Source organism: Myotis nattereri (assembly GCF_964212035.1).
Source record: "Myotis nattereri genome assembly, chromosome: 11".
In the NCBI taxonomy this organism is placed as follows: Eukaryota; Metazoa; Chordata; class Mammalia; order Chiroptera; family Vespertilionidae; genus Myotis; species Myotis nattereri.
In genome coordinates this window covers 59,625,143-59,769,321 of record NC_138086.1, presented here as the reverse complement: position 1 = coordinate 59,769,321, position 144,179 = coordinate 59,625,143, and the positions used below count along the sequence as shown (strand labels likewise).

The following is a 144,179-nucleotide window of genomic DNA, read 5'->3' as shown; positions in this document are numbered from 1 at the left end:
CTGTTTATACTGTCTAAATATGTAGATCTGACAAATTTTAGTTTGGTCTTGATAGATTTAAGAATAGCTTTTAAATTTTATGATAGTGTAATCAGTTTGCAATGTTAAAATTTCATTAAACTGCTTCCAAATGGCTTGGTCAAACATAAAATTCTAGTTCCCTAGTTTTATTGTAATTTTCAATTTGGTTTAATTACTGCCACCCTAAATTTTTAAATTTATCAGAGAACTGGATGAATATTTTAATGAAATAATAGCAAAGTACATAAAACAAAAACTTATTGATTAAATTTGAAACACTGAAACTTTGAAAAATTAGGAGATTGGTCTCAGCAGAGTCTGAGTGTGTATAGTATTACTTGTTATTCCAATAATGAAAAAACACAAAAATGCTAAGAATTGAGATTTTTGAAAATATAGTTCTTTATTGGTAACTTTGAACAAAACTAAAAATCTCAACATTAGCTTATAGCCAAGTGATAATAAGTCTGCTTCAAGAGATTGTATTTTTAAAAAACTATTGATATTTGCAGTGTGACTTATGGCTTTATTGCAATTTTATTTTCTTCAACTCATCTGTTGAAACCCTGCTAGTTATCTAATGACAACTAGTTTGCCCAGGTGCTAGGGAGACAAAAGCATTATCTTACAATTTTGAAAGAGAAAAATGAACATTTTACAGTAATTTTATTCAAGTAAGAAAGCACATTTATGTGAGTGATGTGTGCATTAACATATTTTTAGCCATTGTCATAACTGGCAGGAACTTTAAATGCATAGCTGCACTGACTCTTTGGACTGTGTTAGGTGGTTTGCAGTTATTGGATGAATGGGAGCTGTTAAGATTCTGAAAGCTTCTCTTTATCTGCAGAATATTAAGATGTGTGTGCGGTTGGTTCTGGTTGATTGTTTTGATACTATTTGGTGTCATAACTGTCATGGTTTTCAAAAAGATAGACTTTTACATGTACAGTATTTTTTCTGCTGATATCACAGTGAAGATAGAATTCTGAAACTCATTTTTGAGTTACCCACTTGATATATTTAAAGCCTTCCCAAGTTCAAAAATACCTGACGTTCTAAACATAGGGGTAATTAAGTACTGTCTAACAGGTAAATCTATCCGGAAGGGATTTAGAATCCCAAACATTTGTCACTGATGTCCTACTCTTAAATTTAAGATGCATTCTAGTTTTAATCACCAATAGAGTGTGCTAAATGCAAGTGTATATTAACGCTGTAAGATCTCTTAGAAAAAAATGTTAAAACTTTGACTTTGTTTTTTTAAAGCTAAAAATAAACCAAAAAACCTGATGAATGGATGGCTGGTAGTTAGGTGTGTGCTGGAGTCCTGGTGTGTTGCCCCCTGGTGGACAGTCTTTCCTGATAGCTTACGTTTTGCACTTGTTTCTACAAGTCAGTCTTTAGGCAATTAAAGTGCTTGGTCCGCGTTTAACACGTTCTTAAGTGTTTTGTAATGCATAAGCTTTTATTTCAACATTTTTACAAGGTGCTAAAGTCTAAAGCCCAGCCCTCTAAAATTTAATGCCCTGTACAGATTGTTAATGACAGGTTTAGTTTGTGATGGCTTTCCTAATAGCAAAGCTTTCAAAAGGGTTAGAGTGCTTAAAGGGCGGGAGGACCATTTAAAACTCTTGGTGTCTGTGTTACAGAGAAAGCCCGAGGGCAGGTAGATGTGCTCTGGGTACACTGGAGGGTGAGTACTGTGCAAAGGTAACTTGGTGCTCAGTGCCCACTCTCCTTTTGGCTCATGTTAAACTTTTTGACCAGTTACATCAGTACCTCAAGAAGACCAAGAATTTCTTCCTTTAAGAGACCTGTGTCCCCATGGGCTTGGAGATGTTAGTCACGGGTAACATGTTTTTGCATATAATCAGTGATTATAAGCATGATATTACATTCCAGATTGCCATAATAGGCAAAGGTTTAGCATGTCACTTTTTAAATTGCACATCTAGTAACTGTAGACGTATTTAGGACCCTTAAAAGGACTTCCTGGTAGAGGAGAACTTCTTGAAATATCATATGCATTGCACCTTTTATTGCCAGTTTGCACAGCTATTTGTCTTATTCATGTGTCATGTTAGCTGCTTGGTGAGGCGGGAGGTTTTGTTATCTCGAAATGGGCTGCTCTATGTTGATGTGACTCCTTGGGCCTCTTCTATAGCATGTGGATATAAATTAGATAACATCCAATGCTGTTTTTCTAGAGGGAGGTTTATGTAGTTATTATTATATTGGACAGTTTTCTTGGAGATCTGTGTTGTTGGTTTTTTTGTTGTTGTTTCATAGAAGCCAAATAGTAGACACCTAAAATTATAGTAGAAATAGCATGGAAATTGGAGTTAGAATTGGAGTTAGAATTTGAATTTGGTTTTTCATTTACCTGCTTCTTGACCTCGATTAAAACAATTTCTAGATACTGTTTCCTTAATCTGTGAAGTGGGAGTATTAATACCTGCTTAGTTCAGCTGGTGTAAGGTAGAGTGAAAATGTATTTCAAATGCCGGGCATAGTCTTTTATCCATGAGGAGTCCCTGAGTAAATGATATCTGTTATTTTATTTTATTGTTAATCCTCACCCGAGGTCATTTTTTTATTGATTTTTAAAATGTATATTTTTATTGATTTCAGAGAGGAAGAGAGAGACAGACATTTAAAATTTTATTGTCAAATTGTAGCCATGGCAGAAGAAATAACCTGGAAATGACTCACTTTCTCCTGCATGTTGCTGCCTTCAGTCTTTCTAGTTGGAGGATGCAACTTTTCATCTGCAGCATCTCTTATATGTATCAGAATCGACATACATTCGGATTGGGTACAATTGTTGTCCCACTCTCACAAAGGATTCCTTTTAAGTAAATAGCACAGATGTTTCATTAATATACATTGTTATAAAACAGAATTTTTGTGAATATCCTATATTTGAATGGACACTGTACTTAGCAGCAGAATGAATTTAAATGTACAGTCGTCCCTGAGTATCCTCGGAGAACTGGTCCCAGGGCTTCCACTGTAAACGTCAATCATAATTCTTTTCTAAAACTCCCTTCCTCATGGTACAGAGAACTCATCACCCCAGCCTTTGATTTTGATGGAATTTGTTATTTGTAAAGATGGTGACTTCCAGATTTCAGAGAGCAGGAAAATGTGAAAAGTACTGTAGGAGAGACAGAATAATAAATTCTTCTATAACCCTCACCTAGTTTCAAGAATCAACACCTGACCCTGGCCAGTGTGGCTCAGTTGGTTGCAGTGTTGTCCCATGGACCAAAGGGTCGCATTAGATTTTTAAAGAAAATATGTTTTTATTGATTTCAGAGAGGAAGGAGGAGGCAGAGAGGGATAGAAATATCATTGAGAGAGAGAGTCATTGATCGGCTGCCTCCTGCACACCCCACACTGCGGGTCGAGCTCACACTGCAGGCATGTGCCCTGACTGGAAATCTAAAACTGTGACCTCCTGGTTCATAGGTCGACACTCAACCACTGAGCCACACCGGCTGGGTTAGAATTTGAATTTGGTCAGGGCACATACCCAGGTTCCGGGTTCAATCCCCAGTCGGGGCATATACAGGAGGCAGCTGATTGATATTTCTCTCTCTGATGTTTCTCTCCCTCCCTCTCCTTCCTCTCTCTCTAAAATCAATAATTTTTAAAAATTCACCATTGATGACCAGCCTTATTGGATCTCTGTACCCCAGTGTCATTCCTCCCTGGATGAATTTTTGAAGCAAATTCAAGACAGCAAGCCTATTACACTTCTAAATTCTTTAGGATACATCTCTAAAGGATAAGAAAAGCATAGATAATACTGTTGTTACATAAAAAAAACATTGGCACTAATTCATTGATATAAAATACTCCAGTTTTTCCCAGTTGTCTAATTGAGTTCCCATCTCACCCCCAGTTTATTTTAATTAGGATTTAAACAGGTTTCATACATTATGATTGGTTGATAGGTCTTAGGGTTTTTGTTGTTGTTGTGTTTTTTTAAATGTCAGGTTTCCCATCCTTTTTCTTTGAAATTTATTTAAAAAAACTTAGGCGTGGCTGGCGTGGCTCGGTGGTTGAGCGTCTACCTATGAACCAGGAGGCCATGGTTTGATTCCCGGTCAAGGCACATGCCCGGGTTGCAGGTTTGGTCCCCAGTGGGGAGCGTGCAGGAGGCAGTTGATGGATGATTCTCTCTCATCATTGTTGTTTATATCTCTCTCTCCCTCTCCTTCTCCCTTCATCTCTGAGGTCAATAAAAATATATTAAAAAACAAAACGAAAAACTTAGATGTTTGTGCTGAGAGTTTCCTAGATCTGTCTTTTGCTGATGTGGTATCTTCTGGCATGTTCTATACCTCTGACAGCTAGGTTAGAGATTTGGTCATTTTCAGGTTTAATTTTTTTAGATTGACAAACATATCATAGGCAAGACATAGGAAATTTTTAATGTCTGAAGGTTTTATTTGTTTAAAGAATAACACAGATTCAAATAGTTTATTAATGTGAAAGTTCAAGTTTGGGGGAAAATTGGTATAGATGAGGAACCATGTTACTAAGTGAAACAGTTTCTAACCTATTCTTCCTTAAGCAGGATAAACATGCCTGGTTTTTCTTTTCTTACCTCACTAGAAGGTAAAATAGCTTCTTAAGCAGGAAGAATTTGCTGCTGTGAGACTGGGAAGGGAGCACTGCATTTATAGTAAGCGTTCTGCTGGGAGCAGGCTTCTCTGCAAGGTCTAGTATGGCAATATCTTGGAGGAAAAGCAAGGGTGAGTTGCTTAGGCTGTGAGGAATGTCAGATATTTGGATCAAATTTGTCTTCCTTCATTGTGTGTGTGTGTGTTTGCTATATAAGAATTCTATGGTATGAAACAATTTTCATAATGATTCTCTTGTGAGCAGTAATAGTTGTTGGCTTATTTTATTTGCTTGATTCTACAAAATGTATTAAAATTAAGCCATATTGATTGTCTAACTCTACTTCTTGGAAACAAGTCATCCAAACTCTCTTCCTTCTTCATACTCTCGGGTGGGATTATTGTAGTTTCTAAAGTTGATGAGAATATGTTATAACTTGATCAAGGACAAATTCAAGAATTTGCCTTGGAAAAGTATCACATCTCATTGGCAGTAATGTGAAATGAAAGGTGTTAATGAAGAGATACCCAATATTCAAAATACAGCACTTTTAAAAGTTTCATCATCTTAAAATATCTCTTCTCACAGGTACAGTCACTTAGTGATGGTAAAATGTTGTTTCTTAATTATTCCTGAAATGTCCTTCACAAACAAATACAATTTTATCAATTAGTTTTACCCTTGATTATCAAGTATACTAAGTTTTAGATCAGCTCTTCCAATTGAAAAATGTGAAATTTTATATACATGTAAAATTTTAACTTTTCTAGTAGCCACAGTAAGATGTCAAAAGTAACAGGTGACATGAGCTTTCATATTGTGTACAACCCAGTATGTCTAAAATGTTAATCTCTTCACATGTGATCACTATTAAAAACTTGAAATTTTATATTCTCTGTTTTTGGTACTAAGTTTTCAAAATCTGTTATTACTTTAACTCATGGAACAATTCCATTTGACTGGATTAGCCACATTTCAAGTACTCAGAAGCCTCATGTGGCTAGTACAGGGGTGGGCAAACTTTTTGACTCGAGGGCCACAATGGGTTCTTAAACTGGACCGGAGGGCCGGAACAAAAGCATGGATGGAGTGTTTGTGTGAACTAATATAAATTCAAAGTAAACATCATTACATAAAAGGGTACGGTCTTTTTTTTCAATAGTTTTATTCATTTCAAACCCGCGGGCCGTAGTTTGCCCACGGCTGGGCTAGTAGCTACTCCATTGAACAAAGAAGTTTTAAGATACTTAGCTTTAAAAATCACTTGTTAAAAATATGATGAGTCTTGCTGGAAAAAAATGTAATGGCATATATAAAATTAGCTTAACTATGGAAAAATTTGGGAATGATTAATTTTCAGTGTGACTCAAACAAATTAGAGGTTTTGTATCTGAGTACTTTATTCCCTTGTGACCACCCTAAGTTTCAAGGAAGATATGTGTAAATGGCTGTATTGTGTGAATGGCACACTTTTGAAGGAGCTACACTTTGAATCACACAGGCAGTGAGCCTCTTACTTAAAAAGAACTCTTCCGTGATGTTCAACTCTGTGTGTGTGTGTCTGTGGTTGGTTGAAATACTGGGAGTAACTTTTTTGGTTAAAGGCACATTTCCAGGTTAAGTCTCAGTCTAGAGACTACAGAAATCTTTGATTACTCAGGAATCAGGGATCAGTTTGTGCCCAATTGACTTCAACTATTATTTTTTGAGCAATGTTCTGTCATCTTAACCTTGTACATATTCTAAGTGCAAGAACCTTAACTGTAATCCTCCCTTGAAGGGACATTCATCTCCTAAGAGGAAGAGAGATGGCAGTGTGCACTTGCAAACGCTGGTAATAGGAGCGCACAGAGAAGAGCATTTGGTTCTTGGACTCTACCAACCCATATCCCTGGCTTCAGTCAAGTTTCTCTCCGTACAGTTAAGGTTGTCAGACTGTTGTAGATAGATGATGAAAAGGTGCACAGCTTTGAAAGATAAATACACCTCTGTTTTAGTTAAGGGGACTAAATAAAACATGAATGTTGTTCCCATGGAGACCTGGGAGCTGGGGGATGCCTACTTAGAACTGTAATGTTTAAGGAGACTTTTCTTCCTTAATTCCTTGTGTAACAATGTTGAGTTATTGCTCAGGTGCTATGAGCCAGGCAATTTCAGCACCTGAATATACAGCGGTGAATAAGATAGAAATAATTTAACCTTCAGGGAACTTTGCCTGTTGAATAGACTCACTGGTCACCAAATACTTGAGTTAGCTTAGTTTTCAGATAGTTGCCTTCCTTCTTAGTATTAATATGCAACCTTGTCCATTTATTGTCAGTATTGAATCTTGGTATATAAATTATTGATTGATGTAAGCTGTGGGGTAATGTGAAGATTTTGTTTTAGGATTAGCATGCCCTTTTGGGTTTAACGTGCAACCTGTTATTTTCCTGGAGTTACTTGACAAGGTTACATTATTGGTTGGATTACAAGTGGAATCAGTAAGACTGAATATAGTGAGTGAAGTGAAGAGGACAGACTCTGGAGCCAGAACGCCCAGATATAGATTCCGACCCTGCCACACATTAGCAGTGTGTACTTGGATAAGTTAAACTTCTGCTTTTGATTCCTGTCTATAAAATGCTGACTGCAAGGGTTAAATGAGATAATAGATATTGTCTTGGGCGGCTTGGGCTGCTATAACAAAATACCACGGACTGGGTGGCTTAAGCAGTAGGCATTTATTTCTCATAATTCTAGAGCCTGGGAGGTCCAAGATCAAGGTGAAGACAGATTGGTTGGGTGCTTGGTGAGACTTGTGGACAGATGCATTCTGGGCTATAGACACACGTGGCTTTTTTCTCTCGGTGCCAGTGAAGAGAGCCTGGTTTCTCTTCTTAAAAAGACAGTAATCCCATTATGAGGGCTCTACCCTCATGACCTCAACTAAGCCTATCTATTTCCCAAAGGCCCTGCCTCTTAATACCATCATAGGGGACTAGGGCTGCAACAGGACACATTTTTTGGGGGGACACATAAAGCATTTCTTGTTTATATTGTTTAAACTGTTGTTTAACTTTACAGTAGAAGAAAAGATGCAATTACCAAAGACTTTGGGCAAAAAACTAGGAATCTAAAATGTGAATTGGAAATACCGTTATGAACACATGGTTTATTTCTCTTTCAAACATAATGCATATTTTCTAGCTCTGATCTCAGAGCAATGACCAGCCCAACAACAGTGAGCACCTTAGTGACCAGATCGTGTCTCTATGTATTATTTCTGATTTAAAAGGGACCATTGCGCCTGGCCTGTGTGGTTCTGTGGTTGAGCATCGACCCATGAATTAGGAGGTCACGGTTTGAGTCCCTGTCAGGGCATATGCCTGGTTGTGGGCTCAATCCCCAGTAGGGGGGCCTGCAGGAGGCAGCCGATCAATGATTCCCTCTCATCATTGATGTTTCTATCCCTCTCTCCCTCTCCCTTCCTTTCTCTGAAATAAAAAAAAAAAAAAAAAGGGAGGGGGACCAAGGCTGATTGCAGATGGGGGCAGGAAGTGTACAAGTTGAATCTGGATTTATCAAGTCAGAACAGAAAGCAATAGAGCTCCCAGAGCTTACTAGAGTCATGCCAAAAGATGCAGAGACCAACGTGAAGAGGCTTCCACTGACAAAGACAGGGCAGTTTGAGCTTCAGAAAGAATGAATGCAATGGATTGATACATACAGAATCTCTATGAATACATGAATTTGTAATGATTCGGAAAAAAATAAACATTTGGTCAGCTTTGCACAATGCCAGAGCACCAACTGAAAATTTTGACAATAATGATGTCTTTGAGCTCTTGAAAGAAGAGATTGAGATGAGGACTTGCATGAAGCTGATTTATTTTGGAGATGATTTCCAAGAGCAAAAGTGAGGAATAGGGAAAGTGAAAAGGGGAATGAGGAAAAGCCAATGAAGGGTACTTGACTGATTGGCCATAAGGAAATGGGTGGGGCCTTAGAGAAAAGTGCGGAATGCCTCCCTGCTGGTAGCCTGGGCATTTATCTACTGGTTCCCACCCCCTACCTAGCCTGTAAATTGCAGGTTGTTTTAAGGGTTTCAACTCTCAGGTGCTTCTGGGCTGGCTGCTCACGAACTCTTCTGACACTTTGGAGAAGCCCTGAGGTAAAAAGGAAAGATGGATGCTTACGGGGAAGGAGGCAGACAGCTTCAGTGTGTGGGGGTGCAATCAGAGGTGAGTGTGTGAGGGTGTGGGAGAGGGGGCACAAAACAGCTGTAGAGGTGGAGGAATCCAGTACTTCTCGTGCCTTCTCTGTACACACTGTGCTCCCGGGTGTCCAAGTATTCGATAAGGGAGGTGTTCTTTATGGAAGAACTTCAGCCTAATCACAGAAGACGCCACTTTTCAGCTTTGAATGGAATAATGTGTTTAGGCCAGTGATGGCGAACTTTCTGAGCTCGGCGTGTCAGCATTTTGAAAAACCCTAACTTAACTCTGGTGCCATGTCAAATACAGGAATTTTTTGATATTTGCAACCATAGTAAAACAAAGATTTATATTTTTGATATTTATTTTATATATTTAAATGCCATTTAACAAAGAAAAATCAACCAAAAAAATGAGTTCGCGTGTCACCTCTGACACGTGTGTCATAGATTCGCCATCACTGGTTTAGGCAGTGATCATTAAGGATTGCAACATTTTAGGAAGGCAACCAGAGATAAATGGATCTCCCCATGATCTCCTCATGGAGTACGACACTCCTCCTGTGACGTATTATTGACCTTCTTAACCAAACAGCAGCAGCAAAAACCAAATTGAGTCTTCAGATTTAATTACCGCTTGTGTGGGGCACAGAGGAACATATTAAACACCATCATGGGGGTTTAATTAGCAAAATCCAGGCAGGACAAATGATAGATTTGGGATTTTTTTACCTCCAAGTAGGTGGTAAGAAAAAAAGGGAAATGTATAGATTGAGACTAGTGTCATAATCAACCAAGTATAATGTGTGGACCTTCCTTGGATACTGATTGAAGAAACAATTATAAAAACAAAATTTTTTTTTTTTTTTTTTTTTATAAATTGCGGCTGTTTGAACACTGACTAGATTTTTAGTGTGAAGTTTTGGTCATCTTTAAGGACTGATATTAGTATTTTGCCTACTTAGTGTTGTTTTAAGAGATACTAATACTTAGAAATAAAAGGCATGAGAGCCCTAGCTGGTTTGGCTCAATGGATGGAGCATCGGCCTGCAGACTGAGGGCGTCCCAGGTTCGATTCCGGCCAAGGGCACATGCCTGGGTTGTGGGCTCGATCCCCAGTGTGGGACGTGCAGGAGGCAGCCGATCAATGATTCTCTCTCATCATTGATGTTTCTGTCTCTCTCTCCCTCTCCCTTCCTCTCTAAAATCAATAAAATATATTTTTTAAAAGCATGAGAACGACAAGCTGGGGGTGATGGTTACATTCTGGGAGGCAGTAGCATGGGTAACTTCAGCTGTCTTACTCTATTTGGTGAGGTGGGTTCATAGATGTTTTATGCTTTGTGATATAAGAAATATACAACATAGTAAACAATTACGATAGAGAATGCAGTGGATAAAATCCAGAATGAATAATTGTACAGGATTTATGACCTGGACCACCAAATAAATGGCATGAGAGCAGTGAAGGGAAACTCTTGTATCAAGTAGACCTAAAGAGACATCAGCTCTACACGTGTGCCTCTTGGCGGGATCTTAACATGAACAAACCAACTGTAAAAAGATAGTTATAGGCAGTTGGAAGTAAACAGAATGGATATCTGGTATCAAGGAATTTTTGTTACTTTTGAGGAGCAACAATGGTGTAGTAGTGAAGTTTAAACTCAAAAGGTCCTTATTTTTTATAGCTATTTACTGGTGTACTTCAGCATGGCTGTGGGACTTGCTGGTACAGGTGTAAGCATACTAACGAAGATCTGGTGATCATACTTGATCATGGAAGCTGGTATGGGCGTAGGGTGGTCGGTTTTATTAGCTTGTCGAGTGTGGTGTCACTGTGAAAATTGCTCTGAAGTTACTTAAACCAGTTCACTGATGACTACAGATCTTGAAGATGCCCTTTGGAGCCTATGTGAGCTTTTCTGTTGGCTCGTTATCCTGTAATTTAAATTGCTTTTAATAAATAACTAGTATTGAATTTTCATGGTAACTAATATTTCAAGCCCACATGTTAAACAAACTTTACCTAATTTTCTCTTTGGGGGAGAACCCTTAAATTCTATATGGTTAACTTATAAATAGATTGTGTTGGGGTTCTTTTTTAAAATAGCACAGTAATTAAATATTTTTTATGATTTTTGCTCTCAGACTTAAGTGTGGTAGTTCTCACCCCCCTTGTAATTTTTAATTTTTATTTTTTAAAGTTGATTATAGAGCAAGAGGCAGGGAGGAAAAGAGAGAGCGAGAGAGTCCTGTTTTCTTTTCCTTCTGTATATTATAACACAATTTAATATAATTACTGAGTGAGTGCCTCCCAGGTGCCAAGCACTGCTCTAGGCTCTGAATACAGCCTACACCCTACTCTTATGGAGTGTGTGTGCTATTTCTACTACCTTGGTGTGTAGAACTTAATTTTGCTGATAGTTAAATTGAACTTCAGTGCTTTGGTCACCATAGAATAGAAACAAATGCCAATATCAATTCTACCAACTCTTAAGTATTTGGAATCAAACCTAGACAAAACAACTCTAAAAGCTCACATGGGAAGCAGATGATAATGTTTTTAAAATATATATATTTGTATTGATTTCAGAGAGGAAGGGAGAATGAGAGAGGAATAGAAACATTAATGCTGAGAGAGAATCATTGATAGGCTGCCTCCTGCACGCCCCCCACCCACACCCACTGTGGATCAAGCCTGAAACCTGGGTACGTGCCCTTATTGGGAATTGAACTGGTGACCTCCAGGTGCACGGGTTGATGCTGGATGTACATTTTGAAGATTGCATTGGGAAACATGGTTAATGACATACACAACATAGTATTCTATATAAATGTTTATTGGGAGTCCTGTGAAGTGGATATTTGTTCTTATAATATGAATAATTACCAGCTAGTTGACCAGAACTCTGTATGTACATTGACATGTATACTTTTGGAAAAAAGTTTTGGTAGTATATACCAGAAGAATGAGTACAATGGTAATAAATGCTTAGTTTCTCAAGATTGTGCTGCTAATTCTTACTGGGTCAGATGTTTGATTAAACAGATTAGTATTTGCATATCTGTAGTAATTCTTCCTTCCTTGGTTACCCAAGATAAATATTTATGCAATGTGAGTAACTTTTCTGCTAACTAAAGCAATATATAGCAGTTTTGAAATCTGTGTATTAAGGCTTTTGTAGAAAATATAAAACCTTATACAAAAACAGAGCTATAGTACACATCCTGCAGCTTTTACTATGATTAGCAGATGAGTTTTTTTTTTAAAAAGGCATATCTCACACTAGCATTTCATATGTAAATGGAGACTGGGTGGTGGTTAAAATCTTTTTTTTTCTCTACTTTAATTGACACTCTCACTATCTCTTTTTTTAAAAAAAATATATTTTATTGATTTTTTACAGAGAGGAAGGGAGAGAGATAGAGAGTCAGAAACATCCATCAGCTGCCTCCTGCACATCTCCCACTGGGGATATGCCCGCAACCCAGGCACATGCCCCTGACCGGAATCGAACCTGGGACCTTTCAGTCTGCAGGCCAACGCTCTATCCACTGAGCCAAACCGGTTTCGGCTCACTATCTCTTTGGTATATTGCTCCTGGTGACTGCACTTTGTTTTATTGTCTCAAAAATAATGTAAGAATGCGTCTTACTATCCACATTATGATTACAAACAGAATATACATATTCCTTAGGGTTTCCTAAGGGATAGGCGATACCTCTGGCAGCATTTGTTCTCATGCTTTGGGGCAAGTAGAAGGGACAAAAGACTAGGCTATGAATCTTGTCTAATCTGGTGTTTTACTGTGGTACTTCAAAATAAGTGGATTATTTGACCTGGAAAGGAAAACTAATATGTTTCTAATTCTAGAAGTTAAGTAATTTATTTCACTTGAGATGTCAAACCTAACTGCTAGTCTATTTTTTTAAAATATATTTTTATTGATTTCTGAGAGGAAGGGAGAGGGAGAGAGACATAGATGAGAGAGAATCACTGATTGGCTGCCTCTTGCACGACCCCCTATCCCCATCCCCATCGAGCCTGCAACCGACGGATGTGCCCTGAACCTCCTGGTTCATAGGTCCATGCTCAACCACGGAGCCACGCTGGCTGGGTTTTTTTTTTATAAAAATAGCTATGATTGGTGTGTGGCATCTGTGCTAAAATCTCATATGATTATTGTCCCTCCCCTCCTCTTCCTCTCTCTGACAGTGTTGAAAAAAGAATATGTGTGTGTGTGTGTGTGTGTGTAATAGATATTATTATACGTAGTATACTATATATGCATGTTTACATATGTGGGCATTGAACTAAGGTGGGTTTGTTTTTTTTTTTAATGTTTTTCTACCGTGGATTCCTTTGGTAGCCTGAAATGTATGGACCTCTGAGGATGTTTTTAAATGCATAAAATAAAATACATAGGATTATGAGGAAATAGATTACTTTGAAATACAGTTAGCAAAATGTTAAAACTCATAGTAACATGTGCTCCTTAACATAAGTAACAAGTTCTAGTAACACATCTAAATTTCACATTAATGAGTGTAGATGATATTTAAAGATCTGCAACAACTTACTGTAATATATAAAGAACGGATTTATGTTGATGTCAAATTACTAGCAGTGTACTTCTACTGTGGTTTAATGCTATCATTTATGATTGAAAAGAGACGCTAAATTTCAGGGGATAGTGAAAATAAATATATAGCCACCCTCCACCGCTCATCCACGTTCCCCGAATTCTGTCTTTTAATTGCACCCCTTGGCTGCAATCTCACATTAAGAACATTCTGCTCTAAGGCTTTGCGTCCTGCAATGCTTAATTTGAGGCTGAAGGGTTTAAACTTAGAATATAGTCGTCAGATGAAATGTGTTTCAAACATTGTCTCTGCCAGTTTTAGAGGCTTTAAAAATGAGCCCTAGCAATCTAATGTGCTGGATCTCCAAATGGTCTCGGTGGGGCCCCCGTGACCAACTTTGTCTCCTTTTCCCTTATTGGGCTGCATTTCTTACTATATATGGGTTTTTAGTTAATAAAGAATTAATAATTAAGTCATTTTTAAATACCCATGTTGGCTATTAATGTCTTTTGCTTTTATATGTGTTCTTCTTTTTAAAAAATTTTTTTAAAAATTCTTCTGCAGGATTCGGAAACTTCAGATACGAAATATCCCGCCTCACTTACAGTGGGAGGTAAGAATTTCTATATTTAAAATTAAGATTTCAATATCTAAGCCCGCTGTTGGTTTTTCCAAAGGCTTTTCTCCTTCCCCCACCTCTTGTGCTAGAACACACAATTTTTCTCTCTTACGGTTTGTGTCTTGTGTGTGGGCTTTTCTTCTGTATCTTTTAAAAATTGCTCATTGAGATACTTATAAAAAAGTTGAAATAGCTTCTTGGGTAATCCCCTTCATTCAGTCTCATCCCAACGGAATCTTTTTATTTGAGGTCTTTCTGATGAGTTTGCCAATTGTACATATTTAAATATGAAGTTCCCTCCTTGGCAAATTTGTTTTAAAAGAAAAATACCTGCTACTGAGGCTTTACTTTAAAATGTTGCTCTGCTTTCTTTTGCTCAGATGGTGGCACTGTAGTGGCTGGGCATAACACGAACTAAATATTTAGCACAATTGATTTGTCGGTGTCAGCAATTTTCAAAGCATAAGAATGATGTTATGGTGAGAATTTGAAATACCAGTGGTTGAAGAGATAAAAGAAAATACCTGTTGACTCTTCCAGATGATGGAACCTGAAAGTTCCTAAAACCTAACTTGGAGAGGCAGTGTAAGGAAAGTTGCTTAGCTCTTGTGTATTTTTAATATAAAAATCAAGAGTAACTAGCTTTGGAAGTTTCATGTTTGTCTTCTAAAATGACAGTTGATGAGTCACTAAACCAGAACCTTCATCAAAATGCAAAGTATGGTTAAAAGGTTTCTTTGGTGGTGAGTTGAGGGAAGTTGGTCAGAAGTCTGATTTTCCAGGGTCCCGATTGGTAACAACTCATTTATGCTCAGAATATTTTATACAGGATTTATACCCAGAACAATATTATTCATTGAGTTTAATCTTTATAGGAGGAGTTAGTTCTTTGGTATATGCTTGAGTGTTTTTCAAGTTATATAATGCATAAAAAGTTTACTTTTGTAGATGGAAACAGTATAAATAAGGTTAAGCTCAATGCATTTTCCTGTTTTAGATGAACACTTATTTGAGGAATTGAATAGCTTGGAGGATGCGTCCCCAAATCAAGTGTTGTGGTTTGATTGCTTTGTTTCAACATGATCCATGTTAAATATGATTTTTTCTGCTTGTGTATTGTAGCTTTCAATGAAATAGTCAAATTGTTGCAGCCAATTTTAAGCAAGTGAATTATTAGTATAGTAGTATATCGGATACAGGCAAGTGGCAATTTCATTTTAATTCTTTCATAGTATCTTCAAATTTAGATTGCAGTAGCTTCTTAAGCATTTAGTTTATTGTACTTTTGGTGGTTTTTCAAGCTTGTAGTTTACTAAATTCTTATTTTGGATAAAATTTAACCTCATTCATGAGACTAAATCTTTATTTGCCATATTTAACTTTAAAAAATTTTTTATTTATTGATTTTGAGAGAGAAACACACACATATTGATTTGTTGTTCCACTTATTTATGCATTCATTGGTTGATTCTGGTATATGTCCTGACTTGGGATTGAACCCACAACCGTGGCCTGTTGAGATGACGCTGAGCTACCTGGCCAGGGCTGCCATATCTGACTTTTATATTTTATTTTACCTTCATCCATAGTTCTTTAAGGCAGCGGTTGCCAGCCTGTGGCCCGTGGACCACTGGTGGTCCGTGAGGTCTGAAAGGTTGAGACCGCTGCTTTAGGTATGGTGAAGTTGGTGACATTTCCATTTTCAGATGGGCAAATAAGGGCACACAAATAACTGAGTAAGAACACATACTGAATGGTAAAAAGTTTGGAACTAGACTTTGAAACTCTTGACTTTTACCTCTTTAAAATTTTTTAAGTGATTGTTTGAAATATTGATCAACAAAATTTACTGAGGGGTTGCCCTGGCTGGCACCGCTAAATGGTTAGAGCATAGGCATGTGCAGGGATCTAGATTGTAGGTTCAATCCCAGTCCCGGTGTGTGTGGGGGTGTTTGGGAGGCAACCAATCCATGTGTTTCTATCACATCAATGTTTCTCTCTCTCTCCCCCCTGCCCCCCGCCTTCCTTCCACTATCTCTCTAAAAAAAAAAATCTATGGAAAAAAATATCCGAGGGTAAGGATTAACAAAAAAACAAAAAAAAAAATTACTGTAGGATAAGGTGGTGTGAGGTTTCCTTTCCTTGAAGATGCAAATGAACATCATCTGTTATTTCCTTTTTGAGACGAGTCACTTTGTATGACTTTTACCTGTACACACTGAGGGTGCTGGCTGTTTTGTGCCAAGGCCTTATTTTCAACAGTGGTGATTTTGCACTAATAGGTCCAGACTCCTTAATATTAGAGAGAATAGACTTCGAATCCACTGATTACTCTTAGAATCGCTGAAAGCAGAAAGACTGTACGTTATGTGCCTCCTGATTTGATGCAATAGGAACTACATAGACACAGGTGTAATACTCTAAAAAATAGAGGTATGACTGGATTCACTTTCAGCCTGACTGGGAATCGAACCGTGACCTCCTGGTTCTTAGGTTATCGCTCAACCACTGAGCCACGTTGGGCTGGAAAGGACTTCGTTGAGGGAGCTTTTCCCTGATCTTACTATCTGAGTCCTGCTCTCTCATCCAAATAATCAAAATTCCTAATAAGCACTCACAGATGTTGAGAGGGGCACCCTCTCTGAGAGACATGTGAGCGCCGTTAGTTACGTACATGAAGTGTCAGAGTGAAGGGCCAGCCAGCTCCATGGTGGGGTCAGGCGGTCGAGGTTGGATAGTGTCTCTGGAGCGGTGACTGCGTGTCAGACAGTCCGAGCCTCGGAGCCGGTCGTCTGCATTGGGAGGCTCTGCAAGCTGGCAGGGCCCGGATGTGCTCATGCCTGGAGCCGCTACATTTTCTGAGGCAAAGATTTGACTGTGTGGTCTGACAGACGCTTACGAGGAGTACAAACTCAGACTCACAGTCCTGGTGGAAAGTTGAGAGTGTGTGTTGGCTTTACCTCGAGGCCTGGAGAGCCAGTTTCTCTGGAGAGGGGAGCTGGGAGATGAGTGTCTTGGGAGGAGACTCCCAGAGGTTCTTGCAGTGTCGGACAGCTTCGGCCACGTGTGTGGTCTGGGGTGACTGACTTCACTACAGGAATGGAAGCTGCCTTCTGGGTTAAGCACAGGGGAGGAGGTGGGCGTAGGGGCGTTGGTTCTTGAGAACGAAAGCATCCTCCAGTTGCATCCAGGCTTCTGACATTCATGAGTTGGTCTCTGGTTCTTTTTGTTGTTGTTAATCCTCTCCCGAGGATATTTTCCCATTGATTTTTAGAGAGAGTGGAGGAGACGGGGAGAGACTGAGAGAGAAGCATCTATGTGAGAGGGACACATCGATTGGTTGCCTCCCACATCCATCCTGACCAGGGCTAGAGATTGAACCTGTAGCCCAGGTACATCCCCTTGGCTGGAATAGAACCTGGGACTCTTTAATCCAGGCGCCGGCGCTCTATCCACTGAAACACCAAGGCTACAAGTTGGGAATTGCAGCATAAAATAGTGGTTTTTGGTTTTTGTTTTTCTCAGAGCAGAATTACCTTAATGATTTCTTTTAAAGGTTTTTCTTGGTGCTTTTATGTGAGCTTGAAGCAGTTTTTGGAAGTAACTAGATCTTAAGGAAATCTTAAAAGGCTCTTCTTTTGTAAGGCCAAAGGATTGCCCTAACAGAACACTTCACTTAGGGGTTCGCCTGGTAGTTTGAGCCCTGCTCCTAGTAACCAGTTTGGCTTTCTAGGGTGTAGGGAATGTTAGAAAACCCTTGCCTTCCTTCATGATGACGGGAAGGTTCTTCCTTTGTCGCTTGCTGGTGGGGAGGGTCACATTAATGGTGAGGGGTGGTAGGGAGGAGCCCCAGAACCTCCCTGTCAGTTACATTCAGGTCTGGCATGTCCCGTCGTTGGAGAAGGGCTAAAGCTTTAGACAGATGCCCACATTTCAGAACATACTAAAGAGGCATTGGAATAAATAAGGTGGAAACCTCAGAAAATGGCTATTTTCTTGTGAGGTGAGGCAAGTACTTATAATGGAGAAATGATATGATCTACATTACACTTAGAAGAAAGCTTAATGAGGGTAAGTTGTAGAGGTCAGAAATTTCCCAAAGATTAACAACAGCTTCTTAAAGTTGGTAACATCTCAATGAAGCCTATTATTTTCTTTCCATATGTGCTCTGAATATAGTAAGAGCAATCAATGATCGGGGACCTCCCTGGCAGCACCAGGAAGTAGAAATAGCAGCATCATTAAGAGAAGCTTTGGCAGAAGGGAAACCAAACGAGTTTTTATTTAGAAAGAAAGAAGGAAGGAAGCAAGAAGGTAGGATGCCATGCGATCTAGTCTGGGGGAAGACAAGACAATAGCAGAGTTAGTATAGAAGAATCAAGGATTGCCCTCATAGGAACACGGGGTGAATGAACGTGTGCTGAGAATGAGAAGACTGTCTTGAACTTTAGGGAGAGGCGCAGTGACTTCCAGCTCAAGAGATGTAGGCAAGGACTGTGGAACCTGTTAGGTGAAGTCTTTCGTGGATGTCGATGTCTGTAAGGGAAGGAACTCACATTTTCGTCTTCCCCATGCTGGTTCCTGTTGGGCTCTCTGATCAGATGCTGTTTGGCCTGGGATGAGTATGTGAATTACTGCCGAACAGAAGTTGGGTGAGACTAGAGCGGTTGAGTATAAATGACAATGTAAAGCTAACAATACGAGGCACTTTAACTCGGCCCCACAGAAAAAGACATCGGTAGGGACAGCGGGGTTGACATTAACCACGACCTGAACAAGAAGTCACCAGAGGCATTGATGTTGAATATTAGAAATAACCCATTTAAAGGTTGCCTTCTGCAATAGGACATCTTGGAGCTGGAAATAAAAGCAGTGGCTGATAAGTAGGGTGTTTTGGGTGGATGCTTTTCAAACTTTTTTCTTCAAAGGAGATGGTATGGCTGAAGCCTGGTGTGTGGAGATAGATAAAGGCAGAGCTATTCAAAGGTAGGATAGCATCTGGCCTAGTGGTTCCCTGTCTGGCTCCCAGGAATCCTCTGGGGAGGGTTTCGGGACTCTGAAAATCACTGTGACATCAATGAATTTGAGCAAACAGTTGTTAGAGGTAGTTGATCTTGACCACATAATTTTGAAGGAATGTAAGGGGCAATTTAAGGAGATAATTGGTGCAGATAGGTGACTCTGTCTTCACCAGGGCCTGACTGAGCACTGGCCCATAAATTGCTGACATTTAGTAAGCACTTACGTGGTAGGTGCTAGATTAACCCATTTTATCTTTACAACAGTCCCATGTCCCCACTTTACAGATGAGGCAACTGAGGTACAGAAAGGTGAAATAACTTGTCCAGGGTCACGCAGCTGGAAAGTGGTACAGTTTCTGTTCTTACTCAGGTTACTCAAACCGAAAACTCTGCCCCCCCCCCCCAAGGGCAGTTCCTATTTCTTATTTCTTGTAATTATCATTTATTTGCTTTCAACATGCCATTGAAAGTTTGACAGTGAACCCAGTAGGAACTGGATCCTTCCCAGGTCTGGAGGAACTGTGTGGTTATGAGTGATGAATGGGCTTGGACAGATTATTTGGGGAAGTTTTTGGTAAACTCTCCCTTTTAGAGAACTATGGTCAATAGAGTTCTTTATGTATCATTGCTCTGGGATGGGTGAGACTTTGCCTCATTAGCAATGACCTGCTGAAAGGTGTGGGGAACACCAGCGTTTTCCTCTGGCCTGCATCTGAGTGGTAGATGAGGCAAGTGTTCTGCTCTCAAGCTGCCACCTCCCCGTGCTCACTGCGCTCTGGCACTGAGATGCCTGGACTCCTGTCCTATATTCCATAGTTCTTTTGAGACGGTCATTTTATGGTCTTCATGCCCTTTATTAGTAAACCTATTATAAAAATCTAAAGCTTAAACAAAATGGGCTAATATAATGACAGAGTTTCACCCATTGTTAATATGTGGTCAGGCAGTCTTGTTTAACTACCCTCTTCACCCTTTGCCAGATGATTTTGAGGCAAACCCTAGACATAATACTTATTTAGTAAACACTTCAGTGTGTATGTCTAAAAGATAACATTTCTGTATCAGTTTGCTTGGGCTACTATAACAAAATACCACAAAGTGGGTGGCTTAAATGACGAACTTTATTTAAAAAATTAATTTGAGAGAGAGAGAAACATTGATGTGAGAGAGACACATTGATTGGTTGCCTCTCACCTGAGCCCTGACTGGGTTTGAGGATTGAACCTGCAACCCAGGTATGTGGCCTTGACTGAGAATCGGACCCGAGACCCTTTGGTGTGCAGGCTGACACTCAAACCACTGAGCACACCAGCCAGGGCCATTGGTTGATTCTTTTTTTTTTTTTTTTTTAAATATATTTTATTGATTTTTTTACAGAGAGGAAGGGAGAGAGATAGAGAGTTAGAAACATCGGTGGGAGAGAAACATCGATCAGCTGCCTCCTGCACACCTCCTACTGGGGATGTGCCCGCAACCCAGGTACATGCCCTTGACCGGAATCGAACCCAGGACCTTTCAGTCCGCAGGTCGATGCTCTATCCACTGAGCCAAACTGGTTTCGGCAATTGGTTGATTCTTGCATGTGCCTCGACCAGGGATGGAACTGCAACTGTGGTGTATCAGGATGACCCTCTAACCAACTGAACCACCGACCAGGGCCATCAGGAACTTTTTATCTCATAGTCCTGGAGGCTTGAAGTCTGATAACAAGGTGTTGATGCATGTGGTTCCTTCTGCGGGCCGTGAAGGAGGATCTATTCAAGGTCACTCTCTTCTGATAGTGCTTGGCATGTGGCAGTGTTACTCCAATCTTCATGTGGCATTCTGTATGTGCATGTTTAAATGTCTCCTTTTTATTAGGACACCAGTTATATTGGGTTAGGGGCCATTAGAATGAACTCATTTAAAAAAAAATACACACACACACACACACACACACTAGAGGCCGGGTGCACGAAATTCATGCACGGGTGGGGAGGACTCTAAGCTCGGCCTGCACCCTCTCCAATCTGGGACCCTTTGGGGGATGTCCGACTGCCTCTCGCAATCCGGGACTGCTGGCTCCTAACCGCTTGCCTGCCTGCCTGCCTGCCTGATTGCCCCTAACCCCTCGCCTGCCTGCCTGATCACCCCTAACCCCCTCTGCCTCACCCTGCACCTGGGACCCAGGCTTCCCTCCCTCTGACTGGTTGCAGGCACCCAGGACCTGGGCCAGCCGCAGCTGCAGGGGACCGTGGGTGAGTGGCTTCGCCTGGGCCGCAGCCACAGGCGCCCAGGACTGCAGGGCATGCGGCTTGTCCCTCTCCCGGGCCACAGCCTGGCTGGTCCCCATTCCTCTCTCCTCAGTGTTGAGTGTCTGAGCCGTTACAGCGTGATGATGTGATAACAATTTGCATATTACCTCTTTATTATATAGGAGGATTGATTTCAGATAGGAAGGGAGGGGGAGAGAGAGAGAGAGATAGAAACATCAATGATGAGAATCATTGATCCGCTGCCTCCTGCACGCCCCACACTGAGGATCGAGCCCACAACCTGGGCATGTGCCCTGACCTGGAATCAAACCGGCTACCTTTCAGTGCACAGGACGTTGCTCCACCAACTGAACCACACCAGCCAGGGCCAGGCAGAGCTTTGTACATGATACCTGTGCTGTACTGCTTAGGAATAAGTGTGATTCCATAAAGGAGATTTACAGGAAAGGAAGTTTACTATTTGGGGGTGGAAAATAAGGTAACAGTTATCCAAACTTTATTGTTCCATGGCCAAACAGCCAAATAAGTAACTTAAAAAGTCTATATAAAAACTGTAATCTTTTTCTGCGTGGGAATGACAGATCTTTATGTTCTAAACTCATAGGAGCCCTCAGAACTCTTGCTGTTTTATGTGCCAAGGGGTACCCTAAGTCAGAAGTAAGACATTTGTTGAACATCGATCTATATCATTTTTTTTTAAAATATATTTTATTGATTTTTTACAGAGAGGAAGGGAGAGAGATAGAGAGTTAGAAACATCGATGAGCGAGAAACATCGATCAGCTGCCTCCTGCACATCTCCTACTGGGGATATGCCTGCAACCCAGGTACATGCCCTTCACCGGAATCGAACCTGGGACCCTTCAGTCCGCAGGCCGACGCTCTATCCACTGAGCCAAACCGGTTTCGGCGATCTATATCATTTTTTTACTTACAACACTTCTGATACCAGATATCTTTTTTTTTTTGTTATTTTATTTTTTAATTTTATTTTTCAATTACAGTTTAAATATAATATTATTTGAATTAGTTTCAGGTATATAGCATAGCAGTTAGACAATCATGTACTTTATAAAGTGGTCCCCCCAATATTACAAGTCCCCATCTGGCCCTGTACATAGTTATTATAATATTATTGACTATATTCCCTATGCTGTACTTTACATCCCGGGACTGTTTTGTGACTAATAATTTGTAGTTCTTAATCCTTTCAGCTTTTCCATCCAACACCCCCCTGCCCCCCAATATCTTTGGTGGTTTGTTTTTTTACCACTTCAACTCTTCGACATCAGCTGTGTGTCCTACAGTTCAACTCAGTTCTTTTTTTTTTTTTTTAATATATATTTTATTGATTTTTTACAGAGAGGAAGGGAGAGGGATAGAGAGTTAGAAACATCAATGAGAGAGAAACATCAATCAGCTGCCTCCTGCACACTCCCCACTGGGGATATGCCGGCAACCAAGGTACATGTCCTTGACCGGAATCGAACCTGGGACCTCTCAGTCTGTAGGCCGATGCTCTATCCATTGAGCCAAACCGGTCAGGGCTCAACTCAGTTCTGACACTATTGGATTTAGTGTCAGACTCCCTAGGTTAAGAGTTCCATCTCACAAAACTCCCCCCCCCCCCCCTCCCCGGCCCAGATGGCTGGTGCAGTGGGAGGTCTAGTCTACTCACATTTCTACCTGGTTGATTACAGATTTGGAGAGCCCAAGAATTCCTCCCTCTGCCTGTTGATAATTCACTAGGCTGGTTCACGCACTAAGGAAAATGCTTTGCTTTACTTACTATTCCCCACTTATCATAAAGGATACGACTCCAGCACAGCCAAATGGAAGAGGTGCATAGGATAAGGCATGGGGAAGGGCGCCCAGAGCTTGCCTGCCCTCTCCAGGCACGCGTGCGATTCAGCTCTGGAGACGTGAAGGCAGCGCTCAAGAGAGATCGTTTCATGTTTATGTGGATGAAAACCTTCACCTGTTGCTCGTTTCCTACTGCTTCCTACCTCTGATATTAATGAACCAACTTTTCAGGGTTGACGAGGCGGAGGGAGAAGTCCCAGGCAGGGTGTTAGAACAGCACACTGTTGGGAATGGCAGGGCACTCTTAATTCTGTTTCTAATTTTAGGATCAGCAACCAGAGAGCAGGGTTGCCTCAGCACTCAGAACATTTCCCCCTTTGTGTTTTTGCATCGCTAAATGGCCTACTTTGTCTTACCCAAAACATAACCTTACTATTTAGAGTTTTTTTTCCCACGTGGGGGCGAGAAAGGCTGTAATTTTCTGTGGTTTTTCCTAGATGTATGTGAAGTACACATACACTGACATAGTGCACATACACTGGGTTCCTCAATTATCAATTGGTTCTTGTCTGGGAGACAAAAGGAAGTGTTCAGTGAGCATTGGTTGAACTGAGAATCAATGTGATGCTTTTCAGAACACGGCCAAGCCCAGATAGAGATCTCTGTGTTCATCTTGCAGGATTCCTTCTTGCTCTAGTGTTTTGTGTCTCCCCTCCTCCACGTATGTCAAAAGGATTGAAATTGTTTAATTAGCTTAGTCGGGTTGATGGTAACGAATTGCTTTTTCAGACCTTTCCCTCCCAACCCCCAAGCAAGGTCTATATTTGATTGCCCATTTTCCCATGTTTTTGTGCTTACTGTCGTATTCCTAGCTCTCATTTCCCTTTTTACTTTACTACCGTGCCTTTAAGTTTTAGATCAACTTCAGCAGCAGACATGTGGGGAACCCTGAGCATGAGAAAGACAGTCATTAAATTTTTCCAGCCAACCCTAGATGTAGGAAGGAAATAGTGTTGTCCCCACTTCAGGGCAATCTGCCCCCTTTCTTAGCCACCACAGTATGTAACTGTATGTCGTTCTGACGTCTCTTATCTAAAAATAAGAATGGCCTCCAGTATACCCTGCGAGTCTCTTGCTGAACATCAAGCTCGTCGATGTGCTTTTATTTAGATACTAGAGGACCAGTGCCTGACATTTGTGCACTGTGGCGGGGGTGGGGGTGGGTGGGAATGTCCCTCAGCCCAGCCTGCACCCTTTAGTAGTCCAGGAGCCCTTGGGGAATGTCTGACAGGCCTAAGCCAGCAGTCAGACATCCTTAGCACTGCCACGGAGGCGGGAGAGGCTCCTGCCACCGCTGCTGTGCTCGCCAGCCATGAGCCCAGCTTCTGGCTGACAGCGCTCCCCCTGTGGGAGCACACTGACCACCAGGGGGCAGCTCCTATATGTTGAGCGTCTGCCCCCTGGTGGTCAGTGCACGTCATAGCAACCAGTCATTCCTCCTCGTTTGGTCAATTTGCATATTACCCTTTTATTATATAGGACTAGAGGCACGGTGCACAAAAATTTGTGCACTTGGGGGGGAGGGGGAGTCCCTCAGCCCGGCCTGTGCCCTCTCGCAGTCTGGGACCCCTCAGGAGATAACAACCTGCTGGCTTAGGCCTGCTCCCAGGTGGCAGAGGGCAGGCCTAATCCCTAGGTGCAGCCCCTGGTCAGGCTCAGAGCAGGGCCGATTGGGGAGTTGGGGCACCGCCCCCTGTCATGCACAGAGCAGGGCGGATCGGGAGGTTGCGATGTCACCCTCAGTCACGCTCATGGTAGGGCCGATTGGGGGGTTGGGGCGCCACACCCTGTCACACACAGAGCAGGGCTGATTAGGGGGTTGGGGCGCCGCACCCTGTCACACACAGAGCTGCAGGGCGATCAAGGGGTTGGGGAGCTCCCCCGTATCAGGCACAGAGCAGGGCTGATCAGGGGGTTGGGGCACCTTCCCCTGTCACGAACAGAGCAGGGCCGATAGGGAGGTTGTGGCCCCACCCCCTGTCACACACAGAGCCACAGGGCGATCAGGGGGTTTGGGCGCTGACCCCTGTCATGCTGATCCCGGTGGCGGGAGGCCTTGCGGCTCTGCTGATCCCGGTGCTGGGAGGCGTATTACCCTTTTACTATATAGGATAGATGCCTGGTGCACGGGTGGGGGCCGGCTGGTTTGCCCTGAAGGGTGTCCTGGATCAGGGTGGGGGTCCCCACTGGGGTGCCTGGCCAGTCTGGGTGAGGGACTGAGGGCTGTTTTCAGGCTGGCGGGTGACGGAAGCTCCCAACTGCTCCTTTTTTTCTTTTTTTTTTTTATTCTGGGCCAGCTTTAGCTCTGAGGCTCCAGCTCTTAGGCCTCCGCTCTTGAAAGCAGCTGTCTGGTTTGTTTCGGTTCTATAATCGAAACTCTGTATCAACTCCAGCTCTGAGATCCTGGCTCGCTGAAAGCAGGTTTCTGGGGTTTTGTTTAGCTTCTATATTTGTTACAATGTTTCTTAAACTGCAGGCTCAGAGGCCGGCAAGGCAGGTGGGGAACATTGGAGTCCTCCGTCACTGAAGCAAGCAAGCCTCATGTTAGTTTCAAGCTGCCTGGCTGCCAGCTGCCATCTTGGCTGGCAGTTAGTTTGCATATCTCGCTGATTAGCCAATGGGAAGGGTAGCGGTCGTAAGCCAATTACCATGTTTCTCTTTTATTAGGATACTGTAATTTTTCCCTATGTTTGACCAATAATGAACACTTTGATATTTAAATAGACTTGCATTTTTCATCCCTCAGACCTGCACCTCTTTTAAACATATTTTCTAATGTTTCAATTGTAACCCTGAAGTTAAACTCACAGAAAATATAGCCCACTTACATGTATAATTTAAAATTCAGTATAATGTCCTATTAATACCAGAAGGGAGAAATAAAAGGAAATATTTCAAAACATAAATACTTGGGCATGACCAGAGCTTAAGGCATGATGAAGTAATTAAGTGCTTGTACCGTGTGTAGAATAGCCCTCAGTGAACCAGTATTGATGTTAATACACAGGTGTGACATACGGGTGACTCAGAGTTGTGTTGTCCTGTGGTGATAAGGAGACTGAAATACAAGTGTATTTCTTTAAAAAAAAACTTTGATTCATTGATTTGAGAGAGAGGGAGAGAGAGAAACATTGGTTTGTTGTTCCACTTATTTATGCATTTATTGGTTGCTTCTTGTATGTGCCGTAACTGGGGATCGAACCTGTAACCTTGGTGTATTAGGGCGACACTAACCAACTGAACTGCCTGGCGAGGGCTACAATTGTATCTTGATTTTACATGATAGTTGCAGTTTTGGAAGATAGAATATGTCTTCCAAATTGAACAATTAAATTAAAACTGAACAATAAACACTTGGTTAGGTTATAGGCTCAGATAAATGGGCTTTATGTGGATGTGAATGTCAAGGGCTTTTGAGAACTGTGCAGGACATGGGGCATCTCTTAATCGTATGAAACTGTCCCATACAGTTCAGGATGTGACTCACCTGGCCTCTGCCTACCAGGTATCGGTGAAGCCCCCTCTCCAACCAAACGAGCCGCGGAGTTCTGCCACCGCTCCCTGAGCCGTGACGTTTTCTCCATTGAGAATTACTTCTCCGAGTCGTCCCTTCCCCAGCTAGGTGGGAAGACCCGATTTTTTAAGACTTCCAATCAATCACTGACTTTGTATGAAATACAGAAATTATTAGAAAAATAAAATTGTAAAGTCAGTTAAAAAGTCAAGCCCTGATTTTTATGATTGGAGTTAGTGGCTATAAAACTCCTGTCAGTCTGCCATAAAAGGTTCTAAATGCTTCATCTCCACTGTGAACTACCTTGTCACTGTGTGGCCTCCTCATCTCGCCCTTCCTCTCTCAAGTCACCCAGAGTGAAGGTATGTTTCTGGAAAAGTCTTTCTGTTGGGAGATTTCACTCCTATTCTCCCTAGCCAAATGCTCAAATGTTTTATCCCCTCCTTTGTTGTTCATAAATATTCCTTTTTATAAAACATATTGTCAGTGATGGGAGTGAACCTAACTTCCCTCACTATTAGGGAATGCTTTTGTATTCCGTGAGAGAAATTTGCAATGTAGTTTAAGAGGAGTAACTCAGATTGTTTTTTTTTATTTTTTAAATATATTTTATTGATTTTTTACAGAGAGGAGGGGAGAGGGATAGAGAGTTAGAAACATCGATGAGAGAGAAACATCAATCAGCTGCCTCCTGCACACCCCCCACTGGGGATGTGCCCGCAACCAAGGTACATGCCCTTGGCCGGAATCGAACTTAGGACTCTTCAGTCTACAGGCCGACGCTCTATCCACTGAGTCAAACCAGTTAGGGCTCAGGTTGTTTTTTATTTCTCTTTATCGTTATATACTTAAAATACACTGCACTTTCTCCATGCAAAGCCACAGGGAAGCAGTGGCTTTTGTAACCTTACTTTCAGAAGACTTCCAGCGATGTTTTACATACTGTGAGACTCTTAGTGATTGAAGAGAATTCTTTTCATAAGGCAGGAAATGTCCTGGATCATAAGATGTTTCCAGCAGTTCTTGTTGGTGATGCTGATGGTGGAACACCTTCAACAGGGGACCTGCAGTTGCTTCTTCTGTGACGTGTGGGGAAACCTGGGTAATGTGTTATTGGGCAGGCCACGCCCAAGACGCCGGCCTCATTGGGATGGCTTAATGCTAAGCCTGATTTATACCCATCATTACCTCCATGTTCTCCTTTCTCAGCAAATCTGATGTCCATCAACCCAGAGCATGCTCTGTGCACTTCCAGTATTCCAGGATTGTTGAACCCTGCTTGACATTTCCCAGCTGAACAGATATTTCTGATTTCACATCGTCTTCATCATTTCCCCCCATAAAAGACATGACCTAATCGTGTTAGTTTCTTGCTTAACTGAACAGGGCAAGTCTTTCTTCAGACACAGCTTTGTTTCTGATGCTGGGAGTTATCCCGACTTGCTGTTTAATTAATGTTTGTGTAAGAGGAGGACCGTGCTCAGGTGCTTTCCTCTGCTTCTAGAGACAGAGCTTCTTGTATACACTAGAGCTTGCGTTACCTTCGATGACTGGGTCCAGGTTGTCTGTTAAGAGGTTATGGGTCACCTCTACTTCAAAGTGTATTTTAGGGTTTTAACTTTACTACTGATTTCATACCCATTTTTAAATCCTTCATTTCCCCCGGCTTTAATTTTCTCCTATGGATATTCAGAAAAGTCCCTGTCAATTGTCTTTGGTGAGTTGCTTCATCCTTTTGGGAAGTAGTTATTTTTTAGTCGGGTAGGCTTTTCTGTGGCTAAAAGACCTTGGTGTGTCAACTAGATCCCTGGTTCCCTACCTTTAGACCCTCAATAACCAATTAGTGTTTAAAATCAAACAACCCAGCCCTAACCGGTTTGGCTCAGTGGATAGAGCATCGGCCTGCGGACTGAAGGGTCCCAGGTTCGATTCCAGTCAAGGGGCATGTACCTTGGTTGCGGGCACATCCCCAGTAGGGGGTGTGCAGGAGGCAGCTGATCGATGCTTCTCTCTCATCGATGTTTCTCACTCTCTATCCCTCTCCCCTCCTCTCTGTAAAAAATCAAAATATATTTTCAAAAAAATCAAACAACCCGTATATCCATCCAAATAATTATGGTGTACACATGGGTAAGATTCATTGTTCAGCTTACCAAAATTCACGGAACCATGAATGGGTTTGTGTGCCCTGTGATAACACTGGCCCCTGAAGGACCCAGCCCATTGAGCAAGGATCAGTGGTGGGAAACGTGTGGTACTTGAGGGCCATGCCCCCTTCCTTCCACAGCAGGAGGGGCTCTCCCAGAGAGAGCTTTTCCCACTGAGCCTGGATTACCCCTTGGAATCCTTCTTAAACACGTTCTGGATAGTCACAACCAATCGTTTGCAGCTGGAATGCAAGAAGATCATTATTTGTCTCCTTGGGCTGGATGATCTATTAAAAGCCTATCCATTTGACTTCCATACATCTCTACTGCTCCCTTGAGAGTGTCTGCAACCTCATTCACATCTACAAATCCTCCCAGTATGTGAAGAGAGCACATTGAGGGGTTCATTGTTTATCCAGAGCCCTCACTTGCGCCCTGTCTGAGTACTCCGGGGCCCCTCACAGCTGTTTCCCTCGGGGGCCTGGTTTCTGTGTCTGCGAGGAGGACACGACTGACTAACGTTCTGTGTGCATCTGCACTGTGCTTACCGCCGTGGGCCTTTCTGCTCCTTGGCAGTTGCTGATGTTCGTTCAGTGAAGCGAAGGTTGTACACGCATGTTCTCTGGACGTGAGACTGTCATTCATTACAGCTGAATGAGCTGTTAGGTATTAAAAGGTTAAAGTATTTGATTTACGTGTTTAAAGACGTGTGGTGTCTAAGTTACCTGTGTTACCTGGCACTAACATGAAGGACTGGACCGGTCAGGGTGATTCATGGTGAGCTGACAGTCACAGACTTTCTGTGGGCCCAGGGCAAGGCCACCCTGGGGACAGAAGACATGCTGAGACTGGGTGACAGCGAGTTCTTGGTCGTGGAAGCTGAAGTGGGCTAACTCTAAGCATGGTGATGAGACTTGTTGAGTGCTTACTGAGGGGCTGAGGAGTTGGGCTATTCTCACTAAGAAACTGGCCACTGTCCACCTTAATGCAATGAGTGCTGTCCATTTTAACCTTCTAACCCTTTGAGTGCCAACCAATATTCTAGGAACTATGCTAAAATTGCCAAGGCATTTTTGCTGATTTTACAGCAGTTTAGGAAAAAAATTATGAATCACAAGTAAATGAAGTTACATATTCAATATCTTCCACAAAATCGTCATCTTCACAGCAAGAATTGACATATTTAGCAATATCATCATCACTAATAAAAGCAGACTTAGAACTGGACACTGCAGGAGGAGCGTGATAACGCTCCCGGCACGTTTGGCGGAAGACTCAGAGGAGCGCGATCGCACTCCCTGGCACTCTAGGGGTTAAAATAGAAATGCTTTTTTTCTTTGTCCCTCCTGAATCTTAGAAATCCTTTTCTCAAGTCAAATGTTGGTAGTCATTCCATTTTTTTACTGATTTATAACAACTTAAACCATATTCTTTTAATTGCTTTATTGAGGTATTAGAGCAGCGGTTCTCAACCTGTGGGTCTCAACCCCTTTGAGGGTCGAACGACCCTTTCACAGGGGTCGCCTAAGACCATCAGAAAACACATATATAATTATATATTGTTTTTGTGATTAATCACTATGCTTTAATTATGTTCAATTTGTAACAATGAAATTGGGGGTCACCACAACATGAGGAACTGTATTGAAGGGTCGCGGCATTAGGAAGGTTGAGAACCACTGTACTAGAGACTTGGTGCACGAATTTGTGCATGAGTGGGGTTCCTTGGCCTGGCCAGTGATCAGGGTCAATCGGGGGCCAGCCGGCTGGGTGGAGGGACCGCGAGAGGTTGGCCGGCTATGGGAGGTTGGCTGTGGGAGTGCACTGACCACCAGGGGGCAGCTCCTGTGTTGCGTCTGCCCCGTGGTGGTCAGTGCGCGTGATAAGTACCGGCTGGTTGTCTGGTCATAATGGTCACTTAGGCTTTTATATATAGGTGATTGACATACAATAATTTACACATTTTTAAAGTGTATGATTCGATATATTTTGACATAAGTGTATACCTGTGAAACCACCACACAATAAAAAATGAACATAACTGTTATTGCCTAAAAGTTTACTTGTGCCCTTTTGTAGTCCCTACTATCTTCCCCTCAAGCAACCCCTGCTCTGGTTTCTTTCACTACAAATTAGTTATATATATATTTCAGAAAGGTAGAGAGAGGGAGAGAGGGATAGAAACATCAAAAGGATTTCTAAGATTCAGGAGGGATAAAAAAAAGAATAATTGATCAACTGCCTCCTGCATGCCCCCCACTGGGGATCAAGCCCGTAACCCAGACATGTGTCCTTGACTAGAATTGAAACTGGGACCCTTCAGTCCCCAGGCCATTGTGCTATCTGCTGAGCCAAACCATCCATAATTACTTTTACTACCCACCCATATTATGTGAATCATTCCTCATTCCTTTTTATAGCTGAGTAGTATTCCATTATGTGGATATACCACAATTTTATCTATTCATCTTTGGACGGAGGTTGTTCCTGTTTTTGACTACTACAAATAAAGGTGATAAGAGCATTTATGTGCAGGTGTCTGTAGGGATGTATGCTTTTGTGAGGACCCACATGGATTTCCAGAGTTGGTATGAAGATTATTTTCAGCTGAAGACATTTATTGACTTTCTGCCCTTCATGTTGGTATGAAGAGATTTTTAAAAATCATTTTCCATTCAATATGGTGACCTTCTGAGAAATACATGATGTGGTGTAATGAGCACTGGCTTTAGAGGGTGTGGGGGGGTTGGGTCCTGACCCTCCATGTCCTTGCTGTCTGACTGGGCAAGTGACCTTTCCTCTTAGAAGCTCAGTTGTTGCATCTTGAAAACAGGTTTAATAGCATGATGGTTGTCTGGATGATTAAATGGGTGAATGCACATGAAGAATCGAAAGTGTGTATGGTGGTTAATTACTGTGTGTGTACGTATGTGTGCCAATGGGATGGTCCTCCGTGGCCATATTGGTTTTCCAAGGTCTGTGATTGTGTGCTGTTTTAGATACAGCAGTGCAGTAAAGAGTGTAATTTTGATGTAGACGGATGAATGGACAAGCCCCTGGGTTGAATACAAGTGCTTACTGTGGAGGAGAAGTGAGGTGTGTTAGTTTCCTAGGACTGCCATAGCAAATTCCTACAAATTGGGAGGATGAATACAACAGAACTGCACGCTCTCACAATCCTGGAGGCTGGCATCTGAAATCCCGGCGCTGGCAAGCCGCTCTCCCGGCTTCTGGTGGTCGCAGCATCTCTGGTGTTCCTTGGTTTGTGGATGCATCACTCCAGTCTTTGCCTGGGTGGTCACATTGTGGTCCCGGTGTCTCTGTGTCTGTATTTCCCTCCTCTTATAAGGATGCCAGCCATTGGATTGGAGCCACTTCCACATACACGGGTGGACATGAATTTTTAGAGGCTACTATTCACCCCAGCGCAGGGAGTTAACCAAGACCGGGAGTGATCAGGGATTGAATCTTAGTGTCATAAGACCTAAAATGTGTTCCATTTTACAGCTAAGAGATTACTAAGAAATTAGTTGGGAGTGGATAAGAGATGAGGTTGGAAAACAATACATGATAATAGTCTTGAACCATATTAAATTGCAGAATTCCCCTCTCCCCCCAAGAACCATGGAGAACCTCCAGGGTTTGAATTCAAAATCCACATAGCGTAGTGGATTTTCGTTGTATTCATGGCTGAACGTTAATTTTGAAATAGCCTTTCTATACGTCTTCTTTTGAGGAAATTACTGGGTTATAAATCTTACAGCTCATCTTAGAAACTGGTGCTCCAATCTCCAGGCCTCCCTACTGCCCCCTTCCGCCACTCCTGCTGCTAGGATGTAGAGAGCTGGCTGTGGGCTGGCCTCTCAGATACAGCCGTGTAAGAGTTTGATTCAGTTGTGAGCAGTAGTAGAGACATGATTTGCGATGTGGAGGTATGTTTTGAATTGACCAAGTAGAAGCTACAAAAGCATACTGTTTCCACGCATGTACTGGGAGTGGGGAGTTATAGACAGGCCTCTGGGAATCTGCCGTTGCAGAGGAAAGCAGCATGGGAAGAGTACTTTGAAGATTAGAAATTGAGATTTTAAAAATTATTATTTTTGCAACATCTTTAAAACCCCTGGTGAACTTAATAGATGAAGAAATAGAGTATGCATGAGGTGAACTTGCTTTCCTATAGACTTGGTTTCCTAAAAAGTTTGCAGTTAACAAAATTGTCTTCCTCATACTATACCTTTTTCTTGACTATTGATGGGCCTTTGTTGCTTTTTAAACCTTTAAATTACTTGAGCATGCTCAGTGCATCAGGAATAGGAATTATCCAAATCGGTACTTAGATCTTTGCTAACACAGCATGAAGCAGGATCATGTTACAATCTGAGGGGTAGGATCTGGGTAGAAGCTTCCCAAATAGAATTTTGGGCCAGAAGTTGTACTCAAGCACTTAATTAGCAGGTTTTAAATACAGCAAATATGTGTCTGGGCTCCACTAATGCCTTGAGCTTGGATACACACTGCAGAGATTGAGAGCAATGGGTGGGTTTGGGTAAATCCTGGTTTGCCGTCTAGACCAGGGGTGGGCAAACTTTTTGACTCGAGGGCCACAATGGGTTCTTAAACTGGACCGGAGGGCCGGAACAAAAGCATGGATGGAGTATTTGTGTGAACTAATACAAATTCAAAGTAAACATCATTACATAAAAGGGCACAGTCTTTTTTTTTTTTTTAGTTTTATTCATTTCAAACGGGCCGTAGTTTGCCCACGGCTGCTTTAGAATCTATGCCGTCATTTACCCATCTGTGAAATGGGAAGATACCTCATGGGACTGTGTGGCCTAAATGAGTTAATATAGAAAAACCATGTGGGACAGTGCTGCTGCTAGAAAGCACCCGGAGGTGTTTCCCAGAAGTCACTATTGAAAGGTCAGTGTGGTTGGAGCGGAGAGAGTGGCATTGGATGAGAGTGGGTCACACCGGCCTTCAGGCACTTGTTAGGGATTTTGGATGCTATTCCAGTTACAAAGGGAAGCTCTTAGAGTTTATAGGGTGTGAGTTGATTAGCTCAGCTTTAAAAAGTACAGCATAGGAACTGTAGTTAATAATATTCTAATAACTAGGTGTGGTGGTAGATGGGTGTGGGATTTATTGGGGTGATCACTTACTAAGTTGTGTAATGTCTGGTCACGGGTGTACACCTGAAACTAATATAATGATGTATATCAAGTGTAATTGAAAATAAAAAATGATTTTAAAAAATCAGTCCAGCCCAGCACTGTCCAATAGAAAGATAATGCAGTCCATTAGGCAATTTAAAATTTTCTAGTAGCCACGTTAAAAAAAAAAAAAAAGTGTTAAGAAGAAAACAGGTGAAATTAATTTGCTAAACCAAATGTAGCTAAAATGTTAACAATTTTAACTTGTAATCAATATTTTAAAACTTTTTTTTACTATGTCTTCTAAATATGGCATATATTTTACACTTGAGCGCATTTCTAGTGCCCAATAGCCCCATGTAGCCAGTGGCTGTCACACTTGGACAGTGCAGGTCTAACTGTTATGAGAACAAGCAATTGGAAGCTAAAATGAATCTGAGGGTTCAGAGTAGGAGGTAGCAATACTAGGTGGACTTTTAATAATGAGCTTCAGGGAAATGAAGTGAATACAAAATTTCTGACATCCATACATGGAAGCCAGTGTAACTATTAGGGATGGATTACTTGCAACACATCTGACATGTAGTCAATCACTATGGTTAATAATCACTAGTCCAGTGGGAGAAGACCAGTGAAGAGATGATAAAATGACATGGTTTTCATTTGCAGGATTAGGTAAGCTCAGGTGCTATGGAAACAAGAGCGCTCTCCCTACTCTCCAGGGTGTGGCAGGAGCGTGGGGGTGGGAAAGCAGTTAAAGATGTTGGAAGAGGCAGGCTGTACCAGAACACTGGCGACCTATACCTGCTGCAGTTTGGACAAGTTGTGTGGGCAGTCAGAAGCCACTGAAGAGTAGTAACTTCCAGGAGGAGAATAATCATGGGGTGGGCTGCAGGCAAGGATGCCAATTAGACCTTTGGTTCAGGTGGTCCAGAGGTGATGGGGCCTGAGCGGTGGGTGTAAAGAGCAAGTGATCAGAAGGTTTTTCTGGAGAGCATGAACCTCCTCCCTGCCCACGGGGATCAGCTGAAAATAGCTAGTTTTGTCGGGGGTGATGGTGGGGTTGCTGTGGCAGAGGAACTCTGATCATGTGTGAGTTACAAAGGTAGTTTTTCAACTATATTTTGGTGTTCGTGTTTGAATAAATTAGGGTACTAGATTGAAGAGGGCATGAAGAAACTTTTATTTTGATTATGGCGATGGTTTCATGAGGACATACGTAATGGCAAAACTGATAAAATTTTACTTTAATAGTTCAAGGGTTAAACAAACCTAGGTGATTAGCTAGTATTATTGATCTTAGTTATTTTTAAGTTTTATTGAGCTATAATTCACATACTGCACAACTCCCCCATTTAGAGTGCACAGTTCTGTGGTTTTTAGTATGATCACAGATATGTGCAAGCATCGCCATAGTCAATTTTAGAGCATTTTCATCACCTCAAAAGAAACCTTTAGCTGTCACCCTTCCACTCGCACCAGCCCGATGCAGCCACTCATTTACCTTCTGTTTCTGCCGAGATCCCTGTTCGGGACATTTCATATGAATGGAACCCTTAAGATGTGGTCTTTGGGAACTGAAGTCTTTGACTTAATGTTGTCAAGGTTCATCTGTGTTGTAGCATGTATCAGTACTTCATTCCCTTTATGGCTAAATAACATTCCGTTGTGTGGCTGCACCACATTGTTTGTCCCTTCATCAGTTGGTGGGCAGTTAGATTGTTTCCACTCTAGGCTGTTATGATCTAAGTCTTGACCACTATGTTAAGGAAAGTGACAATCTTTGCATTTAAGCATGTACTTCTTTCTTTGCTATTTCTACATTTGGATGAACTTTTAGTGTTTTTTTTTAAAGTGCTGAACATTTGAGATTTTTAAGTTTTAAATATATAAAAAGGTGGGATTCCGCCAAGACATTCCTTCTCTCTGCGGCTTAAATTTGCTTTGGTAGCGTCTTCCCCTCCCAGTTGGAGTTTAAACTTACATAAGCATAGAGAAATGTTTTCTTGTGGGCTTGAGTAAAATAAGTTCATTTAGGAATGAGGGTTTTGGTTTGTTAAGAGATTGTGGAAATGTTGGAAATGTGCAGTGGAAGTATTTTGGGTTTTGTTTGTTTTTACCATTAAAACAAGGCTGTTTAAAAGAAACATTTGTGGTTGGGATAGATGGGAGAAGAGACAAGACATTCTAGGAACTGAGAGAAGGCAAGAACCTAGGGATGGCGGTGGGCGGTTTATGCGGCAGATACAGGAACATGTGTCTTTTCTTCCTGTCATGCAGGCTGAGTCAGCGGGGCAGACTTGTGAGGAGTGAGCTGTATTTACGGGGGGAGCTCAGTGAGTCCTGCTTCACACAGCACACTCAGATAAACGCCTGCCCAACCAGTTAAGGAAAACGGGCCACTTAGCATTGCTCAAGCACTTGGGGGTTGGAAACCCTTCTGGGATTTGTGATTCTGCTTGGGTTATTGACAATCTTTCTCTCAGCTGTGATGACCCCCAAAACTTATGCAAAAATGACGAGTGAAGACCTCAGAGACCCATTGAAATCCATGTCAGGTGTCTAGGTAAACCCCCCAAGGTTGTCTGGTTAACTTGTCCTCAACTAGGCACCAAGATTGATGATGGACCTATTTTTCCTTTAAGAATTATAGTGTGTGTTTTTGTTTTGTGTTTTTTTAGAGCAAGGTTTATTGAAGTATAATTTACATACAATAAAATTCACCATTTTTAGAAGATAGAATTGTAGTTTCTCATTTCCCCTCAGAGATTTTACACACAGGATAGTTCTGATAATCAGTAGCATTTATTATTATCTAGGAATAGAATGTTTAACTCTACAAGCAATTTTGTTTTGGACATATTAAACTTTGTACAGTGAATGCAGTGAAAATTTTATGTATATTTCCTCGATTTTTTAAGTTAGAAGTTTTCTTGTATCATTTATTTATCTGCCTGTATGTATGTATATACTTACATACAAATAAATATCTGTGCATATTTGTGTGTCCATATATAAAAGGAAATATATCTATAATTTATGTCACTTTGCCAGTGGGCCATTTGCAAAATATTAGTTTCTCTTTTAAAAAAAATATATTTTATTGATTTTTTACAGAGAGGAAGGGAGAGAGATAGAGAGTCAGAAACATTGATGAGAGAGAAACATCGACCAGCCGCCTCTTGCACATCCCCCACCGGGGATGTGCCCACAACCCAGGTACATGCCCCTGACTGGAATCGAACCCGGGACCCTTCAGTCCACAGGCCGACGCTCTATCCACTGAGCCAAACCGGTTTCGGCAAAATATTAGTTTCTTTTGCATTATTTTTGTAGGTTTAGTCAATATTGTTTATAAACACGGGTATTTAGCTTTTGTAGTTTTTTTTTTTTTTTTTTTTTTAATAGTAACAAGGAGATTGCCCTAGCTGGTTTGGCTCAGTGGATAGAGCGTTGGCCTGCGGACTGAAGGGTCCCGGGTTCCATTCCAGTCAAGGGCACGTGCCCTGGTTGCAGGCTCAATCCCAGGTAGGGGGCGTGCAGGAGGCAACCAATCAATGATTCTCTCTCACCATTGATGATTCTATCTCTCCCTTCCTCTCTGAAATCAAAAAAAATATTTAAAAAAGTTGAGACAGAAGCTAAACAATATGGAGAGTAATGTACTTATTTAAAAAACTGCTTTTAAGAAGAATTAAGAATGATGCTTATTTAAATGGACATATTAAATTGGCACCTACCCCCATACCCCTCCTCCATCACCACCATCTCCAGGCCCCTCCACACCCCTGCCCCTCAAGATACCCAAGTTGCTATAAAGCCCTACTGTTAGAGGGCTTTCATTTAAATGGTAGCTGGACTCTTCCTGCTGCTTTAATTACTTAAGATGGAATGAATTTAAATACCTCTTTAGAATTCTATTAATATACATATAAAACATTTTTGGCATTGAAACATTTTTGTCTTAAAAATAAAAGTAGGTTGCTTTTTATAGATTTTAAGGTGTTACATGTTGCATATTATGCCTCCTTGGGTGGCATTGTAAGAAGTTTTTTATTTTTATTTTTTGCCTTTATAAAAGATGTCTGTGATCAACGTGACATGCATGTCAATTCACCTCTGAAACAGGTGAACACTACTGGAGAGTGCCTTTAACAGCAGCTGTAATTAGAGACAAAGATTAGTGTGCTTCTGTTAATAGGCCCCACTCAAAGGAAATTCACATCAAAACGTCACTATGAAAAAATGTAACGATTCCCCATTCACAAATAGGTATTAACCTTATTTAAAATGGGGAAATTTTAATTCAGTATATCAGTAAAATAAAAAAACTCATCCCCAGACATACCTGCCTATAGTTTTCAAATTGGAATCAGTAGACAAAAGCCTGAAAGATACCACATAAGATAAATGTTCCTTTAACAGCGGTTCTCAACCTGTGGGTCGCAACCCCTTTGGGGGTCGACCGACCCTTTCACAGGGGTCGCCTAAGACCATCGGAAAACACATATATAATTACATATTGTTTTTGTGATTAATCACTACGCTTTAATTATGTTCAATTTGTAACAATAAAAATACATCCTGCATATCAGATATTTACATTACAGTTCATAACAGTAGCAAAATTACAGTTATGAAGTAGCAACGAAAATAATTTTAAGGTTGGGGGTCACCACAACATGAGGAACTGTATTAAAGGGTCGCGGCATTAGGAAGGTTGAGAACCACTGCTTTAGAAGAAGTTGCTTAAAGTTTATAGGAAATTACCCTGACTATTTAGTGCATTTCTGATGCTTTACTGTGTTCTGGGGGCCCGAACACGTTCTCAAGGGCCCGTCCTTCAAAGTTTGCAATTAAATTAATGAATAATTGGTTCCCTGTAAATTAATAGAAACTCATCTTGGTTTACCTTTCAAAAAAAAATCTTTTTATAGTTCTTGGAAGTGAAAGACAGTGGGATTTGGTTTGTACTGATGAGATGTACACCCATAGTTCATGGTCTGATAAAATGTAGGTGCTGCTTTCACGGCCTCTCATGAGACTAACATGCACAGTGGAGTAATGCAGCCACAGGAAAGATGCTAAAACAGTTTCAAGTTGTGCGTTTCCAGTCTAGTATAGATTTAGAAATGCTCACTTCTTTTTTTTTTTTTAATACTTTTTCCAAGTATTGATATACCACTCAGCTTAGTCTCTAGCTCCAGGTAGAGGATCAGCTATGCTCTTTCTTCATTTTGCTGGCCTGCCTTGAGAGTCGTCTGTTCTGATGCGTCCATTTTAGCTATAAAAGGAAGTTCTTTGAGAAGGAACATCTTAAAGATGAAACTTGACGTGGCCCTTGTCTCGTGACTCTGTATACAAGGAGGAAGTGTGATGATGCGTTGCTGTCTGCATGGGAAATAGATGCTTCCTCCTGCTCCAGCCTTGGACCGGGCGGCTGTGGCTGTGAGCAGTGCTGAGCTGCCTCACTGCTTCATTATCCCCAGGAAATGAGCCTACAGTCAGGGAGATGCAGGAGAGGGGACCCCACAATGGTGCCTGTCCCTCACTGTGATAGTCCAGAACCCAGTTGATTTTGGGGGCTCTTTTTCATCACAGTTCTTTGTGATTTTCAAACATTTCTGCCCTCGTAATACCTTGGGAAACTGAAAATCTGTAATTTTCTCCCCCCCTCCTGATAGGTGCTGGATAGTTTACTAGGCCAGTATGGAGTGGTGGAAAGCTGTGAGCAAGGTACACGTCTTCTCAATTGCTTTCAAATTTGTAAAAGGGGGGAAGTAAAAAGAAGACTAACTTTTTTCTTTCTCTTCCTTTTTTTCTCCCTCCAGTGAACACTGACTCGGAAACTGCAGTCGTAAACGTAACCTATTCCAGTAAGGACCAAGCCAGACAGTAAGCAGACTGACACTTTTTATCTATGTGGATAGTAAGCAGGTTAAGTATAGTACTTATATTTTGGCCCAGTGGACAGCAGAAATAAACTTTATTTTGCCAAGTTTGACCTTGCAAATCTTTTAATGTTTAGCGGTATGATAAGAATTTGCATTGGTTAAAGTTTTATTACCTTTTCAGTATATCAGTGGTAGATGGGTATGGGATGAAGCTGAACTGCACCCTATTTGCAAAAAGCTGTGGACCTGGGTACCATCAAATTACATTAAGATTTCCCCCTTATTGATAATGATACATGCATTATTGCTGTTTTATTCAAAGCTGGTAAGTAGGTCATGTGTTAAACAACAGTGTTAAATGTTGTTTTCTTGCTCCCTGATTTTCCTAATGGTTCTGTTGCCATTTAGGAGTGTGCAGACATTGAACCAATGTAATTTGATTTTAGATTGGTGGGGAAAAAATGTATTCCAATGCAATGGGGAGGCTAAACTTTACAGATAAAAGAATCTTCCTTAGGAAAAAACACTTCTGTAGGCTTGGGAATGATCTAATGAACTGACTGAACACTGGAGAGAGAAAATGAGGATCCCACAAATACTGCTTTTGACCTGTCTGCTCATATTGCAAACAGGAATGGCATGCAGGGTGCCCAGCAGCAGAGAGCTGAGTGTCAGGGACCATGGCAGTCTTCACCGCTCCACACACGGTGCAGGCAGGGACAGCTGTCTGCCCTCTGCATGGGAAAGGGGAAAGGAGAGACCACACTGGCCGACCTGAGCCCTGAAGGGGAAAGGTGATCGAGCTAGCTGACCACAGGCAGTGCCCAACCCTGGAGGAGCCCGGAGAGGAAAGATAGGGCTGGCGAGGAGATGGAACTTTGCATCACACAGTGGGACTTCAGTTTTTATATGTGAGTAATGCTCACATGGTTCAAAAGCGTAAAGGTCCAAAGATGTGTCTGGTGCAGCTCTCCCCCTAGTTTTTGTTCCCCCACTTTCTTGAAGATAACCATATGGAAGACAAACGTGTGTCTATTTTTCTCCTTTTTACACAAATGATACCATAGCACTTGAGTGTTTTGTACATAGAAACCTATTTTTTAAAGTTGCACAGAATTTCATTGTATGAATATAGAATGACTTAGTCCCAAATTGAATGTTTAGCTTATTTTCGAGTCTCTTGCAGTTATGAGAAAGGCTGGAGTGTAGCGATTTTCAACCTTTTTCTGCTCATGGCACACAAAGTAATTGCTAAATTTCTGCTGCACACCAAAAAATAGATTATATTTGTTGCTGATCTGACAAAAGAATAGGTGAAGTTTTGACTCACCAGATGGCTATCGTCTTGGCTGTTGTCATTTTTTATTTGACAATCTAAGGGAAAAGAGGGCAGTGCTGCCGACTAAATAGTCAGGCACCGCATGTTTTAGTAGTTCTTGCTGCACACCGGTTTGAAAATTGCTGTGGTAGAGAATCTCTTTTTTGCACGTCATTTTGCATGTGTGTGAATATGGGTGTGGGTTAATTCCTAGAAATAGATCAAGATACTTATTAAAATTTTTTTAAATATTGGCAAGTTCTCTTTCATAGACTCTGAACTAGTTTAAATCCCCATCGGTCCATGTGAGTGTGCGTTCTCCTGACTCCCTAATACAGGGCTGTACCAGGCTTAGCTGATCCTGTGTGTGAAAAGCAGTATCTACTTATGTTCATTTCACTTTTTTCCCTAAAAAATGAGACTTCTGAGATTCATTTTTAATGAGACTTTAAGAGATTTAAAAATATTCTGCTTTTCCTTCTGTTTGTATCTTTCACTCACTTTTTAAAAAAAATTAACAGTTAACATGCTGTTTTTGGACGTCTTAGAAATTGTGGTGTGAGTTGTAAAACTGATGTTTACCAACCTTATTCTTCAACAAAATTGTGTACAAGGGAAGAACAGAAAATTTTCACGTTTTATACCCAAGTAGACGGGGGCAGAGGTCAGAGTGAGGACAGTGAGAACGCAGACTCCGTTTGTCTTTCCAGAGATCTCCAATAAGTGCTTGCTACAGCCAACTCTGTTAGATGGAAACTGTGGGGTGACATGCTAAACCCAAGGGTATTTGGAGATTGTCAGAGGCCTGTCCTAGTTGTCCTGTTTGAAAACTTAGGTGAGGATAGCCAGCTAACTGGACGATACTACCAGCCGCATGGGAGAACGTTTGTTGGTTTTGAACTTGAGTCGGAACTGGCTGACATTTAGCAGCCTCTGCATTCCAAGCACTGAGACAAGCACAGGAGGGGCCGACTGTGGCTGGGAACCACGGCAGAATCGCTGCTGCACGTAATCCCACCCTGATGGCAAACTGCACGTGGAGACGTTTTTTACAAGTGTTGTTAGAGGTTGTCCTGCCCTGTTGGTCCCAAGGGGAAAGAAAAAGGCTGTTAGGAATCTGTCATTTCAGTAATTAAATACCCCAAACAAATAAATGGGCATTTCAGTGAGGGAAATGCTCTTTGCATCTCTTTTTCTAATAGTCATTCAATGAATAGCAACTACGTATTGACCAAATGTTGCCGGTGACTAAAGGCAGAACCCTGTCCTCAGGGATGGGCCTCCCACTGGTGAAAGTGTATTTGGAGAGGGATCACCTGATTTTAATTCTTGCCCACGTTGAGTTTCCTTATAAGAATATTGGGTTTTCTCTCCCTCAAAAATTCCCAAGAGCAAAGAGTATTAGAAAATAATTCAGAGGAAGTTAATAGATTTAAAGAATGGAAAACTCAGTCTTGTGATACAGTGTTATGAACATTTTCTAGTAAGTTTTTTTTGTTTGTTTGTTTTTTTTAAAGAGATGGGGAGTACATTCTCATTCTGTGAGGAGAATTGATTTTATTTGCGAGGCATCGGATCTTTTACTCCTTGGATGCCGTGAAGAAAGTGTGGCCTCTGACTGTAACCCTGACCTCTCTGAGCTTCAGTTTTCTGAGCTACAAAATGAGAGCTGACAAGAAACCAATGTAGCCATTCATTTAGGCACATATTTATAGAAAAACAGGCTTATCAAATGGCCTACCACATGGGCACCAAGGAAATAGTAGTAATTCTTGCCCAACCCACTGGTTCTGGGCTGCTTTTAGAGCAGCTGCAGGTGGTTTGAGCTGGGAAGGTGGTCCCTCCAGGACTTGCTCCACTGAGCCCTGCACGCCTGTCCTCTGGGCTGCGCACAGCCACCTGCTGCCTACACCAGCGTGGTGTGGTTCCCTTGCCTTTCCCTTGCCCTAACAAAAATACACATCAGGAATCAGCCCGATCACAGCTCGCCTCCTCAGGTCACGCGGGTGGAGTCGCTGTTCTCAGATGACTTTTCTTTCCTTGCGTCTGATACTTGGGAGTCTGTGTAGCTGGGATGTGCTGGTGTGGGGGTGGGCAGAGCGTGGGGGCTTGGAGTTCACATTCCAGAGTCCATGGGGTGACCTCTGTGCCACCACTCTTGGCTCTCACTCTGGTCAAGTTGATCTGTCTTAGTTCACACCTGCCTGTAAAGTGGAAATAATTACAGTTCTTAGCTCATGAGGCTGTTGAGAGAACCTATGCAGCGCTTCCAAAACACCTATCATAATACCTCGCAAGAACTCCAAAGTTAGCAGCTATGAAGTGTTTTCCAGCCTTTTTCATTTCTGCTGCTGATACTCTGTTCTTGCTCGATATGCTTCATTTATACTCCATTCCAGGTAATGACTGGCCGCTGATACTCAGAGTTAGGGACCTAGTTTAAAGGCTTTTGTGGCTGCCTCTTTTTGTTACTTAAACCTCTATAAAATGCCACTTTTAAGAAGATTGATTCCTCAATAAGGCTGTGTCTAAGACAGAATTTAACATGGAAATTCCTGCCACCTTGTGGTTAGAAAAAATCAAAGGTTTAGAGTACTATATTACTAGGAGATACCTATTTGTTTCAACTTGAAGTCTTGGATTATTAAAATAATAAAATGAATAAAAATAAATAAATCATTAAAAACAGAGAATGTATTTAGTATCACTTATTCCTGGAGGGAGAAAGGCTGGGGCCTCGAGACACCCATTTCCTCCCAGAGATGCTCAGGTAACATCGTCCAAGGTAGCCGTCGCTCCCTGGGAGATCTGTCATGTGTGACAAGGAAATAACCCTTCAGAATTTGCAGGTATTTAATTTTTATACTTTCTTTTCTTTTGGGCCCTTATTTCTGATGTTTATTTTTGTTAGCGAATCGGAGTATAGTTTGTTTATATTGTGAAGCTATCATCGAAGATCCTTCTGTGTCAGTTTGAAGACCCACATCAGGTGTACACTGTGATGGTTAGAAGTGTTTTCAACATCTTGGCTGATGGCTAAGAGGAGGAAAATCACCTTAAACTGTAAAAATCATGTAACTAGAAGATTTTATTTTGGAAAAAGAAGTAACAGAGCAGTAAGACAAAGGAGTTTCTTGCCATTTTGCCATTCAGAGATAACCAAGTTTTGTAGACTTTGTCTCGTGTCATAACTTCTAAAATTACCAAGGTCCTCTGTAGCGTGTCGTTATTTCCGTTGACTGTTTTTATACTGTTGGTAATCGCTACATAGCGTTTCGCCCCTACCGCGGTCGATGTGTCAGTCCTCTGTAACACAGGTGGTGTGCAGGGTTCTTGTTGTTTTTGCTTTTTGTGTATGTGCGTGTGCTTGTAGAACCAGTGTAATTGTAAAGTCCTCCGGAGGTAAATCTTCGGGCTTTGGCAGTAATAATTTCCTTAAGTTGCAGCCCTGCAGTGCTGTTACCAGGCTTCCAGTAATTATTGAATTGCATGCCTCGACCTTACATTCTTGGCACAAGCAGAAAACTGAATTGTGTGACTTTTCAATAATGGTTAAACCTCATTTTGTTAGAATCTTTGCTATATACAGCAGTAAGGTCTGGGAAGAAGAAAACAGAAATTCTAGACATGGAATTTTTGAGTTGAAAGCGATCCTAAATCGAATTGCTGCGTTTTGTAGGTGAGGAACCTAGCGCCGAATAAGAACATGACCTTTCCAAGGTTACATGGCTGCTTATTGTTCTAGCTGGACTAGAATTCTGGTCTCTAGTTCAGCCTCTTTTCACTACTAAGGTGTGTGTGTGTGTGTGTGTGTGTGTGTGTGTGTGTGTGCCCTTCAATGAGTTTAAATTCTTCTCTGGTCTCATTTCTTCTCTCTCCTTCCTCCCTCATCCTTAAGTTAAACTACATATCCGCTCTCTCTCAAAGCTCCCTAAACTGTGATCTGCCCTAATAAATTTCTTATCAATAGTTATTGCTACTGACTAGCAAAACTACTAGTACTCAGGATCTCCCGAGTGACTCAGATTAGCGGCAGAGCAGAGCCGGGGAAGATGGGAAACAGGGTCCTGAGGAGCACGCTTGGAAAAACACCCTTGATTCTGCTGAGCTGAATGCATATGTTTTAATAATTATGACAGTTGTTCATTTAAATTGAGGTGTAATAGATGCATATAACGTTATCTTAGTATCAGGCGTCCCACATGATTTGATATTTGTATACATTGTGAAATGATCACCACCACAAATCTCGTGAACAGCGTCACCTTCTCACCATACGTGTCGTATGTATGTAATAAGCATGCCTCTGACTTATCTTCGTAGAAAAGAAACAGCATGTGGCCAGGCAGCTCTTGAATTTCCCCAGAGCAAACAGGGTGTGGGGGTGGGGAGAGAGGATGAGAGCTGTACCCATGGCTGATAGCACATGTCCTAGGAAGATTTCCCTAGACAAGGAGGTGAAGGCAACTAGAAAAGGCCCCAGCCCATTTTTTTTAAATAACCCAATGGGAGACAGTAAGATGTAGGCGACCTATTAGGAAACAGGTGACCAAAATAGTCCGCAGCCAGTGAGGGACCGGAGGTGGGACTAAATATATTGGCTATGCTCCCTGCCCCATGTGTGTTCCTGTACAATGGGCGCCCGCTCTCGAGAGTGTTATTAAAAGTCTCATCTTCGCCATGCTTCTGGTTCCTAGCCCAGCATTTGAAATTTGGACAGGTGAGCCATTTCCCACATAGACAGTATGTTTGTGAAAGTTCTGTAATGTTCTACCCATGGGCTCAGCACGCCACCAAAGGACAGAGCTGAGCAGCAGACTGTGCACAGAAAGGGTTCCGTGTTTCACTTACTGAGAAACGTGGAGTCTTTGGTCACGGAACGCCCTCGCTTGCGTTAGGTCACTCCTGTACTTCTTCGGCTCTGCCCCGATGAGTGCTGTGGTTTGAGGGGTCGGAAACTGCCGGTGGGCAGTCACACGGGGGACACCCAGTATGTATGCATTGGGGGCCTTTGGGGCCCAGACAGTATACTGGGTACTGGAGCACCGTGCCTTCTGACCTCCCCGTGAGAAAACCTTTCCTCCTCCCTAAAACCCCCCAGGAAAACAAGAAATAAACAACAACAACCTTCTAGAAGCAGCACATGAAGTTTGACGTTTCAGTTTTATGCCCAGATGAACAGCTGGCACTTAGGAGCACGTGACTGGCTGAGCCCCAGAACACCACAGGCGCCGAGGAGCTGAGGTTCACCTCCCTGAGAGTGACGTCAGTGTCCGCCTGTCTCACTCCAGAAAGAAATAGGTACTTTTTGTAACATTACTGACTGAATTCCACGCTCAGAACTTCCTTCTGAAGTCAGCTATACTGTTTGCAGTAGGAAAGGAGTGTGCTGAGCCCGTTGCTGAGTGCCTGTAGGTACAGTTGACTCCCTCGCTGGGCCCATGTTTCTGTGGGTTTCTGAAAGAACCTCAGTGATGAGCTTCTCCTGGCCTTGAAAAAGGTTTAAAGTGTTTAGAAGGAAAATCTAATTGGCTGAGACTTCTGAGGCTCCAACTTCCTATAACAAGTATGCATCATAAATATCAGTACAGTTTCTCAGCGGCTGTCCTCTTTCAGAAATAACCAAACTAGCCCTCGCTGGTTTGGCTTAGTGTATAGAGCGTCGGCTTGTGGACTGAAGGGTCCCAAGTTTGATTCCGGTCAAGGACACGTACATTGGTTGCAGGCTGGATCCCTGGACCTGGTCCGGGTGCCTGCGGGAGGCAACCAGTCGATGTATTTCTCTCACATAGATGTTCCTTTCTCTCTGTCCCTTCTCCTCCCTTCCCTCCTCTCTCCAAAAATCAATGGCAAAATATCCTCGAATGAGACAGATGAACAACAATAAGAAAACCAAATTAATGCTCTTAATTTACATTTCCCTTAAGAAAAAAGGGGAGAGGGAGAAAGCAAGGATTAATAGGTTAACTTATGGTTCTGTTATCAGGACGTTGGTAAAATAATTTGTGCCATGTGCCTCCTATCACTGTATAAGCTTATGGAAAGAATGCCCTCTGACATAGACATCACATGGAAACATCCCAAGGTATATTTGGGAAAAAAGCAAAACACAAATTACATACATCATGATCCCAGTTATGTCAGATGCTGAACATACGTTTGATATAAACAGGGAGAGAAGTGGTCTGTTTGCAGAAGTTATGGTGGTCAGCAGTGATTCTGGGAAGGGTCTTGGTGGGTTGGTGCTAGTGGCAGAGATATCCTGCTCCTTTCTTTGTGTTTCTGTATGACTTGGACCTATTGTGACGAATTCATCCTCGGTTCTGTGGGACAGTGAGGGAAGGGGGTTGACGTGGGAGAAGAGGGCCCGAGGCTGGGTCCCCAGGACACGCGCTCCGTCTGGCTGTCCAGGCCTGAGTTCTGGCTCCGTGCTTTTGGTGCCCTTTCTCTTGGTGGGGCCATCTCTTTGCCACCCTCCTGTTCCATCTAAGTCAAAATAGAAAGATCTCCACATAAGGAAAGCAATATGGGAACCAGAAATGACCACTGAGCAAACTAGGGAGAGACCATTTCATGCCTGTCTGTCTTTGCCTTCCGGGGCTGAACTCAAAGCCCATTGGGACAGAATCTGAGTAACCTTAGGAAAGCGTGGGACCTTTGTTTGTTTTTAATTTTGTTGTGTACTTGGGAGTGTGTATTATTAAAAGTGTGTTTGTGTTGCTTTTGGTGTCTTGGTGATATCGTCTCTGTCCGTTTTTTATTGGGTTCTCCACTTTTAAAATACTTAAGTGAGGTAAAAAAACAACAACGTGAGTAAAGTTTATAAGCCTGGTAAATAAAAGAGGCCAGACATGAGAGCACATAACATATGTACTAATATATACTTATTTACCTAGACTTTTAAAACAGAATCAGTCTATGGTATTCGAAGTCTAGGGAGGTACTGGTGGGCTTTGGTGCGCTGGTGTGTCCTTGCTCTGGATTTGGGTTGCAGGCTGACCTTCTGAAAACTCATTGAGATGGACTCTTAAGATTTGGTACTTTTCCATAGGAACATTCAAAATGAAAAAAAAAAACACACAACAAAACAATGCAGTAAGGCTCCTCTCACAGTAGAGAAGTGGACGGATGGGCAGATAGATAAGGTAGAAAATAGCTTCGTTTGGCCCATCATCACCCTGCCTCTCTGCCCCAGGCCAGACCATGAACTCCAGAAGGTCAGGGCTGCTGTTTGCTCAGGGATGACACATAGTAGGGGCTGGCACATGGTAGGTGCTGAGAATGTGTTGAGTGATAATCCTGAGTATCAAATCCTACCCATCTCCTGTGAGAGAGAGAGAGATCTGTCCTGTCTAGCTTACGCTGTCTAATGTTTGTATTTTATAAGAAGAAGAAGCGAGGGAGGTGCATATTTCCAACATCTCCTCCCTTCTGACTTGGAAAGACTAGCCTGGACGAGATCTGCCCACTCCTTTCCCTGGCTCCTCTGCTGTTACTGACCTCTTGGGTTAATGGCTTAATGAAGAGTTTCAATTGCAGCATTATTTATAGTAGCTGAGATATGGAAACAACTTAGTGTCCATCAATGGATGAGTGATAAAGAAAGCCTGGTGTGTGTATATATACACAACGGAATAGCATTCAGCCATGAAAAGGAATGAAATGCTGGCAATGCAGTAACGTGGATGGGCCTTGAGGATGTTATGATAAGTGAGGTAAGTCAGGAAGAGGTCAGACAGAAAAAGATAAGCACAATATGGTCTCACATGTAGAGTCTAAAAAAAGCCAGTCACACACACACCCAAACAAACACAAGTTCATAGATTAGATTGGTGGATATCTGAGATAAGCAGTGGGCAAATGGGTGAGGGAGCAAAGGTACTTCTTCCAGTTATAAAACAAGTAGATCATGGGGGTGTGATGTACAGCCTGTTAACTGGAGTTAATACAACTGTATTGCATATTTGAAAGTTCCTGAGAGAGATCTTAAAATTCTCATCACAAGAAAAAAACATTCTGTAACTATGTGCGATGACAGATGTTAGCCAGACAGATGTGATCATTTCACATTATAGGCAACTATCGAGTCCTTATGTGTACACCTGACACTGATGTAATGTTGTATGTGAATTTTGACAAATTTTTTCTATTTTTCATTAGATGACAAATATGTTCCCTTTGGAAACTTGTCAGATTTTTCCCCCCGTGTTGTGTGTGTGTGTGTGTGTGTGTGTGTGTGTGTGTGTGTGTGTGGTGGGGTGGGTGTTAGGGTGTTAAGTTGCTCTGGGTTATCTGTTCTGTGGCTTTTTATTCAGAAGATTTTGAGCCAGTGATCCTGAGTGGAGGAGATATAGGTATTGCTTTGCTGAAGGGTTTATTATAAAGTTCGATTTCTCTTCCCACCCTTGCTCCTCGTCAACTTTCAGAGCGTTAGACAAACTGAATGGATTCCAGCTGGAGAACTTCACGTTGAAAGTAGCCTACATCCCGGACGAGATGGCCTCCCAGCAGAACGCTTCGCAGCAGCCCCGAGGCCGCCGCGGGTTTGGGCAGAGGGGCTCATCGAGACAGGGCTCTCCAGGATCGGTGTCCAAGCAGAAACCCTGTGACCTGCCTCTGCGCCTGCTAGTCCCCACCCAGTTCGTTGGAGCCATTATAGGAAAAGAAGGTGCCACCATTCGGAACATCACCAAACAGACTCAATCTAAGTGAGTATTCCGAGTGTGTGGTGGGCGGTAATGTTTCCCCCGAATCTTAGTAACAGCGTGTTGTATGGTACTCGGTCTTGTGAACGTGGTCATGATCCCTTCCAGTACTTGGGAATCTGGCAAAAACTTGCGACTTTGATATCTTAGTGTTTATTTTATACAAATACGGGACTAAATATCAGTCTCAAAGGGGAACCTCAAATTTTCACATGTTAATGGAAAGCAAATGATACCTAATCCACTTGCGATGTGAAAGATCCTGGCAAACAGAAGGGCAGCTTCTAGGTTATTCTCTGCTCCCCAATCCCCGGCAATACCTACCTTTTTGTTTTTGGAAGTAATTTTCTGGGTCCAGGATAGAGGTAGTTTTTCAGTCTTGCTTTACTTGAGTAAAGAATCATCCAGCCTATGGTTCAGATTTATCCCATGAGTATGCCCTGTAGCTGGGATGGCTCGTTCTTCAGCATCTTGGTTGGGAGTTTGAACTTGCAGAGTTGAAGGGACTTGGTGATTCTTGGCCAAACCCTGGAGCTAACTTTTCAGGAGCAGCTAGCAGAGCTGTGTGTGATGATTTTCCACTGTGCTGAGCGGGTTGCCTGATATGTGAAAGGTTCTCGTATTTGGCAGATGAGTGAAATGTGACTCCCCTGCATCGTGTATTAGTTGCTTTGCTTTATTGACCAACCTGTGATACTGTATGTGGCTATTTTGACCCTGAGAAGCTGGGATGGGCCTGTCCCCACGCTGGTTCTGGGCAGTGCTTCCGGGCACATCCTGGGGTGCTGCTGCCCTGTTTCCCGAAGAGCCAGGTGTGCGAGGGAGAAGCGGCTGCACAGGCCTCGCTGGGGTCAGTCGCTCTTTGCCAAGCGCCCGGGGAATGGCCTGGGGCCAGGTACGAGATGGCTGCGGATTGTTTTGTTTTTTTAAATGTAGTAAGGACATTGATTCCATTTCATGGGGTCCAAGGAGTTCAGGAGACTTTTCCTGGAAGTGCAGCTGCGGTGCTGAGTTGGCTCCAGCAGGCTTCAGAGGACATCCGTATTCATTGTAGGCACCGTGCCTGCACTGAGCTAACTGCTGCTTCTTCCTGCAGAACCACAGAGAACTGGGTTTGTGATCGGGGGGACCACTCCACCTGCAGAGTGATGGCTGACCCTGCCGTCCCTGCTTTGAAGCAGGAGGCGTATGGTGTTGGGTACCTTTGTGCAGAATCAATAGCCTTGACCTCATCATGTATGAGATGGGAAGACAGTGGTACCGTAGCCTAGATCAGTATTTTGTTTGTTTGTTTTTAAATCCTAATCTGAGGCTACGTTACATTGAATTTTTTTAGAGAGAGTGAGAGAGACACATCAATTGGTTGCCTCCCACACTTGCCCCAACCAGGGATGGGGATCAAGCCTGCAACCGAGGTTTAAGCCTTGACGGGAATTGAACCCAGGACCCTTCAGTCCATGCGTCGATGCTCTGTCCACTGAGCTAAACCGGCCAGGGCCTAGATCAGTTTTAATGTTCAATTTGCCTGGTTTTAATCTTAAAATGGAAGGGCTTCTTGCTTCCTTTGATTCAGCATTACCTGCAGAAACTCATTATGAAATGGTTTTCCTTCCTCGTCACATGGCAGATTAGAAAGGGGTCCTTTTAATGCTATTCATTTCCTTGTCAGAGGAAAGAGCTTCTTTAAACTGAGCTGTTTTATTTAAGGCAGGAAGATGGCGGATGGAGGATGGCGGATGGAGAGGGAAGGGAAGCAATTTTTGTTACATCCAGAGGATTCAATTAATTCTTGCCATTGAAACTAGTCGTTATCGGGTCCTCTGCTTCTGGCACGGCCTCAGAGGGTTACCCTTCTCTCTGAGGATCAGAGTCTAGTGATCCCAAGCACAGTGAGCGGGTGGAAGTGCTCTGGAAGGAGGGAGTCTGCCGTGTTCCCTCCTAGAAGATAAGCAATGCTGGAGGTGGCTGCGATTTCTGAAATAGCTGCTGGAAAAATGGTGCCTGAGAAGGAGATTGCTGTCTAAGGTGCTGTTTTAATTAGTTATTTCGAGTTAGTTCTTACTTGTTTCATTTCTGCATTGCCCTTATTTTTAGCAATAGGTTTTGCTTCTGAAATATGTCTTCAGTTTTCAGCCAACATTTAGGAAAATGAAATCCAAACCTCGATTTTACTGGCAAGGTGAAGTGGCCGTTCTCACGACGGGGAATTGCACAGCTCTTTGTCTTCCAGTGTCTGAGGGGCCAGAAGGACTCACGAAGGTCTCATTTTCACTGAACCCCGTTTTTTGGATGGTTGATTTTCTTGTATCTTTTCAACAACAGCAGACTTATTTATTTATTTATTTTTTTGGCCAGGTTATAAATGCTTTATTATTATTACAATTTTAGCACTGAAGAAGCTTGGTGGTGAATATCTGGCCACTTGATGATGTTTTGAAAAAGAGGTCAAGTTCAGACACTCTTTCTGATAGAATGTAAAGTACTTCTACACGTGTTATCTGTAATTATTATGAAAGTTAATCTTAGTCACTAAAAGAGGATTCACTATCTGAGCTGTCTTCTGCGTTTTTTTCACCTTCGCCATCAGGCACTGGAGCATCTGGCCTCTTGAGAAGATCTGGGTCTAGTCCTTCTGATATCATTTTGTTTCTTATTGCCATCACTGGGACACCCACTGGAACCGTTTTGAGATAGCTGGCATATCTTGGATCCTTGGCTACAGTTAAGATATTTTCTGCTGTTACTTCACTTTCCTGTGGTCCAGATTCTTGTAAACTGTTCTGCTGTGATGGCTCTGAAGGGGTTCCATTTGTGACTCCAGGGACCTTACAGGGGAGACTTCCACTGTGACATCACCTAGGCCTGGGATCGATGGCAACTTCGCATCTAAAATATTGAGAGCTGTTTCCATTTGCCGGACACGAAGAGCAAGGTCTGCCAGCTCCTCCTCACAGGCCGTGGGGAAGCGGTTGAGGAGCCGCACAGTGTGCACCACAAACTGGTTTAGAAATGCCGCCGTGCTTTCCTGTTGAGTAGCTGGCACCTTGGTCAGGTCAATGCCTGACCCCATGAGAGGAAGCCCGTCCTCATCCATCTCCTTGGCGGGCGGGGGACCCAGGCATCACCCACAAACCCTCCCCGCTGTGGTCCATCCAACCCCGCAATAGTGTTAGAATGTCTCCCCAGTCCCCGCCTCCCGGGCCCTTCTTATTTTTGTATTTAATTCAAAATGAACACGTATGCAAATGAGGGGGGGAAAAAGGGTGACCCTTCATGTCACCCCCTATGGTAGCCATTGTTAAGTTGGGGTTGTATCTTTATAGGATTTGTTCCTGGTATCTACTAACAAGTGTAGCTTTAAAGGAGAAATCCTATGGTATGAATTGTATTTTTTCACAGAAGGTCAAGGACTCTCATAATGTTGGTATTTGTAATTATACCACATGTTTTTAAACGTCTCTCTGATACTGATATACATTCATTACTTATTTGTTTATTTAATTTACCTGATGCTGAAGTTTTTCTTTTTTTTTTTTAATTATATTTTTTATTGTTGATAGTATTACAGATATCTCCCATCTTCCCCCCCTCCATCCTCCTCCTCCCAGCCCCTACCCACCCCCCTAGGTCGGATATACTCCTATTTAATCATCTCTTCCTGGTGAGCTTTTAAAGTTAATCCCAATGTTCTTTCTCCTACAAATCATGCTGCAGTGAACGTTTCTGTGCTGGTGGTTTTCACCCAGGGTGACCCGCTCAGCCCCGTGGACACGTGCAGTGTCTGGAGACATTGTTGGTCAGCACAACTGGATGAGGGATGAGCTAAGGCATCTGGTGGGTTGAGCCAGGGATGCTGCTGAGCCCTGCAGTGTGCTGGACAGTTTCCACAGCAAAGAGTTTCCCTTTCACCACAGCAGTGCTGACGGTGAAAACACTCTCTCGACACACCTGGGGGACGGCCTCTGGAGATGTTACAAGAAGTAGAATTCTTGAGTCAAAGTTGATAAGCTTTTTAGCTTTGATAGGTCCTGCAATGGTGTTCTACATTCTCACCAAAAGTGTGGGTGTGCCCAGAGTCCCCGTCCTCTTGCCAATACTTAATTTTATCTCTCAAAATAATTGCAGGTCTGGAAGAAAATACACCTTATTTTAACTGGTGTGTATATACTTACTGGTGAGGTTTGACACATTGCATTAATTGGCCATTTGCTTTTCTTTGAAGTTGAATTGCGTTCTCTTCAGGTTTTGTTGTGGACTTTCCTCTATGAAGGAGGCAAAATACAGGGTGAGCTTTGCAAAAGGAAATGGGCGAGTGAAATGTGCTCATCCGATGGACAGCGAGAGCAAACCATGGAGTAAGAGTTCCATCTGGTTTGTGGGCCTCCAGCTCCCGCCCTCCAGGTCCAGGTCCTGTGTGGTTCAGAGCAGAGGAGAAAACCCTTGTCTGGACCGAGGCTCTCCGATGGGAGACGCTTGTTCTGTGCCATCGAAAAGGGAGCCGGAAGCAGTTGCAGCTTGGGCAGAATGAAACCAGGTCCCTGCTGGGTCAGAGTGAGGAGAGAGGGGAGTGTTCCTGGAACAAAAATCCATCTCTGGGGCATCCCGTTGACAGTGTATCGGGAGCTTATGCTCTTGAGGGAAGTGACTCCTCTCTTGCCCAGAGCCCTGACGTGGGTGTGGGTCATTGTAAAGCTCTGTGAATGCGTGCCTCACAGCCTCGCTTTCCCCTCCTTTCACCCACCCTAAGGATCGATGTCCATCGTAAAGAGAACGCAGGCGCTGCTGAGAAGTCCATTACTATCCTCTCCACCCCGGAAGGCACCTCTGCGGCTTGTAAGTCTATTCTGGAGATTATGCATAAGGAGGCCCAAGACATAAAATTGTGAGTAATGAGGGTGAACCCATGGAAAGGTTGATGTCCGTGCTGTTTTGCCTTGAATTGACACGGTTTTTGGGGATTGCCACCAAACCCCGGGAGCTGCTGCCCCAGGAGGCCCGGGGCTTGGCATGTTGATTTGGTGTAAAGCCTAAGTCCTTAACATATTTTCCTTGGTGTTTGGCTGTGGGGTGAGTGGCATTAGTGAGGACAGTCCAGCTGTAGAAGGTGGCTGGAGGACATAAGCCCACCTGGGGTCCAGGAGCACCCCTGGATTTACCCCCCGCAGGGCCCAAGTCCTCATGCCGTGGCTTTGAGCCTGAGGTGGGAACCCTAATCCTGTGCTGAGATAAGCGGGGGATTTATTTGGATATTCCAGGTCTGAAGTCGTAACTATCTTTCCCACAGGAACTTTGGGTGGAGGTTGGGTTTTGTGCTCCATTCAGTCTTCAGCGCAGTGCTGGGTATAGAACAGAATCCAGAGTAAGGTGCTGGAGTTAGCCTGGGACCTAATACAGCATTTAATTTGTAGGGACCTTTAAATATATTAAATATATTTTAGTTATAAGGTTAGTTATATGGTTCTATAAGATTCTAATCCTTTTTTTTTTTTTTTTGGTATAGAGAACAATAAAGAGAAGGCCCACCACCCAAAATCCCAATGATGTTTTTATTTATTTATTTAAAATATATTGTTATTGATTTCAGAGAGGAAGGGAGAGAGAGCGATGAGAGATAGATGAGAGAATCATTGATTGGCTGCCTCCTGCACGCCATACACTGGGGATTGAGCTCGCAACCTGGGTATGTGCCCTTGGCCAGAATCAAACCTGGGGCCCTTCAGTCAGCAGGCCAACGCTCTATCCACTGAGCCAAACTGGCTAGGGCATGTTTTTATTTTAAAATAACTTTAATACATATATTTTTATTGATTTCAGAAAGAGGAAATGACGGAGAGAGAGGTAGAAACATCAGTGAGAATCATTGATCAGCTGCCTCCTGCATGCCCCCTAGTGGCGATTGAGCTCAAACCCTGGGCATGTGCCCTGACTGGAATTACAACATGACCTCCTGGTTCAGAGGTCAATGCTTAACCACTGAGCCACACCAGTCAGGCCCAATGACGTTTATAAACAATGGTATGTGTTTGGGAAATTCAGAAAGGTGCAAATGAAATGTGACCCCCCCCACCCCGCCCCCCGCTCTTACACTCTTCCCCAGAGTGTAATACCGCTGAGTTCCTTGTTTCCTTGTCTAAACTGTGCCTGTGTTGCCAGGAATGGAGTTTAAAATTTATACTAAAATCATACTATTTGCATCTGTACATTGTGTTCTGGAGTTGGGGATTTAGGAACACGAATTTGAAGTAGGAGCTGTTTTCAAAGCTAAACAGAATCCATCATTGGAAGGTAGTCCCTAAGATGAATAAAAGGAAACCGTTTTTAAAAATTAACTTCTATCCAGATACATATTAATGATTTTAGCCCCTGTTCACGCATTGCTAGAATGTGGCTGATGGTCGGCAGTTCAAACTCTCCTGGCATCATGCTTCCCAAGTGGTGGGTAGGAAGTAAATGTTTAATGAACAAATACTCTCTTTTTCCCTGAGAGCAGGGTTACTTGCCCCGATTTCATGGCCTTTTTTTTTTTTTTTTAATATTTATTTACAGCACAGAAGAGCTTCCCTTGAAGATTTTAGCCCATAATAACTTTGTAGGCCGTCTTATTGGTAAGGAAGGAAGAAATCTTAAAAAAATCGAGCAAGACACAGACACTAAAATCACGATATCTCCGTAAGTGCTGCCGTGCTTGTTTTTAAATAAGAACATTTCGAGCGCTGTGTTTCTCTGGAGTGTCATGCTAGCGTAGCCTGTCCCATCTGACCGAGCCAGCCGGCACCGCCCTGCTTATACTTCGTTTCTCAGACTCAGCCCACTGTCTGCTGCCTGTCTCTGACCCACATTGAAGGATTCTCTAATCCCACCAAAGAGGCAGGGGCACGAAAGCTGTACATTTGTATTTCCTAGCTGGCTTTGGTCAGGTTTGCTGACCTGTATTCCCCAAGTGCCTAGAGAGAACCCAGGTTATTCCCCATGGATGTGTAAGACAATATCCCAGCGTCTGAGAGCTTATGACAGTGGGAATGGCTTATGGGTCACCAAGTCTCTGTGGGTCAGGGATTCAGGAGCAGCTCGGCTGTGGTTTTGCTCAGCTCATGTTGCTGGCAAGTCTGTGCTGGCTGGTGGTGTGAGGCCTCAGCTCCTCACCACAGGGGCCACTCCACAGGTTGCGTGGGGGTCCCTGGGACACGAGACACGGCAGCTGTCTCCTGCCAGGGCTGCCTCCTGCCCGTGCGAATGATCCGAGAGCAGGACGGAAGCGGCAGTGTCTATAACACAGCCTCAGAAGTCGCAGCCGCTCTTACTGTTCAGTGTGGGGAGGCTGGTACCACACCTGGGGCCACAGCTCTGGAATGATTTGGAGAGGTTTTCCTTTTTCCGAGCGTGACTGTCCCTAGTTCCCATCTGAGTATCAGAAAAAAGATAAGGTGGGAAGAGGCGGATGGACTAAGGAGAGCTGAGCACTGGGTGTGTGTAGCAGGGAGTTCTCAAACAGGAGGTGGAAAGGAAGGAGGACGGTCCTGCCTGACTGTAAAGAAATTAAAAAAACCACTAAGTGGTAAATATAATGCATGATCCTACCCTGTCTTGATGTTTATGCTCAGGAAAGGGAGGGTTTTAAGTGGGGGAAAGATCTTAAAAGCTATTCTAGAAGCAGCTATTTTGAAAATTGTAATATAAAAGCTTGGCAGGGGCAAGGTGGGTTGAAAATGGAGATGAGAAATACACTTCTTCTTTAAACAGTCTAAGACAAATAGTATGTCGATGTTTACATTTTTAGCAAGTTGGAGAAAAAAGGAATACTACCCTATTCATCTGTCTCAAGTTTAGCGTACGGTATTCTGCTAGTCGTGAAAATGAGAATTGTAACTCTGGGAATCTGAAGGAGAGCCGTCCCAATAGGCCATATCCTCCCACTCTGCGTCCTTACTTTCCATGGGACTGGCTCAGGCGTCGATGCCTCATAATATCGGAAGGCTTGGAAGCTTCAGCAGGACCTGGGTCGAGCAGGGAGTTTCTGAATATTGCTGCAGCATTCTCATTTTTTGCTTTTCTAAATGGTCATCCAGGGACCCTTTTAAAAAAATTATGTAGTCAAAATGGATTGAAAAATGTTTTGAAAACATAAAAGTAAAAAGTAAAAAACAAAATAAAAATATGGATTGAGTTACATGATTTCCTCCAGCGTACTTTATCTAAATTCTGAGCTTACTGGCAAAGAGGAATTATATACATGTGAACTCTGCCTTGCCTTTTGAAACATTTCCATGCTTATTCTTTGACTGGTGACCCAGAAAATGCAGTTGCTGGAGAATGCCACTTATGCCTAGAACTGGTCAGTGCAGACCGGGAACATACTCATTAAAGGTTACGTGCATCTGGTTCTTGGTTTCTGCTGAAACTATATCCTTCCAATCATGTACTTTGTATTTTACTGGTAGATTATGAAAGTGGTTCAACCGTAAGTGGCTAAGAAGCACACTGTGTTTAAGCCATGAAATTAATTGAACTACGTGCACCCAGGGATTTTTATTGAGAAGGTCGGAGGGGAAGTGTTTTCTCTCCTCTGGCTTTACAGTTCTTGGATTTGTGTCTTTTGAGGCTCACTCCTTTTTTATCATGTCTAACCGCCCACTTTTACAACTTGCCAGCCCCCTCATTTGGGTGTTAACGGCCATCTGTGGCTGAACTGTTACTACTATCTTCCTCCCATAATTTCCATTCTCTTTCTCTCCTTCCGTTTTCAATCTGCAGATTGCAGGAATTGACGCTGTATAATCCGGAGCGCACCATCACAGTGAAAGGCAGCGTGGAAACATGTGCCAAAGCTGAGGAAGAGATAATGAAGAAAATCAGGGAGTCTTATGAAAACGATATTGCTTCTATGAATGTTAGTTTTAATACCAAGGGCGTGTCTTTATTTTGATGAAGTTAAAAGATGTTTTCAGTTCCATTAATATTGATTTCTTTAATGGTGTTGTCATTAGATTAGGTTCTCATTGGTTTTTAGCACCGTAGGGAAGTGCCCTAGAAAACACGGGCTCTGACAGTAGGCTTGGCTATCTCTGTGATTTTGGCAAAGTATTTAGTCTTTGAGACTTAGTTCCCTTATCTGTGAGGTAAGACTAATACTTTCCTTAAAAAGGTTATTATCTCCTGCACAACGTTAATTTGAAGGAAATTAGTAAAGTAGAGGTATGTGAATTGTGTTTGAATCCCAGTTCACCTGTTTATTAACTGCAGCTCTGTTTTCTTGGACAACTTAATTTGGTCTTTCTGAGCATCAGTTTCCTCATCTCTAAAATGGGGCTACTGCCTACATTGCGTGCCTGTTAGAATTACAATAGATAACAGTGCATGTAAAACTACTGTTATGAATATAAATTTAAAACTTGGTTCCTTGGAGATAAAAATAATCTGTGTAGCGACTAGAACATAGTGAATTGTTGACGTTCCTTAATGGATGGAATGGTGCTCACGATATAACATTTGTAAAGTTCATCTTCAATTTTAAAGTAAATGATTGAAAAAAAGATTGTCCTCAATTGGGCCTGTCATCTGAAACATTACACCTAACAGAAGGGAAATGTAAAGATGTTATCACCTTTGTGAGGGGAGCTTAGAATACTAATCACTTTAGTCCACTTGACTGCCTTCCTACCTTCACATTGTCACTGCTCATCCAAATGTACGAGTTAACTGGGAGTAAATCCAACTCTATAGGCCTTTTATTTTATTTTTTTTTTTAAATATATTTTATTGATTTTTTACAGAGAGGAAGGGAGAGGGATAGAGAGTTAGAAACATCGATGAGAGAGAAACATCGATCAGCTGCCTCCTGCACACTCCCCACTGGGGATGTGCCTGCAACCAAGGTACATGCCCTTGACCGGAATCGAACCTGGGACCCCTCAGTCCCCAGGCCGACGCTCAATCCACTGAGCCAAACTGGTTAGGGCTCTATAGGCCTTTTAAAAGGATTCTCAAGTACGCACAAGTCTCAGCTCTGATCTCCACCTCACTTCCTCAGCCCTAATAAATTAAACCGAAACGAATGCCCCTGCCAGGGTAAGTTTAGTTGTGGGAGCTACATGCAGAGAGGACCTGATTTCCAAAGGCCTTGACTTTGTTTTAGGCCTTTAGACCCATGACTCCAGATTTTATCCGGAAGTAAAGATCTCTTAATAGTTCGTTCTCTATATCTGGTTTGCTTTTCAGTGAACAAATCTTGTTCGCTTACTTCTTCAACGGGTGCACGGTTTTGTCTGCCTGTACCTTGTGCTACAGTATACGGTGCGTCTTTGAGCTCTGTGAGCTGCCCTGAAGGACAGGAAGACTGTGTCCCTGCCCTGAGAAACTCCGTGTGGCTTCAGATCAAGGAGGCAGCAAACAAGCACACGGATTTTAAATACCAAGAATATAAACAGATATAAACTATCTGCTCAAGTGTAGTCACAGGAAACATCTGCTTTGTTCTAAAATTTTTGTGTCAGATGATTTTAACTAGACAAGAGGTTACAATCTGAATATTGTCATGTATACTCACTTATACATGATCTTTTTAATTTTACCATTGCAGCTTCAAGCACATTTAATTCCTGGGTTAAACCTGAATGCCTTGGGTCTGTTCCCGCCCACTTCAGGGATGCCACCTCCCACCTCAGGGCCCCCTGCAGCCATGACTCCCCCTTACCCACAGTTTGAGGTAAGATGATGCTTTCTTTATGGTTGAGCGGGGGAGCATTGCTGCCTTTGAGTGGTGTGATGTGGGAAATCTCAATGTAAAACCTGGTTCCCATGTGATCTGGAATTAGTGTAGAGCCAGCACATGCTTTCTGGTTCCAGTCAATAGGACCATCTTTTCTGTTCCTTGTAGACACAGGACTTATTACCGGGGCTTTGGGGTGGCCGGCACAGCTGTCAGCATGCGCTTTCAAAGGTCAAAAGTTTGAGACTTTGCAGAGGGGGGAAGAGGTTACTTATTTTTAAATATTGAAGTAAAGGATTTTTTAAAGTCTTCCTTCATCTTTAACTTTATCTGGAAGTTAATTGCTTTGGAAGATCAGTAAAAACTGGACTTTTTCATTTTGAGTGTTTGTACTTTTTAAAACTATGAACTCAGTTTTGTGTGCAAATGTTAAATAGCTTTTATTTTGTAAACAGGTCATCCTATATAACAGGGGCCCTCAAACTACGGCCCGCAGGCCACATGTGGCCTGCCGAAAACATTTATCCAGCCCGCCGGGTGTTTTTGCTGCTGCTGCCTGTCTTGCTTAGCAGCCGACTCGTCCCGGGCCCGCAGTGCGCATGTGTGGAATGTCTGAGGGACAGTGAACTGGCCCCCTGTTTAAAAAGTTTGAGGACCTCTGCTATATAATAAAAGGCTAATATGCAAATCGACCGAATGGTGAAATGACCAGTCACTTTGATGTGCACTGACCACCAGGGGACAGGTGCTCAACACAGGAGCTGCCCCCTGGTTGTCAGTGTGCTCACACGGGGAGCACTGCTCAGCCAGAGCCAGGCTCACTGCTAACAAGTGCAGGGAAGGTGGCGGGAGCCTCTCCTGTCTCCACAGCAGCGCTAAGGATGTACGACTGATAGGGGAGTGGGCCTAAGCCATCAGTCAGACATCCCCGAGGGCTCCCAGACTGCTAGAGAGCACAGGTTGGGCTGAGGGATCCCCCCCTCCCCTCCCCCCCCCCCCCAGTGCACGAATTTTGTGCATCGGGCCTCTAGTTAAAAAATAAACCTTATTTTTATATTTGCTTTTTAAGAATAGCATTTTCCCTGAGGTCAGAAAGAGGAGACCAGTGATAGTATGAAAATAATTGCAGCATAGTAGACACCTTATCCAATAATTCTTTTTGAACGTAATCTATATTATCAGTTATAATTGGGGGTAGACAATCATGTGAAATAAAATTAACGTTCTAGGGCAGCCGTGGGCAAACTACGGCCCGCGGGCCGGATCCGGCCCATTTGAAATGAATAAAACTATTGAAAAAAAAAGACGGTACCCTTTTATGTAATGATGTTGACTTTGAATTTATATTAGTTCACACAAACACTCCATCCATGCTTTTGTTCCGGCCCTCCGGTCCAGTTTAAGAACCCATTGTGGCCCTCGAGTCAAAAAGTTTGCCCACCCCTGTTCTAGGGTCTTCCTTCATGCTTTTGTTTTTGTATCTCTCCCTTCCTGTTTGACTTTCTTTTTATCATACAACGTTCTGAGTGGTATCGCCTATGCTAATTCGGGGACATGTCTGGGTGAAGTAGGTTGGGGGTTCCACTGTCACTCTGCCTAGAATATGTGTAGAGTGAAATGCCACTGGAATTCTGCAGGGAACACAGGTCGCTGAGGTTGTCCATATTTTCTCTCTCAGATTGGAATTCCCTGAAACCTCCACTGTTGGGTGTGCATAGCTTTTGCTTTCTTCTTAGGGTGTGTTTCTGCCTTGACTGTCAGCAGCATTTGCAACTTCCCTGCCACTCCCACATGTTTGGGCTTGGAAACAATACGACAAAGCCCATCAATGGAAGGATAGGCCTCGGAGTGCCAGCTCCATGTCGTGTGAACAGACTCACTGTGCCTTAGTGAAACTGTCCACTACAGCCAAAGGTGGTGGAAGTAGCTGACGTGTTTGACCTTGATGTTAACCGGGGCAGGGGAAGGAGCACTGCAGGTGAGAGCCCAGGTCTCGCCCAGCTCTGCCCTGGGTTTGTGTCACCATAGGTCAGCCTCTTCTTCGCTTTGGGTTTTTCTAACCTGAACAGTGAAGAAACTGAACTAGATGAGTAATCTCGAAAGGCTCTTTTATTAGGTCACACACTTGTAGTGTTTAAAGAATTCAATAATGTAGAAAAGTTGGAGTGGGAATTTGAGAGTATATGGACTTACCTCTGATAGGCTTCCTACAATCTTGATTACAAAAAGGTGCATTTATCATATGGCTGAGGTTAGGGCAGATGTGTCCCTGACAGTTCTGTATAAAATTACATTTATTGAAAACTACTAGGAGCCGATTCAAAGTAACTCTGTGCTGTAGAAGCTCTCCTCTAACCTCCACTTCTGCTAGTTGCCCTAACCAGCTTTCTCTCTGGGTAAGTCACCTAACTTCTCTGTTCCTCATTCTGTTTCTTTCTGCTGGTTGCATGTCATGTTCCAGTCAGTAAAGCCTTTCATACTACGAGTGGTAGCATGTCAGAGTATTCTTGGACATCATCATCATCTATACTTCAGTAGCAAGAATTCCTAAATTTAATTGCTAGGTATCTATTTTTTAAGCATTCAAATAAAAGAATATGAATATTCGTTGGATGTAGTCCGTTTTCTGATTATAGTTTTGTGTATTGGGTTTCTGTGTTGTTAAAAAATTGTTTTAAGAGGGCGATCATATTAAGAACTTATACTTCTGAAGCACTTTTATAATTTGAAATGTGTGAGTGACTTAAACGAGTAGCAATTTTATTTTAAGAATGGGAGAATGATCTTTTTTAAATTGTGGTCTTTGGTTCTCCTGAGACTTTAAAACAAAATCAAGTAGGTGCTGCCCTAGCCAGTTTTGCTCAGTGGAGAGAGCATCATCAGCCTGCGGACTGAAGGGTCCTGGGTTTGATTCCGGTCACGTGCAAATGCCTGGGTTATGGGCTCGATCCCCAGTAGGGGGCATGCAGGAGGCAGCTGATCAATGATTCTCATTTATGTTTCTAGCTCTCTCCGCTCCCTTTCTCTCTGAAATCAATACAAATAAAAATAATATACATATATATTGAAAAAACCAAGTAGGTGCAATTAGAAGTAGCCAATGAGAACAGGAAAAGATGCAGAGGCTGCCAGCCGGAAGGCACAAACACTTCAGAGGGCAAGAGCTCAGAACCCCTATGGGCTGGAAAAGACATTCTCACTCTTAAAGGGATAAAGCAAGCCATGTTCTCTGAAAAATTCCAATGGGCGTTTTACTCTACGTGTTCTAGGCAGTGATAACATGGAATCCCCAACTTTGAACCGAACATTTCTGATGACATTGGTGTACCAGGTACCACCTAGCACATTAAGTGCTAAGAAAGGCACATCTGTCTACCCAGCTGGGAAGGTTGACAAATTGTGTATATATTGCATGTGTTTGCCAAAGATGAGTGTGATCTTGTGGTTTTTCTATAGATTGTAACCTACTGCTAACTCATCTCTCTATTCACCTTGGACCTCAAAGAATGTGTCAGGAATTAGCCATAGAAGTAGAAAATGGAAAGGAGATGTATTTTTGTAATCTACCTTTTTCTTCAAAATGGAAGAAATCTTTGCTTTTGCAATTGCCTTTTCTCTCACAAGCACATCTGTGGACAGTCCTCTCATATATTTGGTATATATTTTTACAAACTTTGTCATTATAGGTGATTATTAATGAGAACATAGCACTATTTTGAACTTTTCTCAAGTACATTCTCCTTGATGTTAACTACAATATCATCATCACTCTTCAGAAATTTGGTAGAACACTATTTAACATGCAGGCCATGTCTAAATTTCCATAGTTACCCCAACAATGTTCTCTATATCTCTTTTCAATAAAGAACCCAATCAAGGATCGTGCATTGCATTTAATTGTCATATCTTTAGTTCTCCCCTTCTTTTTTAACAGTACTCACCTTCAGTGCCTCGCTTTTTTCTTCCTTATGGTATTGACAAATCCAGGCTAGTGGTTTTAGGGAATATCTCCTAATTTGGATTTGATTGACTGCCTCAGAGTAGGCTCAGATCAGACCTTTTATTGAGGCAGGAATATCTTGTCCCAATGGGAAACAAGTGATGGCAGTGTCTCGTTATTTGTCATGTTAAGTTTGATCATATGATCAAGGCCAGGTCTGTTTGATTTTTTCATTATAAAAATACCTTTCCCAATTGTGATTAAGAAGTAATCAGTAGTACTTTGGGATTGTGTGTCTTTCACAGCAGTGGGTTGAATATCCATTGCTGACATTTGCCCAAAGCATGTGACTGCCTTAATGTCTTCTTTTACATTCATTAGTTGACAGTCTTGTATAATATAGCTTCCTCTGATCCATATGTTAAGGGTGTGTGTGTTTTTGTTAATTACATTAGAACTTCCCAGACCTTTTGAATTAGAATCCTCTCCTTCCCCAGGCACAGGCTAGGGAGTGGAGGTGAGACCTAGGCATTATTATTTTGGAAAATGCCATAGATGACTCCCCTGTGTAGCCAAGGTTAACTCACAACAGCTGCCCTGTTTCTTACCTGTGCCCCACCTTGGACTTAAATGAATCAGAATCTCAGTCGGAGTAGATGGAGGCTCAGAGCTTGTGGTTTTGTAAGGGTCCTCAGGAGCTTTTTGTTGCCCATTCATTGTCAGGAACTGCTGTTCTGGAAAGAATGTTTACTAGTCTGTGGAGGGTGGACTTAAATGTTGGAAAAGTGTATCTCCTATCAAGACTAATGCGTGGGAGACAATATTTGGGATAAGCATAAACACACCACTCATGTCCCTCTTTCTAACTTGAGGCTTTACTTTAAAGCAAAGTGAGAAAACTCCCCCCCCCCCCCACGCCCTCCTCCCCCTTTCCTCTCACCACCTGTCATTCCACCCATAGGCAACTACCAGGCCAAAGCTGTCTGTGGGATGCTGCCATATGTCTGTTTTCATGCTTCTAGATTTTGGCATGCTATATCATCGGGATTAGTTTGGCTGTGTGTTTGGAGTGAAAAAAATGTAGTTAAAATGAATTTTTCCTTTTTTAAGAGAAGAGTTGGAGGGCAGATAATCCAAGTAGTTCTGGTGGTAGTTCTGCTGTTTCATCTAGGGCCGGCCGCCTGTTGGCTTAGCATACCGTCTCCTGGTCCAGGGTGATCGCTCAGGCTCCAACCATTGAGTCTGATTCCAGCCAGCAAGGATGAAGGATCAGAATTGGAAGTCACCTCATTTAAAGAGGCTGCCTGAAGGTAGCTTTCCACACATCCACTGGTGTCCTGTTTGCTAGAACGTAATACCTGTCCATTTCGACTTGCAAGAGAAGCTGGGAAACTGAGTCTACCATTAAAGAGATGAGCAGGTGTCAGGGATGGCTATTTGCATCCTGGACTTAGCAGTATGGCATGTTAAAGGGATCTCTCAGCGCTTGGAAGGGAGGAGGTAAACTTTTAAGGTCCTCCCACCTCTCTACCCTCCCCTCCCCCCAAACCAGGAGCCTAAATTAATTCTGGAGGAGAAAATTGCATGCTCTAGTTTCACTCCTGCAGATTATTTTAATCGAATAAAGGGAAAACACCATTTTCAGAGAATCTTACTGTCTCTGGATGCCAATTAACGTAAAGTCTACTTCCAAATAACTGTCAGGGAATTTTTTGGCTTAACGTTTGAGAGAACAATTCCTTGTCATTTTTGTTTTAGGATATAACTTCACAGGGGAGGAATACTTAGTTGGAATAGCTATGCCTTTACTGTATTATTAGTAGACTGTTCTTTTTCTAAACCCAAATCACTAAGTGGTCACCACTTTTTGAAACAAATACACCAACTACTGTTTTTAAAGGCAATAGTGAAATTTACCAAAGCTTTATCTTTTTGCTTGCCATTGCTTCCTGCAGTCCTTTTATTCCCTTTGGCTTCGTTTTTCTTCTTCTGAAGAACATAATATGGAAGGTCTGGGATATTTTTTAAACGCAGGCTAGACATGAACATAGATGCCAAAATCCTCAACAAAATCTTAGCAAATCGGATCCAGCAGTACATCAGAAAGATCATACACCATGACCAAGTAGGATTTATCCCAGGGATGCAAGGATGGTACAATATCCGCAAATCAATAAACGTGATACATCACATAAACAAATTGAAAGAAAAAAACCACATGGTCTTATCAATTGATGCAGAAAAAGCATTTGACAAAATTCAACACCCATTTTTGATAAAAACTCTCAGCAAGGTGGGAGTAGGAGGATCATACCTCAACATAATAAAAGCCATATATGACAGGCCCACAGCCAACATCATTCTCAATGGACAAAAACTTACACCATTTCCCCTAAGAACAGGAACAAGACAGGGATGCCCCCTCTCACCACTCCTGTTCAACATAGTACTGGAAGTGTTAGCCATTGCAATTCGGCAAGAAGAAGAAATAAAAGGCATCCAAATTGGAAAAGAGGAAGTAAAACTGTCCTTATTTGCAGACGACATGATATTATACATACAAAACCCTAGAGACTCCATCAAAAAGCTACTAGACTTAATACATGAATTTGGCAATGTAGCAGGATACAAAATTAACCCCAAGAAATCTGAGGCATTTCTATACACCAATAGTGAACTTTCAGAAAGAGAGATTATAAAAACAATCCCGTTTACCATCGCACCAAAAAAACTAAGCTACCTAGGAATAATCTTAACTAAAGAGGTAAAAGACCTCTACTCAGAAAACTACAGGACGTTGAAAAAAGATATAGAGGATGACATAAACAGATGGAAGAACATACCGTGTTCATGGATTGGTAGAATCAACATCATTAAAATGTCCATACTACCCAAAGCAATCTATAAATTCAATGCACTTCCCATTAAAATACCAACGGCATACTTCAGAGATCTAGAACGAACTCTCCAAAAATTCATCTGGAATAAAAAAAGACCCCGAATAGCTGCAGCAATCCTGAAAAAGAACAAAGTAGGTGGGATCTCAATACCAGATATCAAGTTGTATTACAAAGCCACTGTTCTCAAAACTGCCTGGTACTGGCACAAGAATAGGCATATAGATCAATGGAATAGAATAGAGAGCCCAGAAATCGGCCCGAACCAATATGCTCAATTAATATTTGACAAAGGAGGCAAGAACATACAATGGAGCCAAGATAGTCTCTTCAATAAATGGTGTTGGGAAAATTGGACAGATATATGCAAGAAAATGAAACTAGACCACCAACTTACACCATACACAAAAATAAACTCAAAATGGATAAAGGACTTAAATGTACGATGGGAAACCATAAAAATTCTAGAAGAATCCAAAGGCAACAAAATCTCAGACATATGCCGAAGCAATTTCTTCACTGATACAGCTCCTAGGGCACTTGAAACTAAAGAGAAAATGAACAAATGGGACTACATCAAAATAAAAAGCTTCTGCACAGCCAAAGAAACCATCAACAAAACAACGAGAAAACCCACTGTGTGGGAAAACATATTTGCCAATGTCATATCTGATAAGGGCCTAATCTCCAAAATCTATAGGGAACTCATACAACTTAACAAAAGGAAGATAAACAATCCAATCAAAAAATGGGCAAAGGACCTAAATAGACACCTTTCAAAAGAGGACATTCAGAAAGCCAAGAGACATATGAAAACATGCTCAAAGTCACTAATCATCCAAGAGATGCAAATCAAAACAACAATGAGGTACCATCTCACACCTGTCAGACTGGCTATCATCAACAAATCAACAAACGACAAGCGCTGGAGAGGATGTGGAGAAAAAGGAACACTTGTGCACTGCTGGTGGGAATGCAGACTGGTTCAGCCACTATGGAAGACAGTATGGAGTTTCCTTAAAAAACTGAAAATGGAACTCCCATTTGACCCTGTGATCCCACTTCTAGGAATATATCCCAAGAAACCAGAAACACCAATCAGAAAAGATATATGCACCCCTATGTTCATAGCAGCACAATTCACCATAGCTAAGATCTGGAAACAGCCTAAGTGCCCATCAGTAGATGAATGGATTAGAAAACTGTGGTACATCTACACGATGGAATACTATGCTGCTCTAAAAAGGAAGGAACTCTTACCATTTGCAACGTCATGGATGGAACTGGAGAGCATTATGCTAAGTGAAATAAGCCAGTCAATGAAGGAAACATACCACATGATCTCACTCATTCATGGATAATAGAGACTATTATAAACTTTTGAACAATAATAGATTCAGAGGCAGAGCTGCCTCAAACAGATTGTCAAACTGCAGTGGGAAGGCCGGGGAGGGTTGGGGGGCAGGAGGGAGGGGGGTAAGAGATCAACTAAAGGACTTGTATGCATGCGTATAAGCATAACCAATGGACATAAGACACTGGGGGATAGGGGAGGCTGGGGGACTGTCTAGGGCGGGGGGATAAAATGGACACATATGTAATACCCTTTGTAATACTTTAAGCAATAAAAAAATTAAAAAAAAAAAAAAAAAAAACGCAGGCTAGAGTGAAAGGCTGGCAGGCATTTACCACAGCCAGGAGCCACCACTGCAGTGGAGAAGCCTGCTGCGCCTTGATGCCCCGCTAGCAGTACATCTCTGCTTTTACTGCAAGTGCATATTGCCTGGCAAGGAGTAGGTTTTGATGACAAAATGTTTCAAAGAATCTGACTTTTTATGTAGTGCTTCCTCTTTCTTTTACAGTTGGTTCATTTTCTTTTCCCCCCTCTGTTTCCTCACTTCTGCTTTGTAACATGATAGAATGGATGCAGCTTGTCTTTGGATAAATTCCTTGCCTCTGTTCATACTCTTCTCCCTGGAACCTGCCAGGTTGATTATTCCCATGGAGCCATGGAGTTGGTTCCTCCAGCAGACAAAAAGTCTGCAGTTCCGCCTGGCAGCTGGCTCATGCAGTACTTAATTGGCAAACTTCGAGTTTATAAATGACAGGAAATGCTCCTTTCAGAAATGCTCAAACAGTAGGGAAGAGGCAATTGGCAGCTAGTGAGCAGAGCAAGAGCTGGAGTTGGCACACAGCGTCACCCACACAGCAACATCCATAGCTTGACAGTGCTGGCAGCTTGCTTTGGGGTTGGCAGAAGTTATACCAAGTGCTGTTGTCTTAATTTTGGTAGTGCCTTTGGAGTCTTCCCAAAAGTCTCCAAATAATATCATCTTAAAATTGCTAACTTCCTGCTTATGGAAGAGGTAAGAAAGGTGAGCAGTTCCTTAGCCTTAGCAGGTTTAAGGTGCTCTTCAAGAAACAAAATATGAGTTGAAAGGAATTTTTAGATCAGATGACTGTTTGGTGGAATCTCAGTCCTTCTGAGGATTTCTTGCTATGGGTACAGCTCTTTCGTCAGTAAACAGTTTCAAAGTAAATAATTCCTTGCACACATTAATTACCTCCAAGAGGCCCTGATAACTTCTTATGGGGGGAAAGTTTCTTTGCCCCCCCACCCCCCTTTCTTTAAGATTTCAATACTCTTTTTAGGTCATGGAGTTGAGTAAACTCAATTCCAGTTCCAGACCAAAATCCATTAAAACAAAACAAACAAAACAAAGAAACCCAGAAGTATCTATTTTACAAGCCCAAGGAAAACACTGGCGTCCCTCCAGGTTCCTGCAGGCTGCTCTTGTTGGCTGGCATGCACGTCTCCATGCCTTTGTCATGTCTTAGGTTCTGTTCTCCACAAAGTAAATACACTTAACCTTACTGTTTGCTCATTCTTGTATCATAGATGATTAGGAATTACTCATGGGCAGACTGCACCAGTTATGCAAACTTTCAGTTGAGCAGCTTTGTTCTTTTGTTTTTTTAAGCTCTAACATAGAGTCTGCCAACAACTCCAAAGGAAGTTCTGCCGATAGGCATCTGGCAGAAATCCACTGGGAAGCAGCTTGTGTCCTGTGAATATCCTTCACCTCTGAAGGTTTAGGAAAAAGGGTCCGAGATAATGCAGCTAACATTGACTTAAACGCAGTGTGTGTAAGAGCAAGGGCAATGCTGATGAGTTTTTTCAAGCTCCATCTCAAGAGACTTGAATTCACAGGTGGAAGAGGCTTATCATACCCATTGTTCTGGTTTTAGTTTTGTAAGTAAACATGAAGTTATCTGCTTATCTTATGGCCCGAGTCCTAAAAGCATGGCTTAATATGCCGAATCCCACGTAAGACTGCTTTGTACCAGAGAGCCAGTGTCATGATTGTCAAGGGGACAGGATGTTTATGTGAGGTCCTTATATTCTCAGAGGAAAATTTCCTTTAAAAATAATTTAGGGTCAGGGAGATGCCTGGTGGATATGGAATTGGAGCAAAGGGAACTGGGCGATGTTCAGAAATGTCTTCATCAAGACATCTGATGAGTCAACGTTTTATTACGGTGCCAAGAGGACACGTCACTGTCAGACTGGGCACCACCTCCTGGGGTGCTCAGTCTGCTTCCCTCGGATGCCTTTTATATTTGACAGGTTCTGCTGCTGTTTTCATCCCTGTGCAAAACACATTTCTGTCTACATACTGATTCTTTCTTCAGGTCTTTGCCCCTTCTTACTCTTCGGTTTTGGTCCTTTGGAACCTTCTCTACTGACCACCATTCCTTTTCCAAACTTTACACAACTTTTCTCTTAAACCCCCAACACCTCAACAAAACAAATGCATAGATACCTTTCATCACTTGTGGAGAGATGATTTACCTTTTGTTCAGCCTTTGAGTTTTGACATCGTCTTTGCCTCCGAGCAGTGGTCTTCAGTACTTTCCAGGCTGAGACATGCTGGAGCTCTGCTGGCTGGTCTCACGTTCAAAGGATGATGCCTGTTACCTGCATCCTCTGAGGACATTCACAAGTCGCTCTCCAGGATTAGTCACAGGAAAAGTAGTGTTTACTAAGCAAATGAAGTTTTTCTCTTATAGACATGGTAAATCATGCAACTGATTTTTTTTCTTCTCTTAATCAGCTGCTAAGAAGCTGAGAGTCGAATTTGTGTACTAGCATTTCTGGCTTCATCTTATCTCTTCTGTTCAGGTCCCTATGCTCTTATTTCTTCACCTTTATCTTTTTAGGTTATGTGTTCTTTGTAAGCAGCATAAAATCTTACTGGAACAAGGCCCAGAAAACAAATAATTATAGTCACAGCAAAATACAGTGGGACAGATCTGGGCAAGTTACACCTTAGATTTAGGCTGATCATTTAAACTCCTCCCCGCTCAAAAAGTAAATAATTCAAAAGAACATGATATGGATGTTCTCAGTGACACAAATTTTTAGATCCTAGCTTTACTTAAAAAAAAGAAAAATTGGTTAAGCCCTGGCCAGTGTCTCCCTCAGTTGGTTGAGTGTCATCTCATGCACCAGGAGAATGCTGGTAATAGATGCTGACATTGAACACAGTTTATGGTCAGTGTCAGCATTAGTTCAGTTGGTCTGTCTAGTTATTAAAATATGATAGGACTTAAAGGGTCCCTCAAGAATAAATGGCGTATGCTAACTGCATAACACACTGGCAGGCTGAGGTATGGTGCTTTCCGAAAAAAGACAAGGTTCTTATGACTTGGAAATGCTGATGAAGTAATTTTATTTGGTGTTTTTCACTGATGGATAGCAATAGTAGTCACCTGACCAAGCTGTGCAGGACAAGCCCCTATTATTACAAATCTCCACAGGCAAGAGTTGTGATTTAAAAAAAAAAAAAAAAAAAAGTTTAGTGATAAGGCAGTCTTCTGATGTTTATTCTAAGAATGCTCTAGAGCATCCGTTCTCAAACTGTGGGATCGTGACCCCCTTGGCGGTCGAACGACCCATTCACAGGAGTCACCTAAGACCATCCTGCATATCAGATATTTACATTATGATTCATAACAGTAGCAACATGACAGTTATGAAGTAGCAACGAAAATAATTTTTTGGTTGGGTCACAACATGAGGAACTGTATTTAAAGGGCCAGAAGGTTGAGAACCACTGCTCTCAAGCTACAAGAAAAGACTTCATTTAGCTGACAACTGTGTTGTGTGTGTTATGACATCCTGGGAAACATAGGGAATACCAAAGAAATGCCAAGCTATAAAGAATATAGTGCGTCTATCTAGACAGATGCTGAAGAAACAAAATCCAGTACTCAGAGAAAAATCCATTGTTTTTAATAAGAATATTTCCTGGAGTTGAACTTTAGGTTCTCTTGCAGGAAATATGAGGTATATGGTGAGGCTATAAAGGAACAAACTCAAGATAAGCAGAATTTAGATGATTTTCATTTGTAGAAAACTAGGTGTGGGGTCTAGTTTTTCATAAGTGTGAAAGGCATGGTTTAAACTAAAATACCCCCTTAATATACTGACTGCAAGATACATTTATTAGCATGAGAATTTGGAAATATCTGTCAGTTTTAAATGGTTATGCTCTGATACAGCATTTCTTTTTTTTTTTTTTTTTTAAATATATTTTATTGATTTTTTACAGAGAGGAAGGGAGAGAGATAGAGAGCTAGAAATATCGATGAGAGAGAAACATCGATCAGCTGCCTCCTGCACATCTCCTACTGGGGATATGCCCGCAACCCAGGTACATGCCCCTGACCGGAATCGAACCTGGGACCTTTCAGTCCGCAGGCCGACGCTCTATCCACTGAGCCAAACCGGTTTCGGCGATACAGCATTTCTTTTACATAAAATTTTAGAAGCATTTGTACAAGGGCACAAGATTTATGTTTAAAGATTTTTACATGAATTAGTGAAAAATTGGAAACCAGACTTTATGAAGGTATTTATTTAAATGCTCACTTTAAGATATAGAGACATAGACATGAGAGAGATACATCGATTGGTTGCCTTCTGTACACGCCCCATCTGGAGGCGGAACCCGCAACTAGGTATGTGCCGATTGGGAACTGAACCCACGATCTTCCATTGCATGGGATGATACTCCAACCAGCTAAGCCACATCAGCCAGGTCATGTTTTTTTTAAAATTGGTTTTTATTTTTTGTTAATCCTCACCCGAGTATATATTTTCTTCTTTTTTTTTTTTTTTAAGAGAATGGAAGGGGTGGGGGGAAGAGACACATCAATGTGAGAGAGACACATTGATTGGTTGCCTCCTGTACACGCCTACCAGGGATCCTATGTGCCAGGACCAGGAATCAAACCCACCACCTTTTTTGGTATATGGGACAACGCTGTAACCAACTGAACCATCTGGCCAGGTGAAGGTCTTTAACGTAGTATCCTCAGATATAATGAAATAACTGTCAGGTTAAGGTGAAGGAACAGTGGATTTTGTTCTTGACTTTTCTGTGATGTCATTTTATTCCCATAACTTCATTTACTTGTTAGAATCTTCCTTGGATATAGTGATGGGGGAATCTTCATTGTAAATATAATCTGTGCCTCTATTGCAATACATTTAAACTTTATAATAGTTATATAACTTCTAAATCTATAATTTGGTGACATTTTAAAGTTTAAGAACATTGTGTACAGAAGTGATAATTTAGATGCAAGTGCTTTCAGGATGAGTATATAAATAAGATCTTCTCGACGTGTTAGGTAAACTCACGTCAGCTTACTGCAGTGGTTTTCCAACTGCCCCGTTTTCCTGCTGTATGTGAAGCCCCCATCCCTATGCCACCGATAATAGCCTGATTGTATGCAGCAAGCATGAATGTCCTGTGTTTCTTTCCCGACAGCAATCAGAAACGGAGACTGTTCATCTGTTTATCCCAGCCTTATCTGTCGGTGCCATTATTGGCAAGCAGGGGCAGCACATCAAACAGCTTTCTCGCTTTGCAGGAGCTTCTATTAAGGTACTGTTCTGCCAACTGTGGCTGCCCTGGAGCTTTAAATACAGTCAGTTACAGAAACATGAGTCTTCTTGACACCTCATACTTGGAATTGAAGGTAGAGTCTGTCCTGAGGTTACTTTACTTCATATGGTACTCAGTGCAATACTTGGAGGGAATTTACCAGTTGTCTAAATTTATGAATTTATCAGTTTCTTGCTCACACAAGACACTTGGGGAGCTCTGATGCACGAGGGCCAAAGACCACACTCTGAGTAACAATGGTGTAGTGATAGGGGCATGGGCAGTGGAGATACAGACCCAACTCTCCCTCCAGCTCTATTAGCTGTGTGATCATGGGCCAGGTAATGCAACTGCTCCAGCCTTCCGTCTGCCCGTATGTATAGAAGGAATACCTCATCAGGATGTAGTGAGGATTAGCGGAAGGGCTGCAAATGGACTTTTACATTAGGACCAGGCATAATGTAAGGACAAGTGTGTGGCAGGAGCAATCACTAATAAATCCACATTATTGCCTCTTCATAACTTCCTTCTGGAACGCTTTCTACATATCACCAAGTCAGGTGCAAATGTCACCTGACTGTCATAACCCCTTGATGGGTCTGTTCCAGATTGCTCCAGCTGAAGCCCCAGATGCGAAAGTGAGGATGGTGATTATAACTGGGCCACCGGAGGCCCAGTTCAAGGTATGTGCTCTGGAGTCTGTGCACAGGGAGCAAATGAATGGGTGTGGAGAATATGAAAGCCTTCTTTTCAGGAACACTAACCTGGCTTCTCCCTTCAGTGTATTTCTAATACTCAGTAGAAACAATTTCTCATTGGAAATTTCTAAGACTAAGAACAGAGGAGCAATTTGAGGTCTTGCTTGCCAGCCACTGTGGTCAGTTTGGCACACATACAATCTTATAAAAATTAGAATTGTATACTTGAAACATAATTTTTCTGACCAATGTAACCACAATAAATTAAATTGAAAAAAAAAAAAAAAAGAGTAGAAACAAACCAATTACATTTCAAAACCAAAGCCTTTGTTTTAATTTTGAGAGTTCTGTAGTGGTTTTTGGATTTACCTGTCTTCCGAAAGAGAATTTGCTCAAAGCCTCATTATCATATGTGAAGGTGAACCCTTAATACTGAAATTTACAAACCTGCCTGGTTAATATGCCTTGGAAAACTTCTCAAATTTTCTTGTCCCTGAGAAGCCATAAACTTGAATTAAAATATCTTTTCCTCTTTTCCGTGGATTAACTGTTAGCCCCAGTTCATCGTCTAATTACTCTTGTCCAATTAAACTTAACTCTGACTTTTTTCCTTTGGTACAAAGCAGAGCAAATTAACGGTTACACCACAGGGAAGGTTTCTTATGTGTAACTTCTAGTTGTATGCAGTAGGTGACAGGATGTGCTGACTGTAAATATCAGAAGTATATGTTAACTTTTTATAGTCTTATTCAAAGTAGAAACCATCTGGTTAAGAGGAAAAAACAAACTATTTCTCTCAGCAGGTTTCTCACTGGCCCATTTAGACAAGAGCTGGCTTCCTGTGAGCCTAGCACAGCTGGCTCTGTAGTTCTTCCCTAGTCTCTTCTGCTCAGAAAGATATATTTATTTATTGCCTGGAGGAGAGGTTTTACCTTTCAGATGGAGAGCAAATGCCTTTAACTGTTGTGTAAAGAATATGGTTCATTCTTTCATCAACATTCAATTGACTCATCTTTGACATGCAGTTACCGTCAACCTTTTCTCGGGCTTCCTAACTTCTCAGTCTCTTATGCAATCTTCAATCTATCAAATGCAGACGTATCACTGGCAAAGGACTATTCCGTAGACTTGGGCAATCTTTAATGTTAAAGAACTTTTTGTCTCCTACATGCATGACACTGATTCACAGGTCATGTTCTCATCTGTAGGCTCAGGGAAGAATTTATGGAAAAATTAAAGAAGAAAACTTTGTTAGTCCTAAAGAAGAGGTGAAACTTGAAGCTCATATCAGAGTGCCATCCTTTGCTGCTGGCAGAGTTATTGGAAAAGGAGGCAAAACGGCAAGTACTTCAGCAAAACCTGTGCAGTGGTATGAAAGGGAGAGCGTTGAAAGGTACTTAGGAGTTCCAAGTCCCTGAATTTTGGCTAATTTATAAAAAGCAGGACCATCTGGGCCAAGGTTCGGAGAAGACTGTCCTTTGTTCCTCCTGAGTATTGGTGTTAGCTACTGGTGAAAGTAATGCCTCTCTTTCAGACCACTTTGTGTGAGAAAACTCATTTATAAGGGGCATTCAGCATTTTTCTGTTGACATAACTCAGCTTTTAATTTTTATTGCACAATGACATGAGAAAATTTTTTTTAATTTCATCTTTTATAACTTGTAACTATAACCGAAAAAAATTGTTTCCCAGTTTTAATGCATGTAACTAAGTCATTTTCAAAGCTATTTACAATTTCGAAGTGATTGAAAGCGTACACTTTGGAAGCAGACTCTCTCAGGGTTTGAATGTGGTTCTGTCGTTCACTTGTGTAACTTTGGGCAAATCAGTTTCTTTCCCTACGCCTTAGTCTCCATCATCTTGCAGTGGGGACAATACTACTAACTGTACAGAATCATTACTGGATTCAGTGAAATCTGTAAAGCCATAGCTAGTGTTTGGCATAGTAAGTGCTCAGGAAATGGTAACAAAAACAAAACAAAACTTAACATGATTTGTATTTATCTTTTTCAGGTGAATGAGCTCCAGAATTTATCTAGTGCGGAAGTTGTTGTCCCTCGTGACCAGACGCCTGATGAGAATGATCAAGTGGTGGTCAAAATAACTGGTCACTTCTATGCTTGCCAGGCAAGTGGCTCTGATGTGATAAGCAAGCTCTAATGCTTTTTTCCCAAATGGAAACAATTTTCCTGTGGGTACCAAGCACAGAAATTTTTTTTTAAATTGATTTATGTTTTCAAATGAGTTGGTTTAATTCCAGGGGGCACAGAATTCGGGATAGAAAAAAGACTGAAGAACACATTTTGATAGGACTCCAGGCTGGGTCTACTGTGATCTCATAGCTAAGTTAAAAATGGCCGAGAAGAACTAAAGACATGAGCCACTGCATTATTACTATTAACAAAACACTTCATTCTAGCTTATAGGTGGCAAGAGATGTTATAACACGGAATTCGGATGTTAAAATAAATGGAATTGCCTCAGGCCCAAGGACCAGCTCACTTTTTGCCAGATTTAATTCCACTAATGGCCAGGAAACACTTTTATCCTGAGTTTCTTTTTATGCTTCTCCTGGAATGCCTTATCTTCCTCATCCATCTCTTTGCCACCCTCACAGATGGACATGGCCCCTTCCCCAGAAACTGAGCTCTCCGTCACACCCCTGTGTCTATGCCTCCAGGTGGGCCCATTGATTCTAGTGCCAAACACTTAATTCTTATTTTAGCAGGTGACTTCAGAGACTACTAGCAAACTAATTAGTACGGATAATTAATCTTCAAATAAACTTCTGTTTGAAGTTTTTTGAAATGGGAAAGTAAACCAACTTTGAGTAACTGTTGATCAGGTGGAAATTTCAAAACTCTCTCCTTCTGTAGGTTGCCCAGAGAAAAATTCAGGAAATTCTGACTCAGGTAAAGCAGCACCAACAGCAGAGAGCTCTGCAAAGTGGACCACCTCAGACAAGACGGAAGTAAAGGCTCAGGAAACAGCCCACCACAGAGGCAGATGCCAAACCAAAGACAGATTGCTTAACCAACAGACGGGCTGACCCCCCATCCAGAATCACATGCACAAGTTTTTACCTAGCCAGTTGTTTCTGAGGACCAGGCAACTTTCGAACTCCTGTCTCTGTGAGAATGTATACTTTATGCTCTCTGAAATGTATGACACCCAGCTTTAAAAAGATAAAAAAATAAGGGGGAGGGAGGAAAAGAGGAGCTCTGCACTTCCCTTTTGTTGTATTTTCAGTGTAAAAATTTCCTAATTTTTCTTAACATTTTCCATTTATGCAAGAAATTGGCTTAACGATGCACTCACTAAATTCATCAAATAAAAATAGATTGCTCCTAAGTGAGAATAGAATTATTATAGGAACTTAAATGTTAAGGTATCAACGTAGAAAAACTTGTTTTATTTTTATCTAACACTAACATGAATAACGTAAGGGAAGTGCTGAATGGTGTTGGCAGGGGTATTAAATGTGCATTTTTACTCAACTACCTCAGGTATTCAGTAATGCAATGAAAGCAAATTTTGTGGGGTTTTTTTTTTGAAATTTTTATATACTTTATAAAGATAAAAGTCCAACTGTTTTTTAAAAAATAAAATTTAATTAGCTAACAGGCAAATAAATGAAAAAAAAATTTTTTACTTCAGGCTGGTGACAGTAAAGCTGGAAAATTAATTTCAGGTTTTTGAGGCTTTTTGACAGTTTTTAGTTGGAAAATCCAATAAATGTCCAGTGACATGGAGCAGTGCCTATATTTGGAGAGCAGCAATACCATTTATTTTTTTTGTTTATGGTAGGGAAAGTTTTTGATGGTACTAACAGAGCAAAGTGGTCACAGGAAGTTTTGGAATGGCTAGTTTAAACGGCTTCAGGAGATGTCAGTGTTTTTGTTTGGCTAAGTGATTGAGTGCATAATTGCTTTGTGCTTCTGACTATCACTACCTAAAGAAAGTGCATCAGTGGAGATATGCAGCCCCTGTGGACTTGAAACTGATTGGCAAAAAGCAAGCCCCAGCTTGTCTTACAGGATGCTTAGTTTGCCAATCCACCTCAGAGCAGTTGGTTTACCCTTTGAGCAGACCCCAAAAGAATTGCTTGCGAAGACCAATGGGGCAGTCAGATGGTGTGAGTGTTTAAAGGCCATGAAAAGCTATATCTGCATGTGCCAGGCATTGCCATGAGCCTCACTAAGCTGTTTTGAAGATTTTTAAACAATGATAAAAAAGGAAAGGCCATCTAAAATATTACATTACATACAGCAGAATTTCTGTATTCTGTGCAACCAGTTATTGTAAGAAAACAATTTTTGGAATATAATTCGAATGACTGTGATAAAACTTTTGACCTGAACTCATTTGCCCATTCTGTAACTTGATGGCAAAGCCCAGTATGTACAATTATGTGGGTGTGGGTGGTCTCCAAGGCCACACTGCTCTCAGAATTGTTTGTGTTGCTTTTTGTTCATAAAAGGATCACAGTCGTCATATTACATGGATCTGAAGGACATATATAATAATCTTTAAAAAATCATTTTGCCTCATTTGTATTTCAAAATGAATTTCTACAGACTAGGTAAGTTTTTCTGATGATCAGTGTATCAGACATTTTGGAAATGACTTGAAATGTTTTCCTAAATGTTTTCAGAAAACCAGTTTATTTTGTAGTGTTAGCCAAAAAGTGCCCTTTTTGTCACTGAATTCATCTAGCATTCATAATCCCCCCCAACCCCCAACAGCGAATTGCTTAAAAAATAATCATGGACTGGCTTTTGGGTTGGTTTTTAGGTGAGATGTGCTTATGGCCAGAACTCTTCCTCAGTATTTGATTTTGCCAATATTTGATGAGTTGTTTTTTTTAAAAATACAGATAGGTGCTGCATTTATATCTGCTGGTTTAAATTCTGTCATATTTCACTTCTAGCCTTTTAGTGTGGCAAATCATGTTTTACTTTCAATTAAGCATTGGTAATGGAGTATCTGGTAATAGCTAGAAAATAATTCTGTAACTGAGTTTGTACTCACCGCATATGGATCATTCCTCATTTGTAATGTGCCCAAATGCAGCTTCATTTTCCAGACACCTTGATGCAGAATAAAGTTTTTCATCATTAGGTGCAGCTTGATGTGTAGTATGTTTTTATTTTTGATTTTTCAAATAAGTATGAATAAGTTATAAACAGATTTTTAGTAATGCTATGTCATTCTCAAGTTAAAGCACCAATATCTATTAGTTATTTTCTTTATTGCATGGTACTTAATGTGAACCTTGATAATACTGTTTGCGTATGAACTAAGAATTATAGGGCTAGTTATGTGTTTTTGCTTTATTTTTAAAAATGTTATCTATTCCACTCTACCTAGTAATACTTACACTTAAGCAAAATTAATTAAAAATCTGAGTAGAGCGTTCAAGTGAAACATGGGGACCAGTGATAACTCCAGGAAATCCTCCTGGGATCTCAGGAACAAAGACAACATTAAAACTGTAGTTGAAGCTCCTTTACCTGCAGTCTCCACATCCTGGTGTCAGTTAGCATGATGTCCACAGTCAGATAAGACTTGTTTTGATAATAACTTACCCAATTAGGTAGGGGTTAGGAGCTATATTTTTGAGAAGCGACTCAGTCTGAAATGAGTAAACCAGTATTTTATTCACATTTGAACTCCATTGGAGTCAGGGAAGAAGGGTCATCTTCTATTCCAAGAATGAAGTCTTCAGGTAATGTCTCAGGTGCGATCTGAGCTAACTGGTCATCATAAGAACGCAGGGTCCATAACTTCTCCAGTTCATACATTTCTCTGGTCTCTGGAAGCATCAAATGAATCACCATGCTGCCTATCAAGGACAGGTAAGAGTGACAAAGAAGCAGTTTGTTTGCTGTTATGCTTGTGATCTCACAACCGTTTAGTAGTTCATTACAGTATAAATATAGGAACTCAAATAATAGTTCTCAAAGTGTGGACCACAGAAGAGCATCGTCTGAAAACTTGTTAGAAAACTGTGCCCCATCCAGCAAAATACCACCGAAATGCTGTGTTTTTGTCTCAGTTCATCACAGAGGAGGTACATGATGCCAATATATACAAGTTAACTGTATCTACTAGCCAGTCAGCTTTCTCTTGAGAATTCTCCAAATGTGTTTTATTCTGGGCTTTCTTTATTTTTTACAGAGAAGAAGGGAGAGGGATAGAGAGTTAGAACATCGAGGAGAGAGAGACATCGATCAGCTGCCTCCAGCACACCCCCCCACTGGGAATGTGCCCGCAACTAAGGTACATGCCCTTGAATGGAATCGAACCTAGGACCCTTCAGTCCACAGGCTGACGCCCTATCCACTGAGCCAAAGCAGTCAGGGCTGGGCTATCTTTTTTGAGATACTCTCTCTCTGGAGCAAAGGGCAGCTTTGCTTACACCAGTGGTTCTCAATCAAGGACATTTTTTTAAAAAATGTGTATTTTATTGATTTTTTACAGAGAGGAAGGGAGAGGGATAGAGAGTTAGAAACATCGATCAGCTGCCTCCTGCACACCCCCCACTGGGGATGTGCCCGCAACCAAGGTACATGCCCTTGACTGGAATCGAACCTGGGACTCTTCAGTCCGCAGGCTGATGCTCTATCCACTGAACCAAACCGGTTAGGGCTCAAGGACATTTTTTATTTGCACAATGGATGGGGGGGAGGGGGAGGGACACTGCTAAACATCCTACAATGCACAAGATATTCCTACCCACTCCTACTAAAATTACCTGGTCCAAAACGTTAAGTGACAAAGCTGAGAAACCCTGACTTACAGCCTTGCCAGAAAAAATGTCTTCCACCAGAGCAAAAGCAGACCTGCTTCCTGCCCATCATAAACTATGTAAATACCCAGTTCCTCTCTTAGAACTGTGTGTACAGGCCCCATGTTGCTCTATAGAAGCTGGGGCTTAAGGAACCTGCTCCAAAAGTGCTGCTGTTGGCTACTGCTGTTATGAGTCCATCTCTCACCCTGGAGTAGCCTTCAGTCTTTTACCAATATCCAGATACTGGCCAACTAACCTGTTAGCTTACAAGTAAGATAAAATCTCAGACTCCTCACAGTTCTTGACAGTTACTATTGTATATATTAATACCCAGATTTGGTAGGTCTTTTCAAATTCCAGTCCTGTGTCTGGAGTGCCCTTCACCTCAGCCAAGTTATTTAAGGCCAAGGTTATATGTACCCCAAGCCTTCTAGCACCACTAAGGGATCTGTCCCATCTCTACCATGTTACCCATCCTGTTCTCTATCATCTTTCACCTCTTTGACTCATTACATACATACCAGGTTAGGTAAGCTTTTCACATGTGAATAAGATCACCTGGGTTACAATGAAAACATTTCAAAAATTTTATATGGAAAAACAGCAATTTGATCTCAATCCTTCTGCAACTGAAAATAGTTCAAGGCATCAAAATAACTTACCAAAGTCCACACAGAGCCAGTCATCAGTGTCCTTCCCTTCAATTTTCACATGAGGCTCATTTTTACTTTTTAGGAATTTGTACTGAAAAAGGAGAGATCGTATATTAAAGGGAGAAGGGGTGGGGGAAATCTTACTGAGGTTCTGGTGGTATTTTTTCTTGGTCTTAACTTGGAACCTAGCTTACTCATTCCTATTTGCCCCATAATTAATAACTTAGGAAAACTAGCGCCCCGCACACCTAAGTCCTTCCCAATTTCTATACCTCTCTACTGAATACCCCTGCCCAAAACCCTTCTGATAGGGCCACCCTACACATTCACCACAGTGTCTCTGGTGCACAGAGTCCTAAGTTCATTCAATATCTGGTCCTCACCTACATCATCCTGTCTGTCCATCCCAGCTTCCCTTCATTCTCAGGGGAGGCAATGTTAATGGGACTTTCATCATGCCCACATCTATTCCCAACAGATATATTAATGTCACAAAGAAGGACATTAATGATAAAAGGGGCAACTAAACAAGATGACAGAACTATAAACATATGTATCAAAGTCTGAGCTCCTAGACACACAAAACAGATAGGATTGAAGAAAAAAATAGATAGCAACAGTAATATAGGAGACTCACTATCCCATTTTCAATAATGGACAGAACAACCAGACAAAAGATCAATGAAGAATAAAAGACTTAACACTGCAAAACAATCGGACTTAACAGACATTAAATAGAACACTGCACCCAACAACAGCAGAATACATACTCTTTTTTAATGTACATGAAACATTTTCCGGGACAGAAACATCAATCCTCTGCAACCTTCTCACCCGCCCTGCTGAGGATCGAGCCTGCAACCTGGGCATATGCCCTGACCAGGAATTGAACCTTTTGGTTTATGGATGGATGCTTAACCACTGAGTCACACCAACCGTGCAAGTCTTAATAAATTTTTTAAAAAATTGAAATAAAGTACATTTTCTGGTCACAATGAAAAGAAACTAGAAATCAACAGAATGAAAACTAAAAATATCCATAAATATGTGCAAATTAACACTTTAAGAAACCAATGGGTTAGAGAACAAATCACAAGGGAATGAGAAAATACACTGAGACAAATTAAAACATAACATTTCAAAACTTATGGGATGCAATGAAACAGTGTCAAGAGGGAAACTTATAGCTATAAATGCTTATGAGAAAAGTCCCCAAATCAAAAACTTACAAGAATTAAGAAATGAAAAACAAAGCTAGCAGAAAGAAGGAAACAATGATCAGAGAGAATAAAATGAAACCAAGATTTGTTTTTTAAAAAGATCAATAAAGTTGGCAAATCTTTGGGTGGATAGAAGAACCAAATAACTAAAATCAGAAACAATTCAGGGGACACTACTATCAATTTTAGAGAAGGAAGACTACTATGAATGATTGTACACCAACAAATTGGATAACCTCCATGAAATGAACACATTCCTAGAAACAAAACCTACCAAGACTGAATTATGAAGAAATATAAAGTCTGAATAGACCTATTCAGTAATAGTAACAGGACCGAATCAGTAATCAAAAACCTCTCAAAACAAGTCTATCTCAACTTTTAAAAATCATTATTGTTGAAAGTATTACAGATGTCCCCTGTTTTCCCCCATTGACTCCTTATAGCCTGCACCCACCCCCTGCCCTAGGCCTTCGCCACACTATTGTCTGTGTCCATGGGTTATGCATATCTCTCTATAAAAGCCTAATATGCAAAGTCCCTGCGGGAGTTTGATTGGGAGACCAATCGCTTGCTATGATATGCGCTGAGCACCAGGGGGCGCAGAACAAAGGGAAGCCCCAGCCGGCAGCTGGGGAAGAGAGGCCCTGACCGGCAGTCAGAAGGCCCCCGATCAGTCCTAATCGCTGGGCAGGCCTAGGGACTCTACCCATGCACGAATTTCATGCACTGGGCCTCTAGTATGCATATAAATTCTTTGGTTAATCTCTTCCTGCTCGCCCACCACCCCCTTCTCTTTGAGATTCGATAGTCTGTTCCATGCTGCTATGTCTCTGGATCTATTTTGCTTATCAGCTTATGAACAAAGGGTGGGCGGGGGGCGGGATTCTTAACAAAGAAAAGCCCTGGACCAGAAAGCTTCACTGGTGAGTTCCACCAACTATTTTTAAAAAAAGCCAACACCAATTCTTCTCAAACTCTTCCAACAAAATTTAAGAAAAGGGAACACTTCCTAATACACTCAATGAGATTAGCATTACCCTGACATCAAAGCCAGACAAAGACTATTAGAAAACTATAGGTCAGAATCCTTGATGAACAATGATGCAAAAATCCTTAGCAAAATACCAACAAATCAATTCAATAACACATTGAAAAATATATACACAACCAAGTGGGGTTTACTCCTGGAATGTAAAGATGGTTCCACACGAAAATCAATGTAATAAACCACATAAGTAAAATGAGGGACAAAACCATAGGACCATCATAAATTTATGCCAAAAAAAAGCACTTGACAAAATTCAGCATCCTTTCATGATACACTCAACAAGAAACTATCTCATGATAATAAAAGCCCACAGCTATTATCATACTCAATGGTGAAAGACCAGATTTTTCCTCTAAGATTAGAAACAAGACAAGAATGTCCACTTTCACTCATATTCAACACAGTATTGGTATTCTAGCCAGATGGTTAGAGCAAGAAAAAATAAAGAAAGCAAGATAACCAAATTAGAAAAGAAGAAATAAAGTTATCTATTTTCAGAGACATGATCTTATATGTAGAAAACCTTAAAGAATAAAGCAAGAAAAAGAGAACCATTAGAATTAGTAAATGAATTCAGCAACATTGTAGGATACAAAATCAACACACAAAAATCAGTTGCATTTCTATACACTAACAATGAGAAACCTGAAAAGGAAATTAAGAAAATTCCATTTACACTAGAATCAAAAGAATAAATACTTAGAAACAAACTTAACTATAAAAGCCAAAGACTTGTACACTGAAAATTACAAAATGTTGCTAAAAGAAATTAAAGATGCCAATTAAGTGGAAAGACCCTGATTTCATATACTGAAAGACTTAAAATGGTTAAGAAAGAAGGAAAAAGAAAGAAAACAGTTGGAGTTCTCAAACTTCCTGATTTCAAAACTTACTACATGCCCTGGCCAGGTAGCTCAATTGGTTGGAGGGTTATCCCCATACGCTAAAGGTTGCAGGTACTATCCTGGGTTAGGGCACATACAAGAAGGCCCAATGAATGCATAAATAAGTGGAACAACAAATCAATATTTCTCTCTCTGAAATCAATAATGAAATTAAAAAACAAAACAAAATAGCATCAAGGTAGCCATATAGAACAATGGAATAAGACAGCTCTTATGTCCAATGATTTTTAAAAAGGATTTCAAATCCCTTCAATGGGGAAAGAACAGTTTTTTGTTTTTTGGTTAATCCTCACCAGATGATATTTTTTACATATGTATTTTTTCTTTTTTTAGAGAGAATGGAAGGGAGGGAGGAAGGGTAGGAAGAGAGAGAGAATGACAGTGAGAGACAGTGAAGCATCAATATCAGAGAGAGAAACATCGATGTGAGAAAGACACATTGATTGGTTGCCTCCCGCACTCAGGGTTCGAACCTGCAACCCAGGTACCTGCCCTTGACTGGGAATTAAACACATAACCCTTTGGTGTGTGGGCTGATGCTCTAACCTCTGAACAACACTGGCCAGGGTAGGGAAAGGGCAGTTTTTTCAACAGATGGTGCTGGTAAAACTAGATACCTACATGCATGTGAATGAAGTTGGATCCTTACCTTACACCATCTACAAAAACTACCTCAAAATGGATCAAAGACCTAAATATAAGACCTAAAACTATACAATTCTTAGAAGAAAACACAATGGAAAAGCTTTGTGACATTGGATCTGGCAATGATTTGGATATGACACCACAGGCAACAACAATAAAAATAGATAAACTGGACTTTACCAAAATTAAAAACTTTTGTGTATTAAATGACACTATCAACAGAGTAAAAAGGCAGCAACCTACAGAATGGGAGAAAATATTGCAACTCTCATTTGACATGAGATTAATACCCAGAATATAGAGAGAACTTCCTACATTGCCCAACTGAATTAAAACATGGGCACATGACTTGAACAGACATTTCTCTAAAGACATACATATGGACAATAAGCACATGAAAAAATGCTCAACAATAATCTTTATGCAAATTCTTTGGTTAATCTCTCTTTTGGTTAAAACCACAATGAGATACCATTTCACATCCATTAGGATTACTATTATTTACAAGCCCGAAAATAAAAAGTATTGGCAAAGATGTGGAGAAACTGAAACCCTTGTGAACTGCTGGTGGGAATGTAAAGTGGTATAGCCACTATGGAAAAGAGTTTACTGGTTCCTCAAAAAATTAAAAATATGCCGAAACCGGTTTGGCTCAGTGGATAGAGCATCGGCTTGCGGGCTGAAAGGTCCCAGGTTCGATTCCGGTCAAGGGCATGTACCCGGGTTGCAGGCATATCCCCAGTAGGAGATGTGCAGGAGGCAGCTGATCGATGTTTCTCTCTCATCGATGTTTCTAACTCTCTATCTCTCTCCCTTCCTTTCTGTAAAAAATCAATAAAATATATTTAAAAAAAAATTAAAAATATAATTACCATGATCTGGCAATTCCACTTTTGATATTAAAAGCAGGGACATGATGGAGTCAAGATGGTGGAGTAGAGAAATCCTGAACTCCCATGAACAAATCAAAATTATTGTTAAATTATAGAACCATCAGACTGAGAACCACCTGAGGATTAGCTGAACAGAATTCCTGTAACTAAGGATATAAAGCAGCAGCCACATCAAGATGGAGAGGAGGGGCAGAGGCATGGTGCAGGCAGGTCCCACACCCACAGTGTGGTAATTAATAAATGGAGGAACATCTCAGGTTGCCCCTGAGATGAGAGAAGGATCCAAGCCCCACATAGAGCTCCCCAGCCTGGGTCAACTATGATGGTAAGAGGAGTCCCCTAACATCTGGCTTCGAACACCAGCAGGGACTACATCTGAGAGAATCAAAGGACAGTGGGAGACCACGACACTGTTCTTAAAGAGTTCATGCACAAACTCACTTGCTCTAAGCTCCAGTGCAGAGAGACAGCACCTGGGTCATTTGGGGAGGCATTATATTGACTAACTTTACAGTAAGGGCTGGAGGGGCAGGGATCATGGAAACTCTCTCAGGGACAAAAGACCTGGCAGGTGCCACTGTTCTTTTGTTGAGTTCTCCTCCCACCTAATTGGCAAAATCTGTCTCTCCATTCACCTGGCCTTGGCATTTCCCTGAGACCCTGCCCCACCCAACCTGTTCTCCTGGCTGGACTCTCTTCCATAGTCCCCAGACCCTCCACACAAGCAGCAAGCCTCAATGTGCACTGCAATCTCTCCCAAACACCCTCGAGCTCAGCTGCATATAATCACACTCACTTTACACTGTAATCTCTTCCAAATATTCTTAAGCTCAGCACAAGTTGTGGCTGCCTCGCCTTGCACTGCAGTGTCTCCCCAAAACCCCTAGCACAAGTGGCAACCAACCACCTTGGCTTGCACTGTAGTTCCTACCAGGTGGCCACAACCTGTCACAAGTGATGGCTGGCTTTGGCTCACATTATACCCTCTCCCAAGAGGCTCCAGACCCTACACAACCAGTGGCTGGCCTCAGCTGGTACCAAAATGCCACTAAAATGACTCCGGGTCCATAGGATCAGCCCCCGCACAACAGTGTGCCCCATACCTCTCACCAAGTGGGTCCAGGCCTGGCACTAGCAGCAATCAGCCTTGGTTCACAGCTTGGCCTTGCCTAGGCAACCTAAACCCAGCATAGCCATCTGTAGATTGCTTTGTAGCTCATACCAGGTGGCCCCCAGCAGAATACAGGTGGCAGCTGACCTTGGCCTGCACCTCCCAAAAGGCTCCAGAGCTAGTGCACCCAATGGACAGTTTCAGACCACATCAAAGCACCACCCAACCACCTCCACAAGCAACACACTCAAGGGGTGAACTCGGCAGACATCAGAGCCCTGCTGAATTAAGTCCTGCTCTGTGCCATGAGCCCCTGCACAGCTGATCTTCCACAGTGGTCTGTGGTCCATGGTTGCACAGTCCTTATAGCCAATTGGCCTGGGGGTAAATCCCTCCCATTGACATGTCAGCAGCAATCGAGGCTCAACTAGAAGAGGAGGGTATACACAGCCAACATTGGGGGTATGAGGGTGCGTATTTTAAGTGCACATCTTGAGTGATCAGGGAGGCTGTGCCACTGGATCCTACAAAACGCCTACTATTTAAGGCTACTCGACCAAGCCCGGGAGATGCAGCAGCTCCACCTAATACATAGAAACAAACACAGAGAGGCTACCAAAATGAGGAAACAAAGAAATATGACCCAAATGAAAGAAGAGAACTAAACTCCAGAAAAAGAACTAAACAAAATGGGAAAAAAGGAAAAACCAAGATGGCGGCATAGGTAAACACCGGAGTTAGCTGCCTCGAACAACCACTTCACAAATACAAGTAAAAGACGGAACGGACATCGCCCAGAACCACAGGAAGACTGGCTGAGGGGAAATTCTTCAACTAGAAGGAAAGAGAACAGCATACGAGACTCAGAGGAGGCGCAGTGCAGAAAATACAAAGGTGCGGAGGTACGCGCGGAGTGGGCTGGTAGCTGAGGGCGCGGTTGTCGTTTTCAATCGGAAGGGAGTTTCAGATTCTGAGCTCCAGTTCTGGGCGAGTCTCTAGGGACCCAGACTCAAACGGGAGAAGCGGGGCTGTCTAGAATCGGCAGCTTTCTCTCTGAGGTTTGCAGCGGTTGCTGGGACTCTGAGAGGCAGAGACTCTGGGGACGGGACTGAGAGCAGCCATACTGCTCCCTCCACCCGCCCTGTTTGATCCCTGTGCGACACGCCCCGCCCAAGCCCTGCGCAGAGCTATTTGCCGGATAGCCTCAGGCAAAGGCTAGATTAGCACCTCCCTAGAGGACAGAAGTTTTCCCACTGCAGACACAGCTGATTCTCACATCCAGTTGGCCTGGAGGTCAAATCCCCCTATTATTAACTACAACAATCAAGGCTTAACTACAACAAGACTGCGCACAAAGACCACTAGGGGGTGCACCAAGAAAGCATAAAAAATTCAGAGACAAAGAAACAGGACAAAACTGTCAATGGAGGATATTGAGTTCAGAACCACACTTTTAAGGTCTCTCAAGAACTGTCTAGAAGCCGCCGATAAAGTTACTGAGATCCTCAAGAAATCTAATGAGACCCTTGATGTTATGATAAAGAACCAACTAGAAATTAAGCATACACGGACTGAAATAACGAATATTATACAGACTCCCAACAGCAGACCAGAGGAGCGCAAGAATCAAGGCAAAGATTTGAAATGCGAAGAAGCAAAAAAACACCCAACCAGAAAAGCAAAATGAAAAAAGAATCCGAAAATACGAAGATAGTGTAAGGAGCCTCTGGGACAGCTTCAAGCGTACCAACATCAGAATTATAGGGGTGCCAGAAGATGAGAGAGAGCAAGATATTGAAAACCTATTTGAAGAAATAATAACAGAAAACTTCCCCTACCTGGTGAAAGAAATAGACTTACAAGTCCAGGAAGCACAGAGAACCCCAAACAAAAGGAATCCAAAGAGGACCACACCAAGACACATCATAATTAAAATGCCAAGAGCAAAAGACAAAGAGAGAATCTTAAAAGCAGCAAGAGAAAGAAACTCAGTTACCTACAAGGGAATACCCATCCGACTGTCAGCTGATTTCTCAACAGAAACTTTGCAGGCCAGAAGAGAGTGGCAAGAAATATTCAAAGTGATGAATACCAAGAACCTACAACCAAGATTACTTTATCCAGCAAAGCTATCATTCAGAATTGAAGGTCAGATAAAGAGCTTCACAGATAAGGAAAAGCTAAAGGAGTTCATCACCACCAAACCAGTATTATATGAAATGCTGAAAGGTATCCTTTAAGAAGAGGAAGAAGAAAAAGGTAAAGATACTAATTATGAACAACAAATATGCATCTATCAACAAGTGAATCTAAGAATCAAGTGAATAAATAATCTGATGTACAGAATGAACTGGTGATTATAATAGAATCAGGGACATAGAAAGGGAATGGACTCGCTATTCTTGGTGGGGAAAGGGGTGTGGGAGATGCGGGAAGAGACTGGACAAAAATTGTGCACCTAGGGACAGTGGGGGGGGGGGGGGTAAGGGCAGAGGGTGAGGTGGGAACTGGGTGGAGGGGAGCTATGGGGGGGGGGGAGAGGAACAATGTAATAATCTGAACAATAAAGATTTACTAAAATAAAAAAAATGGGAAAAAACAATCTAATAGGTGCAGAGTTCAAAACACTGGTTATAAGGATGCTTAATGAACTTAATGAGAATTTACTTCAACAGTATTAAAAAGGACATGGACAGCCAGTCAGTGAAATATAAATACCACATGATCTCACTCATTTATGGAAGGACATTACAAACTGTGGAACAAAAACAGACAGAGGCAAAGAAGCATCGAACAGACTGTCAAACTACAGCAGGAAGGAAGGGGAGGGTTGGGGGAGTAAGAGATCAACCGAAGGACTTGTATGCATGCATATAAGCACAACCAACAGACGCAAGACACTGGGGGTGGGGGGACGAGGGCAAATGTCTGGGGATAGGGGAGATTGGAGGGGGCGGTCAGTGGGGAAAAAAAAAGAGACATGTACCACTATTTGTAATACTACCTTAAACAATAAAATTTTTTTAAAAAAGGACATGGACAATGGCATACTTCACAGAGCTAGAACAAATCCTCCAAAAATTTATATGGAACCATAAAAGAATCCGAATAACTGCAGCAATCTCGAGAAAGAAGAACGAAATGGGAGGGATCACAATACCAGATATCAAACTATATTACAAAGCCATTATAACCAAAACAGCCTGGTATTGGCACAAGAATAGGTATATAGACCAATGGATCAGAACAGAGACCCCAGAAACTGACCCACACCATTACAGTCAATTAATAGTTGACAAAGGAGGCAAGAACATACAATAAAGACAGGCTCTTCAACAAATGGTGCTGGGAAAACTGGACAGACACATACAAAAAGATGAAACTAGACCACCAACTTATACCACACACAAGAACTTAATGTAAGGCATGAAACCCTAAAAAACTTAAAGAACATAGACCAGGGGTGGGCAAACTTTTTGACTCGAGGGCCACAATGGGTTCTTAAACTGGACCAGAGGGCCGGAACAAAAGCATGGATGGAGTGTTTGTGTGAACTAATATAAATTCAAAGTAAACATCATTACATAAAAGGGTACGGTCTTTTTTTTTCAATAGTTTTATTCATTTCAAACGGGCCGGATCTGGCCCGCGGGCCATAGTTTGCCCACGGCTGACATAGGCAGTAAAATCTCAGACATCTCATGTAGCAATATGTTTATGGATACATCTTCTAGGGCAAAGGAAACTAAGGAGAAAATAAACAAATGGGACTACATCAAAATAAAAGCTTCTGGAACAGAGTTTGGAACCAAGATGGCGGCATAAGGTATAAACCTGTACGTGCTGCCCCCCACGACCACATTAAAACTACAACTAAAAGACAAAACAGCTATCATCCAGAACCACGGGAAAGCTGGCCGAGTGGAAGTTCTACAACTAGAAGGAAAGAAAAAAGTGCCTTGAGACTTGGTAGGAGGTGCAGAGGTGCCAAGAGCAGAGGTACAGAGGCGCTCACAAGGCAAGCTGCACCTGGGTGCGCGGTTTTTTCAATATGAAGGGGATACAAGCTCTCGAATGCACTGAACTCATTTATGGCGAGACTCTGGGGACCCAGACACCTACGGGGAGAAATTGGACTGTCTTGCAGTGGGTCGGAAAGCGAGGGTGGCTTTCTCACAGAGCTGCTCGCAGGGATCATTGTTACTGTGGGGGCGCAGGACTCGGGGACGCAGAGGCGCAGAGACACGAGGAGTCGTGGAGATGGCTGATGACAGCCATTGCTGTTTGCTCCGCCCTGGTGATTCTGAGACCCCGCCCCACTCAATTTACATCCCCACCCAAGCAGGGCAAGGGAACCGCCTGGCCTTTTGCAGCCTTAATCTAACAGACTGCAGCTGGGTCAGAGAGCTCCAAAACTTCCAAACCCCAAACAAAGAGAAGAAACCTGCTGATATCGCTGGAGCTCCTGCTGGGTGGACTCACACAGTGGTTGACTTGGAGATCCAGGAGCCAGGGTACCCAGTGGTCAGATACCAGATTTCAACAACTCACATCCATAAGGAACACACTCAAGAGGCAGACTCAGTGAGCACCAAAGCCCCACTGAAGCAAGTCCTATGCCATAAGGGTGTCTCCAGCACAGCAGTTCTTCCACGGTAGACACAGTGGGTCCTCGCAGTCAGCCAAAATGCGGAGACAAAGAAACATGTCACAAATGAAAGAAATGGAGGAAAGCAAACTACTGGACATAGAGTTCAGAACCACAGTTATAAGGTTACTCAAGAATCTTCTACAAATCTCCGAGGAACTTAGTGAGACCTTCAAAGATCTTAATGAGAATGCCAAAAAAATGGAAAAGGACCAGTCAGAAATTAAGCATACACTGACTGAAATTAAGAATAATATACAGAGATCCAACAGCAGACTAAAGGATCCCAAGAATCAAGTCAAAGATCAAGGGCATGTACCTTGGTTGCAGGCACATCCCCGGTGGGAGATGTGCAGGAGGCAGCTGATCGATGTTACTAACTCTCTATCCCTTTCCCTTCCTCTCTGTAAAAAATCAATAAAATATATTTTAAAAAAAAAATGACAGAAAACTTCCCCTACCTGATGAAAGAAATAGACTTACAAGTCCAGGAAGCGAAGAAAACCCCAAATAAGAGGAATCCAAAGAGGACCACACCAAGACACGTCATAATTAAAATGCCAAGGGCTAAAAGACAAAGAGAGACTCTTAAAAGCAGCAAGAGAAAAACAGTTAGTTACCTATAAGGAGTACCCATACAACTGTCAGCTGATTTCTCAACAGAAACCATGCAGGCTAGAAGGGAGTGGCAAGAAATATTCAAAGTGATGAATAGCAAGAACCTACAACCAAGATTACTCTACCCAGCAAAGCTATCATGTAGAATTGAAGGTCAGATAAAGAGCTTCACAAACAAGAAAAAGCTAAAGGAATTCATCACCACCAAACCAGGATTATATGAAATGCTGAAGGATATTCTTTAAGAAGAGGGAGAAGAAAAAGGTAAAGATAAGAATTATGAGCAACAAAATGACAACAAATAAATATCTATCAACAAGTGAATCTAAAAATTAAGTCAGAATAAACTGGTGAATATAATAGAAGCAGGGGCATAGAAAGGGAGTGGACTGACAATTCTTGGGGGGAAGGGGGTGTGGGGAGTACAGGAAGAGACTGGACAAAAATCTTACACCTATGGATGAGAAAGGTGGCGGGGGTAAGGGCATGGGGTGGGGTGGGAACCAGGTGGAGGGGAGCTAAGGGGGGGGGGGGCGGGGAAGAGGAACATCTGTAATAATCTGAACAATAAAGATTTATTTACAAAATAAAATAAAATAAAAGCTTCTGCACAAAATAAAAGAAACCACCATCAAAATGAAAAGAAAATCTACTGTATGGAAGATTTTTGCAAAGGATACATTTGATAAGGGGTTAATATCCAAAATATATAAAGCACTCATATATCTTAACAAAAGGAAGACAATCCAATTTAAAAATGGGCAGAAGACCCGACAGACATTTCTCCAAAAATGACATGTAAATGGCCAAGAGATATATGAAAAACTGCTCAAAGTCAGATATCATCAGAGAAATGCAAATTAAAACCACAATGAGATAACACCTCACACCTGTCAGCATGGCTATCATAAAGAAATCACCAAACAATAGTGCTGGCAAGGATGTGGAGAAAGGGAACACTAAGTTTACTGCTGGTGGGAATGCAGACTGGTGCAGCCACTATGGAAGACAGTATGGAGTTTCAGAAAGAATATATACCCCTATGTTCATAGCAGCATTATTTACAACTAGAGGCCTGGAGCATGAAATTCATGCATGGGGTGGGGGTGGGGTGGCAGTAGGGGTCCCCTCAGCCCAGCCTGCATCTTTTCCAATCCAGGATCGGGCCTAAACCGGCAGTCGGACATCCCTCTCACAATCCTGAACCGCTGGCTCCTAATCACTCGCCTGCCTGCCTGGTCATCCCTAACTGCCCCCCGCTGCCGGCCAGGTCACCCCCAACTGCCCCCCTGCTGGCTTGGTCTCCCCAAGCAGCCTGCTTGTTCAGTCGTTTGGTCATCCCTCACTAACCCCCGCCAGCCTGGATGTAGGCAGCCATTTTGTGAGGGCCTGAGGGTTAATTTACATATTACCTCTTTATTATATAGGAGGACTAGAGGCCCGGTGCACAAAAATTTGTGCACTCTGGGGGGGAGGGGGGTCCCTCAGCCCGGCCTGTGCCCTCTTGCAGTCTGGGACCCCTTGGGAGATAACGACCTGCTGGCTTAGGCCTGCTCCCCGGTGGCAGAGGGCAGGCCCAATCCCTAGGTGCAGCCCCTGGTCGGGCTCAGAGCAGGGCTAATTGGGGAGTTGGGGCGCCTTCCCCTGTCATGCACAGAGCAGGGCAGATTGGGAGGTTGTGATGCCACCCTCAGTCACGCTCAGGGTAGGGCTGATTGGGGGGTTGGGGCACCGCCCCCGTCACACTCAAGGCAGGGTCGATGGGGAGGTTGCGGCGCCACCCCGTCACACACAGAGCAGGGCCCATCAGGGGGGTTGGGGCTCCATACCCTGTCATGCACAGAGCAGGGCCAATCAGGGGGTTGGGGCGCTGCCCCCTGTCACGCACAGAGCAGGGTCAATCAAGGGGTTGGGGAGCTCCCCCGTGTCATGCACAGAGCAGGGCCGATCAGGGGGTTGAGGAGCTCCCCCCTGTCACTCACAGAGTAGGGCCGATAGGGGAGTTGGGGCACCGCCACCTGTCACACTCAGGGCAGGGCGGATCAGGGGGTTGGGGAGCCGCCACTGTCACACTCAGGGCAGGGCCGATGGGGAGGTTATGGGTCTACCCCATCACACACAGAGCAGGGCCTGTGTGTGTGTGTGTGGGGGGGGGGGGTTGTGGCGCCACCCTCTATCACCCACAGAGCAGGGCTGATCAGGTGGTTGGGGCGCCACCACTCTCACACTCAGGGCAGGGCTGATGGGGAGGTTATGGCTCTACCCCGTCACACACAGAGCAGGGCCCGTGGGGGGGTTGGGGCGCCGCACCCTGTCACACACAGAGCAGGGCTGATCAGGGGGTTGAGGCGCCACACCCTGTCACACACAGAGCTGCAGGGCGATCAGGGGGCTGGGGAGCTCCCCCCTATCAGGCACAGAGCAGGGCTGATCAGGGGGTTTGGGCGCTGCCCCGTCACGCTGATCCCGGTGCCGGGAGGCCTCGCAGCTCCGCTGATCCCGGTGCTGGGGAGGCATATTACCCTTTTACTATATAGGGTAGAGGCCTGGTGCACAGGTGGGACTGGCTGGTTTGCCCTGAAGGGTGTCCTGGATCAGGGTGGGGATCCCCACTGGGGTGCCTGGCCAGCCTGGGTGAGGGGATGATGGCTGCTTGCAGCTAGTCACACATCCTTCAGGGTGGGGGTCCCCACTGGGGTGCCTGGCCAGTCTGGGTGAGGGGCTGAGGGCTGTTTTCAGGCCGACTGAAGCTCCCAACTGCTCCTTTTTCTTCTTCTTTTTTAAATTCTGGGCCAGCTTTAGCTCTGGCTCCAGCTCTGAGGCTTCTGCTGCTGAAAGAAGGTATCTGGTTTGTTTCGGTTCTATAATCGAAACACTGTATAACTCCAGCTCTGAGATTCCAGCCTCGCTGAAAGCAGGTTTCTGTGGTTTTGTTTAGCTTCTATATTTGTTACAGTGTTTCTTAAACTGCAGGCTCAGAGGCCGGCAAAGCAGGCAGGAACTTTGGTATCCTCCGTCACTGAAGCAAGCAAGCCTCATGTTAGTTTCAAGCTGCCTGGCTGCCGGCCACCATCTTGGCTGGCAGTTAATTTGCATATCTTGCTGATTAGCCAATGGGAAGGGTAGCAGTGGTATGCCAATTACCATGTTTCTCTTTTATTAGATAGGATAGCTAAGATTTGGAAACAGCTCAAGTGCCCATCAGTATATGAATGGATAAAAAAGCTGTGAGATATTTACACTATGGAAAAGTAATGAAAAGCAAGGACCTACAACCAAAATTACTCCATCCAGTAAAGCTATCATTTAGAATAGAAGGATAAATAAAGAGCTTCCCAGACAAGTAAAAGCCAAAGAAGTTCATCACCACCAAACTAGTATTGCATGAAATGTTAAAGAAGAAAAAAAAGATAAAAAATATAAATAATAAAATGGCAATAAACACATATATCAATAATTAAATCTAAAAATCAAAATAAATGAACAAGCAAAACAGAAACAGACTCATAGATACAGAGTGCATTTTGATGGTTGCCAGATGGGAGGGGGTTGGGAGATGGGTGAAAGAGGAGAAAGGATTAAGAAAAACAAATTTGTTGTTACAGAATAGTCATGGGAGTAAAGTACAGAATAGGAAATAGTCAGTAATATTCTAACAACTATGTATGTTATCAGATGAGTATAAGATTTATCCGGATGATCACTTAGTAAGTTATAGTGAATCACTGGGGTGTACACCTGAAACTAATATAATACTGAAAGGGTTAGCTAGTAGCTTGTTTAGGGAGGTATAGAGAATGAGGAGGGTCCAAGGGAGAGGAATGCATAGATGGAGACTTACTAGTAAAGACACCAGGGTGTGCTTATCTTACTTACTTCTACAGAGGATAGAAAAGTGCCACACCCAGTAAGAAATATTTCTGGCCTAAGCAATTAAAACAGCCATAAACCAAGGACAGACAGGGGTACCTCTGGCCTGAACAATTAAAGTGACCATAAGTTAGACCAAAAGTAGCCCTGACCTGAGTAGCTGGGAGAGCTATAAGATAAGGCTTTCTCTGCCAGCACAACTGGAAGAAAACCGTAAGATAAATCAAAAGTGACTCCAACCAGCAAGATAAGGGGGAGAGAAAATGGAGGGGCACCACGTGGGCTTTGAGCTTTGAAACTAATTCTCTGTAGCAAAATGACCAATAAGGAAAACATAGGGGTCCTAAATAAAGGAAAGGGACCCATAAGAAAAGGTCAGATTCATCCCAAGAAAACAGAAACACCAATCAGAAAGGATATATGCACCCATATGTTCATAGCAGCACAATTCACCATAGCTAAGATCTGGAAACAGCCTAAGTGCCCATCAGTAGATGAATGGATTAGAAAACTGTAGTACATCTACACGATGGAATACTATGCTGCTGTAAAAAAGAAGGAATTCTTGCCATTTGCAACAGTATGGATGGAACTGGAGAGCATTATGCTAAGTGAAATAAGCCAGTCAATGAAGGAAAAATACCACATGATCTCACTCATTCATGGATGATAAAGACCATTATAAACTTATGAACAAAAATAGATACAGAGGCAGAGCAGCCTCGAACAGACTGTCAAACTACAGCAGGAAGGCCGGGGAGGGTGGGAGGGCAGGAAGGGGGTGGGTAAGAGATCAACCGAAGGACTTGTATGCATGCATATAAGCATAACCAATGGATATAAGACACTGGGGGGTAGGGGAGGCTAGGGGATTGTCAAGGGCGGGGGAAAAAGGGAGACATATGTAATACTCTTTGCAATACTTTAAGCAATAAAACAATTTAAAAAAGAAAGGGTCAGATTCAAACTAAGAACTGCAGCATACATAAACTGGAGACAAAGGGACACGAGGCAGAATATTTTAATTTTTTTCCATTAGAAAGAGAAAGAGCAGGCTTTTCCCATGGGGGGTGGTCCCTCCCCATGCTGTCCCCTTTGGGGACACCCCTGCCCAGATAGAGTTTGTATCTGCTTCCAATAAGCTTCTACATTTTTTATTAAAGAAGTCTTTTTGTCTGTGAGTTTATTCTTCAAACTTGATGAGACAAGAACTCATGGGAAGAAAAGTCTGCACACCAAACCCCACATTTCAATACTATATATCAATTGTATTTGAAAAATAACAAATGATTTAAATAAAGTTAACTTGGTGACACCCCTCCCAAAACAATAAAAAATGCAAGAAATTAAAGAAACAGAACTGATGGTTGCCAGAAGTGATGGAGGTGGGGAGATAGGCAAAAAAAGGTGAAGGGAATTAAGAAATACAATCTGCCAGTTATAAAATTAGTCACAGGGATGTAGAGTACAGCATAGGGAATATAGTCAATAATATTGTAATAATTATGTAAGGTGCCAGAAGGGTGCTAGACTTATAGTGATCATTACTTAAGGTATATAAATACCTAATCACTATATTATATACCTGAAACTTATATATTACATATCAACTATAATTAAAAAATGAGCCGAAACCGTTTGGCTCAGTGGATAGAGCGTCGGCCTGCGGACGGAAAGGTCCCAGGTTCGATTCCGGTCAAGGGCATGTACCTGGGTTGCGGGCACATCCCCAGTGGGAGATGTGCAGGAGGCAGCTGATCGATGTTTCTCTCTCATCGATGTTTCTAACTCTCTATCTCTCTCCCTTCCTCTCTGTAAAAAATCAATAAAATATATTTTAAAAAAAAAAGAATATTTTAAAAAGCTGGGACATGAACAGATATTTCTACACTCATGTTTTTAGCAGCATTATTCATAATAGCCCAAAGGGGGAAGCAACGCAAATGTCCATCACTGGATGAACAGATGAAATCTGGTTGTACATACAATAAAACATGACACATGCTACAACATGGATGAACCTTGAAAACACTATGCTAAGTGATATAAGCCAGTCACAAAAAAAGTCAAAAAAAAAACAACAAATAGGGTATTATTTCACTCATATGAGGTGCTTAGAGTAGTCAAATTTATAGACAGAAAGCAGACTGGTGGTTGCCAGGGGCTGGGAGAAGGGAGAACGGTTAGTCATTGTTTAATGTGTACGGCACCAAGGCTCTGTTTTCAGCCCCCTTCATTTTTTTTTTTTTAATATGTTTTATTGATTTTTCACAGAGCGGAAGGGAGAGGGAGAGAGAATCAGAAACATCGATGAGAGAGAAACATCGATCAGCTGCCTCCTGCACACTCCCCACTGGGTATGTGCCCACAACCAAGGTACATGCCCTTGGCAGGAATCGAACCTGGGACCTTTCAGTCCGCAGGCCGACGCTCTATCCACTGAGCCAAACCAGGTAAGGCCAGCCCCCTTCTTATCTTACCACCCTTCTCTAGGCAATCCCTTTTGGTCTTAATTGTCCAATTTTCAACAAGGTGAGAGAGGTATGTTTCCCTGTAAAGTGGTATCAGCATCAGGCAAAGGCTGCCAAGTACATTTTCTTCCTCATTCTGATTTATATTCGGTACAGCTGCAAAATGAACTGCCTTCCCTTTCTTCAACTGTGACTTCAGAGGGTAAGGACTAAATCTTCCTCATTTTTACCTTCCCAATACCCAGCACAGTGCTTGGGAACACAGGACATGCTCAAACATTTGAATTAACTCTAGGTCAGCACTGTCCTATACAACTTTTTGCAATTATGGAAATGTTTTATTGTACTACCCAACATGGTAGCCATTAGTCACATGTGGCTACTGAGCACCTGAAATTTGGCCTAGTACAAATAAAGAATTGAATTTTAAATTTTAATTTATAATTAAATAGCCACATGTGGCTAATGGCTACCATAACAGACAGTGCTGCTCTAGAAATCCCTCTGGGTTATATACTGTCTCTAGTCTGTCTCAGGTTATTTTTTAATATTTTTTTAAAAGATAAGAATTAGAAATACCCTGATTCACTAGGGTTGGATATTTGTCCCCATAACTTCCTTTTTTTTAAAACAATCTTTATTGTTGACAGTACTACATTGGTCCTCCCCCCCTTTAACCCACCCCCATCATTTTCACTATCAGAGAACATAAAACACGAAAATTCTGAAAATGTGGGCTTATATAATCTCATTGACAGATTGACTTTCACGTGTTTCTCCTCCGCCTAACGCACTGACACCATTTCACCCAGTTCCCGGTCCCTAAGGGAGAAGACAGCGTCCTACCTACCATTTTCACGATGTAGTAGACCATGGCATGCAGGTGTCGGGTGGAAGTTCCGCTCGCGATCACAAAGTAATCTGTGTATCTCATTTCGGGCGGAACCCGGATCACGCAGATGTCTCTTGCATTCTCTTGCCGCAGAAGCGAAACCAACATATCGATGTCAAACTTGGGCCCCGTGTGATCTGAAATGCACAAAGTTGTGCTCGTGTCAGGTGGCCCATTCGGCGTCAAACACGGGGTGCACCCGGAGCCACGGGCCCCTGACAATGGAACCGCTGCTGCTGGGCGGGACTGAGGTCCGAAATGCCTTCAAAGACACGGCAGACCAGGCCCCCGGACGCCCGCCGAACCCGGACAGGGCTTCCATCCAGCACCGCCCGGCTTTTGTAGGAAGGATGCTCAGGGCGCACGGAGCCACCACACACCCTCTGCTCCTGCGTGTGCAGAGCGAGCCACACCCCAGCCACGAGAGCCTTTCTGGGACTAGTCCCCGAGGGAAGGAGCAATGAGCCTCAGACACAGAACTGGCGCAGAGAGGGAGGGAACCGGCGCGCGCGGGGGCGGGTGACAGACCCGGCCGTGGGAAACCCGACACCGGACACCGAGGGTCGCGGAACGCAGATCGTGGGCTGGAAGGGCTCTCGCTGTCTGCGTTACCTGGCCCACCGCCTTCGTCTGAGATGAAGGAACTCGGGCCTCGCGGGGAACCCAGGAGAGGGCTAAACATTTTAAAACGGCTCTTCTGTTGAACCCTCGAGTTTTTCTTATAAAGCCACTTGGGTTATAGAACAACCGTTATCTGTGAAAATCTCTCTCTTTTTTCTTTCCTGCAGAGATTTAGATATTCCGTTCCTTACCCTGGAGCAAGGGAATTGATAACTCCCTGAAGTTCCACCACGGCCCGCCGAGGGCCCGGGCTAGTTCCCCAACACTAGCCCGGGCAACAGTAGCGCCGCCCCGCGCCCGGCCACCAGCTTTCGCAGATGCGCTCCCGGACCGTGTCTCCAGTTTCTAGAAGCCTCCAGCGGTTAGGGGACCTTCATGCGCCCGTCTCCAACGACGCTTCTTACGCCCCCGCCCCAGCCCGGCTCCTCCCCAGAACCTCACGCACCGACACGCTAGCGGACCAGGCCATTTCCCAGGACCCCAGGAGGAGGGTGAAGGCGGGCGAGGGGGCGAGGCTGTGATGCCCAGGGCACCGGGGGTTTGGGGTCGTCCGGGGCCTCACGGTTTCTTCGCCGTGAAATGGCCAAGTTGGCGCCAACAGCCTCGCAAGTCCCTTCCAGCTCGGGGTCCGTGGGCATGTGTGACCCCCAGGGCTCCTCCGAGCCTCCACGGCCGGGCCCCGCTTCCCGCGGCCGCAGGGGGCCGCCGCCCTCCCCCTCGCCCGTACCTGCGGCGTCTGGTTCCCGGCGCCCCTCGCCGGCGGCCTCCTCCGCGCCAGCTGCCCACTCCGTCCGCTCCTCCAGGCCGGGCCCGCCGTGCAGGCCGCGCGCACGGTTGGGGGTCAGGCAGACCCGGCCGAGCGCTGGTCCCGCGGGAAGCCGCCCCGGGGCCAGCGCCCGCAGCCGGGCCCCAGCGCCCGCCACCGGCCCCGCGCCCGGGGAGAGGGCCCTGAGGCCCAGCAGCGTCCACACCCGCCGAGCCGCGCACCCTGCAGGCCCCATCGCTGTCGCGGCGCGTCGACTCACGGGGCGGGGCTTAAGGGAGCCCCCAGCAGCTTCTGCGGCCTCCGATTGGCCAGATCCATGCGGCGCGGCCTGGAAATTTGACGTCAAGGGCGTGGGCGGGGCCAGAGCCCGAAGGCGGGGCCGTAGGCGGAGTCTGAAGCCCGAGGGAGACAGCTTCGGCCGGTTGAACGGACTTGGGCTCGGGCTTTGCCGGAGTCGGACGACTAGTAATTGCCCTGCTGTGCCCTGCCGACACGCAACGTCGTCCTTGCCTTCTAACTGTAAACCTCAGGAAGGCAGGCATTTTCATTTTTTTAAATATATATTTTTATTGATTTCAGAGAGAAGGAAGAGGGAGAGAGAGAGAGAAATATCCATGATGAGAATCATGGATCGGCTGCCTCCTGCAAGTCCCCCACTGGGGATCGAGCCCACAACCCGGGCATGTGCCCTTGACCAGAATCGAACCTGGGACCTTTCAGTTCACAGGCCGACACTCTATCCACTGAGCCAAACCGGCTAGGGCTTCATTTTGTTTTTAACTGTTCTCTCCACAACGCCTAAAACAGCTGGTAGTAAATAAACAGACGTTGCTGCTGTTGATTAGACTGGAATTAGGACATATAACATTCTACTCATCGCTCATTACCAAAAATTATCAAGATTCCCTTGCAAATTGGAAATGCCATGAGGAAAGTCTGTATCCTGGACTGGACTGGGCTGGGGTGGGGGGCGGAGGTGTAAAGGGTCTTTTGGAGAACGTTTTTAGTAGGTCAGCCATTTAGGTATGTACACTCTCCATATGGACTTGTTTATGCCAATGGATTGCACTGTGGGGTCCACCCTGTGAGCATAGGAATGCCGAGGTGCAGTTACAGTATTAAATCATGGGATTTGAGAGTTGAGAGATCCCGGGAGGAAAAGTGACTTGACTGTGGCCATAAAGGAACCAGATGCTGTTTCTGAACTCTAGAGCTGATGACTTCTGAGAGGAAGAGGCCAGTAGAGAAGGACAAATATTCCAAATGCCTGGAACAGTGCCAAGCACATAGTAGGTTCTCCAAATGCTTGATCCATTATTTAATTTCTTTTGAAGGAATAACTCCAAGCACTAATTTAGGGGAAACTAAAAACTACAGAAACTAATATAGGCACCTGTGGGTACTACCCCCAAATATTTACAATTGCTTCAAATTATTTTTGAAAATGTGGAAGAAAAAGGATTCTATGGAAAGCAACCTCACAGGGTGATCTGATCGTGAATTCCTAACTGGGCAGGTCATGGTGGGTAGTCACACCCCGTGCCTGTAACTTCTTCAGTGGAAGGTTTTAAGCCAGCTCTGCCCATTGTTCTTGTGCATCAATGAAATACCAGATGTAATTTCTGACTGGACCACACTGGGGATTTTGCTTCCTTCTTTTTGCTCCCATTGTTCTCTTTAGGGTTCTGAAATAACATGGGAAACCAGCTCTCTGACATCCCCTGAAGGGGTCCCAGATTGTGAGAGGGCAGTTCTTGGGTAATGCACCCTGAAATCGGGCTCCCTCCTCTCTGGTTCTGGGGTGCGTCACTCAAGAACCACCGCTGCCAAGTCACTGTAGCTCAGCAGTCCTGAATTGAGCATCTGCCCCCTGGTGGTCATTGCATGTCATAGCAACCGGCCAGACGGTTGGATGGTTGCTTAGCCTTTTATGTACACTGAGTGGCCAGATTATTATGACCACCTGATGTTTGTAGGCAAATTAGCCGTACACTGCATCATATGGGATATGGAAGCCTAAGGCCTGTTAGAACACCTTTGCTGTCTGCAGTTACCAAGATAAAACATCTCCAATTCGCACAGGAACAGGAGGATTGGACAGTCGAGCATTGGAAAAAAGTCATGTGGTCCGATGAATCACGTTTCCAGTTGCATCATGCAGATGGCAGAGTGAGAATTTGGCAGAAACAGCATGAAAGCATGCACCCCAAATGCATAAGTACAACCCTTTAAGCTGGTGGGGGCAGTGGTATGGTTTGGGGTATGTTTTCCTGGCATGATTTGGGCCCTTTAATTCGTGTGGAACATCTGAATAGCACAACATACCTACGTATCGTTGCTGATCAACTTCATCCTATCATGTTGATGGTATATCCCAATGGAGATGGCTTCTTCCAACAAGACAATGCGCCATGCCACGGTGCTCGTATTGTGCAGAAGTCCTTTCAAGAACATGAGGGAGACTTTACCTTGCTTAGGTGGCCCCCACAATCACCAGATCTCAATCCAATTGAGCATTTGTGGGACGAAGTTAAAAGAGCCATCAGGCAGGTGGTTCCACAACCATTAAATCTCACAGAACTGGACAGTGTTATTCATCAGGCATGGTGTCAGATTCCTCGCATCACCTTTCAACATCTCATAGAGTCAATGCCAAGAAGAATCGTCGCAGTATTGAAGGCCAAAGGTAGCCCAATGAAGTACTGATGGGTGGCCATAATAATCTGGCCACTCAGTGTATATAGACTAGAGGCCCAATGCATGAAATTTGTGCAAGAGTAGGTCTTCCTTCCCCTGGCTGCCAGCACTGGCTTCCCTCTGGCACCCGGGACCTGGGCTTCCCTTGCAGCCCCGGCTTTGTCCGGAAGGACATTCGGTCTAATTAGCATATTATGCTTTTATTATTAAAGATATGCCAACTTTTGCTCATAGAGCGTAGAAGAACAGGCAGAGAGATCTGGCCCATACACTGTACTGCCAACTGTGAATTTAGGACACAATCCTTCCTACATCACTGTAAGGAAATCGGGTAGTATCCTCCCCATTTTGCACAAGCATTAGAAATCAAAGAGACTTTAGAGTCCTTCCAGTCTAGTTTCCCTCTTCTTCTCCTTTCCTCCATTTTATAGATGAGGAGATTCCAGTGCTTAAAGGGAAGATGCCTGGCTTAAGTCCTAACTACCTCCTCTACTTAGTTCTAAAAACAAAAATTTTAAACTATCCACAGCCACAAAATCCTCCTGCCACATTCACATTAGCAGTTAATCTTTTTTTATATAAAAAATATACTAAAGGAATTTATTCTAATAAACACCTTAAAATTAAGGACTCACTAAGCTAGTCTTAATATTTAATTTTCATCATTAAACCCTGTACAATGCAATTTACAGTGAGAGTTGCATTGTAAATGAGAGAAATTTTGATTAGTGAGGTGACATGATGATAATCTATGGGAAAATTATACAGAGAATTAAAAGTGGTTAATACTAAAATACCATTAAGGCACCCAAATTCTCCCAAAGCCTCTGGAAGCTCTCCAAAGCAAATTTTATTCCAGAATTTCAAGGACAAAAGGAATGGCGGTTCGGTTATAAATAGCAGAGGAATTGCTTCTGCAGATGAGGCTGAGGTCAGTGGGGTTGGCCAGGATGGGGCTGCAGGCCAGAGGTTGGTGCTCTCACTGCACTAACATCTGGAACCCAAGCTCCAAGCAGAGTCCTTTTCTCTTGTCCATTGCTTGTGTCCTCTCCAGACCAGAGCTTGGGCCATACTGATGCTCAGTCAAGGATGGTTGAAGGATGAAGATCAGTCTGCAAGAGGTGAGTCCTGGGAACCGATCTCTGAATTTTTAGGGTACGGGTTCCAACAGCTGTGAGACCATTGTTTAAAAAAAATCTTAAAGGATATTTCCCCAACCAGGAGCCCCATCAGAAGGTAGTCACCCCTGGATGACTATCTTTTCATCTATCCTTAGCTTGTCACTAACTTTTAGAATTATTGTGCTGGGGTCCAACCCCAGCAGGTCCAGGGGTCCCCAAAGGTGTGGACGGAGTCGGCGAAGAAGGAATGACACGGAGACAGTGTTCAGCAGCCTAGCCAGGATCTCCAGCCAGGATCTCCAGCCTAGTTCTGGTCTCGATCTCCAGAGAGGTTCTGCTTAGGATCTCCAGCCAGGTTCTGTGTCCATGTTCTCTTGCTAGGTTCTCCAGGTTCTCCAGCCAGGTTCTGTAGCCATGTTCCCTCGCTAGGTTCTCCAGCCAGGTTCAGTCACCAGGTTCTAGTCAGGTTCTCTTGCCAATTTCTGTAGTCAGGTTCAGTCCAGGATCTTTTGCCATGTTCTCTCCAGCGGAGTTCTTCTGTCTCTAGGTTCTGTGTAGGTTCTGTATTCTAAGTTCTGTCTCATTAGTTCTGTCTCCTTACATCTGTATTTATACCAGTTGATTCCAATCCTATCAATCTCTATTTCAAAGGTTAGGGCGTTTCTTATCTCCATTCCAGGGAGTAAAGATTATGTAGCTTAAGCATGATTGTTCGTAGTTAAAGTGATTAATTACCCACCTGGCACTTAGTTAAGAGGTTTTATTCCCTCCCTAACTTCAGGGGAAAATCCCTACCTGGGGAAACAACCTTTCTCAGAGACCTTGGTTAAAACACATAGTGCCAAGAAGGTGAGCAAACATATTAAGAACGGTATGCCATATATGCCAGGTCCCTTGAAACAGCAAGCATGGACCGGCTCCCGGCATTATTGTACATTCCGGATGCAATGAATGCATTGAGAGTACTGCCTCTAGCCCGCTGGTGTGGCTCAGTGGTTAAACTATGAACCAGGAGGTCTCTGTTTGATTCCCGGTTGGGGCACAGACCTGGGTTGTGGACTCGATCTCCAGCAAGGGGCATGCAGGAGGCAGCCAATCAATAATTATCTCTCATCATTGAGGTTTCTATCTCTCTCTCCCTCTCCCTTCCTCTCTGAAACCAATAAAAAATATTTTTTAAAAAGAGGCCACTGAGTATGATTACTTAATGGTCTATTGGTAAACTTTAAAAGAGAGAGGGAGAGTACTGCCTCTAAATTGTTAAACAATTGAAAATTCAATGAGGGCAATCATGTTTATGAGTGAGTCAGAAGTGTTTAAAATGCAGACATTTATAAAAAGTCCTAAGAATAAGAAATTCCCAGAATAATTTATTACCTACACATTTCAATTTTCATGGGAAGTTCTAATTCTCAGCAAACATTAATCGTCACTCCCCCATTTTATAGATAGCCACTCAGCAGAAGTTAAATGAGTAGTTGCCAAGGTCACACAGAGAATATAAATCTAAATAATTCATGATTTCAGCTCTCTCTCCCGCTATTTGTTAGATTTAAACATTGGGGGGCTTGATAAAAATTTCATCCAGCCTCTGACTTGCTTCCTTGGTGATGGACTGCATATTTGCTGCTCTCTGCTACCCTCTGTTGATAGAAGGAAAGTTTGGATCTCAAGACCATAGTTGTCAAAATTCTGTGTTGGGAGCAACATTATCAGCATCACTGGGAACTGGTGAGAAATCCAAATTATGGGGCCCACCCCCAAACACTGAACTAGAAACTCTGGGGGTGGGGCTCAGGCGTCTGTGTTTTAACCTCCAAGGGATTCTGTTGCAACTTGATAATACTTTTCTGTGTAGGTACTAATGTCCTGGCCTCCGAATCATCATAGAGATGACAAAGCATCTTTCCACTGTCGGTCCTCAGGCCTCACGTAAAGTGGTATATACCACAGTGCCATATACAGAGGCCTTTCATGCCCGTTCATTCTCTCAGAGGGATCTGTCGCAGCCCTGTGAAATAAGCAAGGAGGGACCACATATCCATTTTACAGATCCATTTCTTGACCGAGGCTCAAGAAAGGTCAAACAACTTGCCCAGGTTACTCACCTGTAAGTGGCAGGGCCGGACTTGAATCCACGTCTTCTGTCTTTACATCAGGTCAAGGGTTTCTTCAACTAATCCATGACAGGGTTTCTAACGTTTTGGCCAGATCATATGGGGTGCTTTGTTGTGGGGTGCTGTGCTCTAGTTTGTAGGGTGTTTAGCAGCATTCCTAGCCTCTCCCAACTAGATGTCAGGAGCACCTCACCCTGGTAGTGACAACCAAAAATGCCTCCTAATATTACCAACGACTCCCAAGAGGCAGAGTAGCCCATGGCTGAGAACAGAGACCTGCAGCCAAGACATAAATGGGGAGAAATATCACAATTCATGTTCTGCAATTTCTTTATACTTCGGAGATGGTTTCAGAACAAATAGCTTAATTTTTGGCATCTAGGCCATCTATGAAGTGAATGCACAAGACTAAATGTTGATCTCCACCAGCTCCTTGTAAAATTCTTCACCATTCCTTAAGAAAATTAACAATAATTCCGTAAGATCATCTGGCATCCAGTATGTATGCACTTAAATTTCCCTTAGTTGTCCCAAGAATAGATTTCATAGCCTTTTGACTTTCCACGCAGACTCTGATCCAGACTCCTAAGCTGCTTTCAGTTGCTGTGTCTCTCTAGTCTCTTTTAGTCTAGAAATGGTGGCTGTGGGGCATATCTGACTTCTTACCTGCTTTTTAAAAACAATATATTTTTATTGATTTCAGAGAGGAAGGAAGAGGGAGAGAGAGATAGAAACATCAATGATGAGAGAGAATCATTGATTGGCTGCCTCCTGTAAGCCCCCAACTGGGGATTGAGCCCACAACCCAGGCATGTGCCCTTGACCAGAATCGAACCTGGGACCTTTCAGTTCGCAGGCCAACACTCTATCCACTGAGCCAAACCGGCGAGGGCCCACCTGCTTTTGTAAGAAGGTGTTTGCTTGAACTTGTTTTTCATTTATGTATGTGGTAGCAGAGTTGAGTAGTTGCGACAGAAGCTGTATGACTCACAAAACCTACGGTATTTACTATCTGGCCCTTTACAGAAGAAGTTTGCTGATCTAGGATTTAGAACTAGCCTCTTGCCTTCATTTTTAATATACTACTGACTGTTTCAGGAGTCCAGAACAATTGTTTATGGAAAACCTCTTCTTTTAGATTGGCCTGATTACATACACTTACATATTAAATTTATTGAAATTTCACACACTGTGAAATTTTAAATATATACATTTAAAAGTATAAAATGCTTATGAAATTCTCTTGCTCCATGGGCCACATTAAACAACGTTCTATGTGCCAAAATTATAAATAAAATCAAAGGCAAACAACAAATTAAAAAATAATTACAATTCCAGGATCTTGTCTCTTTTCATACTTTATTTTCCAGGGAAGAGAGGGAAAAAATGTCATGTCTGACATATGGTAAATAGTTTTAGTTACAAATGGAGGTTAAACCCTTACTGACCAAATTTCTGTATCTTTTTTTTTTAAATCCTCACCTGAGGATATGTTTCCATTGATTTTTAGAGAGAGAGGAAGGTAAAGAGAGAGAGAAAAACATTGATATGAGAGAGAAACATTGATCGGTTGCCTCCTGTACTCGCCCCGACTGGGGATTGAACCCGAAACCTGGGTATGTGCTCTGACTGGGAATCATACCTGTCACCTTTTGTTATATGGAACGATATTCCCACCAACTGAGCCACCTGGCCAGGGCAAGTTTCTATATCATTTAAATAGAGAAAGTAGTAGGACAACCAGGGGTCTCCTTTGGAAAATCATCATATATAATTTCAAATAAATGCGCTGGAGTGCATAGAAACTCAGACACACACACACACACACAAGACCGTCAACACCGAGTGCCGGGCCATCTGTGGAGCAACATGCCTGACATACAGAAAGCGCTAACTGTCCATGGGATAAGCGAATGGATACCATTTCTTTACACAGTTGGGCAGAGCAGGTTGTCGCAAAAATATTCACACCCATTGATTAGGTGATGATGATGATTATTATTATTTTAGTGTAACAAGCATCTGCATCATAGTAGAGGCTTGGCCTGCTGTTCTGTTGGGAGCTCATGCGTGCTCATTGAAATAGGCGTCAGTTACCTGGGAACGTGGGCTTAGGGACAGGGGTACAGTGCATTGATTGTACGCATGTGTGTATATGGGAAGCTAGAAAGTGTCCAGCCTCGCCTTCCAGGCAACCTGGTCACTCTGATGAATAGTACCTTCTCCACCTACTCTTTGGACACAGTATGTCGATCCTACTAATCAAACATAAATCATAATGAAAGAAAGCACGGCTGACCGACTCCATCAGTTCCATAACACTGCCGAGGCTGCATGCCATATAATGTCTCTCCACTTCTCTATAATGTCATTTAACCTATAAAAAAAATTACACCTCCCTAAACCACAGTATATATTTTATAGTAACGTTTAGGAAAAAAAGTTGATAGTCCTCTACGCTAGCACAGCTCACACACACGGCACTGAAGAGCGAGCTGTTGGTCAGAAATCAGGCTGAAGGTTTAAAGAATTCCTGGCTGGTTCTTGAGCAGTGGGTCTTTCTCCTGGCTGCCGGGGAAGAACTTGACCTTTGCGTGCTCCAGGAAAACGTTCAGGCCTTTGCCGTTGATCCCAGCACCGTTTTCTATCGGTTTGTATTCCTTGCGTTTTCTGAAAAGCAATGTGTTAGAAAGATTTTTAAAACATCCCCACCTGGAAGATATTACTTTTCCCCAAGCTTTTACACGCCCAAGTACAAAAGGGTTCATTTCGTTTTACCTAATCTATGGCTTTTACTAAGACACGGATGTCTTTTGGAAATAAGTTTATTTCCTCTTCTTCATGCAAGACATGTGCCTGTTTACTATAATTTGAGCTTCCATGTTAAATATTGAGCTGACACAATTTTGCTAAGTGGCTGACATCTGGTAGCATTGTTTGGATTAGAAAAACACACACACACAACAAACCGCAGCAAAATCAACAGGCTAGTTTGGTATTCATCATTCAATGGAAGATTTTCCTCCTACACACAAAACGGTTAAAAGCCAAAAAGGGGGAAACGGCCCATTTGCGCAGCACATTGCTACTTATTTTCAACAATGTACCACAGTGATGGAAAGTGTTAGAACCAGCAACTTACTTGTACACCACCAGGGCGATCACGGCGACAAATATGGCCAAGCAGCCCACGGAGGCCAGGGCACCACTCGCGATTCTCACGGGGGAGCCTGGGCCTTAAAAACAGAAGAAAGACCAGATTAGCGACAGCTTCCACCTGGAGGACATGCAGCTTGTAGTGCAATTAAATAAATGGCAAAGGGAGCTCTCAGAAGATACACGGCTCCCTCTGGCTTTCGGCGATCTTTTCCATTAAATAATACATGGCCTGCGGGGCAGCTTATCTTCCATTTGGAGAACGAGTTAGCGTGTCTGGAACACTGTGTTAAGGGCTCAGGGGAGAGATGTCACGTCCTGAAGACACCCGCTCAGGTCTCAGCGGACCCAGCAGCGCCCAGGTGAGGGAGGGCTCCCTGATCCTCCCGCCCATGGCTCTGGCTTCATGGTCCCCTACCTACCTACCTACCTACCTACCTACCTACCTACCTACCTACCTGTTGTGCTGGAAACCTGGGAGTTGCCCATCCTCCCCACACCCTCAAATCCCCCCGCCCTCTGTGGGGAATGTTCTTCCCCAGCTCATCTCAAGTGTCCACCCCTTTGAGGCGCCTTCCAGACGTTCATGAGGAGGCGGTCGCCCCTTCCTTGGTCACTGCTCGCCTCTCTTCCTCTGCCTCAATCCCGTTGTGTTGCAATTACTTCCTTACACACATTTTTTCTCCTATTAAATTGTGAGAACCACGAAGCAAGGGTTATGTCTTCTCTGTACTCCAGGAACCCAGCAAATCTTGTCTCTACCGCCAAAGTATAACTGGAGTTTATCTATTTTCCCTCCATCTCCTCCGCCACCACCATTGCCGTCCCAGCCACCAGCCCTCTCCCCTGGGAAGATCTCTTACCCCCAATGACCCTTGCTGCACTCAGCAGTCAGTAGGACCTTCTGAAATCATCCATTAGAGTCATGCTTAGATCCCACCAGTGGTTCCCCTTACGCACAGAATAAAACCCTGGCCCTGCAGGTGGCCTGCAAGGATCGCAACCGTCTGCTCATGATTCAAATTCCGGTCTCCGTTCAGCGGAGGCCCCTCACCACGTGGGAGCGGCTGGGTTGGCAGAAAGTCTCCCGAACTCCCAATCTGAAAAGCCAGCATTTGTCACCTCTCTCCCATGCTAGTCACTCTCCCTGTCCTGCCTTGCTCTGATTTTGTCACAATGCCTTCTTATCTGTTTGTGCTCCGTGTCTGCTCACTGAAGCAGGGGTCTTCTTCGTCTCATTCCCTACTCGACCTAGAACCTTATAGCCTGTGCCTGGAGCCGTGCTGGGCACGGAGTAGATGCTCACTGAGAATCTGTTGAAAGAATTGCAGCTGCTTCGTGCATGTTCATTGGATCAATGCGTAAAAGCTGAGCGTCTATGGATTTGCCTTTGAGCAATGATCTATTTTTCTGAATTCTGACTGTGATACCTGAGTCACCAAGGGACAGCCCCACTGGATTCAAAGCTCTCCTGGACGTCCTTAATTTGGATTCTGACAGATGTCTCGGGTCACCCCTAAAGTTATCACTCACTACAAGAAGCATTAAACACGCATCTCACATCGAATCCAGATAAGAGAACAGTGGTTTGCCAGCACCGAGGAAGCTTCATAGCCTAGGACAGTGGTCGGCACATGCGGCTCTTTGGCCCCTGAGTGTGGCTCTTCCACAAAATACCGACTTCTGTGCATGGGCCACGAAGGTTCAATCGCACTGTACGTGTGCACCCGCACGTGGTATTTTGTGGAAGAGCCACACTCAAGGGGCCATGCTAATCTTCTCTGTGTCATTCCAATTTTAGTGTATGTGCTGCTGAAGCGAGCACCCCACTTGATTTCTTATTTCTCTTCTTGGCTTCATATCCTTGCCCAGCGGCTTTCATGACAACTTGATCCCAGCCTCCCCTTTGCCATGGTTTAACTGGAGAACATTGTTATTTGTTGATGTTGGTTCGCACTCCCCCTTGGCATAGGAATCCATTCGCGCATTCGGTGACCAGATCCTGTGATTACTGCTCCATGATCAGAGCTGAGTTTTTTTCATCAAAAGCTTTCTTTGGCCATGATTTCACTCGGTCTCTCTCTCATCTCTTCCCTAAATAGATTTGCTGTTGGATTTTAATGCCCGTCCTCAAACCCACATTAACAAGAGTTCAATAAACTTTGCGTTGAAATAAAATTAAACATTGATAACAAAGCTCTTCAGTATGAAACGCGATGCCCTTTATCTACACTATGAAATGCTCCCACAACCAAAACACAGAACTCACGTCTGCCCAGGACAGAGACCAGGGTGCTTGTGAGGGCCAGACTCGCATCGTCACCCAGAGTGAGGTTCACACAGTAGGTCCCGGAGCCACTGAAGGCCCGTCTCACGGTCAGCAAGCACGCGTCGCCCATGGCCACCTCCACGGGGCTGCAGACCGTGTCCTGGGCGAGCTGGCAGGCGGGGTCCGAAACGGTGGTACAGACCTCGGTGGGAATGCTGAGGACGTGCACGGCACCGAGAGGGAGAGAGAGGGATGAAACAGCTTTAAAGGAAAAATCATTTTTATAAAATTGAAATCCACCTTATTTTTCCTCAAACCATGCGACGTTAAATTGTCACGTAATTTATCCTTAAATGAGCCTGGGAATGAGCTACTGTTTCCTCCTTATTGTCCGGAAGGTGAGGTCCAGGGATGGAACAGGAAGAAATTATGTGCCACCAAGGCAGGCAGGGGGCTGCTGGACCCTGTGTGAAGCCCAAGCCATTCCCTCTACCCTCTGACTCTCTAAGGTGCAGGCAGCGTAGGTCTCAGGCAAATACATTATTAAATGCTGGAGCCGGCCCTGCCCAGCTTCCTGCAGAGGAAAACACAGCAACAGCAGCGACGACAGCTGAGTAGACGGTATTTACCCTGTGAGGCGCTGCATTTTAGATATATGACGTGGCCTGTCTGTTCCTCTCAATGACTTTATGAGGAAAATAACTTTATCCCAGTGCAGCAAGGGACGAAGCACCCAGGACAGAAAATAATTGGCCCAAGGTCACACAGCAGTCAGAGGTGGAGCTGGGACTTGAACTAGAGATGTCTGCTGGCTGTGCTGGTGACCACTAGGCTACCGGCCAGGCAGGACTGTCTTGGTCACTGTTTCACTTCTGAGTAGACTTCCTGGAGGGAGAGACAGGGCTCTGATGCTGGGTCCCATGGGGCGTGGGCTGCGATGGAGGCATGCCCTGGCCTCTGCCACAGCCTCACTCTTCAGTCGGCTTTTCTCTAGTTCCTGTCAACCCTCAGTCCCCAAGCTGGAGAGTTTCTTAGCTACCATTTAAAAAATATATATATTTTATTGATTTTTTACAGAGAGGAAGGGAGAGGGATAGAGAGTTAGAAACATCCATGAGAGAGAAACATCAATCAGCTGCCTCCTGCACAACCCCTACTGGGGATGTGCCCGCAACCAAGGTACATGCCCTTGACCGGAATCGAACCCGGGACCCTTCAGTCCCCAGGCTGACACTATCCACTGATCCAAATCGGTGAGGGCTTAGCTACTATTTTTATACCGTCCCACGCTCTTTCTTGTTCATTTATACATTTACATACACATACATTTTCCTTTTTTTTTAATAGCAAGTATTTTTATTTATTTATTTTTTAAATATATTTCTTTATTGATTTCAGAGAGGAAGGGAGGAGAGAGAGATAGAAACATCAATGATGAGAGAGAATCATTGATCTGCTGCCTCCTGCACGCCCCCTACTGGGGATGAAGCCTGCAACCCAGGCATATGCCCTTGGCCGGAATCGAACCTGGGACCCCTCAGTCCGCAGGCTGACGCTTTATCCACTGAGCCAAGCCAGCTAGGGCAACATACACATACATTTTAATCACTGGATTTACATGTATGTGAATCAGTTAATTCATGAACAATTAATTGATATAGTACATATATTCACTAGTATCTAGTTAGTCTATTATATATAGTTATAATCAGACCGTAGGAAGCCAAATTATATAATGCACTAGAGGAGCTTTGTAAATTATAAAGAGAGACAGGATTATCAGGCATTGCTGTTAATTAATGCTAGGACCCAGCTATTCCACATTGGCCTCTTGACACTCTGGAGGAGCCTCAGGGAGCTTAAGAGTGGGGTTCTGCCGTGGCCAGTGTGGCTCAGTTGGTTGAGCATCGTCCTATGCACCAAAAGGTCGCAGGTTTGATTCCAGGTCGGGGCACATGCCTGGGTTGCAGGCTTGATCTCCAGTAGGGGGCATGCAGGAGGCAGCCTATCCATGATTCTCTCTTATATCAATGTTTCTCTCTCTCTCCCTCTCCCTTCCTCCCTCTCTAAAATCAATAAAAACATATTGGGGAAAAAAAGAGTGGGTTTCTGAGCCAGACCTTGACCTGTGAAATGTGCTGTCAGGTACCCACTGTCTATGGGGGCAAGTTCTATAATTACTGTGGCCCTATCTGTAAAATGAGGAGACTCACAGGATCGTGTGAGGACAGATGTACACTGGTAAGAACATAGTAACTGTTCAGTCAATAATTATTATTCAGCTTCATCAACAGTTAAAGGTAATGAGCATTGCTCTACTTTAGCAAAACAAATGCATCCTTGAGAAGGCCTCGTAGGGCCCTTCCTTGTCCTGACTTACTGATGAACTAGAAATATGAATCCACTTAGTCGGGGAGACTGGAGTCAGGCCTCTGCTCAGGCCCGGGGTCCTCACTTGACCCGCCCGCTGAGAGAGGCGAAGTACTCACGTCCCTTCGCAGGTCACGAGGAAATCCATCAAGGGGTCCTCGGGCTGTGGCAGGGGCATCAGGACTTCTGCCGTATCCACGATGTTCACCTCTAGAATTCCCTCTAACAAAACAAGCCCCCATGGAAAAACACATCAACATACAGGGGAAACCAGCCCAAATCAAACTACTCCTTAACACATCAGGAGGCCAAATAAAACAGAGACAGCCTTCTCACACACCACACCCCCGGATCCAGGAATCGACCCCATCGCCTCGCATAGGTGCCCCTGCAGCATTTTCAAAGTCAAGCTGAATGGCTCTTGAGCCCACCCTAGCTCTTCATTTCTGGATCCCGTGTCTGTGTTAGAAGGTAGGACCCGCTCTGGGCAGGTGTTCCAGGAAAAGGTGCCCCTAGAGCAGGGGTGGGCAAACTTTTTGACTCGAGGGCCACAATGGGTTCTTAAACTGGACCGGAGGGCCGGAACAAAGCATGGATGGAGTGTTTGTGTGAACTAATATAAATTCAAAGTAAACATCATTACATAAAAGGGTACGGTCTTTTTTTTCAATAGTTTTATTCATTTCAAACGGGCCGGATCCGGCCCGCAGGCCGTAGTTTGCCCACGGCTGCCCTAGAGGGATGCAGCCCAGGGTGCAGGCTTTGGCCAGCTTTGCTCATGAGGGGCTCAGCCCCAGGGCACACAGCGTGGGTTTTACCCCCACCCCGAGGCCCAGGGTGCATGGCCTGGCTGCAGACCCCACCTGTCTTCTCTGCTGGGTGCTTGTGGGCTGTGCCTGAAATGCACAAATGTGTGTGGTGGCCTGTTCACTCTCCTTTCTTACATACAAGAAGTCTGACTGTGAAATCAGCTAGGGAAGAAAGCAGAAGTTGTGGGAACTTGTCATTGGCCTTCTTTCAAGGCTCATTCATTCAGGTTTCCGGGATGCACAGGGCCGGAGATTCAGGGCCTGGGCAGGCTCATCAGTATGTGGGCCTCACGGAAGGCTCATTTCCACTGGGATGTGGTGGGAAGGCTGGGCAGGCAGGTGGGAATCTAGACACCAGTAGAGTCTTTGCTCGTGTATGCGCGGCCTCACCTTGGACAGAGAGTGGGTGGCCCTGCTCCCCACCAGCACCTGCCAGAGTCAGTGAAGTGAGTGGGTGGCCTGAGGTAGACTCCAGCACCCTTCACCTGCTAGTCTTACCTACAATTGTGATGATGGCCCTGAAGTGGCCGTATCTGTTAATCCGGCAGTCTTCATCGGGAACCTCCCCCAGCTCCAGCAGGCTGTCCCCGGCGGGTGCTGCAGAGTTTGAATAATAGAGTTTAGGTTAGTTGCTGTAAAAGATGTCCATGATAGAACCAAAAATCTAAACACCTGTCTGCCTGCTCTTTAGAAAAACATCAAGAATCCTATACTTTTAAATTGCTGTAGAAATGTGAACTAAACGTGTAACGATGCATATAGATGTGAGAGCTGTAAGGCATTATAATTGTTAAATTATGTAAGTAAACACAATCTCATATTTTGCTTAAACACAGGAAGCAAATGAAAGGTAGAAGGCATTTTAAATATGTGATACAACAGTCATGATGAAATAAAGCAGGCCATCATAGACAAGGACATATTTTAATTTTGGAGGCAGGTTTTCTGGGCTCAAATCCCAGATCCTTTGTTTTTAGCTGCTTGAGACCATGCATATTATTTCACCTCTCTTTGCCTCAATGGACTCATCTGTAAAATGGGAATTATACTTCCTGACCTAGTGAGGTTGAACTATGAAACTTAAATGAGATGAGGTATATAAAACCTGGTTCTCATACCTGCCACTTAGGAAGTACTTAATAAACATCAGTTTCCTTGTCCCATCATGCACTTCTATACATCTACTTAGATACGGTATGCTATAGCACATATAAGATATATAATTTTAAATAGTAAGGTAGGTGCATCATAGATTAAGAAACAAGCAACATGGAAGAAGGCAATTTTCCCCCTGTTTGGCTGTCTCATAGCTGCTAAACTTACACTCTAAGAGTCCTCAGTTATTGGTGAGCAGAGATATGGGGAAGAAAAGGAGTGGGCACAGGATGCTTTTGAAAAACAACCCTTTGAGTCTGATTAAAGCAAAGAATGTAATGCTCTGTACACCTGAAATTAATATGTGATACAGCAATTTTACCCCAATAAAAAGATAATTAGTTATAATTTCAAAAGCTCTAATTAAGGTGTTGGTATTCCTTTAACAAGATAAAAAGACTGGAAAGAAAGTATGATACTGAAAATGCAACATTACTTTCTCTAAAATTTAAGAAGGCATGAAATGGACCCAGTTTTGTGGGAAGGGCACCCAAGCTTCATTCAGAAGGGCCCCCTTTTTACCACAGGGACACGCAGGCACGAAGCCCTGTGGGAGAGCTCGCCAGGCCTCCTCAGAGCCTTGACTGGGGACTGAGCGAGAAGCTGCTCTGCTCTGAGGGGCCTTCTCAGAGCACTTCTCAGAGTATCTCTGGAAGCAAGTGTTCCATGGCACACACTTTGGGAAATGCCACTTGGATAAAGCCCGGAAGGTTCCGATGCCATGTTGGGTTCAAATGCAGTGGTTTATCAGCAGGATGGTCTGTGGCAGAGTCTTGGGGATGTCCCCTGAGTCTCACAGTGGTCCTTCGGAAGTTACAGAGTAATCATTCATTTAATCCTGGAATTTAACCGCTATGTTCTGTAGCAATAGATTGGTATGCATAGCGTATTAAAGATGGCTGGCTGCTTCCAGGAAACTAGAGAACTTCTTTTAGGGTTCTTGACAGGCAGAATTTAGCTGTCAAGTTAGAGCATGGAATCATGACTCTGCTATACTTCAAAATAAAACTTTTAAAAATGACCAAATAATAAAAGTTGCTTTAATCATTGGTAGAATGCTTATAAAAATGCACATCTTGTTTTGCAGACACACCTAAAATCAAGTTTATATCTCTGTGTCTATATTTATAAAGTCAAGGTATGATTAAAGGGCTAATGGAGAAAAACTAATACTTTAACAGACAGAAGGGCCCTGGCCGGGTAGCTCAGTTGGTTAGAGCTTCATGCGGATTTGTCAAGGTTGTGGGCTCCATCCTTGGTCAGGGCACATGTAAGATTCAACCAATGAATGCATAAATAAGTGGAATAACAAGTGGATGTTTCTTCATCTCTCTCTCTCTCTCTCTCTCTCTCTCTCTCTCTCTCTCTCTCTCCCTTCCCCCTGCCTTGTTTCTTCTCTCTAAAATCAATAAATAAAAATTAATAAAATAGCCCTAACCGGTTTGGCTCAGTGGATAGAGTGTCGGCCTGCGGACTGAAAGGTCCCAGGTTCGATTCCGGTCAAGGGCATGTACCTGGGTTGCGGGCACATCCCCAGTAGGAGGTGTGCAGGAGGCAGCTGATCGATGTTTCTAACTCTCTATCCCTCTCCCTTCCTCTCTGTAAAAAAACAATAAAATATATATTTTTAAAAATTAATAAAATATATTTTAAAGAATACAATTAGTAATAAATTATAGTGTCTTGATTTACATATGTTTGGTTTAATAATATCTCATTTTATCAATAACACTATTATGATAGTTTATTGTTGATAACAAACAGGTTTTTGGTAAAAACAATGACACGTTTAGACATCACGATGGCGTGGTCCCTCTGGGCTTGGTGATGGCGCCCTCTTGTGTCCAATGAGAGGATGTCAGCCTATTACAATCCCCTGGATCCTGGGGTGCTAAGATGTGCTAATGGCTGAGTGGGGAAGGGAAGCTGAGGCTTCCCAATGTAGATGCTTAAGAACTTCTGAATGTCCTCATGTACTGTTAGTAGAGGGTGGAATTTAATTAATTAAGCTTTATAGCCGGAACAGTTTTAATGTCTGGAGTCTTTCCAGCTTGCTGGTCAAGAAATATTCTGAAGGTACATTCCTTTTGGGCCATTTAGGAAGAGCTTTTAGGTGTGGCTGTGTCTTCATGGGACAGTGAGTGGATGCGGGCAGCGCAGGGAGGAGAATGGAAGTGGCGAGAAAAGGGGGAGGGAGGAAAGAAAGTGGGATGGCCTGAATGTTTACAAGGCGCCAGTGTGTCTTCTCAGCGACAAACTCTGGGAGACGAACAAGAATGTGTGAGCTAGAAGAGGGAAGCACCTGTCACCTGTGCACGTGACTGAGGCCAGTGAAAACCAGGAAGGTCAAAGAGTGGTTTACAAGTCACCAACGTTTACCTGCAAAGTGTCTTTGAGCACATTCTCCTTTCGCCCATATTCTAATAGCTTAAAATAGTGATAAAATGGCTTTAAAAATCAAAAGACTTTTGCAGAATCTCTACACAACCCTTTTAACTAGGGATGTTGCACTCTAACTTACATGCCATTTTTTTTAGCAGTCAAGGCACTCCCCCCCTCCCCAAAGATCACCTGGAAAACACTTACATAAAGAAGGAGTGGGTTTTGGAGGTCTGGGTGTAGGTGAAGGGCAAGGTCCAGGCACTGCAGCTTGCACAGTGAGGTTAAGGCTGAAAGTCCCGTTGAGCACATACGTGTGATTCAAAGTGCGATTGTTGGAAACAAACAGACCAGTGTTGTCCCCGAAGTTCCACTTGTAGTTAATGGCAGACTCACTCAGGAAGTGGCTGGGGTCGTGAAGCAGGACATTAAACAGAATGGGAATGTCCCTAAGGAAGGTTTCGTCAGAGGAATTTCGATCATTCTTCTGGGACATATTCACAAACACAAGAATCTGATCTAAAAGATATAGATACATACAAAGAATGCATGATTGCTTGGTTTTTAAGTGGATGACTTCAGTAACACTTTTAGGTTAAAATTTTAAATTAGGGATAATTCAGCATCACTTTTCTTTTTCCTCGGTAAGTTTTTCTAGAGTGTCCCCACATTAATCTGGAAAACAGAGGGAGCACATCCTTGAATTTAAGTTGGAGGAGGAGTCCAGATGAATGGTAACCCCGCCCAGAACACTCGGCTCTCACTGCTTCTGAGCCCACTAACACCATCAGAACGAAGGGCCTCCTCCCTCCTCAGTTACTTGAGCGTTCACACCACTCACCTGTGACCAGGTACACATCTTTCACTTTTGCGACAGGAGTGTATGTCCTTCGGTTTCTCCTATAGACAGCTACTTCCATGACTTGAGGGCCAAGCGTCACGTTGGTTGTGTTTATAGAAACGCTCGCCGAACACCGTCCCAGTTTCTGGTAATACTGACCTGTGCGAGGGCGGAAACGGTTAGGTGCTGCTTACTGTTACATGACCTTTATAGGAAGTTGTTTCTTAACGACGAGCCACGGACATTTTGAGATTGCTCTGGGGAGGGGGCACCAGGAAGGGTTGTTACATAAAACTTTATAAAACAAACCCACAGTTAAATAAAACGAACAGAGCCGTTCGGTGGGATAATGCAGTCGTTGGTTCGTAAATAAACACTTACTATAAATAAGTGGCTTGGCACTTGAAATAGATGTCTTTCCCACAGGAAATACATTTAATGTAATGGTGAAGCGGCCAATGGCGTTTTAAAAATATATCCAAGAACCAACCTTATTTTTGTAATAATATTACTATTTTGGCTATATTATTAAGAAGCTTTTTTCTTTTTTTTAAAGGGGACTGGAATCCTCCACTTTCTAATAGTATCTGCGTATAAATAGGCAGTAAGTGATGGACGGTGGGGTGGGTATAAAAAGGAGCAGAGCGGTTCTATAAAAGCATTCTAGGGCACCCTGGAGCCATTCTTTTTCTTTCTGAACCCTAACCTTTAATCTAACTGCCGCTGTCCGGCAGTGAAAGGGACTCCTCTCCTTCAGGGCACAAGGGTGTTTCTCATCCTTTTGAGTCACCTGGTATAGCTGTGTCATTGGAATGACAGGTATTGTAAGATGGATGCTTGTGAGGTGGGGGTGGTGAAAGACCATGTTTATCGCCTGGTCAAAGGTGTTAGAAAATACACTAGACTTCTCAGGGATGTGTAATTTGGAACCCCCCGTACCGTGACATGCAGAGGCAGTTCTGATGGAGTCTCTGAGGTGGTGTATTATATGTGAGGAAAATGTTAGTTCTGGCACTGAGAGAGAGACCTCAGGGGCAATGCTTAGTTGAGGGACAATATCAGTTAACTCTAAGACCTCAGCAGAAGATGAGAATTCAAAATAGTCTTGTTAGAAAACCAAAAATTCCTGGCTAAAAGCTGATCGCAAATAAAGACATCTTAACTAGTTAAGTTAGTGGATGTTAACCAGGCTAAACAGACTCTGAGTGTCAGTAAGCGTAAGTGACTCCGTGAAAACTCCATGTCAGGTCCAAGAAATCATGACACTGGGTGAGGTGACAGACAAAGGGCCAGACATGCATTGAAAAAAGTCAGCTTTGAATCAACTGATTTAAATAGATGGCATAATATTTGACAGGTATTTTGTACTTCGTTCGATCAGAATGCATTATTAATATTTTGTTTTGATTTGCAAATAGTTAATTGGAGAAAGAGAAGCTTTCTCTAATTTACGAAATAAAAGACAAAACATTTAGAAATTTGGAGGCTGCACTATTGGTAGCAATTTTCAAATCCTCAGAGCCAGGTGGCACCTGGTGACATTTTTAACTAAGGACTTAGCAGCTTTGCTAGAAATAACCTAAATTTCTAGCAATAATGCAAAGTGGATACCATTTGTGCCAAAGAAGAGCAGTGGCTAGATTATGTTATTTCTTCACAATGGAATATTATATAGTCATTAAAATAATGTATATACAGAATTTTAATGATGTCGTCAAATACTCGTGACATTAAGAAAAAATGTGTGTACATTATAATCGTAATCAAGAAATACTAATAAAGAAAACACCATTATGTTAACAGTGATAACCTCTGGTATTAATTATGGGTGACTGATTTTTCATTTGTACATTTCTGCATTTTCCAAATTTCCTAAAAAAACCATTCCTTTAATTCTTAAAAATTCATTTGACAATATAAAAAATTAAAGAATAAATCAACAAATGCCCATCTGTGTGCCATTCAAATAAATAAATATTAGTAGCCCTGACCAGTTTGGCTCAGTGGATAGAGCGTTGGCCTGCAGACTGAAGGGTCCCAGGTTCGATTCCGGTCAAGGGCATGTGCCTGGGTTGCGGGCATATCCCCAGTGGGGGATGTGCAGGAGGCAGCTGATCGATGTTTCTCTCTCATTGATGTTTCTAGCTCTCTATCCCTCTCCCTTCCTCTCTGTAAAAAATCGATAAAATATATTAAAAATAAATAAATAAATATTAGTATTTTTTTTTTAGATTACTGTTTTAGACAGAAAAAAAAATGAGTTTTGTTTTAACAAAGAAAGCTGAATCAGGGGTTCCCCCCCTCTTTTTAATTCTTTGGTGTCCTGGAAATTTGGCAAGACTAAGCCATATACATCCCAGCTAAGGAAAGTTAACAGGTTAACTGTGATTAAACTCTCAATGTTATTAATTCTTGATTATAGAATAAGAAAAGAGACAAATTTTTAAATTTTAAGGAAAGATAAAGGAAAAGCTAAAGGGGTTTGTAAAAGTCCAACCAAGTGTGTGAAACACGTAGACGAAACCCCACTTCCTCCACCGGTGGTGGTGGTGGTGGTGCGGGAAAGGCCTGCCGTCGGGGAACACGTGGTAGCTTTGGTTGGTGTCATTTCCCCAGTCAGCGTCCTCGGCCCACGCTGTCCAGTTGTAAACATACGGGTCAGCAGATGGGCCCATTCCTAAGCAGAGAAAGAAAAACTGTGATCATCGTCTGGATCAGACTGCTCAATGCTCATCATTGAATTAGACACTTTTCATATTTTTTCAAATCTAGTTTAAATATAGTTGAACAACTATAGCCCTAATATTTAGAATTCATTCAATGGTGCATTTATGATCTGTGCATTTTTCTGTATATGTTATATATGTTCAATTTCAGTAAGTATATAGAACAAAAATCAGGAATGTTCAATCTAGATCAAGCATGTCAAACTCGCGGCCTGTGGGCCACATGCCTCATTTGTTTGGCCCGTGTTAGCCTTTGAGTTTGACATGCTTGATCTAGAGATCTCACTCCATATACTTTATCTTCACACTGAGTCTCCAAATCACAACTGTATTCAAACCAAACTGAAGGTAGTTTTTCTTCTTATTTGGATACACTCTATCTGTAGCCTTTCTTCCTGACTCAGTGTACATCATGACTGCCCACTCCTAAAGACTTCAGCACCCATTTCCTTAGCATAAGGGCATTCTCTTACACAGGCACAAGCCATACCACCTCCCACAGTAATCAAGGTCACATACTACATTTGGCTATTTTGTTTCAGAAAGAAAGGAAGAAAGGAAAGAAGGAAGGGAGGGAGGGAGGTGGAAGGGGAGGGTGGGAAGGAGAGAGAGAGAGAGAGAGAGAGAGAGAACAAACAAACAAAAAACCCCACAAATATCCAGAATGTTTAAATTGTTGAAGCTAGGTAGGGTGTTTGGCTGTTCAGTGTACCCTACTTTCTACTAGTACTTTTCTGTACGTATGACATTTTTCGTTTTAAATAAGTCACAATCAGTATTGTTTTTCATCTAGAACAACTCTTGGTATTTTATGTCACTGACATTTACGGAGTTTTTTATTTATCAATCCATTACAGCAATTAGTATTTTTATTCTTCAATAGACTCAAACAGGGCCAGTGAGAGCCCCTTCAAGCCGGCTTCTGTGTCCTTGTGACAGGTCCCCATCAGTCTCTGAGCACCCCCCTCCCCCATGCTGGGAGATACCCCAGCTCACCTGCAACCCTGCCCTACATCTGGAGTCAGTCATTTCTTTACTGATCCCCAGGCCTTTGTAGTGGTGATCAATATTTCATTAGAATTTTCATAAGTCAAAGGAACTCTTTCATACAAAAAATGCTCAGAGGGCTAGATTGTCATTTGAAACATTCATACGAATCAGCATATTTTTTTAGGAAAAAAGAGAAAAATGCTATAGAATTTTAAATACAACACTTTTTAACTATCAAACCTGTTCTGTACAGAATCTAGTGTTTTCCTCATAGGAATATGATAAATTAATAAGGAATGAACATGTTGACCATTTAATTGAAGTTCTAAATGATAAAATTAGATCATTAGATGCATTTAATAGCCTTGTCACTGATTGGAGAATCCCGGTAATTAGCTTGGCATTTTTAAGAATGTACAGTTCCAACGAGAAAATTTCCCTTAATGTATTTGTGTGTATTTTCACTCTTTAACGAGGAACTTATCTGCTTTAACTATATGCAAAACAAATCCAAAATGAGATATTTTGTCATTGGTGCTAGCCACACAGCACTTGCTTAAGAAATACCTGTGAGCAGAATGACTCTAAGCAGCAAACATCTGTCAAATTGGCTATTCCTTGAGTAGCCAAAAGAATTCCAAGTAATAAAACCAAAACGTGAGAATCAACAAGGTATTCTCTGTCCAATCACCTGGACACTAAGAAAAAACTGAGCTTGACAAGAGGGTTCCAAGTAGCAAAGAGTCATCCGTTTGCTGAAAGTCATCATTAGTCATCATTGGCTAATGGTGAAGGGACTGAGTAGAATCACACTCTCACCCTCCCCATCATCAACTTGAGAGGGTGACATGGGATGATAGCAGCAGCATCTTGCATTTACGGGAGCAGCTCCTGCGAGGATCAAGGCTTCTGAGCTGGGTCTCCAGTAGTTCGGAGAACTAGCGTGTTCCTGTGAAGTGAATAACTTTCCTTACCATCTCTGCAGTTCTTCTCGTAGACTATGTTGCCGTTGGCATCTTCCTTTTGGCATCTGGGGAACACCAGGCTCACCACAAATGTTACATTTGAGCCCACCAGGGCTGGGGAATCACTGGTCAGAACCGCCTGCACCTGGCCTCCTAGGGCAAAGAAAAATGGAGCTCCATGATCAAGCATCTCTTTCCTTTCACTGATGAATGACATCAAGTTACATCTAATTCTAAGGACCAGCCAGAGGATCCTTATGCCCCTTTACAATAAATTAATTTATTTTATGGATTCCTAACGTTGTTATCAGAATACAACATTCTAAAGATAAATAATAAAAGGAATTAATAAATAATAAAAGTCAGACCAGTTAAAAAATTCTCTAAACACAGAAAGAACATTCACTTAAAATAAGTTTTAAAATCTGCTTAATTGGATTGAGAAGCCAAGTACTAAAAGTTCATATTTTTTTTAAAACTCAAAACCAATGAATGAAGAAGTCATTCATTCATGTGAATAGAAAGATACTCACTTCCTGACAAGCCACAGTGTTGAGATGATCAAAAACTACTCTGGAGTCTCAGATCTGGAGAGGACTGTTCACACATTCGTTAAATAGGTTTGAGACTAAACCTGCTCACTCTCTAAAGTCTTCCAAAAACCATAAACTTGTAAATTCTAAGGAGATCAAACTGCGTGTGTATGTGTGACTTAGAAAGTGATGTGTTGAGATAAAAGAGAGATTGCCAAATCCAGATGCCTAGAGCACTGTCATTCACAGAAGAAACATAAGCCACGTGATTTCCAAGTCCATGATCTCAGACGGACTTAAATAGGAAGTGACAGTTGTTTGGGTTGAATCATTCCACTTACCTTTCCAGGAGTTTTTCCACCTCGGGTCTCCTCTTTTCCACACTGGATAGAGTTTTTCATTCCATTCATTTTCATCTGAAGACCAACCATTTAATTGGCTGTGCTTCCTCAGATGACCAGAAGTTCTTTCATTGCTCAGCACATCATGAAATCCTGTATCAATATTTGAAAAACCAATTATTTAGTCAACTCTATTCCTCGTTTAATACTTACCTAACAATGGTTAAAGTCACTTTTTATTCCATAAGGTTAGAAAGAACATACATAATATTTCCAATATGTCAAACAGGTTAAGGTTTGTTGTTTTTTTTAAATCTCCACTGGAAATACCTTTAATACAAGTATTCAGACACTATAACTTCATGTACGTTAGATGAATCAAAGAAAAATTTGAAAGTCAGCATTTCTTAGCCATCATTTGTTTGTTCAACACATCTCCTCTGAATATTTTGATTTACACAATGTCATCAGGAAAACACAGATACCAATAGTTTTCAGATCAATTTTTGCATCTTTTCCCATCCTGAATTGTTCACTTGGCTAAAGGAATGCCAGGCCCAGGAATGCCTCCAGGATTCCAAGAGATGCATAGTGGACAGCCCACTACTGAACAATCTACTTTTCTTGTGGCCCAGCATATGGTCTGTTTTGGTAAATGTCCCATAGGCACTTGTATAGTCTACAGTTGTTGAGCAAAGTGTTTGATTTTAATGTTATTTATGTCAGGTTGGTTGGCAGTGTTTTTTGAGACATCAAGGTTCCTATTGTTTTTCTGTCTACTTGTTTTTTCTTTTCTTTTTTTTTTTTAAATATATTTTATTGATTTTTTACAGAGAGGAAGGGAGAGAGATAGAGAGTTGGAAACATCGATGGGAGAGAAACATCGATCAGCTGCCTCCTGCACACCTCCTACTGGGGATGTGCCCGCAACCCAGGTACATGCCCTTGACCGGAATCGAACCTGGGACCTTTCAGTCCGCAGGCCAATGCTCTATCCACTGAGCCAAACCGGTTTTGGCTTTTTTTTTTTTTTTACTTGTTTTTTTCAATTACTGAGAGAGGAATGTTGAAATCTTCAACTATTATGATGGATTTGCCAGTTTCTTCTTTCAGTTCTGTCAGGTTTTGCTTTATGTATTTTGAAGCTCTGAATGTTTAATCTTTTTCATAAATTCTTTTATCATGAGGAATTGACTTCTATCTCTGGTAATACTCCTTCTTCTGAGAATACCTTGATATTAATGCCCAGTGTTGAACTGGCACATCCTTTTCCATCATATACCAGTATATATATATATGTGGATTTCTTATAGATAGCATATTGTTGGTTTTTTAAAAAATTCACCCTATCTTTTACTTGGTGTATTTAGGTAATTCTACTCAGAATAGATTTTGGAGATGGTAGGGCAATGATGTGATGCCTGGAGCTGGGGTAGCCCTAGCCATGAAGTCACAAATCTGAGGAAGCAAGCCAGCACATCAGAATGGAAGGATGAACAGTTCTGGATGATATTGCTGAGCTCTTGCGCTAGTCTTGCCTACTTTTGGACTTATTGAGATACTAAGTGTCTTACTCAACCTATTTAAGTAATCCATTACAGCCCAAAACTCTGTCAGCTCCTGATTATACGCCATTATAAACTGTTTTTGCATCAATTCATATGGTCTTATTTCTTGATGTGGTTGTGGATTCTTACGGCCAGAAACGCTGTCTTCTCTTAAACCCTGGAAGAGGCTTTCCGTGAGGGTGGTATTTGGTAGGCGGTCAGAGGAGTGTATGGAATGGATGCCACTACCTCTGTCTTCTGTTCCTCCTTCCAGGAAGGAGAAGGGAGCGGTGTGTTGTTCCCTTCTTATAAGGGAGGCAGATGGAATAGGAAAGAACATTGAACTGGGAGTCACAGAATCTGGTCTCTAGTCTTGGTTCAGCTACTAGACAGGCTGGGTGACCCCAGGCCATGTCTTATCTGGGCCTTCAAATCAGACGAAAACCAAATGTCCTGTGATTCTATGAGATTGTTCCTATTTGGAAAAATGATACTACTAAGCAAGGGCAGGAAATGCATGCTTATCAATAAATGTTTGTAACTGGAAATTTACTCGAACTGAGTCACAGAATGGTAGAATGTTCAGTCTGGAAAAAACTAAGATTAGTTAGTTCAAAACCCCTTGTTTTATAGATGAAGAGATTCAGGCTCAGAGAAGTGAGAGGATCCACTCAGGATCATCTTTAATGGAGGAGAAATGAAGATTCACACCTTTTGATTCCAAGAACCGGTTTTTCCCACTGTTCTCAAGAATCTCCCTTTTCCTCAGCTCCTGAGAGAAAGGCAGTGTTTCCAGAAACATAATCAAAGCAGATCTTTCTTCTGATGTTAAATGTCAGAAGTCAAGGAAAAATACAAAATTAAAAGGAGAGTGACAAGAAATAGACGTAGGTCCATGGGACAGAATAGAGAACCCAGAAATAGATCCACACAAAAATGCCCTGATTTTTTACAAAGATGCAAAAGCAGTCTGATGGAGGAAAGCCAGCAAATGGTGCTATAAAAATGTGGAAAGCCCAGGAGAGGTCTTCAGGCTCCAGGCTAGACAAGAATTCTTAGACGTGACACCAAAAATCCGACCCATTGAAGGGAAAAAATGATAAATGAGACCTCATTAAAATGAAAAAAATTCTGCTCTGTGAAATACCATGTGAAGAGGATGAAACGGCAAATTACACACTGGGAGAAAATATTAGCAAACCGCATTTCCAAGAAAGAACTGATATCTAGAATATATGAAGAATTTTCAATACTCAATGTTAAAACTCAAACAATCCAATTAAAAGACCTGAACAGACATTTCACTAAACAGGTTGTGCAGACAGCAGAGAAACACATGAAAAGATGTTCAGTATCGCCAACCAGTAGGGACATGTACATTACAAGCCCAATGAGACACCACTAAACACCTTTCAGAATTACTAAAATGAAAAATAGGGACATATCAAATGTAGGTGACCATGGGAAGAAACCAGATCACTCATACATGGCTGGTGGGAATGTAAAATGGTACAATCACTCTGGAAAAACAGTTTGCAGTCTCTTGTAAAACTAAACATGTAATTACCATGCAACTAAGCAATTGAACTCTTGGGCATTTATCCCAGAGAAAAGAAAACTTATGTTCACATAAAAACCTGGACATGAATGTTCCTAGCAGCTTTATTCAAACAGCCCAAGCTGAGGCAACCCAGATATCCCCCACTGGGTGAAGGGTTAAAGTGTGGTCCATCCATGCCATGGAATACCACTCAGTAATAACAAAGAACAAACTACTGACACGTGCAACATCGTCAATAAAGTACGTTGAGTTAAAAAAATATCCAATTCCCAAAGATGACATTCTGTAACGATGCAATTTACATAACATATAAATATAGAAAATAAATTGGTGGTTGCTAGGGGCTAGGGCTGGGTGGGTTTGGCTGTTAAAGGGATGAGGGACCCTTGTGGTGATGGAACTGTCTGTATTTTGATTGTATCAATGTCAATATCCTGATTGTGATATCATACACTAGTTTTATAAGACGTTACCATTGGGAGAACCCTGGTAAAGGGCACTGGGGAATCTCTTTGTAGTATTTCTTACAACTGTATATGATCTACAATGACCTCAGAGTTAAAAGTTGAATTAAAAGTAGAAGAAGAAAAAACACCCAATAGTAAGCAGACTAGAAGGGGAAAAAGAGAGGTGTGCTGGGCGTGGGGATACGTGTGAAGGTCAATGGAGTCACTCCCAGCTCAGCCCTGGCTTTCCTGTGGGCACTTTGGCCTCCCTGCTCGCCCATCGCCAACTGCGGCTGAGGCTGATCCTTAACCAGCTTGTCAGCACCTTCCTCTCCCTCCCTCCTCCCAGGGCTGTGATTGGACAGCGGTAAGGATCCCTTAGCGTGTGAAACGCGGTGAATCCTACCCATCCCGTTTCCTGTGGCCAGAAGCTCTGGTTTAGGGCCAGGAGGAGCCAGGAACATCAGGGTTTTGTTATGTTGCCTAACGGGCTGGGGCTCCTCTCAAATCAACGGAGAGATTCAACCCGCTAATCTGTTTCACTGAGCAGAGCAAAGGGGTGTCGGTGGAAAGGAGGCTAGAGCTGGGCGCAGGCCTCCACTGACCGGTCAGTTCTCGGTCCCTCCACCTCCCGGACTCCTGGGGAGTCACCCAGGAGGTTCTTTGAGGAAGACAATCGCCACCTTGTAGGTTTCCCACTCCAAGCGCCTGTCATTAGCAGATCTCTCAAGAACCCCTTTACCCAGTTTGGCAAAGGAGGAAACGAAAGCTGCATGGAGCTAAGTCACTGTGCCTGCCCACGGCTGGCAGGGAGCCCACGGCCGTGCCACCGCAGGAAGGACAGTGGGTGGCAGCGGCCTTCTTCCCCTTACCCGCTGTGTGGCCTGGGGCCAGTTTCTTGGCCTCTCTGTGGCCTATTTCCTGGTCTGGGAAACGGGATCATCACGACGCCGGCCTCCCCAGCTATGGACAAGCCACGTGAGGCCGACACAGGCCAGTGCTCTCGGGCCCTGGCACCCACCCCAGTCCCTGGTCAAAGACAAGGGGCCCAGTCCCAGGAGATGGCGGGGCAGGGTCTCCCTGGACCTGAACAGAACTGGTCATGCCTCTGGCCACTTCCCTCTATTTCCCCCCAAATGTCACTCCCTGCCCCCACCTTGGGGCTCCTGCACCCCTAGCGCCCCCTTCTCACGTCCCGCCCTGCCTGGGCCCCCCAGACCCAGGGACACGCACTCTGCCCTCCAGGGCTGCCAGCAGTTTCCTGCTCCTTCCTCTCTCGGGTTCCCACTCTGTGAGGACAACTTAATTACAGACACTTCTCTCCCGCAAGGAGGCGGCGGGAAGGATGTGTGCGCAGGCCCCTCTGGCCAAGGGTCCGAGATGCTGCTCCCTCAGGCCGAGCAGGGGAGCAGCAGGCCGGGCTCTGGTGTCCTCGCCTGTTGACTGGGCGAGGACCGGCTGCTCCACGAAGGTGCTGTGGGGATGACCTGAGCGACGGAGGGATGCAGATGCGGTCCTTTATCAGCGCCTCCCTCCCCTGGACCCGGTGAAGCCCCCGGCAGAACCAGGATCCCTGACTTCTCATCCAGTGAATGCCTTCTGGAGCCAGGTGGGGTGGCCCTTCTGGGTGATGCACACCTCACTCCTGCTCCACTCTAACTGCTAGAGCACGGGGCCACCATCGCCACCCACCCCTGGACTGGACCAGTGGGCTGCATCTGACCTAAATGGCTCAAATTCTGGCTTTGCACTCCACTCACAAGAGGAGCTTTTTATGTTGTTGTTTTTTAAATCCTCACCCGAGGGTATTTTTCCATTGATTTTTAGAGAGTGGAAGAGAGAGGGAAAGATGGAGAGAAACATCGAAGTCGATTGGTTGCCTCCTGCACGCCCTGACCAGGGCCCAGGCCGGGGCAGGAGCCTGCAACCGAGGTACGTGCCCTTGATCAGAATCAAGCCTGGGACCCGTGGGTCCACAGGCGGACGCTCTATCCACCGAGCCGGCTAGGGCGGAGCTTTTTAAATAAGGGTGCTCCGACCCACCTCCAAAGATTCTTGTTTCTGGGATCTGGGCATCTGTATTGTTAACATGTCGCCAACCTGCAGTACAAACCAGAATAGAGGCCTGGGCTCCAGCTCTTCTCGCAGTAACCTCACCATAGCGGCCGCGAGTTCACGCAGCTCTGGGGAGAAATCTCTGGGGGTGGGCTTCTGGGTTGGGATTGTTAGAGAGCTTGTCTCCAGATTCGGGGCCCATTGACCTGAGCGCTCTACCCTGCCGGATTGAAACCAAAGTTCAGGGGGGAAGCGCTGCTCTGTTCTCAGGCCAGAGACTGTTCCCCTCGCACCCCCGCCCTCCCCTGTCTGGCAAGACAGTAGGTCCCAACTGTGACGGGGGAAAATAAATAAATAAATAAACAAACAAAGAAAACCTCCATCAGAGAGAGGCTGCACGGTTATTAGTTTCTATGAGCCTGAAGCAAAGAACGGAGCTGGCGGCCTTTTGCTGTGGTTCCAACATTCCCAGCGGTTTCCAGAAGAAATGATGAGCATGGAGTCTAGCTCTGGCTCAGACGACATTACTCCAGACAGCCCAGCACGCAGCCCCTAGCCAGAGAACGGGTTACACACAGAAACTTTGAGAATCGCTCACGTTTGGCGGCATCAAGGGGCACTCCTGCAGCCAGAAGCAGACACCCCAGGAAGCAGTAGGCACGTTCCATGCTGACCCTGCTCTCCGGACCCAGCAATCAAGGCTTAGCTCCCAACTCCTCCGGCTCCATCTGCAAACAGCAGCCTCTTCTCCTGCACCCCGCTCCTTTTAATTAAATGTGGGCCTCGGGGCGGATCATGTGATGGTATTAAGCAGCACTGCCTGATGTGGCCTCTTGGGTTCAACCTCTTACAATTCATGTGCTTCTGACTCACTCGCTCTCAGCATGTTTATTCGCTTTCGAGAGGCACGCTTTCAACGCTGCGACTCCACAGTGCCAAAGAATTTCCTAGTAACTTCCTTCCCTTTGGACCCTATTCTAAGGTCCTTCGCCAAATAAAATCGGAATCTCCAGCCTCATGGATGATCAACTTGCTGCTGTTCCTTTACTGACTCACTCACCCAGCTCATGCTGAAATGTCACAATTAGGTTTCCTTTGCTCTAAGCTAGATGACCAGCTCCTCCCAGTGCTGGCTAGGGCTGCGAAGATGGTGTGTGTGTGTGTGTGTGTGTGTGTGTGTGTGTGTGTGTGTATCTTCGGTCACTTGAAATTGTGAATTATGTGCATGGATAACACATGTTGTGCAGAAGGTGCTTGAAACAGCTGCTCAGACCCCCCTTGGTTGAGAAACGTACTCAAAAGCACGCGTTATGATCTCTGTGCAATTCCATCTAAATGTGGAAGCAACCTGCATACTTGTTGGTAACTGCTCTCAAAGCTTTGTGTTGTATCACTCAGGGTCAGTTGCAGAGAACGTACAGCATATTTATGTCACGCTGCAGAACGCAGGCATTAAATGTCAAAACAAGCTCGTCTGGAACATGAATTTTATACGCTCAGATTAGTTCTGGCTGCAGAATCTGCAGGAAAGGTGGCAACATGAACACTTCACTGCGTGTGATCTTCAAGTCCCAGCCACAGAACCATTTTCAGCAGATTCAGACGTCCTGCGTGGGGTGAGGGTAAAAAGGGGGGGTGTTGATTGGTGTTTCAGCTGCGCTAACAAGGAATAGAAATCCACAGAGCGGGAGTGGCCAACTCCCTCCCTGAAGGCCACTCGCGGCTCTTCAGTGCTCCTTTGACAGCCTTAGAGGCAAATGTGAAGGAAAAACACCAGAGGGAATACATGATTCATGCTAGAAACAACAGTGTCTTCATTACAAATAAATAATGCATGTGCTTATGTACAGTGTATGAATAATCTATGTAATTCTGTTTGCTATTTACAACAAACATGTGGCGTTTAGAATTTCATAAACAGTTTCAGTTTAGGAAAAACTTACTGTTGACCTATTTTCTAAGTATTATTGCCCCTTGTTACTGATAATTAGTTCTGGCTTGTGTTTTTGGCCAGACGAACTCTCTCTAAATTGGAAGTAACAAAACCTTCATTAATAGGGAGACAGAGCCCGGCTGGCGTGACTCCGTGGTTGAGCGTCGACCTCTGAACCAGGAGGTCACAGTTTGATTCCTGGTCAGAGCATATGCCCAGGTTGCGGTTCGATCCCCAGTGTGGGGCGTGCAGGAGGCAGCCATCCATGATTCTCTCTCATCATTGATGTTTCTCCCCCTCTCTCCCTCTCCCTTCTTCTCTGAAATCAATAAAAACTATATTAAAAAAAATAGGGAGACAGACATAGGGATCAAATCTTCTTTTATGTCTTCTCTCCTTCCCTGGCCCGTCCAGGGGAGATGGACAGGGCAGCAGGCAAAGAGGAAGGCAGGTGAAGAGGACACCAGTTCTTCCTTCAAAGCACTACCCGTTGGGTCACGGGTGCCTTGAGCAGCAACAGCTGACAGACAACATGTGAACTAGTTTATGTCATAGGACCAGACACAGGGCTATTTTGGACAAGAAATATCCTCAAGTTTGGTTTTTTTAAAATATAGATAAAATGATACTGTAATTTAAGTTTGAAATTGTTCATTGGAAGAAGAGACCCATCTCAATTACTTGGTATCATCGACATGATTACTCAGTTTGGAAACGATGTTGAGAAAATAGTCAAGTTTTGAGAATGTACAAAATTACCTTTAAGCCTCCTGGGTTCTGACACCCCTCATGGTGGCCAAAGTCCCTGCTTGAGGAGCAGCACCTGAAAAAGGCGGGGGTGGGGTGGGTGGGGGGAGTTAACACCTTTAACTTTAGGAATTGCTCAGTTCAAACTGGCATGTTTTTTAAAAATATATATATTTTATTGATTTTTTTACAGAGAGGAAGGGAGAGGGATAGAGAGTTAGAAACATCGATGAGAGAGAAACATCGATCAGCTGCTTCCTGCACAACCCCTACTGGGGATGTGCCCGCAACCCAGGCACATGCCCTTGACTGGAATCGAACCTGGGACCCTTCAGTCCACAGGCCAATGCTCTATCCACTGAACCAAACCAGTCAGGGCCAAACTGGCGTTTTTAAGCAATAAAATAAAAATTAAGGTTCTTTTCTCACCAACTTTTGTAAACAGCTGTTGCATTTGTTCCCGATTGCTACGGTAACAAATGGCAGAAACTCCAAGGGTTAAAACAACACAGATGGATTGTTTTATGTTCTGGAAGTCAGATCTACAATGGGCCTCACTGGGCGGAAATAAAAGCATTAGAGAGAAGCTGTAGGGAGGATTGTTTCCTTGCCTTTTCCAGTGGCTTCCCTGTAAGTCCTGGCTTGCCACCGCCGTCCACCTGCAACGCCAGCCTGGCCGATGGGGCCTTTCTCACATCCCACCTGACAATGACCCTCCCTCCTTGCTCTCTCCCTTAGAAGGACCCTTGTGGTTACATGGGGCTCACCTGGATAATCCAGATTCATTGCCTTGTCTTAAGTCAGTTGATCAGCAACCTTCATTCCACCTGCAACCTTAATCCCCCCGTTGCCACCTCCCATCTTCACAGGTTCCGGGGATTAGGATGGGTACAGCTTTGGGGGCCATTATTCTGCCTATTAAAGTGGTACAGTAGGTGAGTTAGCAAAAAAAAAAAAAAAAGTCTACTTGTGAAGAAGAGCATGTGATAAGAACAGCGATGGGAAGTACCTCTCCAAGCTTTCAAGACTTGTTGAAACACAGCCTTTGATACTTGGCAGAACAGAAAGGCAAGAATAAACCGAAGATACAGAATCAGTTCAAAGCGAGAGAAAGCTCATGTGATGTGCCCTGGCCGCCCGTGGGCTTTTGAACGTGTTATAATCAGAGTCACGGTTTTCAGATTTAAGCATTAACGAGTGACTCACGGGCTTCTGTTTTCGTCTAGTGCTTCAGTCTCTGTCTGGGTGCTCTCCGCATGAATAAGTAATGAAACGGCCTCGCTTTCAGGGTTACTAAGGTTTAAAGCTATACGTCAACCAACATATTTATCCTAGCTTTTTAGGGAAAGAGGAGAAAATTAATTACGAAGGTCAGTGCGTCCTTTTCCACTCACCTCTGCAATCACAAAGCGCCAATGGCTGTTCTATTGTTAGCCTGATGAGTTAGATTGAGCACAGGGGAGGCAGGGGAGAGTGCATTCCAGGTGGGATGGAATAATTTGGATAGAAGAAGGAACATTTAAAAAAATGTACTGAGACATGCTAACGTGTGGGTGAACCTCAAAAACATGATGCTAAGTGAAAGAAACCAGCCATAAAAGGCCACATATCATGTGACTCTGTTTATATGAAATATCCGAGGTAGGCAAATCCATAGGAAACAGATTGGTGACTGCAGGGGCAGCATGGCGGAGAGAATGGGGGGAGTGCTTGGTGGGTGAGGGGCCTTATTTTGGTGTGATGGACACATTTGGGAGGTAGGTAATGATGGTGGCTCCACAACATGGGAACGTGCTAAATGCCACTGAATTGTTCACTTCAAAATGGTTAATATGAGAATTTCATCTGGATTTAAAAAAAAACAAAACATAATGCCCTAGCCCTAGCCGGCTTGGCTCAGTGGATAAGAGCGTCAGCCCGCCAACTGAAGGGTCCCAGGTTCGATTCCAGTCAAGGGCACATGCCTGGGTTTCGGGCTTGATCCCCAGTAGGAGGCAGCCGATCAATGATTCTCTCTCATCATTGATGTTTCTCTCTCTCTCTCCTTCTCCCTTCCTCTCTGAAATCAATAAAGAAACATATTAAAAAAAAATTTAAAAACAAAAACATAATGCCCTAGCCGGTTTGACTCAGTGGATAGAATGTCGGCCTGCAGACTGAAGGGTCCCGGGTTCAATTCCGGTTAAAGGTACATGCCTGGGTTGCAGGCTCCATTGCCAGTAGGGGGCGTGCAGGAGGCAGCTGATCAATGATTCTCTCTCATCATTGATGTTTCTATCTCTCTCTCCCTCTCCCTTCCTCTCTAAAATGAATAAAAATATATTTTAAAAAATTACATAATGATTAGCTGCGCAATACCCTTTGTCCGGTATGCCAGGCACGGTGCTAGAAAGTGAGGATGAAAAGAAGAACACGGTACCCGGTTTGATGGGGCTCACAACCCACTTGGGGGCAGTGGCCAGATGAGGAGGCATGCAGATGCTGTGTCAGGGTGCACAGTGAGGGCAGAGGGAGCACTGTGCAACGCAATATAATGCGAGGCACATACATCACTTCACATTTTTAAAAAGTACAGAGAGCCCTAGCCAGTTTGGCTTAGTGGATAGAGTGTTAGCCTGCGGTTCGATCAAGGGCGCCTGCCTTGGTTACAGGGTCCATCTGCAATCCCCACAGCTTTTCAACCAGCCCCCTTCCCCTCTGGCAACTTTGTCTGTTCTTTGTATCTATGAGTCTGTTTCTGTTTTGTTCGTTCACTTAGATTCCACCTATAAGCGAAATCATACGGTACTTGTCTTTCTCCACCTGACTTATTTCACTTAGCACAATATTTCCTCCAAGTTGCTGTGGGGAGGACTGTGTGGAGTGACTGATGTATGTTCATGCCTGGGTCCTAAAGGCACATGGGACTGTCAGAGAGGGTGGGGAAAGAGTGCGGGGACGGATCCCGCCAAAGTCACAGTTGGAAAAAAAGCTGGGAAACACTGATTCGGAGCAAGCCAGGCAGCCACATTGTAAAGAAGTCTACAAAAGCCACCGTATCACACCTCTTTCTTTACAGAGTTTAAAAGTTACATTACTTTTCCTATTAGACCCTGTCCGACCGTGCCTTCAGTTGCTCGTCTGATCATGACTCTGGTGTTCACGATCAGAATGTGTAACAGGTTCTGAGACTGAGAATCAAAGGAGCCATCTGTTGGGGCACGCTCAGCGAGCCCGTGCCTCTGACTCATGGCGGCCGCGGTGCCATGCTGAGCACTGGTTTTGCGGCTCCTGGCAACCTGTGTGCTCACACCCTGGGCTTTCTTTTCTACATGCAGCAGTGTGTACTATTTTGTTTTCATTTATTTATTAAATCTTTATTGTTGAAAGTATTACATATGTCCCCCTCTCCCCCCATTGACCCCCTGCTTCTCCCCGTTCACCTTCACCATCCTGTTGTTTGTGTCCATGGGTTACGCATATATGCATATAAGGTCTTTGGTGGGTTGCCTCTCACCCACCTACCCTCCCCTGTACTATTTTGTTTTCAGATGCATCTAAACTTTTTTTATAATAGAATGAAAAATTATATAAAGATAAGAGGCCTGGTGCACGACATTCGTGCACTGGAGTGGGGGATCCCTCAGCCCGGCCTGCGTCCTCTCGCAGTCTGGGACCCCTTGGGGGATGTCCAACTGCCAGCTTAGGCATGCCCCCTGGTGGTCAGTGTGTGTCATAGTGACCAGTCGTTCTGCTGTTAGGGTCAATTTGCATATTGCCCTTTTATTATATAGGATAGAGGCCTGGTGCACCGGTGGGGGCCGACTGGTTTGCCCTGAAGGGTGTCCTGGATCAGGGTGGGGGTCCCACTGGGGTGTCTGGCCAGCCTGGGTGAGGGGCTGATGGCTGTTTGCAGGCTGGCCACAGCCCGTTCAGGGTAGGGGTCCCCACTGGGGTGCCTGGCCAGCCTGGGTGAGGGGCTGATGGCTTTTTTCAGACTGACCAAGCCCCACCGCGACCGAAGCTCCCAGCCTTTCCTCTTTTTTTATTTGCTCCAGCTCCGTGGCCATGGCGACTGGAAGCAGGTATCTGGGGTTTATTTACCTTCTATAATTGAAACTTTGTTGCCTTGAGAGGAGGCAGCAGCTGGCCGGGAAGCTTGGCTTCTTCCATCGCCGTGGCAACCAAGCCTCCTGCTTGCTCCAGCTCCGTGGCTGCTGGCCGCCATCTTGGTTGGGTTGATTTGCATATAGTTACTCTGATTGACTGGTGGGCGTGGCTTAAGGCATAGTGAAGGTATGGTCAATTTGCATGTTTGTCTTTTATTAGTGTAGAAGATATGTGTTTAGGGAGGAAGAGTTCAGTCCTAAAGCTCCTCCTCCTTCTATATGTTGTTTCCTGATTGTTGCTTTCCTGTGCCTCATGAGAGAGTCCCTTTTTGCCCTGCTGTCTTTCTGAAGGATGTGCCTATGAAAATGTATTGTCATAATCCTCTCCTCTTAAAAGGTGGATTAACCTTTAAACTCCAACCATGTGTGCTGCAGTCCAGGGTGAACTGACCCACAAGGATGGCCACCTCCTCTGGGCAGGGGTGGAGGAGCCCAGGGGCAGCAGCCATGGAACAGTGGCCCTCATTCCCAGCAGAGCTGCCTTTCAGGGGGCCTGTGCACTCTCCCGTGCCAACCCAGCTGTCTTTTCACCACTCTGAGATCTCTGCCACTCGGCCCAGCCCCAGCCTTCATTCTCTCTCGGAACTGATACCTCGCAGAAACCACGTGTTCCCTCGGCCTCATCTGACAGCTGTGGCCCCTGGCCTGGCCCCGCGGTCAGTCAATGTTCCTTTTGATGGGCACTGGGGTGTTCCTGCCAGGGAAGTCCACTTCCTTCACGTGCCTCTTTTTCATGCTGTCACTCATTTTGGCCTGCAGTGCCATGCCAGTTTCCTTGCACACTTGATGAAGGGAATCGGGGCAGAGAACTTGAATCAATGGGGTCTTTTCATTTTGAACAGCAGTAAACAGCACCAATCCGTTCAGTGAGTTCAGCCGCAGTTATTTCCACGCTTGCTGCAGTCTCGACCCAGCATTAAATCCCACTGAAAACGCCTCTGTTGTCTCCGGCTAATGAAGACTGCTGCTCTTTCTTCTGGGCTTGAACACACTCCAAAACATTGGTCTGAAAGAGCAGCGTACCACTGGAGAGCCCTGAATGCAAGCCTTTAACTTTCCCATTGATAAGCGCGCTGACATCATCCTCATTGTTTCCTTTCCTCTTCTTTTTACCCGACAGCATTTCAGTCTGTTTGGTTGTGTAAAATGCAACCATTTAATTTCAAGACAAGTGAAGACACGCCACAATTTTTTCCATTGACTAGGTTACAAATAATACAATTAGAGATTAAAAGGTTGAGTTAACCAGTGAACTTGTCTTCATGGTATCACCATCAAAATGGCTCCTTCTCACCTTTGTTGTTCTCAGTGTCCAGGTCCAGGAAGGACACGTCACAGTATAGTTCATGGTACAGCACAGAATACAGCCCTCAATATTTTTTATCCTATATAATAAAGAGGTAATATGGAAATTAACCCCCACGCCCTCACAAGATGGCTGCCTACATCCAGACAGGCAGGGGGGTTAGTGAGGGATGACCAAACAACTGAACAAGCAGGCTGTGTGGGGTGACCAGGCCAGTGGGGGGGGGGGTCATGAAGGGCGACCAGGCCGGCATGGGGGGGCAGTAAGAGGCGATCAGGCCAGTGGGGGGGGGCAGTTAGGGGTGACCAGGCAGGCAGGTGGTGAGTGATTAGGAGCCAGGGGTCCAGGATTGTGAGAGGGATGTCCAACTGCCGGTTCAGGCCCAATCCTGAGGATTGGGCCTGAACCGGCAGTTGGACATCCCCCAAAGGGTCCCGGATTGGAGAGGGTGCAGGCTGGGCTGAGGGGACCCCTCACGTGCACTAATTTTGTGCACCGGGCCTCTAGTTTAAAAATAATCAGTGGTGCCAGATGGGTGTGGGTCAGTGCTTGAGCTTTGACCTATGAACCAGGAGGTCACAGTTCAATTCCCAGTCAGGGCACATGCCTGGGTTGTGGGCTGGATCCCCAGTAGGGCATGTGCAGGAGGCAGCCGATCAATGATTCTCTGTCATTATTGATGTCTCTATCTCTTTCTCCCTCTCCCTGACTCTCTGAAATCATTAATAAAAATATATTTTAAAAAATACTCAGTGGTGCTGAAACCAGTTTGGCTCAGTGGATAGAGCGTCGGCCTGCGTACTGAAAGGACCCAGGTTCGATTCCGGTCAAGGGCATGTACCTGGGTTGCGGGCACATCCCCAGTGGGGAGTGTGCAGGAGGCAGCTGATCGATGTTTCTCTCTCATCGATGTTTCTAACTCTCTATCTCTCTCCCTTCCTCTCTGTAAAAAATCAATAAAATATATTTAAAAAAAATACTCAGTGGCATATTTAATTTATTGAGAAATAAAACCACGGGAAAAATATTCTTGAAAAAAGATTTTTAAGGCCAAAAAAATCTGTATACTGTCCCTCCTACAGTACCGAATGTCCCCATATTTTAAAAAAGTTAAACCTTTTATAAGTAAACCATTAATACCAATAGCATAAGTTAAGTGGTGCTGGTGATATAGCTTCAACCAGACACAGCCAACACCGAGTGAAACCCTCAGCACAGTGAGAGGATTCAGTGGCAGACTCTGGAACCAGACTGCAAGGATTCAAATCCCACTTCCAGCACTGCTTACTAGCTGTGTGCCCCTGGGAAAATTACCTCACCTCTCTGAGCCCTAGTCTCCTCATCAGAAAAAATACAGAACAATTGAAGGGTCTGCCCCCAGTGGGTAGCTGTGAGGATGTGAAGCACTGAGACTACTGTCGGGCATAGAAAAGTAACCATCACTGTCAGCCATTGTTGTCATCTGGGTGGATGATCGTTGAGCCTCTGATCCCGCCTCACAACCCGCCGGTCTTCCCAAAATGCTGCTCCAATCCTTTCTCACGCTCTTACCCTGACACCCACCCAAACCTGACACAACCACTGGCATGTTCCCCTCATCATGTGGCCGCCACGCCTCCCGGCAGGCAGTCACCTGGCTGCAGCGTGACACATTCCCAAGCTTTCGCTCAGAAGGCAAGAACCATCAGGAAACCCCAGGCCACGACATGAAACAGATCTGGTTTATCGAGATGCTAATAAATTTTTTTTACAGCGTTAACCTAGATGAAGAGTGCTAATTTTATTCCTCTGTTGGAGCACATTCTCATCATTAGTCTCCACATAAGCCCGCTCCCTTGCTTTATATTTCATTTATTCTTTTTCACTTTCCTCACTCCCGTATCCCCACCCCTGCATCCGGTGCTGGAGGTGACTCTCTGCTCCCAGGGCTTGTGTGGAGGGGGTGCCGTGGTGGCGAGTGCCCGTGCCCCTGTGTTACACACGTGTTGTGTGTAATGTTCTCTGTAAAGTCTTAAGATCCATGTCGCCATGAGGACATCTAGGCGTTGCTTCTCCCTGCTGCTGGGTACCCATGTGCACATCCTTACATGTGACCCTTCCCTTCTCCAGGCTACAGACACTCAACCATTCACTATAGCACACCAGGAAAAAGAGGGGTTTCCGAAAGATAGTCTTGCAAAATCTTGCTGCTATGTGGATAAAGGTAAAACTAGATCCCCACATAACGCTACATACAAAGTGAGCTCTAGTCTAGACCCATTCAAAGCCAACGTTTGGAAGCTGAAACAGTGGGGTTAACAGAAAAAAGTATGGGTGAATGTCTCAGTGACATATCTCAACCGACACCCCAAAAGCATGAAAGTCCTTGAATATTTCTGCCATTCACATTGGTTGTCCAGTCCTTGCTCAACTAGGGTCAGCCCTTGGCAACTGCCCAGAGGTTTTCTTTTATTTAAGGACAAAACTGAAAGAACAGTGAGAGTTTAAAACCTGTGTTTTCCCTACTTTCTTTTTTCCCTTTCTGTAAATAGAAAAGATAACATTTTCCCCAAGGCTTCTCCTTGCCTGCACAAAGTCAGTAATCTATGAATGAAATCCAACCCACCTCCAGTTTGTACAGCCCGCTAAGAAAGGTTTTTACATCTTTAAATGGTTGAGGGGAAAATAATTATTTTGTGACACCTGAACAAGAGTATACAAAATACAAATGCTGGTGTCTACAAATAAAGCTTTATTGAAATACACGTTCCCTCACTCGTGCACTGTCTCTGTGGCTTTGTCACACGAGCAGACTTGAGAGGTTGTGACAGAGGTTGTCCGGCTCACAGTCTAAAACACCTCCAGCCTTTTGCTGAAAAACTTTGCCAGCTCATAAAGCAGACCAAACGTCTCCTGAGGATGAAAACCACATCCAGTGTATCTTTTATTTCTCTGATTGCTCCACACAGAGCCTTGCAGTGCTAATGACAAGGACGTAGGACTACTTTTGGCTTCAAGTAACAATAGCCTACGGATAAGGCTTTTAATTCTCTCAGGAAAAATCCATTGACTCAACAGCTCGATGAAGTCTGCTCAGGGCCCTGGGGCAAGGCCTGTTCTGTCCGCTTAGCAGTGGTCAGCAAACTCATTAGTCAACAGAGCCAAATATCAACAGTACTTCTTCAAAATAGACTGGCCCAGGCCGAAAACCGACTTCTGCGCATGGGCCACGAAGTTTCAATCGCACCGTATGCGCGCCCGCACGTGGTATTTTGTGGAAGAGCCACACTCAAGGGGCCAAAGAGCCGCATGTGGCTCGGGAGCCGCAATTTGCCGACCACGGGCTTAGGGTTTCAAGATAGTATAGCAGTTCCTCAATAGTTTCCTCAATTGACCACATTCAAAGGCAAAGAACTGGCAGCAACATGGCCACAGACCTTGACCCACTACACTCCCCTCTTGTCGGAGGGAAAATATCCCCCAGGCCCCGGAAGCAGACTTCCCCTTGTGGTCAAAGCCAGAACCTGCGCAGGTTGCTCGGAGACGCGAAATCAATGATCCGTGCTCACTTAGACCAGGGACTGACCTCCTCCCTTGAGAACTAGAGATTTTCACCCAAAACTTGAACACGTCAGAAAATGAGGAATAAGGGAAGGGCTTTGAGGTAGGCAATGAATAGTGCCAGCCCCAAGGTTCACTCCTGGCGAGGCT

General features: G+C 43.4%; 3 protein-coding genes and 1 pseudogene across 4 annotated transcripts; 1 reads left to right on the top strand and 3 right to left on the bottom strand.

Moving 5' to 3' along the window:
- The first annotated feature begins 39,616 nt into the window (after window positions 1-39,616).
- IGF2BP3 (insulin like growth factor 2 mRNA binding protein 3) lies at window positions 39,617-80,245 on the top strand. Its single transcript, XM_081102529.1, has 12 exons — window positions 39,617-39,743; window positions 39,839-39,902; window positions 49,646-49,927; window positions 54,672-54,806; window positions 56,471-56,593; window positions 58,676-58,811; window positions 60,501-60,626; window positions 74,306-74,422; window positions 75,031-75,105; window positions 76,329-76,460; window positions 77,134-77,247; window positions 77,997-80,245. Exons 3-12 carry the CDS (start codon window positions 49,716-49,718, stop codon window positions 78,093-78,095), a joined length of 1,269 nt encoding a protein of 422 aa, XP_080958655.1. The 5' UTR covers window positions 39,617-39,743; window positions 39,839-39,902; window positions 49,646-49,715; the 3' UTR covers window positions 78,096-80,245.
- LOC308527170 (WASH complex subunit 3-like) lies at window positions 52,447-53,018 on the bottom strand (annotated as a pseudogene). Its single transcript has one exon. The product of its transcript is annotated as a WASH complex subunit 3-like (transcript).
- Window positions 80,162-102,521, bottom strand: MALSU1 (mitochondrial assembly of ribosomal large subunit 1; the record flags this gene model as incomplete). Its single annotated transcript, XM_081102530.1, is given in 6 exon segments — window positions 80,162-80,187; window positions 80,190-80,210; window positions 80,786-80,965; window positions 82,576-82,657; window positions 100,849-101,027; window positions 102,239-102,521. Coding segments are annotated over 6 exon segments (762 nt in total). The 5' UTR covers window positions 102,513-102,521.
- A 7,044-nt stretch (window positions 102,522-109,565) lies between these two features.
- GPNMB (glycoprotein nmb) lies at window positions 109,566-133,023 on the bottom strand (the record flags this gene model as incomplete). Its single annotated transcript, XM_081101656.1, has 11 exons — window positions 109,566-110,882; window positions 111,355-111,448; window positions 113,638-113,852; window positions 116,127-116,229; window positions 117,315-117,413; window positions 120,558-120,869; window positions 121,192-121,350; window positions 123,689-123,868; window positions 125,882-126,025; window positions 126,747-126,899; window positions 132,954-133,023. The coding sequence occupies 11 exons, from the start codon at window positions 133,021-133,023 to the stop codon at window positions 110,735-110,737; spliced, it is 1,677 nt and encodes a 558-aa protein (XP_080957782.1). The 3' UTR covers window positions 109,566-110,734.
- Between the last annotated feature and the right edge of the window lie 11,156 nt (window positions 133,024-144,179).

Excerpts from the sequence above, each read along its gene's own strand:
- IGF2BP3 (XM_081102529.1), top strand. The coding sequence starts at position 49,716 with ATGGCCTCCCAGCAGAACGCTTCGCAGCAGCCCCGAGGCCGCCGCGGG. Across the intron at positions 60,627-74,305 it reads CCCCTTACCCACAGTTTGAG|CAATCAGAAACGGAGACTGT; the intron begins GTAAGATGATGC and ends CTTTCCCGACAG. Across the intron at positions 74,423-75,030 it reads TTGCAGGAGCTTCTATTAAG|ATTGCTCCAGCTGAAGCCCC; the intron begins GTACTGTTCTGC and ends GGTCTGTTCCAG.